Here is a 136637-nt window from a genome sequence, read left to right on the forward strand (position 1 = left end):
ATTGACTGTTTTACAATTTTCATTTATGGTTAGTACTTTTATGTCTTGTTTAAGAAAAACATTTTTACCATGAGTATATGAAGCTATTCTTCTATATTAAATTCTTAAAGCTCTTTGGTTTTGCCTTTCACATTTAGGTTTTGAAACCACCTACAATTATTTTTATTTGTGTTGTGAAGTAGGGATCCAATTTTTTTTTCACTATGGATAACCAAGTATTCCTCTCGTCTCACAATACCTCCTTGGCCACCTAGTCTGTGCCTGCATATAAGTGGGTCTGTTTCTGAGATCACTAGTCTTTCATTGGTCTAATTGGTCTACCCTTGCCCCAATATTACACCATCTTAATTGCTATACTTTTATAATAAGTGTGGGTGTCCTGGCTAGTTGGCACTTCCACATAAATTTAAGAATGAACTTGTTATGATACACACACAAAAAAAATATTTATTAGAATCACGACTGGACTTGCACTGAACCTACAAAACAGTTTAGAGGGAACTGATAGATTAACAACAGTGATTCTTCCATTTGATGAACATGTACATCTACTTATTTAGTCTTTTTAAATGCCTTTCAATAAGATTTTCCTTTTTCCAAAAAGATCTTGCCCTCTTTTGTTAATTTCTAAGTAGTTCGTAAATGGTGTCTTTATTAAAAGTTTCCACCTATTAGCACATAAAAGCAATAGATTTTTAAATATGTATTTTGTATCAGAATTTTTTAAAATTCTTAATAATTCTAATAATTTATCCATGGACTCTTTTGGATTTTCTACATATGCAATGGTATCAGCCATAAATAATCACAATTTTGTTCTTCATTTCCAATCTTTATTTCTTCTCCTGGCTTCATTGTGCTTGCTAGGACCTCTAGTACAGTGCTGAGTAGAAATGGTGACAGCAGGCATGCTTGCCATAATCCACGTCAAAGCTCTTTAACATTTCACTTCTAAATATGTAGTTTACCAGATAGGTAGATACTCTTTATGTTAAGAAAGTTTATTCAACTAACCTGCAAAAAATTTTTAAATCATGAATAGACGTCAAACTTTATCTAATTCTTTCTCTACATCTATGGAGATAATTGTGGTTTTTCTCCTTTAATTTGCCAATGGAGCAAATTATGCTGATCGAATTCAAATGTTAATTTGAGTGCAGTTTGGGAATAAATGCAACTTGGTCATATTATACTTTTTTAATATAAAGACGGTTCCCTACTTACAATGGTTTGACTTACAATTTTTTGATGTAAGTATTGATGATGATGGGGAAAAAAGTATTGATGATGATGGGAAAGCGATACAGATTCAGTAGAAACTGTATTTCCAATTCTGAATTTTGATCTTTTCCCAGGCTAGAGATGCTGGTCAGTGGCAGTGAGCCGAAGCTACCAGTCAGCCACGCAATCACAAGAATAAATAACTGATACTCTACAGTGTTGTGTTGCCAGCGTTCTTTTGTGGGTTTTTTTGTTGTTTGTTTTTTTGATGTTTGGTTTTTGGTGTTTTCTTTTTTTTTGGATATTGTGTTTTGTGTTTTCACATCTACAAAACACCCATCTGTGTCTCCTGTTACTGGTGATAAAAAGAGGAAGGCAACCACTCTTTAGGCAAAACTCAAGATAATTGCCCAACTGTAGGCTAATGTAAGTGTTCTGAGCACATTTAAGTAGGGTAGGCTAAGCTATGATGTTTAGTAGGTTAGGTGTATTAAATGCATTTGACTTAATATTTCCACCTTACAATGGGTTTATTGGGGAGTAACTCCATTACAAGGCAAAGAGCATTTGTATTGGACTTAGGCAGCACTATAGATTGAATGTTTGTGTCCCTTCAAAATTCATATATTGAAACCTAATACCCAGTATTATGATTATTAGCAGGTGAGGCCTTTTGAGATGATTAGGTCATTAGCGTGGAGCCCTCATGAATGGGATTAGTGTCTTTATAAGAGACCCCAGAGATCAACCTTGTCCCTTCACTCTGTGAGGACACAGTGAGAAGTCAGCGGTCTATGTACCACTAAATCGGCCCTCACAATACACCAAACCTGCTGGCACCTTGATCGTGACTTCCCAGCCTTCACACCTGTGAGAAATGTTTGTTGTTTATTCCTTGCCACCTAGTCTGTGCTATTTTGTTATAACACCTTGCACAGACTTAGATGGGCAGTTATCAGTTGGTTTAAAATATTTGCATCTATTTTCTTGAGATTGTTCTGTAATATTCTTTTTTCACTCATCAGGTTTGAGTATTAAGGTTGTATCAGCCCCATAGAATGAATTAGGAATGTTCTTTCTTTTTATATACTCTAAAATTGCTTTTGTAAAATTGGAATTACGTGTTCCTTGAGTGTTTCACCAGCAAACCCATATGGGCCCAGAGTTTCTGTGTGTAGAGACTTTTGGCTACGGGTTCTGTTATTTAATAGGAACTACTCAAGTTTTCCCTTTTTGTTGAGACAAGTTTGAGCAAGATATATGTCTGTAGTAATTTGTCCATTTTAGGTAATTTTTCAACCCAACTGCCATAAAGCTGTCTTTTTTAACATTGATCAAATTATCACATCAATGGAAGAACACCAACACATGTCTGGACTTTAATATTTGACAAAGTCAGAATATTCTCATTGAAAGATAGGTGAAACATGAGTGCGCTGATTTATTTTCACTGGCTCTTTTCCACTTCCAGACCTCTGCAATTCCTTCTGACTGGGCTGCCCTCTCTTCACCTTTATTTCCTCATAGATTCTTTCTCGTTTTTTAAAACTCAGCTCAGGCACCATTTCCTCCAAGGCTTCCAGAGTTCCTACACTGGGCTGAGTATTTGTCCTAGGGCCCCTACAAGCCCACTGTACGCATCACTGTTAATGGACTAACCACACCGCACTGAACTTATTTCTCTGTGTCTCTCTCCCCCATAGACTGTGAGCTCCCTCCTGTGTCCCCGGGGCAGAGCAGATATGACCAGCCAACACTTGTAGAACTGAACGGAGCTTATAACCACTGATGGCAAGTTCTCTAGCCATCTCTCTATATCTCCCCACATGCATTTGCTTGTTCCTTCATTTATTTCATTCAATGGGTATTTGCTGAGCACCTACTATGTGCCAGGAACTGTTCTAGAAGAGGGGCCCGTGAGGAAAGAGGAAAACTAGGAGAGTGTGGTGTCCTGGAAACCAAGTGAAGAAAGTATTTCAAGGTCAAGGACATGATCAACTGTGTCAAACGCTGCCAATAAGTCAAGTAAGATGAGGTCCGAGACGGGACCCTGGTGTAACTACGTGAACATCATCAGTGACTTCAGCACTTTTGCTGACGTGGTTAGGCAAAAAATCTGATGGGGGCTGTTTCAGAAAAGCATTGGAGCCCTAGAGAAGAAGAACTGAAGAAAGGTGGTACAAAGTTTTACTGTGACGGGAAGTAAACAGAGGGTGCCAAAGCAATGTATACACATTTAAGAAAGGAAAAAACTATTAAAATTGTAATACTCGATATATACCGATAGCAAAAGATGAATACAAGTCACGTCTGACTTCTGCAGTTACAAGAGGTGCTCAGAGTGGTTACCATCAGCGTCCGGACACTTCTGATGACGGTGAACTACTGCTCGAGCAACAATGACCAAAATGTCCACTTGTATACATTTTTTGGCAACCCCGGGATATGGTGTTTTATTTTGCTATGCAGAGTTTTTAATTTGCATGCAGTAAATATATCTACCCTTTCGAAGCTTCTGGGTTTCCTGTTTTGAGTTAAAAATGCAATGTCTGTGGACAGCAACTCTGGCATGAATTTTTTGCAGCATATTAACTCCTCTGTGCTTTCTGAGGCCTTCCCAATCTTGGAGACAGAAGAGTCTCCCTGCTGATGTCAAAGGCTGTTGTTGTTTTTTCCAGGGACTTCAAAACCTTGTGGCTGATTCACAAGCTATTCCCACATCCACAGCTGACCACATCCACCACCGCAACCAAGTGTGTGACACCAAACCCTCACGTGGCCACCACTCTTCCTCGCTCCCTGGCAGAACGTGGCTATTACCAAAGGACCTGCCCCTCAAAGACCACCAGCCCACAAGGTGAGGTGACACAGATCCTCAAGGACATATTGAAGTAGCAGCAGCAGGCGTGACCATGTCCCACCCTTCATTCCCCATGGTGGCCCTCCCATAGAGCATGACCACCCAGCACACTCACGCCTAAACAGGAAAACACTGCACAGCAAGACACATCATTTCTCATAGAGCTCTATTGTGGCATATAATAATAGTTACTCTATATAAATTAAATTAAAAATAAAGCTCCAGCAGGTTGCACAGGTTGGCTGTTAATAAATATATCTCTGGGTAATTGTGCCCCAAGACCAGCTCACGACGACTCTCCCTCATCCAGAGAATTATATAAAAATAAATACAGGCTCGGGGGATGGGTATGGGGGAAGGTAGAACATGCCCAGTTCCATTCTGAAAGTTCTCATTCCCACCATCCACCCGTCCCCTGTTCATCTCCACTGGTCTCACCACAGGAGCCCTGTGAGGACTGGAGAGCTCAGGGTGGGGAGGTCTCTCTCCAGTCAAGCATTTTCCAAAGTAAAGGACCCCTCACTATACAGGCCCCTCATCCAATCTGAATCCTCTCCTCTGGGGATGGTGCTGCCCCTCCCCAGACCCCAGAGAGGGAGACGCCTGTTACTGCTGGTCCCACAAGTAGCTCCTACGATAACCAAGCCAGAGAGAGGCACAGTACAAGTACCAGGAGGGACATACCACTGTTCAGAGCCACAGGGACCACCACCAGGCCAGCCAAGACTCCCAGAGTCTGGGTCAAGGGCCCCCAGAGCTGGGGAGGCAAAACACACATACATTCTGCAGGGGCTGCTAGGGTGGGAGACCTCTTTGGGGACTCGAGGCTTAGGCCTGGACCGTCTTCATCCTGGGAGCTCACATGGGACCTGGCCAGGCTGGAAGAGCAGACTTCAGCCCCGAAAGTACCCAGGAGGGTGAGATTTTGCCCCTGCAGGACTGGAGCAGCTGGTTCTTTGCCAGATATAGGAACCCAGCTGTCTGCCCACTCAGTGGTAAACTCCATCTGGGCTTCTGTACCTCCCAGGGACCCAGTCACCCCAGGTATCACCCTATTCACAGGCAAAGAGTCAGTGTCCTTGCCCATCCCCTTCTCTGGAGCCCCAGTGAACTGACCCTCTGTACCCAGAACCACAGGGCTGTCACATCCCGAGCCCTCTGCCCACGGGAGCCATACATCTCCCATAGTAGCTACCACAGAATGGGCCCCGGAGAGGATTTCTGGAGGCGATTCCTTGGGGGTGCCCCCTTCTGGACTGGAGGGTATCATAGAGAGTCCCTCTTCACCCTCCCCCTCCTCATCAGGGTCCTCCGTATCCTTGATGAGCTCCACACCTCGCCCCAGCCGGGCATAGTGCAGCGTGATCTCCTCAGCCAGGGCACTGTTCAGGGCCCGCTCAGGGCCAGGCCACTTCAAGATCAGGTCGCGGTCCGTAAGTATGCCCAGAGGATGGCTGGGGGACACCCCTCCGTCTGTGGAGCCCTCCCCACCACTTCCTACCCCACCTGCGGCCACAGCAGCCCGCAGGCGACTCAGGTGGGACAGGTAGAGCTGCTCCAGCTCCTGGTCAATGGTGTCCTCGCCGAGCAGCTCCTCCAACCCACTCACAACCTCCAGACCCCCGGGGGGCTCATCCATAATAGCCCCCACCATGGAGTCCTTTCGGCCCCCTCCATTTTCACTTGATACTTCCCACGTGGCCTCCACCCGTTGCTGGCTAGGTTCCAGGAGAGGCCCAGCTGCCCCCTCACTTGCATCAGGCCCTGAGGCCTGGTCCCTGGGGGAGCCACCCAGGCCATAGAGAGAGGAGGACGGGGGAATCCTGATGGCCGGTGCCTGGTGGACCTCTGTGAAAGCCACAGGCAGCCTGCTTCTGGGGATGTCACCTTCCTCTGGGGGGTTGCCAGTCACTGTAACTTCAGACACCTGGAGCCATTGGGGGGGGGGTGGGAGAGGAAAAAAGGGGAAGGAAATGAAGTAGAGGAGGGGATAGGACAAGCAGAGACAGTGAGAACTGATAACAGCCCACACCCAGCCCCACAGGTGTTTCCAGATAAAAACTCCTTAAAGAACCCTCTATAATTCTCTAAATTCCAAAGGTTATGTAATCAAGATTAAAATAACAAAATTAGATGAAGTCAAAAGGGGCTTCCCGCAAATCACAAAGCTGAGGAATTCAGCGGGCACCAATATTCAGTGAATGACTGTCAATAAATACTGTTGGTTGACCTCTAAAACAGATCTAGAATATCTTCATGAATTTATGTATTTTCTCTTTTTAAAAAATGTGTTTCCTAGCTCTGTCTTTTGACGAGGCCTAGAAACAATGACCGATCTCATAGCAACAAGCACACCTAACACCCAGATCTAAATACCATTCTCCACTAAAAGGAACCAGCGCTCCTTAAATAAATGGCTGTTTCTAGGTTGGGGGCAGGTAGAATACCAGATGAGTCTGGGACACACTGCCACACCAGCATGTGAGAAAGCGCTCAAAGAATGATGGGTATCTGTCAAAAGGATTCTGAAGCCAATCTAAATAAGCTTCCACTGGCCAGAGACAGTTCAATTTAAGTGTCAGAATAAATAAGGGCTATGGGTTGAAATTTATCAAATATGTTTAAAATTCATGAGTTAATAATGATATACCAAAAACAAAAATCCTTTGTTTGGTCACCTATGGAGAAGTTCATTTCTTCTAAAGACTGGAAAATCAAAGGGGGAAAATTAAGTATTTATACAGCTTTTCTTATACAAACTATATACCTTCAAGGTATATACTGTCAAGGTAGCCAGACAGCTGATGTGAGTAAGTTTTTCTTTAGAGAAAAATTCTAGCTAATAAATGAAGTGGGAATAAGAGAATTAAACAGAATCAATTCTATTTTAATTAATAATAGATTATATCTAATAAATTATTATCACTAAATTAATAGTTTACTAAATTAATTAGATTTAATAATGGATCGACTTAATAGAATAAATTAATTAAAATAGAGTAAGAAATATGTTTCCACATGGATGCGATCAGCCAAATCCAGACTGTGGGAAACTCTATAAGACAAACAAGTTTCCTTGAACAAATTGCAAGAAAAGTGGGGGAGATTTAAAACTCCCAAAAGACCCATCAACCAAATGCAATGTCTTGACCTTGTTTGGATACTAAAACACTTATGAGGTAAGAAAATTAAAACACTGACCAAATATTTAATGATACTAAGGAATTATTGTTAAGTATCTGAAGTGTGATGATGGCAGGTTGTTGTTTTTTTAATAGTTCTTAATTTTCTGATACAAACAGAAGTATTTATGGATGGAATAATGTTTGGGTTTTTTCCAAAATAATGCCATAGGGAATGGGAGGAAATGGATGGAGTATAAAAACGTAAGAATGGACATATGTTGAAATTTGTTGAAGCTGGGTGATGAATATATATGAGTTTATTACATTAGTCTCTATCTATACTTGAAAATCTTTGTAATAAAAGTCACACACACACACACTACACATTAACAACATCTCCAGAATCTCTCCACCTCCCTGCCAGCACTTGCATCACTTGCCTGGCCCGCTGCAGTGGCCTCCTCTTCACTGTCCCCCTGCTTCTGCCCTCACCCCTGCAGCCTATTTCCCTCACAGCAGCCAGAGGGAGCCTGTGAAATCCTAAGTCAGATCGTAGCCCTTCTCTGTTCATGACACTCCCGTGGCTCCCTTGTCACTCAGAGTAAAAGCCAGAGTCCTCTCCATGGCCCCCGAGGCCCTACACAATTTGTCCCCACCAGCTCGCCAACCTCACCTCCTCCTGCTCCCCCTCACTCACTGCTCCTCGCTATTCATTACACACATTAGTCATGGCCTCACCTCTGGGACTTTGCACTTACCTGGGATGTTCTTCCCCTAGTTATCCACGAGACTCACTTTCGCACCTTCCTCAGGTCTTTGTTCAAATCTCGCTTACCACTAAGGCCTTCCCTGGCAGCTCTAAAATCTAAAGTTGCAAACGTGTCTCCCCCCCCCCCGTTCTTTCCTTCTCTCTCTCTCTCTCTCTCTCTCTCTCTCTCTCTCTCTCTCTCTCTCTCTCTCTCCCCCCCCCCATCCCTTTATTTTTTCCTTAGCATTCATCATCATCTAAAATACCATATATTTGAACTATTATTTTGTTTTGTTATGTCTCACTCCACTGAAATGTCAATAAGCCCCATAAAGACAGCATTTTTTGGCCACTACCATATTCCCAGCATCCATAACAGTGCTTGGCACAGAGCAAGCATTCAATAAATATTTGCTAAGTTAACAAATGGCATTTCAATAAACCCAGGTGAATAACTGCATTCTACACCATCGAGTTCTGATTTAGGGGATCTTCTTGAAACCTAGGGTGGACCTAGGGCAAGTCAGCCCCCACCATCCAGCCTCCTATCGGGCTGTCCATCCAAAGGCTGCCAGGGCCTGCTTACCTGAAGTGTCATCTGTGGCCATGGGCGGAGAGGGGTGGGGGCCACCAAGGGACCCACTGACTCCTGGATATCAGGGAGCTCTGCTGGAGAGAAGAGAAGGGCAGTGCTGGGGCAAGGCAGGCGGACAAGCAAGCCTGATTTGGTTAAGAAAATCTATTCTAGCCAATTGGCAGTTATGCTTCTGAAGCTTTCAGTGACAGTCTAAGGCAGAGGGTGCTTCTTAATTTATAAAGAAAGGAAAAGGAGAGGAAGAAAGAAATGGTAAATAAAAGCGAAAACTCCCACCGCCTGCCAATTGCTTACCCACAGCAGGTGTATTATCATCCATGCTCTTCATCCTCTGCTTTTCCTCGTTAGGCCTGTGGGGCACAGAAGAGAATGCATGGATCTAACACCCTGAGAGGCCAGTTCTGCCACCCACCAGCAACTTCTGAGCCTCTGTGATGGCTCAGCCTCACCTGACAGCTGTTCTCTCTTCTGCTGCCTCCTTCTACCCCACTTATAAAAGTCCTACACACTAATTGTAGAAAATTTACAAAATACAGGAAAGCATAAAGCGGTAAAAAAGTCACACATCAGCCAGATGCAACCACCGTTACCATTTTGGAAAACTTCATTGCAGACATTCTATGAAATCATTTGGATTCTGCAGCTATAATTTCACAGCTGACTTTGTCCATTTAACAGTAAGAAGCATCATGATGTACTTTTGTAAACATTTTAAATGGCTGCTTACTATTTCTATCCTATGGGCTCACCATAAGGTATGTAGCCATTCCCTTCCTACTGAGCAGCTAGGTTATTTCCTCCATTTTATTCTCACAAAGCAGGCTTCAGCAGACATCATTGGGTATAGCTTTATGAACAATTTGGATCACTTCTTTAGGGTATCTTCCTGCCTGTGGAGGAACCCATCTTTTCCCCAAAAGGGCAGGCAAGGACTGGGGGGAAACGGGAAGCAGCAAAGGGAGGAAGTGACTGGAGAATGGGAAGGAGGTCAGCAGAAAAGGAAGTAACTTGGGGTCACAGAGGCATGGTTCCCTCCGCCAACCCTCCAGCCTGGCAGGGCACATAATTTCCCTGAGCCTCACCCTCCTCACCTTAAAACGGAGCACAGGGGATCCAGGATGTGTACACCAAGCACAGGGCAGTCAAGAGAAATGAGGACATCAATCCAGACACCAGGGCCTGGCCCAGAGCAGGGGCTGAATCAACCGTAGATATTCGTTGGTCTTGGTCCTCCTTCACCAGGCAAGTCGGACCCCAAGGTCTAAGTGGCACAAGCTAAGTGTATTTAAGCCAGTCCCTGGCATGGGTGGGGTCACGGGGATCATGGAGAAAGCACTGTTCTCATTCTCACAAATGAGTATCAAATGTTTACAGATTAAGGCAGCGAGGAAAGCATTAACTAAAACATGTTCTGAGACCTCACAGGAGGCAATTGCTCAAACCTGTTTCTTCCTACAGGTAACTTGATGATGTTGACATTTCTGAAAATGGTTACAATATTTTGAAAACATGTAATCAATTACCTTCACTGACACAGAATATCACTAGCTGACCCAAATAGTTACTATGGCATTAGGCACTGTTTTAAGTGTTCCACATATACTATTAATTAAATCCTCACAGCAACCCTGAGATAGGTACTTTTAATCATCTGAAGTAGTCAGTATTATTATCCTCATCTTACAGATGATGAAACTGAAGCTGAGCAAATGGCTCAAGGTCATGCAGCAAGGGTCAAAACCTAGGCTTTCCAGCTCCTAAGTCTTCTCAAACAACAAACTGCTGCTTCTTGGGTGAGGGAGACTGGGGTCTTACCTCAACCTGATCTCCAGTCCTTTCCAGGAGATCAAGGTAGGCAGCAATAGTAGACAAGATCCCTCCCTCCACCTTCCTTGAGGCTTTTCTTTGGACCTGCCTTTGGCCCACATAATTCATGCCGTTTCCCTGCCTTCGTGGGACATGTGGCTAGGAAACCACCAGACACAGAAGTGGCTGCAAGAACTGCTTTTTATTAGCACCCTTGGGCAGGAAACTTGAACCATGTACATGGATTCAGAGCCTGGAAGCTCCAGAAGGAACCATCCATCTTTTTCCATGGACTAGGGCTCACGCATCCCACCAGAGGTCTTTGAATGAGAATACTACAGGGCCTGGAGTGGGCGGCTCCAGGAGCCCAGCCATCAACAACTATACACGACAGATAAGAAAGGGGGATGTGGGCAAACCGGCTTGGTCCTGCACCAGTCCCCTCAGTGGCTCTAAAATCCAGGTTTTTGGATTTATGGCCTGACAAGACTTCTTTTGCTGGTATATTCCTTCATTAAAGAAAATGTCATCTTCCTAGGATCTTCTAAAGCAAGACTCTTCGAGAAGACCCACAAACAGACAGAAAGGCAGCCTTTTCTCCCAGAGGCAGGACTAGGCAAGCTGTCCCCTGCCATCTGTCCCAGGGCTGACATGCACAACAACCAGGCTTCTGAAAGCCACTCCAGAGTCCTAGGTGTATGTAAGAGAGCGGGGTGGGGGGATCTCAGGATGCAGTCAACCAGAAGGAAAAGAACTCCACAGGTCATTTGAAGAAAGAGAAACAAATAAAAATCAAGTCCTCCAGCCCCCAGAGCGTCTCTTCTACAGCAAGGAGGGTGAGAAGAGGGGCAACATGCAAAAATCAGGTCAAGCGATTTAGCCAATGGAAAGATCCACGAAGTGAGAAGTACACGGGTAACTCACAGGTACCTCCCTACCTCGTCAGCAATGAAGGCAGGAGGCACCAGCGTCTAGTGTCTGCGCCTGCACCGTGGGCCCTTTTCATTGATATACCAAGTCATTCGAAAAACTTTCGCATCTGTCCTTCAAAGCAACACCCTTCCCTTTTTACAAATGCAGAAACTGAGGCTCAAAGAACCATGTCTCTACACCCACTAACGATACACCACACAGATAATACCCAAAGAGGACTCCATTTTGAAGACAGTGTTTGAAACTGTGGGCTTAAAAACAAAGGAAAACCTAAATATCCTTGAAAGGTCTTTCACAGTAAACATTCGAGGGCAGCTATGACTTGAATCAAAAGGAGCATAGTGAGAGAAATGGATTACCAACGTATACTGACTCACGGATCAGTAACAGAGAAGAAGGGTTCTTAGAAAAATGGGGAGGGAGGACATTAAGAACAAAACTGTACCTCCAGTGTGCTTGCTCATTTTTGAGAAGCCTGCTTCGGGCACCAGCCCCACAAATGCCACGTGGTATCTCCTCACGAGCAATGGGCAGCAGTGGGCTGGCACACACAAGCCCGGGGACATCTTGAGCTCAGGTCCTTCGGTTGCTTCTGAGAACCAGTCAAAATGGTATAACCTAGAAGGGGCCTGTACGCCAGCCTCCTGGGTGTGAAAATTCTTCCTGCCATCGGGAACCTCAATGGCCACTGACCTCAGAAGGCACCCAGAGACCAGGGGGTGAGATTTCAGAAAGAGGTGCCATGGGCCCCGGCCTAGGTCAGCCGAGACAGAATAAAACAGTGAATCTCCACAGAGTGAGCGAACAAACGAGGCCTGACAACCCCCATGGGAAAGAGCAGAGCAGACTTTCAGAGTAGTCACATCACGGACCGCCCCACCACCGGAGTTCTCCGTGAGCACCCCCGACGCTCATGTTTTCAAAGAACTTGGCCAGCCAAAAGTGGGTCACACACTGAAACCCAAAGGCAAACTCAGCAGACCCCAGCAATGTGCAGTCAACCTGAAGATAAGGTTGACTCTCAGGGAAGGGAGGGGGGCAGGTGGCTTCAGAAACCTGCCCTGTGATACTTGGAATCCTGGTTACCCTGAGCTATCTGCTTTCTGGAAAGAACAGGGTTTGCAGGCACCTGTGAAAGCCACCAAGCTGTGTGGGGCGTTGCTCAGACTTCTCCAACTATAGTCTGTGTCAGTGTCAACTCTGGAACTTAGGGACAATCCAGGAGGGTGGAAGGAGGAGTTTATTGTGCTAGGGGCTTCACAGCAGTGACTCCATTTGGCTATGACCCACAGTAAGAAACACATTGTACATGATAACCCAGCACATCCATGCATATGTAAATATATATACATATATGTAAGAAACAGCTGTTCGTTGCATGAAACAACACTTACCTTTACTACATGTTGTGATGCACTGAGTATTTCCTATGCCGTTTCTTTTTAATGCTTGTTGGAATCCAGTACATTGATTTCACATCTCAATAATTCAGGGTCATGACACGTAACTTTGAATAAACCCAGCTCTGCCACCTACCAGCTATGTAACCTGGAGCAAGTTACTGCACCTCTCTATGCCTCGGTTTCCTTATCTGTGAGGAGGAAATAATAGTAATACCTACCTCAGAGAGCTGTTGGATGGATTGAGGAAATGGAGGGAAATCGCCTGTGAAGGGCTTAACAACCAGTAATCCCCTCCACATTCCCACTAAGGGAAACGGAGGCTCTGAAGAAACAACTTGCCCAGCATTGCCCAGCAGGTCAGATGTGTCACGCAGCCTGGTAGAGCAGTTAAGAACTGGGCCACTAGAGCAGGACCCCAACTCTGCCCCTTTCATAGTATGTGTCCTCAGGCCCACGTCCTTAACGATCCGGCTCTACCCGTTTTCTGTGGCATAAGAGTATCACTCACGTTAAGTCCTCACTCTCCAGACAACTAAGATCACCCCTGGCCCATCCTATTTCAACTTTGATTGTTCTGGTTTCCTGACGCTGCCAACTCAGAAAGCCAGTTGGGTTCCCACCCATTCAGCCACAGGTGCGCCTAAAACTCAAGGCCTTACTGTGTATCGGCCCATGGCAGACCGTGGACACACAATGGTGAGCAAGCCCAACTAGGAAGCTTACAATTTAGTGTGAAGGAAAACATTAAAAAAATACTCACACTCAATCTTTCAACAAACATTTATTGAGCACCTGTTAAGTGTGAGGCACCGAGGCAGACCCTGTGGGAATACAGAGGTGAACACAAGCAGACCATGTCCCTACCCCTCGCGGAGCTTACAGTCTAGCAGGGCAGAGAGTCATCCAAAAATCCCTTAATGAAGTCTAACTACAAACTGAGGTCAATGCCTTCAGAAAAGGAAAGAATGTCCCAGAACAAGGGGCCCTGGCCCAGACTATAGGTCAGGGAGAGTTTAGGATGCTTAGAAGGAAAACGGGCAAGGGAGGAGTAGGGGAGTGAGAGGCTGTGTGGGAGGTGATGGATTCAATCTGGAACAAGGGGGAGTTTGAGGCATCTCTGGGACTTCAGCTAAGTGGAGACAAAAGTTTGGATACATGAGGCTGAAAGGAAGGGCAGGAGAAAGAGAAGGGCCAGGGAATTAAGAGGAAAAGCAGCAGAGTGTGGTCCCAGGGCAAAGGAAGAAAGTGTTTTAAGTGGGAGTGCTCAGCCACTTCAAGAAGAAAACCAAAATCCTAGCTGTGGAATCTGATAGATGCAGGGGGCCAAAACAAGTGTAGAAACAAGTGCAGGCAACTCTTTAGAGGGGATTCAGCAACGAAGGGGAGGAGGGTGATTAGGTGCTGGCCAGAAGCAGCAGGGACAGAGGTGGGGTCAAAGGACAGATTTTTAAGGCAGTAGAGATGCTGGCATGTATAAAGGCCGATAGAGGATCAGGAGAGGAGGGCAGTGAAAAGCTGCCAGGAGAGAAAAGGAAACTGATTATGTCAGGTTTTGGAGCAAATGGCAGAAAATGGAACCCAGAGCACGAGTTGGGGGCCTGGCCTGAGGGAAGAAAAGGACCCCCTCCTCCCCTGTAACACAAGGGAGGGAAATCAGTTTGCAGGTTTGGGAACTGCAAGTTGTGGGGAGTCCCATTCTTACGGCTTCTATTTTGGTTTTTTGAAGCAGGAAGTAAAATCTGAAAGTAAAGAACATTTAAAAGAGTCACATCAGGGAAGAGACAAGAGTGGATCCACTGGCAGGCAGAGTGGAAAATGATCCTGAATTTCTGGCAATGCTCATCTGCTCTACTCCAAGACACTCTCTAACAGGGCTTGCATGGTTGGCTCTATAAGAAAACCAGGACCTGAGGAAGTTGGGATGGACAGGCTTCCTGGAAGAAGCCCTCTTAGAACTGAAGGATCAAAATGAGGAGCCTGCAAGGGGCACAGGACCAACATTCCTGGTGACAGAAACAGCATGGGCAAAGGCCCTGAGGCAGGAAGGGGCAAGGCACCTTGCAAAGACCATGGTGATAGGAGCTCAGAAGGCAGACGACGGCCTGAGGTGTGACTAGTAGCCATGGAAGCCAGGTTGGGGGAGAAGGCAGGGAATGCCTGCAGGCCACGCTGAGGCTTTCTTGGTCTTTGTTTTTAAGGGGACGAGGACACCTACTAAGGCTGTTAAGCCAAGGCAGACCAGGAAGACTCCTCCCCACATCAGCCCTGGGACTGTGGACTCGGAGCCTCAGTTTGCTCATCCAGGAAAGAGGGATAAAACAGTCTATGTCACCAGGAACACTTGAAGGATTAGGTGACACGTCGCATGCTATTACTCAGCCAAGTGCCTAGCAGAGAGCAGGCTCTCTTCCAGGTCTCACACAAGCCCTCTGCGCCTGGCCCTTTCCACCCAATTGTACCACAAGCCCCCTGACATCTCAGCATCTTTTTCCCTGTTTGAACCTAGCACTGCGCCCAGCACATAGTAGGCCCTCAATAAACGCTTGCTGATAGATCATCTCTAAGCTTAAGGGTTATCAAAAGACTGGTCCAGCAACCCAGGGAATGCAGCCATTTCGGTTTCTGAGCTGTCTCCCGATGGCTTCTCCCATGTCCTGACCTGATGTGGCTGCACACAGTGGGCCTGCAGCCCAGACTTCCCGAATGGGAAGCCCTCCACAGCAGGGCTCCCGCAGGTTAAGGCTATCTCCTGAGATCCTCCATTTCCCAAGAGGGCTGGGTCACAGGGGGCAGCTGTTCTTCAACAGCGCTCCAAGTCACCAGCAACATAAAGGTTTTAAAACAATAATAAGTTGAAATGTACTCGCCAAGAAAGCCACCAACCTACAAAGAAAATCTTATCGCTGATCTTGCAATGAGCACCAACCTCCCCTTTGCAAGAGCTGAGATCAAAAGATTAAGAAGCTATCAAAAAGCCATCTGCCCACTTAAAATAATATCACAAGTCATGTTAGGAACCACAGACCTGGGGCCAGATACCAAAACAATTGTCTGAACGGGCTGCTTCAATTTCTCCTTAAAACCACCCATGTATTTTAAAAGAAAAACACCCTCTCCACCCACCTTGGCCCTGCAAGCTTCTGATTTCTCTGTTCCCTTCCTTTCACACTCTAAAATTACCAAACTCTATTACCCAAACTGTCGCATCTTACAGACAGGGCTCCCACGACAACCGGCTGGGATGACGACTTGGGAAAAGTGACATAAACAAAGGTGATTCTGGGGCACTGGAACAGCTGAATATCTTGATCTGGGTGATGGTTACACAAGGGCATAGATATGTAAAAATCCACTGAGCTCAACACTTAAGTTCAGTACACTTCATGTAGCTGTACCTCTCAGTAAAGCAAAAAAAGAAAAAAGAAAAAAGGAAAAGATAACAAGCTGGGAACACCAGAAGCAAAGTGCAGAATCTGCCCCGAATCCCATCAGACCTTCAAGAGGACCAGATTTTTTTTCAAAAATGCCCCTAGCATCTCCTCCCTGGTCTTGTCACTCACTGAGTGAACTTAAACGAGCCGGTTCACCTCTCTGAGCTACCTCAGTTTCCCCCTCTATTAAATGGGCATAATCATGGCACCCAGAGCACAGCAGGACTCAGAATGGACTCGAAGCTTTTAGCACAGACATCAGTAAGTACAAGCCCGCCACTATTGTTTTTCGCAGCTACTGCCACGCTTCAGTTACCTTGCCCATGTTTGCTGTATCCAAGCCAACCACACCAAGCGACTGTCATTCCCCTTTAGCAGATGATGAAACTGAAGCAACGCCATACAGCTGGTGGCAGGCAGAGCAGAGTTTGGAACAGGAACCCAAGGAACCGTATGTGTGACCTACTAAGTGCTAATACTAGCCAACACCTATATGGCACGACAATGAGCAAGGCTCGGTTCTGAGTGCCCTTACTTGTTGCCTGTGAAGTAGGTGCTATAATTATCTGTTTTACAAATGAGGGTACTGAGGCACAGTGCAGTTAAATGAGTTGACCAGGTTACAAGGTTACAAGGATACAAGGCCAGTAGATGGCAATCTGGGGGAGAAGGCAGGGAATGCCAGCAGACCACGCTGAAGCTTTTTTGATCTTTGTTTTTAAGGGGACGAGGACACCTACTAAGGCTGTTAAGCCAAGGCAGACCAGGAAGACTCCTCCCCACATCAGCCCTGGGACTGTGGACTCGGAGCCTCAGTTTGCTCATCCAGGAAAGAGGGATAAAACAGTCTATGTCACCAGGAACACTTGAAGGATTAGGTGACATGTCACATGCTAATACTCAGCCAAGTGCCTAGCAGAGAGCAGGCTCTCTGCCAGGTCTCACACAACAAATCCCAGATGCCAGAATCCACTCTTAACACTGTAAGGAAAGAGCCATGCTGCCTGCCCCCCTTAGACTAAGTCTCAGGTTACTATGGAGCTCACAGGTCATTAAGCGGGTGCTTGCCTGCTTGCTCAAGTACCCAGGCACATCTGCCCACTGCCTGAGCTAAACCATTCTGAACCACCCACAGCCTAAGGCCTTGCCAGGACCACAAAACATCGAGCTGCAACCAGAGGCTTCTGATCCAGCACACACAAGGTCCAGAAAAGCATTTTTCCATTCCCATTTCCAGTCCTCTCAGGACCAGGGAAATGTATGCATTTCCCATGCATGCAAGGAGAATATACGTATCCCAGACTAGACTTTGGTGACCCCCAAAAGAATCAGGCCTAGCTGCTATCCTTGAAGAACATATAGCTTGATAGAGAAAACCTAGGAGAATCTTGTCTCAGGGCCTCTTGTGTTAACTGGTTCTCCTAGGCCTTGAACAGTCACAGGTGGTATGGCAAACACAAAGGAAATGAGCTTCAAAGTCCAGGCCCATCTGGTTCTGCCTCTGCCAGAGCCAATGCTTCCCTGTGAGAGGGATCAGCTCACCTCCCCAGACCTCAGACTAGAGCATAACAGTAAAGAGTGCACAGGTTTCAAGGTGAGACATGGCAGAATTGGAAAAGCCAGGTGCCATCACTTCCTTAACCAGTTTCTCCCTGGTTTCCTGCTGTCAAATGGATCAGACTCCCTGCCCCCCACTAGCAAGGCTCCTGGTCCACACTACCATGTCACTGCAGTTCTCTCTACTCCAGCACACAGCCCATTCACACCCAGCTCATTCCCATCTCAGGACCTTTGCACTTGCTCTTCTCTCTGCCTAGAACACTCTTGCTCTCATGTGTGCGTAACTGCTCCTCTTTATCATTCAACGCTCAGTTTCAATGACACCTCCTCGGAAAAGTCCCGTTTCCTTCTCTACAAACTTTCTCCCTCCATATCTGTGCATAACTCTTCTTATCATCATCCAGGACTCACCTCTTCAAAGGCTGAACACCCTGTCTAAAGCAGCTATTCCCTCCCAAACTCTCCCCTTATTTTACTTTCCTCTCAGCAGCTAACTTTATCCCTATGTTTCTTATCTGCTTGCTTGTTGTTTTTTCCAACTGTCTCCCATAGGAGCCTGTATGATCCTTGAGGACAGGAAAGATGTCTGTCTTGTTCAGGGCTTTACAGTGGAATTCAATAAATGAATGAATGAAACCCCAGTAATTAAAAGAGCTTAGCACATGTTTGGCCTCCATTACTCTGACTAACTGACTGAATGTGCCCTCCTCCCTGTCCTGGAGAGCAGGCCTGAGGGGTTCCTGGGTCAGGATGCTTGTCCTCCATCCTAGACACAGCCCTGCCTTGGCGGAGGTGGCGCTGGCAGACATTACCTGCGCCTCACCGGCTTCATGCAGCTCTTCAGCTGCCTGGCCTCAGCCTCCACGGGACCCTGGCACTCGGGCTGTGGCTCCAGCTGCTGCTGCTGGAGCAGCCCTTCAGCATCAGTGGGTGTGGGAGCGGGTGCGATCCGGAGCAGGACTGTGTAGTTGCGGCCGTGGTTGTTGGCCCAGAAAGTGCCCTCGGGGGTCTCATAGCGCACCACGAAGTCCAGGCGCGCCCCATCGCCCGCGCCCTCAGCAAAGGGCAGCTGGAAGGCAAAGCGGTCTGTGCGGCCGCAGTCGTCGGGTGAGGAGGCAGACGCCTGGCCAGGGCCCAGGCCAAGGCCCAGATCCAGGATGGGATCGCCTGCTCCTGGTCCTCCCGCTCCTGCCCCCGGCGGGCTGCGCGGGACGTAGCGGGCTGGGTGGTCGAAGAAGGAAGCCCAGCCGTCGTGTGAAGCCCGCACGTGCACCGCCTTCTCGAAGGAGCGGTTCAGCACGCGCACCAACCCGCGCAGCACCGGCGGGCGTCCCCCAGGCACCCACACCCCGGCACCCCCGGGGACCGCTCCGGGAGGCGGCAGCAGTGCCTCCAGCTCCACCATGACGCGCCCCAAGCGCTCCAGACGACCCGGCGCGGGCGGCAGCGAAAATGTGGGCACCAAATAAAACCCCCCGCCGGCGGGGACAGGGCACAGCGACGAGGGCTCAGGGCAAGCCTCCTCTTCCTCCTCCCCTTCATCCCCATCCTCGCCATCGTCGTCCTCATCAGCCCCGCCACCTTCGCCATCTTGCCCGGCCGCCTCCGCCATCTTGCCCGCCCCAGGCCCGCCCCACGGCCGGTAGCGGCGCAGCTGCGCCAGAGGCAGCCCCAGGGCCTCGTCGGCGAAGAGCACCCTCCGCGGGGCCACCGCTGCCTCGACAGAGGTGCGGGGCTCGCCCACGGCTGGCGAGGGGGGCGCGGGAGGCCGCAGCGGGGGCTCCACTGGGGCCGTGCGCGCCATATCGGCGGCAGCCGCGGCACCGACGGCACCGGCGGCGGGACCGGCGGGGGCAGGGCCTGAAGGGGCGGGCAGCCAATGGGAAGGTCCGCGCGGGGGGTATGGCTCAAGGGGGGCGTAGGCGGCGGGATGGAGACAGGTGTAGCAGACAGCCAATGGGGAGCCGCACGCAGGTGACGTAGTGGTGAATCGAGTGCCGGAGAAGCACGCCACCAATAGGGATGCCTGAGAGTGGGCAGTGTAGGAGGCGGGATGATCGGTGAATCAATAGGGAGGCCTGAATGGGGGTGGTGTCGGTTCTGGGATGCAGAGCGTCAGTAGGACTGCTAAGGGATGTGTGAGCAAGACTGGCATCTGGGCGGCGGGGGAAATGGAATGGCTACAGACGATGGGGGCAGCAGGCAGCGAACGGAGAGGCCCGGAAAGTAGGAGATCCCTGGGTTGCGAAGATAAGTAGTGGGATGGAAGCTACTGACAGCGAACAGCCAATGGGGAGCCGCACGCTGGTGGTGTAGAAGAGGGGTGACGATAATGGCTGCAAGGAGTCAATGGGGAGTGTTGTGTGCGTGCATGACACCTTCAAGGGGCGGTGCCAGGGCAGAATTAGCCAATACAGAGGCTAGAATGAGCACAAGAGATGGTTTGTGAGTCCTCGGAGGCGGAACTAGAAGGGCAGACCCAATGGGCGTGGGCGGTGAAGGCGAGAGCAAGGAAGAGAGATGGCGGATAGCCAATGGGGGAGCCAGAGTGAAGTTGTACCTCCCAAGGGCAGTGCGGAGGGACATGAAGGCGGGACGTGAAACAGCAGAGCCAACCGCAGCGTTATAGGTAGCGAGGGATGAAGAGCCAATAAGGAAGCCAGAGAAGACGGTACGTACGGTAGGCGGTCTGGGCTGTAACGTGTTCTAGCAGCAGAACCGTAGAATGCCTCTGGTGAATGGATGTAACTTCTCCCTAACCTTCCGTGACTCCCTATTGCCCCCACCAGCTGTGAATCCCCAAAGGCCCTGAAAGAACTAGACTGCACCCAAGCATGAGATCTAAGAAAGCAAAACTGACTCTCCAATCGCAGTTACTGGGTCTCCTCTGCCCACTCCAAGCTTTTGCTTGAGTAGTGGCACTAGCCAAGAATGCCCCTGATTGTCATCCTCAGCATTCTCCAGGACTTGGCACCATCGTTGAATGAATGGCCAAAAGAGAAACTGAGCTTTTTAGGAAGATTAGCTTTTTCTAACCAGCTCAGCAAAACACTGGGCCTGACAATGCCGCCAAGAGTTGACTGACATAATCACAAATCCAAGCCCTGTCATTCTTGCACAACTTGGCCCTCCACACCCCACAGTGGCTTCATTTTCTTTCTGTCTGTCCCCATCTCGGCTTCTGTTCCCTCTCCCAAGAGCACTGCCCCTTCTGCTTCCTCCATCTAGTCAACTTTGACTCTCCCTTTGAGGTCTCACCACCTGTGGGAACTGAATTATAGCTTTTGTCCACTGATCATGTCCCCTCCTACACTTACTCCTCCATCCCATATGCAAGGTTTTGACTCAGCATCCCTAGGAGGGAAGCAGCCCTCTCACCAGCTCCCCCCACCTCGTGTCCCAGTGTCCAGGCGTCATAGGTGAGGTAGGAATATGTTCCGCTGAAAGTAACAGAAAAATCATGAAATAATGGGAGTTTGGCAAGGTAGAACTTTATTTTTTTTAATCACCTAAAAGTTCAAGCTTGTAAGTAGCACAGAGACTCCTTCCTGCCCACCCAGTTAGGGCATTGTCTGTGTCCTAGTCTGGCCCCAAGACTCATCTTTCAACAGGTCCTGTCAGCCCTCCATTCAAAATATTTCCCAAATCCATTTTCTCCTCACCCACTCCGCTGCCAGCACTGTCATTAGTCATCTGGACTATATTGCAGTAGCCTGCCCTTTACTGGTCCCCCTGCTTCTACCTTCACTCCTACAGTCAGTTCTACACTCAGTAATCAGACTGATCCTCTTAAATCCTAAGATAATTCACGTCTCTCTGCTGCTCACAATTGTCCTGTGGCCTCCTCCTCACTCACAGTAAAAGCCGAAGTGCTCACCATGGTTTACGAGGTCCTGCATCTTCCAACCCTCCTGGTCCCCTCTCTGACCTCATCTCCTACCCCTCTTTCTCTGCTCATGCCACTGTAACCACACCGACCTTCTTAGTAGATTTGGAGCAAATCAGGCACACTCCCACCTCAGGACCTTTGCACTGGCTATTTCCTCTAGAATTACTCAGATATTGGCATAGCTGCCTCCCTCACTTCCTTCAAGTCCTTGTCAAAGGCCCCTTTCTCTGGGGACTTTCACCCACTTCTCTGTTTAATACTGCCCAGTCTCCCCAGAAGCTTTCCATGCAAGAGGATATAGTCCAGTGCAGAGAGGAGGTGGTGACCTCTGCCCCTGTCTGCCTACCTGACCCCCAGTTGTCCCTCTGCAAGGGTCCTGGCTGTCAGCAGCAGCAGCAGTGTCACCTCTACCGCACTCCAGGCTCCACTCAAGTAGCCTCCTGGGACTCTGGGCCACCACACTCACTCAGTTTTCCTTTTATTTCTCTGGCCACTCCTCTCATGGAACAAATGACAATAAGGGAGAGATGATCTAGAAGGGTGTAAGGGAGGGGTGCAGCCCACACCTCTAACACTGAGAGAGAAAACCAGCCCCCTCTCTCAGGAGGGGCAGGTACTGGAGCAGGGAACGAGACCTCGGCTTCTAGAACTGGCCTGGTTATTAATTACACAGGAGGCGTAGAGAATGTTCAGGCCAAAGTCCACAGGAAGCAAGGGGTCGTTAACCTTGTGGACGTCCCTAAAATCGACTCCCGAGGACTCCCTCTTGACAAGCACACTCCTCACCCCTTCTCTTTTCCCAACCACATGCCACATCTGTTAAGCCCCTGCTGTACATGGTCCCTGCAGGCCTTCACCTGAGGAACTCATCCCACCTTGGTGCGTCCCCTGAATGCCTGGCACACAGGCCATCTTTGGGTTTCACACATGTCCCACCAACTCAGAAGCCTCGACCAGTGAAAGTTTGTTTTGAACTAATGGTAGGGAGGGTTGGGGTTTTTTTTTTAATTGTTGTTGGCTGATTTTTTTTTTTTTCAGGTCTTCTTTTTTTTTTCTGTTCACTTTTATTTTTTTCCCTTATCTGCACAAAGCCAGGCCATCAGGCCCCTCTGGGCTTTTCCAGAAAGGTGAGTCTGAGCTGAGGAAAGAGGCTCTCCTTTTGAGGGTTTGGGAGGTTGAGTAGGAAAAGAGACAAAGGGGTGAAGGGGTGGGTCTTGGCCACTAGGTTTGTACCATATGAATAAAAAGCTGTTTCCAATTTCTCTTTCCCAGGCCTGAAGCTAGTCTTGCAGAGGGTTTGGAGTGGACGATGGATGACAAAACCCTAAGCCATGCAAGGCGCTGGGGAGCCACAGACCGGGAGTCTCAGCCATGTGCTGTCAGGAGAAGCCCCTGGGGGCTGATCTCCCCTGTAGAACATTGGTTGGAAGGGGTGTTTGCTAAGGTAAGAAAATGCCGCCGCCAATTCTTGGACAACCTTAAAATCTCACAAGCTTCAAGAATCTGCAAATCTCAGAACCTCCTTGTCATTGCATCCTAGAATTTAAAATCTCAGACCATTGGTCTCAAGAAAACCTGGGAGTTTCAAAGCCTGCCACCAAGGAAGGCAGAGCCCCCACTCATCAGCTCTGTGATCTGGGGCAAGTTGCTTGACTACTTCGCACCTCCGTTTTCCCCTCCTGTATAACGTCCATGATGACAAGATGGACCTCAACGGGTTGTGGTGAGGATTGAATGTGACCGTTTGTGATAAGTGTTCAGCATTGTGGCACATGGGCAATTTGAGATAAGTGTCAGGTACGGGGATAATGGAAGATATTTGAAATCCTAAAACCTTGGAAACTTGGATTTTTCGAAGTAGAAAATTGCAAAGCCTGAGGGCCTCAGAAGCATCAGGTCAAGGTGTCCCTAACTACAAGAGGGTCGGAGACCCAAGGGTCTCTGGGCTTTGTGAGGATGGATGCATTAATACGGGTGTCCTGGTCAGTACCTTCCCTGTAGGGTGACCCCCGGGTCAGAGCTCTCAGGCACCAAGACATAAGACGAGACTTTTCTCCCTTTCTTCACTCAGTGATGCTCAGTGGATTCTGGGAGCCAGTGATTCTGAGACTCTTTGATTCTGTGAATTGTGGAGGGTGGGGAGGACTCCCTGCTTTTTACTCTGTGAAGTAACTTCCATGCCCCTCACGCTCTGTGGGAAGATGGATTGCAAGAGTGTCCAGAGCTCCCTGTCCCTGAGCAGTGAGAGTGGTGATGACCATATCAATCCCACCTAAGGGAAAACTGAGGGCTGGAAACCCAGCCCTATTCTGTCTCTTTCCCTGGTGTTTCCCATCCACACATCGGGCCTCAGCACCTCTTTTTCTTTCCCCAGAAACACTCAAATATCTACTCACTCACAGAGTGGCATCTCTGCTTGCCTGGGATGCCCCTGTGATTTAATTGAGTTCTTTTCCTTTGTTTTGGTTTGTTTTTTTTTTGTTGTTTTTTTTTTCCCTGACTCTACACACTTTTGTTTAAAAAACTGTGGTTTCTCATGAGCCGTGTTATCTCATTGATACCTCTCACTTCTGTGGTGAGGAGAAGAAATATTTTAAGATGACTCGTAAAGGGCAAAGAAAAAAACCCAAAATTTCAAAATTTCCGTTAAAGTCTCATAATCAAGAAGAGGAGAAACAGAGAGAGAGAGAGCGAGAGAGAGAGAGAGAGAGAGAGAGAGAGAGAGAGAGCGAGAGAGAGAGAGAGAGAGAGAGAGAACTATGAGAACCCCCCCACCCCGTGATTATCAGCGCACACAGTCATCAAAAAATTTTGGATTATTAGAAGAGAGAGGTCTGTGGCTTCCACACCGTGGTTTTTCTTCTCGGTATAAAAGCAAAGTTGTTTTTGATATGTGACAGTTTCCCACAAGCCAGGCTGATCCTTTTCTGTTGGTCCACTTCACCAAGGTGAGTGTCCCCACTCTCCCCCACCAGAGGCGGGTCCTATGGCAGAGATGGCTGTGAGGTAGGCACTGGACGGTCAGACATCCTCCAGTCCAGTCCAAACGCATGCAGCTACCGTGCTCCTGGGCAGGTAAGGTATTTTTTACAATAATAATAGAAATAATCAATGCCAGAAGACTGATAGGTAAAGTACTTCACCAATGCTTGGCCAGAGGCAAAGATAAACACATTGATTGATATGTAGATTGGTACGATTTTTTTGGATATGTCAACTGCCAGTCTTTATGAATTTTAGAGCTTTAAACAACTTGAAACACTGTGTATGTGTAACTAGAAATTTCAACTACATCTCTCAACTCTCCGTCTCTTCTTTCTCGATATCTCCCATCCCTTTGTCTCTATTCACCCTGTCTCGCTGTTTGTGTGTTCCTTTGCCCCTGTTTTTCTCTGTCTGTTTCCCTGACACTCAGAGCCTCCATCCCTCTGTCTCTGTCTACTCTGACCATCTTCCCTGTCTTTGTCTCCTCCATCTTAACCACACTTTGTCTATCTCCTTTCCTCGGGCTTTCTCCCACTGTCTCTGCTGCTCTCTTGTCTCACCTTCCCCACCTGCCTTCCCACCCAGCATCCAGCCCAGAGTTTTACACAGTTGGCGCTTAATAATAGCGTGTTGAGCAATGTCAGTGAGGACATTTGCATTTTATGAGAACGAGCATCAATTCTGTTTGCTCCGATCAAAGAAGGATCGCGAACTGCTGGGTCAGGCTAAGCACTTCACTGAACTTGTGCTGGCCCTGTGTGAGAGGAGACCCTCCTAGGGAGCCACTTCATGCCATTGTCAACCGTGGCTTCGCTGTGTGATCCTACGCCCAGGACCTCCTGTGTGTGTATGTGTGTGGCCAGAGTCCATGTCCAGAAACAGAGCAGGCTGTTCAAGTCTGGGGTGAGTTCTTCTCTGCAGGCTTAGCAAGTGCTCACGTTTAGTTGCTAGTATTTTTTTGACCAAATTAAAATCACTCTATCTATTGGCTTTGTTCCTGCTTTATTCAATTAATAGGTACATTTTTGTCGACCACTAAAACTTGTTTCAACATATGATCTTTCATGGCTGTCAAGACTGACCTCACATTGGTGTGAACCATGATTGATTTGACCAAGTGCCGATTATTGGACATTCGAATTGTGTCTCGTTTTTCCCTATAAATCATCCCTGATTAGTTCTTTGGGTTCCTGAAAATGGAGTTGTGCGAGCAAAGGATATGTGCATTTTTAAGGTTTCTGACCCTCTCTGCAAATTGTTCTTTCAAAAGGTTGTTCTGTTTTATGCTCCCTCTACTCAAGTTAATCCTGGGTGGGTATTATCATTTTTTAATCCTTTCTCAACATAACAGGTAAGAAAAAATACTACCACATTATTGAAATTTGCATTCTTTGATTCTTATACTGTTTATTGACCATTTGTGCTTCTGTTTTAGTTATCTGGTCATATACTTAGCCCTAATAGGGTGTTCATCTTTTTTTCCTTATTTATTTGTCACAGCTCTTTATTTAGAAAGGATATTAACCTTCCATCAGCCATACATATATAGCAAATATTTTCTCCTATGCTTCATTTGCCTTTTCTATTAGTTTATGTTATTTTGTGATGCTTGTGATGTTTTTATATGCTAGTCAATTAGGTTAGTCTTTTCTTGTGTGGTTACTACCTCTGGTTTTGTGCTTAGAAAGTCCTTTCCCACTTGAAAATGAGATAAATGTTCACATGTGTTGGCTTCTAGTCTCTTTTATGGCTTCATTTTTTCCATTTACTGTAGAGGTTAAGAGTGTGGGTACTGGAGCCAGACTGTCTGGGACAAACCCAGACTCACCCCAAGCCATTTGTGTGATTTTTAGCCAGGTATTTAAACTCTCTATACTTCCATTTCCTCATATGTACTATGATGGTTATAATCGTACCCACCTCAAAGATGGCTGTGAGGATTAAATCTATTAACCATGTTAAGTGCTTAGCATAGGGCCTGGCAAACAATAAACCCAAGATCAATCTTAGATATTATTACTTATCTGTTTAATGGATCTGGAATTTATTTTAGGGTATATGATGATGGTGACATTTCAAACTGGGCAGGGAGGGTTAGTGGGAAAATAGACTGTTCATTCAATAACTTGATTTTTCCCTTAATTACCCCAGAAACATTTGTTAAACAATGTATTTGTTAAACAATCTATATCCTCCACCGTCCCCCAGTTTGAAATGCGACAGTCATCACAAACTTGATCCCCTCTAGCCATAGGTGTGTGTTTGAGCTTTCTATTCTGTTCTTTTCCTCAGTATCTGCTCTTGTAGCAGGTCCACATTGCTTTGCTAATTGTTGCTTTGCAATACAATACAATACCTACCCCATCTTGCCCTTGGTTATTCCTCACTATTTCAGGCAGAGGCCAGCAACTGTTCTTATTTGAGGCGTCTCTCTCTCTCTCTCTCTCTCTCTCTCTCTCTATATATATATATATATATATATATGTGTGTGTGTGTGTGTGTGTGTGTGTGTGTGTGTGTGTGTGTGTATGTATGTATGTATGTATGTATGTATAGTATCCTTTGGATCCCACACGCACCCACTCTCTCCTTCTCTCAGTGTCTCTCACTGTCTCTCTTGTTCTTTTTGTCTCTCACTCTGTCTGTTCCCTATCCCACCTCTTGTCTCTCCCATCTCTCTCTGTATCTCTTGTTCTCTGTGTGTCTCTCTTCCCCTATGTCTCTCTCCTTGTTTCCGTCTCTCTTTGTCTCTATGTATCCTTGTATCTCAGTCGCCTGGATAGAAGGGCAGTTGTCAATCTGAAGCCCTGCAGACACGTAACAACAACTCACCCCAACAGAGAACAGAAGGGCTCTGGCCCTCATCTAGTTCACACCTTCCCCCTTCCCAGTGTACAAGAGAAGCAAACTGAGCCCCAGTGGGGGGGCGAGCAGGCCTCTCCCAAGGCCTCACAGAGATGTAGTAACAGAGTTGAGATCCAAACTCAGATCTCAGGACTCTTGGTGGGTCCCTGACTTTGTCCCTCTTCCGTACTGTGGACCTCAATTTACCTCTCAGCACCCATGGTGGGGCAAGGGGACCTGGGCTGCCCCCCAGCTGCTGCCATTACTCCTTCTGCCTTCTCACAGGTGGGACCCTGCCTAAGGCAGGAGGATCCACGGTCACAGTGTGGGAGTCAGCCTCCCAAGAGCTAGGCTGGGTGGGGTCCTGGAGCCCCATAGGTCAGGAGGCCTCATGGCCAGAGAGTGGTGATACTGGAGGGACACCAGTCAGTCTCTCTGTGGGTCTGGCTGTGAACTAAACTCAGCCATGTCCCCAGAGTTGTCACTGGTGCCTGGGAACGTCCATCTCAGGGCCTTTCCAGGGAGCCTGGTGGTGGGATCTCTGCTGGCAAAGGCCACAGCTTTTCCTGCTCCCTGCCATGAGGCCCTCCCCTTTCTTCCCTCCCCATCTCTGGCAGAGTGGCTGTGAGTCTGGGAACATTGTCCCAGAATGGACAGGGAGACCGAGGCCCTGCAGGTGTCCGTTCACCGATCACTGACATTTTGCTAAGCACTTCATGTACATTAACTTTGGAAGATGGGTACTGTTATTGTCCCAATTTACCTGTGAGCCTGGGGAGAGTTGCAGCTACTTAGCAGCAGAGCCTGGCTCCAGGCTGGGAAAACTGGACAGGGGTAATTCTGACCTTCCCGCCTTCACAGAACTTAGGAGAGAGGCTGAGGGGAAGCTTGCTGCAATTCCAGGCCTGGTAGGCGGGTGGCCTGATGCAGTAGTGAGCTTTCTGTCCTTCGGGGAGTTCCAGTAAGTTTGGACCCCAGGAATATTGGCCTTGATGTACTGAGAAGTTAGTCCCCCCATAGCCCCCACAGAATGTATAGGTTTGAGATTCTGAGATTCTTTGAATCTAAGAAATGATGTTCTGTGATTCTGAGCTTCTGGTGTAGTAACATTTGAAGATCCTGAGGGTCCCAGTATTTGTGGGGTCTGCATGGCAGTCCCCAAGCGTCAAACCTTGGGCCTCTCCATGGCCCAAGAAGGGCCAGGTCTACAGGGCCCAGGACTTGTCATGGTGGCCAGATGGATGGACGTCACTCACCACATCCGCCAACACCCACATCGCCCCACCTGGGCCAAGCGGGCTACAGGATGGGCCAGCCAATTCTCGGAACGAAACCCGTGGGGTGGGGTGTCTGCCCCCTTCTCTTCCTCCTTGGTGCCGATGAAGCCCAGCGCATCCGGCCGCCATGACGTCAATGGCGGAAAAATGTGGGGAAGTCAGCGGCTGTGACAACAGGGCCCAGATGCAGACCCCGATATGAAAACATAATCTGTGTCCCAGAAACATCCTCCATGCATCTTCTGAGAAATAGTCAGAAAGGGACGCCCCAACAGACAGTGCAGGAAGCTGGCTGCCCAGCCCGGCCCTCCAGTACCCCACCGCCAGACAGACCATATCCATGTCCCCTTTCTGAGACTGTATCTATGCTTCCCTGAGTCAGGCCATTCCGGGTGTTTGGGGAGGAGATTTCTTATCAACTCTGGCCAAGTATCCCAGCAGCTTCAGAAGTGACCACAGGCCAGCTGTGTGGGCCAAGCCAGAGTAGTGGAAAACAACCAAACATCCACTCACTTACTAAAATCCGTGTTAGTTTGCTCAGGCTTCTGTAACAAGTATCACAAACTGGGGGGCTTAAACAACAGAAATGTATTGTCTCAGTTCTAGAGACCAGAAGTCCTAGATCAACGTGACCACAGGGTTGGCTCCTTCCAGGGCTGTGAGGGAGAATCTGTTCGTGCCTTTCTCCTAGTTTCTCATGGTTTGCTGGCAGTGTCTGGCGTTCCTCGGCTTGTAGAAGCATCATCGTGATCTCCACCTTCATTTATTCACTCACCTCATGGTCACCAGCGTTCTCTCAGGCCTTTGTTCTGAGTCTCCATACACCCAGGCTCCTGATTCTCACAGAGGAATGTTCTAACCTCCAGGGAGTCCAAGGGTTGAATACCTGGATTCTCACCCCCACCCAGCACCACAGCTCTGACAACCCCCATGGGCTGACAGCAAAGAAAGGAAGGAGCAACTGCTCCCCCAGAACCCTATGTGTACTCCCCGAGGCGCTCTCGGCAGCTATGTGCCAAACCTGGTGCTGCAGAGTGGGGGGGAAACACACACACACACACACACACACACACACACACACAGCCCCACAGAAGGGGGCTTATGACATGTGCACACATGCATGCTTTCTGGAGAAAGAAGTAGAGCTCTCAAGTTGTGCTGGGCTTGTGGAGCACTGCACTTGGGTATCCCCTTCCGTAAAATGGAGGTTGGACTAGTCAGGTCCTTCCAGCTCGAGCTTCCTCTCAGACTGGCATTACAGGATTCTAAGAAACCAAGGCTTCGGCCATTGGGGAGCGTAGGATTCTGGAGCCATTATGGAGGGCTTTCTGGATTGGCCTTAGATAGGGGAAGAGGAAGAAAAGCAGGAATTCCAGAGGGGCTAAACCGCATGAGCAAAGGCTTGGCGGTAGGCTGAGGGTAAACTCCGGTGCGGGCTGAGTTGAGGAGCTCCCATAGGCTCAAGAGAACCCTCTCTCCTCCTTTCTGGCACCTGCCATGCCAGCTCTGTGAAGGGCAGATCCCCGAGATGACTAGAACCTACCCTGCCTGAGCTCCAGACTCCTGTACTCAGCTGCGCACTCAGCATTTCCATTCATACGTCTATTGCCAGGCTCTTCATATCCATCCACACCCTCCACTCAGCTCCCCCCATCTCCCCCATCTCAGGTCACGTCAACTGTATCCTTCCAACTGCTCAGGCTAATACCCAGAAGTCCCTCCCTCTCTCACCACCACATCCAAGCTGCCAGAAAATTCTCCTGACTCCACCTTCCAAATATTCTCAAAATCCACCCACTTCTCACAGTCTCCACTGCCACCACCCTGGTCTGTGCCACCTGGACTTTGACCAGTAGCCTCTTCACTTTTTAAAAGTCGTCGTTCACCTGGACTTTTACCAGTAGCCTCTTCACCAGCTTCCGCCCTCACCTTCCTAGAGTCTGCCCCTTTCACAGCAGCCATAGGGATCTTTTGACTCCATGCCCCCCGCCACTTCCAGCTATGCGCAAGTCACTGGGGTAAAATAATGCTCCCAGGAGAAAATCCGAGACCAGCCCCCGCAGGCAGGATCAGCAGAGGTGGGGGGACCTGTGCCTGGTACAGGGAGGATGGGAGCACTGAGGCCAGAAGACAAGCCTCAAGCAGTAAGGGAAAGAGCTGACTTACCCTGGCTGAAGCCCCACAAGCCCCCCTGAACCTCCTGCCCCCCTCTGGAGGATACATCCCCACCAGGGCTGTGCCAGCATGCACAGGCAAGACGCGCTGGACCTGTGCGAGTCTGCACATGGGGTGTGCATGAAGACACAACACACACCTGTGTTCCTGAAACCTGGGTGTGTGTGTGTGTGTGTGTGTGTTTGTGTGTGCACACACACACATATGACCAGAGCTGGGACCCAGCTGTGTGTGGGGCCCTTTGGGACATGCCCCAGCCAACACTGCTCCGACCAGAGGGAATGCCCACGTGGTTCAGGTGGTTGAGTATTTTGCACACCCTTCGGCACATGTGTAATTCCTTCCCCCTGTGTATCTACAGCCTGCCCTCGGACAAGGACCCAATGCCCAATCCCAGGCCAGCCAAGCCCTCGGCCCCTTCCTTGGTGCTCAGCCCATCCCCAGGAGCGTCTCCCAACTGGAGGGCTGCACCCAAGGCCTCAGACCTGCTGGGGACCAAGGGCCTAGGAGCAACCTTCCAGGGCCGAGACCTCCGAGGCGGGGCCCATGCCTCCTCCTCCTCCTTGAACCCCATGCCACCATCACAGCTGCAGGTGAGGCCCGGGGCCCAGGATGGGGCAAGCAGGGTGGGGTACCTGGGCCTACAGGTGCCGACCTTTACTGTGGCACTGGGCGGGGGGCCCAGCTGGGGCACAGGAAGTGGTTTTCTGGGTCCCAGGCAAGTCTGTGACTTATGCAGATATCACAGGGCCAAGAAAGTCCCCACTTAGCAGGTCTCAGAGATTCAAGGCTCTCCCCGACCTCCCAATCCATCTCAGGAGAGGAGACCCTGTCATAGTGCCACCGGCACATCCGTGGCCTGGCCGAGGAGAGGCCTGGGTCCCAAGGAGGTGCGGTGACAGGGTTGAGGCCACTCCGGCACTTACTAGCTGTTTTATCTTACGCCACTCCGTCTCCCTGAGTCTCAGTTTCTACATATGTATAAAGGGGATGGTCATAGTTGCTACCATGTGAGGTTGTGGTGAGGAGTACATAAATTAGACATGTGGAATAGTGAGGGTGAAGATGGCCTCTCACCTGCCCGCCTTTGTCCCCCAGCTGCCCACAGTGCCCCTCGTCATGGTGGCACCCTCTGCAGCGCGGCTGGGTCCCTCGCCCCACTTGCAGGCACTCCTCCAGGACAGGCCACACTTCATGCACCAGGTACCAACCCTGACCAGGCAAGGAGGAGGGAGCAGGTGAGGAAACTGAGGAGGGGGCCCAGCTGAACCATGGCCCGTATGTGCCCCCAGCTCTCCACAGTGGATGCCCATTCGAGGACCCCCGTGCTACAGGTGCGCCCACTGGACAGCCCAGCTATGATCAGCCTCCCGCCACCCACCGCTGCCACCGGGGTCTTCTCCCTCAAGGCCCGGCCCGGCATGCCACCTGGTAACACCACACCCCAAAGCTCCACAGAACCCCAGAGCCCCCAAGTCCTTGAACGTGAGCAGTGTAGGCTGCTGAATCGTGGCCCTGAGGTCAGAGGTGTCAGGTTTCATCATCTTGGAAACTCCAACCTCCCAAAAATGTCAGGCTCAGAACCTGAAAGATGCAGAATGTCAAAATCACAGAACCACAGATCTTTGCAAAGTTAGTTAAAATGTCAGCACTTGCAAATGGCAGTCTTTGAGCTGCTCTACCAGAAGCCTTGGACGTTAGGGACACGAGAGCTCCCTGGGAGTCAGGGCCCGCGAGGCTCAGGAGAGTGGGCAACTCAAAAAGAGAGGCCTTGCGGGCCAAGCTCCAGAGCCCAGCTTGCAGTCCCCAGAGGTGCCCTGTCTTCACTCGCAGGGATCAACGTGGCCAGCCTGGAGTGGGTGTCTAGGGAACCAACACTGCTCTGCACCTTCCCAAACCCCAGTGCACCCAGGAAAGACAGGTCAGTGGGCAGGGCTGGGAAGGACTCTCGTCCTGCCATTCCCTCCCCTGACACCCTCTGTCCTTCCAGCACCCTTTTGACCGTGCCCCAGGGCTCCTACTCACTGTTAGCAAATGGCATCTGCAAGTGGCCCGGATGTGAAAAGGTCTTCGAGGAGCCGGAGGACTTTCTCAAGTGAGTAGCCCAGGCCCATTCCAGTCCACGGGGTTCCCCAGTTTGTGGAAGGAGGTCTGGGATGCAGGTGTCAGCTCAGGCCTCATCCTGATATGTAGTAAGATGAATGAGGCAAACGCTGAGACTGGGGGTTCAAATCCAGACTCTGTCACTCACTGGCTGTATAACCTTGGGCAAGTTACTTAGCTTCTCTGGGCCTCGGTTTTCTCATCTGTATATGGGGCATAATAGTGTGTACTATTATTACCTCCATTTTACAGACAAAGAAACTGAGGCCAAAGAGGTTAAGTGTCTTGATCAGATCACCCATTTCCTAAGTGACAGAGCTGCGATTTGAACCCAGGCTCCAGAATCCACACTTTTAACTGCTTTGCCCTGCTACTCCTCATGCCAACACAGCAGCCTGATTTTATTGATCCCCAAAGTCCCTGCACCTCACAATAGCTGTTGCTACCTCACCTAGACCCCCATATCTCTCTCTCTCTCTCTCTCTCTCTCTCTCTCTCTCTCTCTCTCTCTCTCTCTCTCTCTCTCTCTCTTTCACACACACACACACACACACACACACACATTCTCCAACCCTACCCTACTATCAGCAGCAATTCAATGCATCCTGTCCTCTTCACTACCGAGCCTTCCCTCCATGTGGAGTGTGTTTCCTGCTCTCACCTACCTGGCTGCTCCCAGCTCACCACTCTTCCACAATCAATCACTTCCAACACCCTGGCTCAAGTGGCGAGCTCAGGCCTGGCACACAGTAGATGCCAAGTAGCATGTGTTGAAAGAAAAATGGGTGTGAAAGGGAGACGGGGTGGGGGGGTCGGCGCTGAGGCTCTGAGAAGAGACCTCCCAGAGGGTCTAAGCGCTCCCCACTCAGAACATGGATCCAGAAAGCCAGGCCTGCCGTGCTCACCTACATAGCATCTCCCACCACCCCAGGCACTGCCAGGCGGACCATCTCCTGGATGAGAAGGGCAGAGCGCAGTGTCTCCTCCAGAGGGAGGTGGTGCAGTCTCTGGAGCAGCAGGTGATGTGGGGCAGGGGGCAGGGTGGGGAGGATGATGGGCAGAACTTATGTCCTCCTGATGCCAGGAGCCAGGCTCACCCAGGATGGAGGCTGGCATAAAGGAGGGAAGGGGGAAGGGTACTCCCAGGGAAGACCACAGTCTGGGCGAAGACATGGTGGGGAGACCTGGTTGAGGCCTTACTTTGTGCCTGTCCTCACAGCTGGTGCTGGAGAAGGAGAAGCTGGGTGCTATGCAGGCCCACCTGGCCGGGAAGATGGCCCTGACCAAGGCTCCATCTGCGGTGAGCCACTCCAGGCCTGACAGCAGCACAGACTGCTGAGGCATCAGGGGAAGGGCCCTGTAGGGTACAGGGTACCTATCCTCACACCCAGGCCCTGGGACCTGTGGGCCCTGTCACATGCCCAGACCTGAGAATCTGTCCCCCTCCACATACAAACCCTCTGACCCTAAGCTCTTGAAACATTTTGTAAAGCAACAGCAAATAGCTAGACATTTACTGATCTCAGACCACGTGTGGCTGGCAGGACTGGCCATATAACTCACCAGGCCCATGGCAAAATGCAAATGCAGGGCTCACATTTCAAGATGACCACCACGGAGCATTCAACAAAGTGCAGGGGCTTGTGCAGCTGTACAGGTCACACACCCAAGAGGTGGGCACTGCTCCTGAGCACTTTGCTGGTGTGAACTTCCTCAACTCTCATGATGGCATCCCTAATTCACAGATGAGGAAAACTGAGGCCCAGGAGGCCGACGGGACTTTCCCAAGTCACGCTTGGGGACTACAGGAGCCTGATTCAAGCCCAGCTCGCAGCCCCAGCATTGGTGCCCTACATACACTAGTGTTCACCCCGCACTCTGATCATTATGGCTCGTGCTATTTGTGGGAGTCCACATCGGACTGGAGTTGAGAAGAGGCTGCCCTTGCTTTTAAAAACACTTATTTAAAATTAAAGTGGAAAGTTTCAGCCTCTGTGTCACTAGCCTCTCCCTCCTCCCCCAGGTGTCATCCGACAAGGGCTCCTGCTGCATTGTAGCCTCTGGCACCCCAGGCACCACTGTCCCAGCCTGGTCTGGCCCCCAGGAGGGCCCCGAAGGCCTGTTTGCTGTGCGAAGGCACCTCTGGGGCAGCCATGGACACAGCACGTTCCCAGGTAAGGATGGTCTGTGCCCTACATGGTGCTCCCCCAGCCCCTAAACCCCAGACTAGCATGGAATGTCAGGGTGGGAAGGAGCTCCACGCTGCTCTTCCCCCCACCGCCACCGCCACCAGCCTTTGGGAAAACACATGTGCATGCAAAAGCTTCCTCTCAGGGTTTCAATGGCCTGCAACACCTCATTGTGGTCTCAGATGTGTGGTGCTGTCTTCTCTGCGGGTTGGGGCTCACTCACTGTGCTGGGGATTAGAGTTTCGGCTATTCTATTTGGTTATCAGAAGGGATGGAACTAGCTATGTGACTCCCAGAGACTATCCCCAAGGAAAAGTGGGGTGATTAGCCCAAGCTCATCAATCCCCTACTACCTGAAAGGCCTGGGCTGTGGGTGGAACAAGGATCAGGGCTCTTGAGTGTCATCCTGGTTCTGCCACTTAACCAGTTACCTCCCTTTAGTGTACAAGTTATTTCCCTTCTTTTAAACCTCAGGGGAAAAATAAGCCCTATTTTGGTGGGAGTGGTGCAAAGAGTAACTGATGCTGGTTATACCAAGTGCTCAGCAAATAGTAATTGTTTCCATGGAGCGTGGAGGGTGAGAGAGGGAGTGAGGAGTTACAGATGGGGCCTGACTCTTCACCCCTCCTCGGACAGAGTTCTTCCACAACATGGACTACTTCAAGTTCCACAACATGCGACCCCCTTTCACCTATGCCACCCTCATCCGCTGGGTAAGCTGGGCAGCTCAGGCCAAGGAGAAGGAAGAGAAAGAGGGGGTGGGGACCTGCCTCCCAAACGCCTGACTGCCCTCTGAGCACCCGCAGGGCAGGCTCCTACATGAAGAAACCCATGCCTCAGATGGGGTCCCCCACGTTGGCTTCACCCCAGATCTGCCCCCAAACCCAAACCTAAACCACCATCCAGGCCAGGGCAAGCCAATTCGGGCCCTAAACCCACCCCTTTCCTCATGTCCACCTCAACCCCATACCTAATCCCCTTATGGACCTATAAAATCACCCAAAAACTAACCTGATGTCTGCCCCTTCCTTGCCCTACACCCTCCCCAGGTATTACCCTCCTTCCCCAGCACCAATGTACCCCAGTATGTAAACACTTCCTGTCTGGACCCCATCCCTAACCCCTTCCTTGTAACACCTATCTGACCCTTAACCTCAACCCATCCCAACCCCTTCATCAGAATCTCCCTACTGCCTTCCCAGAACCTTCACAAGAGCCCACCCGGACCCTCATCCTAGACCCACACCTCACGCCGAACCTGAACCTGAACCTAACCCCCTACGCAATAGCACAAAGTCGCCTCCCTGGCCCCATCCTGACCCAGAACCTCACCGCCGCTGTAGTCACGGCCCCTTGACTGCATCCCATTCCTAAATCCAAACAGATCGAGTTCCCTGACCTTCCGCTCCCTGCACAGCTCACCCCAGCCCTGCCCCTTAATGGCAATACACAACTCACCTTCACAACTAATGTCATTCTTGACTCTGAACCTAACCACATTCCTGACCCATGAAATAACTAGATAACTAGGCCCACCTCTGACTCCTGACCTAATGCCACATGTCATCCTGTCCCACGCCCCTTGAATCTTCCCAATCCATCCCCAGCCTGAGCCTTGACCCACCCCTTCCCTGACCTTTACCTCTAGCTGGCCCTTTACCCCTTCCAAATCCTTAACTGGACCCCACTCCTGGCCTTTAACCTTCCAAACTTTGACACCTCACCCCTACAGAGAACCCCTACCTTTAACGTAACTCCAGCCCTAACCCTGAACTAGACCCCACTCCCACCTCAGCCCTGATCCTTTACCTAACCCCATCCCGCTCACCCTCACCCCAATTCTAACCCTGTCTGATCTGTCACTTCACACATCTCCCTCCCTCCCTTCCCTTACCCCCACAATTCTACCCCATGTCAGATGACCCATGGCCACTACCCCTCTCAGCCCAACTTTGGGGGAGCGGCTCCCCTTATCCCCACACCCCCTAACTTCCAGGCCATCCTGGAGGCTCCAGAGAAGCAGCGGACACTTAATGAGATCTATCACTGGTTCACACGCATGTTTGCCTTCTTTAGAAACCATCCTGCCACCTGGAAGGTGAGTGCCTCTGGAGGTGGCAGTGGCTGGGGTGGCCTCAAATGCTACTGGGCGGGCCTGGGGCTGGGCTTGCAAACATGATGGGAAAGCGCAGGGCACTGGTTTTTGGTGGGGATGGCTGACCTCAGAGGATGACCACTGCCCCCTCCTCTCACCCCGGCCTGGCTGGCTGGCCCTCCTTCCACAGAATGCCATCCGCCACAACCTCAGCCTGCACAAGTGCTTCGTGCGGGTGGAGAGCGAGAAGGGAGCTGTGTGGACCGTGGATGAGTTTGAGTTCCGCAAGAAGAGGAGCCAGAGGCCCAGCAGGTGTTCCAATCCTATAGCTGGCCCCTGACCTCAAAGCCAAGGAAAGGAGGGAGGACAGGGGCCAAAATGTGAGGCAGAAATGGCCGGGGGCAGGGGTCACAAGCCCTGGACATTCCCGCAGGGACCGAGAAGTGAGGTGTGCACTGTCTTGCCTGCCAGGGACACTGCCCCCCCCGGATCATTCCCCTTGATCGTGTGCTCTCTACCAAGGCTGCTCAGAGGGGCCCCAGCCCTGTGCCCCCACCCCAGCCCCTGTGATGGGCTCTCCAGGCAAACTGAGCCTTCACAATCAACCACACACACAGCCTACATCAGTCATTCACAGACAACCTCGGGCTGGAAAAGACACGCAGATGGTCATGATCCTGTCCCTTGGACTCTAAACAAACCCCCAAATACAAAGAGCCAATCTCAGTACACTCAGACCACCTCAAATCTTCACAGTCACCCAGACAATCACACCTGAGTGGTCGTGTCAACCACATACCCCGAAGCACACCCACAGCCAGCCTCCGGGCCCCAGGTCAGTGTCACATGGGGTATGCCCAGGCATTTACACAGAAGCAGCCTTAATGCCTTCAGGGTCTCAAGTCCCAGAGAGCCACAGAGATACATACTGGTCACGCATGGTCTCATACAGGTCCTGTCACGTATACTTGGTCACACAGTCCATTAGAACTCAACCTGCTTACCACGTGCACACACACACACACACATACAGCACCCCAGCGTGTATCCTGAGTCCCACGCAGACATGCACGGCCACACATACTGACTCACAAAACTTACCCTGTGTCTCACCTGCCATCCACCCCGTGCCCCACCCTGAACCCTGCGCCCCCATCCATGCCTCCATGCCTCAGCTTAAATGAGAGCCAGAGCTCCTCATTTATTTGGGATCCAAGGCCCAACCCCCAGTGCCCTCTCCAATAAACCGCAGCCATGTTTCCACACTCTGGACGTTCACCCAGAAGAGGGTTGGGGTCAGGTGGGCAGGGGTCACCACAGCAGGAGGGACTGGACGGCAAACACAGGGAATGGCTAGGTCCAGCACTTGGCCATTGCCTCCAACACCCCAAATCCCTGCTGAAGGCCAGGGTCGGGGAGACCTCTGCTGGGGCCCCCCTCAGGCCTCACGGACCCGCCCCAGGAGGCCAGCGTTCTCCTGGCGAAGGGCCCGGTAATCCTCGCGGATCTTCTCCAGGTTGCTGAGGGTCTTCTTTCCCATCTCCGTCTCGATCTAGGGAACGTGGGTCGCATCCCTTCAGCACACAGGACCCCTTTCCCAGCTCCTGCTTGCCACCACTCTGTTACAGCCACTCACGGCCCTTCCCAGGCTCCTCCCACCCCCCCACAACAATAGCCTGCTCTGTCCCACTGCCAGACTTTTGCTCGAGTCGTCGGTGCACCTAAAGCGTCATTTGCTATGTTGGCAGGATTACCCGCCACATACTCAAGCAGAAGCTTATGCCAACAGAAGCAGGCGTGTGGACCCTCAGGGCAGAAGGTGGAGCTCAAAGCAGACCCCTGGCCTGGCCCAGGTCATGTGCATGGATAAGGGGCAGAGCAGAGACATAAGTTGTGCCTGGTTCCATAGCCTGTCTTGGCACAGACTGAGGGGCTGTCCCTTGGCCTGCCTTGGTCTCCTCTGCCACCCGCCGGCCTCACCTGTTCCTCAAGGTCTCGAACCTCCCGCATGATAGTGCCTGTGTCCTCAATGGTCTGGATAAGTTGACTGCAGTTCTGGGGACAAGAACAGAAGGCTTGCAAGCCAATCCAGCCGCTCCCCAGCCAGCCCCCTAAGGCGTGCTTCTCCCCTCACCTCGTGCAAGGCAGCTAGATATTTGTAGGCCTTCCGAACAGCATCGTCCTTCTTGGCATCCTGACAAGACAGGAAGGACCTCCAAGCTTTCAGCGGGCTGCCCCCACCCTACCCCCTACACCCCACCCCACAAGGCCACCCTCTCCCACCCCCAGGATGTCATCCTGCACAGAGCAAAGCCAGGCCTGAGCGTCAGTGTAAGTACGAGATGCACAAAGGGCCCGGCTCTAAGCCAGCCGGTGAGCAGAGGGCCCGGCAGCAGCCCAGCCCCACACCAGCCCTCCATCTGGCTCAGCCTGCCCCATACCTTGAACACAAGCTCATCAGTCACCGCAAACGTCCGGTCCAGCTTCCCAGACAGGGAGTTGATTTCCTTCTGAAGTTCCTTTGTGTCCGACAAGATCTGGCAAAGAACAGGGTAGCCATGAGCCCATGTCCCGGGTCGGGCAGCCAGCCAGCTGAGGGCATTCACGTGCCTGCATTCACATCCAAACAGGGCCTGTGTCACTGTGTCGGGTGGGCGGAGTAGACTGTGGGGGACTGTTCTAGGTCGGGGTGTGGCTCTGCCTCTCAGGGTGGAAGGTCCCTATATGGCCACGCTGCACACATCTGCCCTTTGGGCATGTCTGCCTCCTGGCCATGGTGGCGTACCTTAGTGATCTCTTCCTTCTGCTTCCGAATGTTGCCCACAATCTCCAGGATGCGCTGGGTATAGGCCAGCCGGGATACGTCTCTGGGCAGGGTCTCCAGCTCGGACACCTAGGCAGGGACACAGCAGACACTCCCCCAGGACCCACACCCCACCCACTCTGAGCCACCCGGTGCCCTGGCATGGGCCTTACCAGCTGCTTATAGATCTCCTCCTTCCTGCGGGCCTCCTCAGCAGCTGCCCGAACACTTTGGTGCAGCTCCTGGATCTCTGCCAGCCTTCGAGAAGATTCCAGCTGCCAGGACCCCATGGGGAGAGGGCAGTGAGCAGAGCACGAGGACGGCCCCAAGGGAGGGACCCAACCTGCCCCACCCAGGGCCCAGGACCCTACCACCTACCTCTCTGCAATCCTGGAGCTTTCGGAGGTGGCGGTATTCAGCAAGGAGCGGGACCCGGTGCTTTTCCCACTGGCCCGCCAAATGGATAACCCGCTGGGCACTACTCTCTACTACGAGCTGGGAGTGGTGATAGAAGGGGACACGTCACACAGGCTGGGCCCTTCCACCTCCAACCCTCCCCGCCAAGTCCCACACCAGCCCCACCTGCAGCCTGGCGAGGTTGGCAGGCCCATCCGGCAACAGCTCCACCGCCCGGCTCTTCAGGCGCAGGGCCTGCTCCCGCTCTGCCGTGCTGAGTTCACTCTGCCGACACTCGGTCTCCGCCTGGCACCCCAGGACCCCCACTCCCAGTCAGCGGGGGAGCTCAGCCACACACCACATCCCCCCAGCCCCACTGAGCCTGAAAAGCCCTGGCCTAACCCAAGCCCCCACAGATGGTGACATACCTCTGTAGCCCCTATCTGCTTCTTGACCCCCTTCTCATCATGACAGAGACCCATAAGCAGCGACGGGCACCCACAGGCCCCTCTGACCCCTCTACCTCCACACTGACCCTCAGGATCCGTAACGAGCCCCACGAGCTCCTGTCTGTGCAGACCCATCATGGCCCACAGGTGCCCAGAGACCCCCACGAGGCCAGACTGATGCCCACAGGCACCTCTCACCCCTACAGGTCCACCAAGCCCCCCAACCTACATCCCCCTTTCACCCCCACTGATTCTCCTGAACCCACACATCCACCCAAAGGGCCCCGTGGACCCTTCTGACATCTGCAGACCTCTATGGAGTACATCTTGGCCCCCTCAAGTCCCCCAAAGCCTTCTAGGCTCGCCTTGTGATGTGACCCCGGGCCGTAGCCCCTCCCCCACCCCTACCTGTACGAGGCCGATTCCCAGTGTCTTCATGTTGGCTTCAACCTCTTCAATGTTGCGGTTCATTCCCTCCAGCTGTTCCTGAAGGGCCTCCAGCTCCTGCTCTTGAGCTGCTCGTGTGTCCTGGGAGGAACACGCCAGTCAGGGTGGGGGAGTCAGGCCCACTAGACAGGCAAGGGCCCAAGACACCCCCACTCACCTGTTCAGGCCGACCGGAGGTGGCCAGCGCATCTGACACCTGGGCTGCCGGGGCCTCAGGCTCCTAGGGAGTGAGAAGGGAGCATCCTGGCTTTGGGGGAATGCCTTGTCCCTCACAGCCGAGCCTCAACACCCCCCACAAGCACCCTCCCAGCACCATACCCGTGCCCACTCAACTGCTGACAGCTGTCAGACAGTGATTGTATGAGGATCAAGGCATTCTCTGCGACCTCAGACTAGAGTGTTTGCTCATAAAGAAATCTCCCTGACCCTGACACAGCTCCTGCTCACCTGCCCCATCTCGGACACCCCAACTTCCCATGACAAATATGAGGGCGCCTCTGGGTGACCATCCAAGGAGAGAAGAGATGCCCAGAGGAAACTTCCTGGGGAAGGCTGGCGTTTGCACAAAGAGCGCCCCTTCACCTTTACATGGTTCCCACCCCTCCATCCTTTCTCCACTGAAGTCCCCGAGAAGCCAGCGGACCCCCTCTGTGTACCTGCCCCAAGTGGGGAGAGGATGTGCCTGGTGGGAACACAGGCACCTGTGTGGATAAAGTGTGGTGTTTTTATACAAAGCAACCCTCCGGGCCAGCATGCCCCATGTCCGCTCAGGCCCACCCACCAGATGGAAGGTGAACTTTTCTGAGTGCGTGAAGCGGGAGCCCTTGGGAGCAGCAGTCCTGGCCCCAGCACCCCAGGCCTGAAGCAGCTCTCCCAGGTCTCGGGCTTGTGGGGGTGGCCCCAGCCGGCCCCAGGTCTGGTGCAGATGCTCAGCCAGGTGCTTTTGCAGCCGCTGCCGCTGAGTCCGGGTATCCTCCTGGAAACAGGGTGGGACAAAGGGAAGAGTGTAGAGGCCTACCGGGCACCCAACGCCTTGCCTCCTCCAGGGAGCCACCTGGCAAGGCGCTACCGACAAGTCACACCCACCCTGCAGCCTCTTCTACCGAGGGGTCCCCAGACCCGCTCTCCTGTCCAACAGGTCTGGGAGCTTCCCAAGGATAGGGTCTCCTCTTCCTCACAGACACACTTCTCCCCACCTACTCACTCCTCACACTGGAAGAGAATGCGGGAAGGTGGAGAAGCAGGCCTGCAACCCCCAAATCAGAGAATGACATGGAAAGGCTATGTGGGGACGGAGCAGAGACAGTCAGAGGTGCTGGGCGAAGAAGAGGGTGGAGGCAGGGAGTGGAAGAGAGAGAGAGAGAGAGAGAGAGAGAGAGAGAGAGAGAGAGAGAGAGAGGAAGAGGAAGAGGGAGAGGAAGAGGGAGAGAGGAAGGGGGAGGGAGAGGGGGGAGGGGAAGAGAGGGAGGGGGAAGGAGAGGGGGAAGGGAAGGAGAGAGGGAGGAGGAGGGAGAGGGGGAGGAGGAGGAGGAGGGAGGGGAAAGGAGGGAGAGGGGTAAGAGAAGAACAACAACAACAACAGAGGCAGTTTTGAGACAAACGAGATCTGATTATGAACAGTATTAAGAAATCATTCTTAATTTTGTTAGGTGTGAAAACGACCCAGGGCTACATTAACAAAAGAATGCCCTTATGAGTTAAGAGACATATGCTTAAGTATTTAGCGTTGAAATGACATGATGTCTGGGCTTTGCTTTAAAATAATACAGAAAAAAAAGCTGAGGGAGAACAGATGAAGAAAAATTGGCAAAATGCTTCTAGTTCAAAGTGGGTGACAGAGACAGGTCCATAGGATTCATTAGAATATTCTCTCTGCTCCTGAGTTTGAAAATTTCTGTAAGTTTCAAGAAGAAACAAAGATAAAGACGGAACACACGGCAGTGGGGGAGGCGCGGTGGGGGGGAGACAGAAAGCGACAGTCGCAGAGGTGGACAGAGTGAGAGAGACAAAACACAGCAATGAGGAGACAGAGGGGCGAGAAAGAGGGGCAGCAAAACCACAGAATGAGAAAGTGACCAGCAGAGAGAGTGCAGAGATCTTGAAACAGAAGAAATGAGCATGGCTGACAATGGCAGAGACAGAAGAAGTGTGAGAGCTGCAGGGGTGGGATGAAGGTAGTAGAAACAGGGAGTATAGAAGCACATCCGGACTGCTCTGATTGCTTGGAATCTCACGCACATTTTTCAGTCAAATGCAAAGCACTATCACCCTCCATGTGTTAGAACAGGAAACTGAGACTCTGTGTGAGGACATTGACTGGTCCAAGGTCCACAGCCTTCCTGACTCCAACGTTCTCGCAGGTGGGGAGCCGAGTAGGTGCACACAGAGGGGAGATGATGGAAGAAAGGGACAAAGTGGGGAAAAGAGAGGGGCAGAGGACCAACGGGAAACACAAATGGGAGCAGCAGGGAACAGCATCCTTGACAGCAGAAAGCCAAGCATTGTGGGGTACCTGGGTGGGGAGGCGGGACGCCCTGTGGGCCCAGTCCTTGTCCCTGGGGTGGTCCCGACCCATGTGCTGGCAGAGCTGGAGAGCATGGCATTCGAGGAGCGACGCCACCCTCCCAGCAGGCTGGCACACCTGGGTGGGAGCTGGTAGTAACAAAGGACTCGCCTGGAACTCTCGGGGCTCTGGAAGCAGGAACAGAGTCAGCCAGCCCTCCCGCCTTGCCCCACAGTCAGGCCCACCTCTCCCCTTCTCTCCAGCACCTCCCCACAGGCCCACACTCACCTCCCCTGGAACTCAATTCAGGCATGACCAGCCTGCTGGCATGGAAAGGCTTCTGGGGCGCTGTGCCCTGGTAGGAGAACAGAATCAGAGCCTCTGGGAGGAACTGGAATGGGGGACACTGGTGGAAGGGAGACAAAACCCTGAGCACCCAGATGGGGAAAAGGAAGGCAGGATCAACATGAGTTGGGAGGACCCACCTGGAGGTGCTGCAGCTTGGGAGTTCGAAGGAGGGGTGGAACCCAGGGAAGGGTCAGCTGGTCCCGGATTTGGCTCCCGATGGCCCGGAGAAGGATAGCGGAGTCACCTATGGGGAGTGGGGAGGGAGTGTCAATCAAGTGACAATACCACATCTCAAAAAATACATACCATGGGAAAACAGCCATCGTTCCCTGACCTCCCTCCCCAAGATACATATCTATCTAGCTATCAAACTCACACTTAGTCATTCAACAAACACTGAGCACTTACTATGTACCAGTCATCACTCTAGACTCTCAGGATATCTCAGTGAACAAACTGATAAAGATCCTGCTCTCCTGGGGTGCAGGCCCGTAGAGGAGATAATGGCTAAGGTCGTAAGGACCATACAAAACACTGTCAGATGGTGATCAGGAAAGGACGGTAAGGACTGTGGAGAGGAGGATGTCACTTTAAATGAGGCAGTTGGAAGAAGGGCTCCCTGAGGTGACCCGTGACCAGAAATCAAGAGGCTATCTGAGGGAAGAATAATCCAGCAAATATAAAGGCCCTGAGACTACAGCACACCTGGTGTGTGTGAGGGGCATCAAGTAGGCCAGTGGGGTTAGAGGGGAGTGGAGGAAGGGGAACAGCGCAGGAGTTGAGGGGCGTTGAGGCAGAGAGGCCCCTCCTAGCACCAGCTCACCAGCCCCTTGCCCCTGCCCTGCACCCCCTCTCCCAGCCCCAGTCTTCCTACCTAGTTCCCGAGAAGACATATACCCCCCACGCCCGTCTGTCAACCTTTTTGCCACCCCCACCTCTCTCAGCTCCTGTAACACCCAGGAACGCCACCCTCTTCCCTGACTCTTACCAGCCCCCAGGCGCCCTGCAGCATACCTGCGGGCTGGTCTGCACCGTCAGAGGCACCGCTGGGCAGACGCTCAGCCAAGAAGAGAAGCAGGTCCCGGAGGTCAGGCTCACTGGGGTAGAGGAAGTTCTGATAACCAAGCTCCAAAGGATAGCCCAGGTCCTGGGAGTCGGGGAGGGGGCCCCTATCAGCCAGCCAGGCAGGCTCCTCCTGCCCTGGGAGCCATGAGTCTAGACCCCAGATGCTCCCACTCTCTCACCAACCACTACCCTCCACACCTCCCCTTGGCTCCCCAAGGCCTCGAGGCCTCTCTGGGAGCCACAGCGTGTTTCCGGTCAGTGTTACAGAAAGCACGAACGATTAAAGCTCTGGCCTTTCTAACTGTGGCTCAAAATCCAGAGACCATAAAATAGAAGATGAGTATTTCTGAATACATGAAAAGAAATAAAAATGTTAAAGGAAAAATATAACACGCCAAGTCAAAATGTGGAACTCCTATTATAGACAAAGAGTAAATCTACCCAGTATATAAACAGTGCCTAAAACTAAACAAGCAAAAAAGACTAGCAATACAACAGAAACATAGGCAAAAGATAGGTATAGACAGTTTACCAACGAAAGAATGAAAACAGCCCTTAAACATATAGGAATACGTCCAACCTGGCTTATACAAGAGATGTGAATTGAAGGCACACTGAAACACTTCACGCAAGCATCAGGGACAACCTGAGGCTACCATCTCCTGGGGTGCACACTGGGAGGGAGATATTATCTCAAGGGCAGTGTTCCCTGAATCTACTCATGAGAAAACACTCAGAGCAATCCAGGCTGTGGGCCATTCCTCCAAACAACCAGCCTGCACGCTTCAAAAACATCTGTCATCACAAAAGAAACAAAAGCAAAGTAGGACTCTCCAATATTTAAGATTAGAAATGTAACAATGAAATGTAACAATGAATCCTTGAATAGACTCTGGAGTTAAAAAAAAGAAAAAAACAACTAGAAAGGATACTTTTGTAACAACTGGGGAAATCTGACCACTACTAGACCTTAGATACTATTAAATGTCCTGGGTGTGCTCATGGTATTGTGGTTACACTGAAGAACGTGTTTTTGCTTAGGAAAGGGACTCTTCGGAGTTTCAGGTATGAAATGTCATGAGGTCTGCCATTCCAAATGGTTCGGCACAAAAAGTGTGTATATGTAGGTGTGTGTATATAAGTGTATCTATAGAAAGAAAAAAATGGAGCAAAATGTTACAATGTAGGAAGCTAGGAGAAGGGTATACAGATGTTCACTGTTCTATTTTCATTTTTCTTTAAATTTGAAAATTCTTTCAAGGTACAAAGCTGGGGGGAATTATACTGAGATACCATTTCTCACCTATTGAATGGGAAAAAAATCCAAAAATCTGACAATAAACTTCAGTGGGCGAAACTGTGGGCAAACAGGCAAACAGGCAAACATGCACTGCTGGTGGGAAAGCAAAATTAAACAGTGCCAGTAAGGGCAATCTGGCAAAATCTAACCAAACCACACCTGCATTTACCCTTCCACCTAGCAATACTACTTCTATGGGTTCATCATGAGGATATGCCTCCAACAATTCAAAAATATATATGTACAAGATTATTCATTATAGCATTCTTTGCAAAATATTGGAAACTCTGTAAATGTGCAATCACAGAAGAGAGTTTGAATAAACTATGCTACGTACACCCGACGAACTACGATGCCACTGTAAAAAGGAAAAAAATGATTAAGATCTCTATTGTTTGATATGATATGTTTCCAGGATATACTGTTAGGTAAAAAAAAAAAAATCTAAGAAACTAAGTATATACTTTCTTTTGTGTAAGAAATATATTGTTATTAAAATATATATTCAGGGCCGGCCGGGTGGCGCAGGCGGTTGGAGCTCCATGCTCCTAACTCGGAAAGCTGCCGGTTCGATTCCCACATGGGCCAGTGGGCTCTCAACAACCAAAAAAAAAAAATGGTTGGGCATGTGAGTGAGATGTCTCAAAGTACTATGCTACTTCTGTCACCCCTGGTGATCTCTTCTACCCTTTCAGTAGTTAACCATCTTTTACCTAGTTCACAATTCTTTATAATAAGATATCCCTGTTCAAACTATAGCTGGGGTTTCTGCCTCTGGATTGGACCCTGGCTGATAAAATAACCTAGTCAAAGCAATAAACAATTTTTTAAAAAAGACACTACAGGCTTTGAAGCAAAAAAAAAAAGATTGGGGTTCAAATCCAGCCTGTGCTACTTACTGGCTAAAAGACCTTGGACTGGTTATTTAAACCCAGAAGCTCAGTTTCCTAGCTGTAAAATAGGGCTGACAGTTCTTTCCCTATGTGGCTGCCTTAAGGGATAAAAGGGCCCTTTAGGGTTCTGGGTGAGAACTGAGAAATGGGCCCAGAAAAAAAGCCTTTTTCTGCCAGAGTTGCTGTTGGTCTGGAGCTACAGGGACTCTGAAATCAGACTTTCCTAGATTCATATCTAAATTTTGCCTCTTACCAACTGTGTGACCTCAGGCAAATCACTTCACCTCTCTGGGCTTCACTTTCCTCATGTGAAAAAAGGGATACCAACAGTACCTACCTCAGAAAGTTGTCATGAGAATTAAATAAGTTAACACCATGTTACCACAGTGCCTGGCCCAGAGTACACATTCAGAAAACTTTTTCTTTTTTTTTTTTTTTAAGGAGGGCGCAGCTCAGTGGCCCGTGCAGGGATTGAACCAGCAACCTTGGTGCTACCAGCACCACACTCTAACCCACTGAGCTAACTGGCCACCCAGAAACCTTTATTATATGCATATGTGTGCACTGGGTCATGACATAAGATATGTTTATTTCAGAGGGTCACGGTCAAAAAAGTGTGAAAACCACTAGCTTTTAAGCTACTTTACTTTGGGGTTTTTTTCCGACACCTGCAAAGAGTTGTGACTGATACAGAAACTCATTCCAGGATTGGGGTGTGTGAAGTGACAGACACCAAAATATGGAGGTGGCTGAGTAGCAGAAAGTGGTGGCAGAAATAGTGGTGGCACATGAAGAGACAGACAGCAGAAGGCAGCAATGCTGAATGGAAGTGGGCTCCAGGGGTGGCACACAGCTGAGTGAAGAGACACCCTTTCTGCTGGCTGCGGATAAAGAGAGGTTCTGGGGCCAATCACACGAACCTCTAGATCACTAAAAAAGCCATACTCTCGGCCGCACCCTAAATTCAGTGTGAGCAAAAGTAGGTCACCACGAAATCCAGGGGAACACAGCAGTGAGAGAATTGAGGAACAAAGCACTGGGGAAGCCTGACACCCACCCCTCCACATCTCCCACTATGCACTGTCCCTTGCCAAACAGACGACCTATCTTCCCCTTTATCAAGTGCCATCCTCGAGAATACATACCGGGGCCAGGGGACAGACTGCTTGCCTCTTAAGGCCACCACAAGCCCCAGCCAGAAGGACCTGAGAACTCCTGAGAACTAGGCGAACCTGAGAGGGGAGGGACAGGCAGAACACTGAGGCCTATGGCTGAGAGACAGACACTGCACAAGCAAGGTCCAAATTCAAGTAATCTGACCACCCCGTTCCCTGGGTCGAAGTGGAAGTGTTCACTATAGTTACTCTATTGTCCCTCTGCCACAACATACTGGGTATGTTGGACGTATTTACATTCATTATGTTGCTGGAAAGCAAGCAGCCAGGTCAGGTCTACCCAATAATAGTAATACCACTTACACAAAGCTAATTATATCCAGCTTTTCATATATTCACTCACTTTTAATCCTCATGGCAACACTATGTGGTAGGTACAATTCTTACACCCACTTTCCACAGAAAGAATAGCCCCAAAGAGATGAACTCTTTTGCTGCAACACTTGGATATGTTTTCCTATGGCTAGCACTATCAACAATAAAGATGTTTTGTATGCCCTATCGTGTAACATTTTGTAATGAATTGTTTATGTCATCAATGCTATTAGGTTCTAATTTATCTATACTTAAATCTAATTGATGCCACTTAGTATGTGTTGAGTATTTTTTGCTAAAATTCAATATAATGGTAAACTTATTACCATATAACAAAGGTTTAAAATAGAAATAGTGTCATTTATGTGCAACACAGCTCAAAATGTTACGAAACGCATGAAATAGTCAAAACATCAACTGTTTTGGTGCGGATTTTTGACACATTTTGGAAAAAAAACCTTGAAATCAATTAACGCAGTGAAAGAGTTAAGAGACTGACCCAAAGTCACAGAGTTAGTGAGCCAGGAGAAATAGCATTACTGGGAATACTTGGATTAGCAACTGGACACAGGTCTGTACTGGGGAGGCATGAGTGCTTCATCAAAAGGCACATTATCTCTGCAGAGCCAGTTTGGGGATTATTCTCACGAGAAGCAGGATGCCTGTGGCTGTCATAGGACAGAGCGCAGTGTCAGTGCAGAAGCACAGAGACACTGTTTTAGTTAACCAGCATATCTTCCTTTGGGTAACCATCCCTACCCCAAGTCCATGGGATCCTAAAGGAGCAGCCTATCACAGTACACCGTGGTTAATTCAGGAGTGAACATGTGAACCAAGCAGGGCCTTTTCTGAAACTGGTAAATAGATACTATCGGGGGAAAATTCTTGGTGCTAAGCTTAAAATGTGGCAGTCAGGGGCAGCTCAGGCATAAACTGGATCAATTCATTTGATGTTCGTAACAAACCTAATTTTATCATCTCGATTTCACAGATAAGAAAGGACCCTGAGGCCCAGAAGGGTTAGCGTCACACAGTTAGCAAATGGTGCAGTGAGGGTCTGAACTATTCAGACAGTTTGACCATAGAGCCAGCGGCCTTAACACTAAGCCACAAGGGGAGGTGACAGAGAGGAAAGGCAAAAGTTTCAAAAGAGCTTGGTGAACTGGTGAAGGAGGAAGGAAGAGGCTGTGTGTGTTAGAAGGAGGGCACTCACCATGCAGGCCTGAGCCAGACTCATGGCCAGGCGGAAACGGGCGGACATGGCGAGAGGCAGCAGGGGGCTGAGGCCAGAGCCTACCGCCGGGTTGATCACGCGAAGGCAGCGGACAACAGCTTCTACAACCAGCTCAGTGGTGAAGGCTCGCAGGGTCTGTACTTCGGGAGGAACTGCCCTGAAGAAGGGGTGCAGGCTTGACGTGGGGAGCACTCAGGAAACAGGGATCAGGCTGGACTGTGCTGCCTTCTGGAAACTCTAGTACTGGGGTGGGGGTGAGGACGATGGCCACAGTTCAGACAGGTCCTGTGTGTTGATGAATATGATTTCCATTTGGAAAACTAAGAACTAAGGAAGTCCTCAGATCCTAAGAACTTGGTGTAGGAGAATGTTCTACAGAAGGGATATGAGCTGAGAAAAATCTCAGATTTCCGTATGCTTAAAAGCACCACATTTCTGGGGTCTGGCAGAGGCAAGGGGCCCATGTAACATGATCTCGTTTTCTGGGTCCCCGGATATAGCATTCCCTGCTTGTCAGGGGCCCCTAGATACTGAGCTGCTTTGGTTTTGAGACTAGATGTTGGGAGGTTTTCAGAAGTCCCAAATGTCAGGGTCCCTGAATTCAAGATCCTTGGATATTAAGACCACCTAGTTTCAAGCAATTCAGAAATTAGGCTCTCTAGATGTTGGCATCCTGGGTTTTTAGGACCCTCGAATGCAAGGACCCTGTGTGTCAGAGTTACCAAGTATCAAGGCCTCCAGATTTTAGGGTCTGGGTTTTCACAATCCCCAGGTGTTGGGAAACCAGGTTTGAAGATTCCCAAGTATCCAGTCCCAGGATTTTGGAGTCCCTGAGTGCCAGGGTCCTGGGGTTTAAGTTCCCTGGTTCTCAGGATACAGGTGTCTAAGAATCTCCAGATATCAGGGTCCCAGGGTATTGCTGTAAAGATCCACAGATTTCAGGGTCCCAGGTCTTGAGTTTCCAATGTTCTAAGGTCTCAAGGTGTCTAGGTCCTTGAGTTTGGGGTTTACCAAGTGTCGGGTTTGGGGGGCCCCTGATGTCAGAGTGTGTGTGTGTGTGTGTGTGTGTGTGTGTCTATATAAGGGGAGGAGGTCTTAGGGTCCTGGAAGTTGGAGCCCTGGGTGTCAAGGTCCATTGTTTTAAGGTTCTCAGGTGACTGAGTCCAGAGTTTTGGAGTCTCAGATATGGGCATCCCGGGGTGCGTGGGGGCTGTGTCCTTACGTGCCGGCCTGGCGCAGGGAATGGATGAGTATTCGGTCCGCCTCCTCCATGTTGGAGCTGTGTTCGACTTTGAGGCCGGGTCCAGGGCCGGGTCCGAGCAAGAGAGAAAAACCCCGATCTGCGCTGGCGGTCCAAGGAGTGTCACGGGCTGCCGCTGGAGAGCCGGGAAGTGTAGTTCCGACAGTGAATACAGCGCAAGGCATCCGTCCTGATGCGAATGTGCGCGCGCAGCGTTGAATGCGCAATGGCTGCTAGGAGTTGTAGTTCTTCCGCCTACAGTCCGGTGAGCTCTTCCAAGTGGGCAAAGGAGTGTATCGTGTGTGTGTGTGTGTGTGTGTGTGTGTGTGTGTGTGTGTGTGTGTGTGTGTGTCCGCGCGGGCGCGCGCCCGCGTCTGTGTTGGGAGGGCGGGATGGAGGAGAGTGGCTTCCTGACTCACTGATTTAAGGCGGCATTTATCTTCTAGATTGTAAAACTGTGCAAGTTAAGGGCAGGGGCTTTAACACAAAGGGACTGGGGTTCAGTCTCAGCCCTTTACCTCAAATCTTTAGCTCAAGTTGCTAAATGTGCAAGTGTGGACAGGTTACATAACTTCCCTGTGTCTTAGTTTCCTCATCTGTAAAATGAGACTACAGCAGTCTCCTCCCCATCTATGGTTTCGCTTTCTGCTGTTTCAGTTACCCGAGATCAGCCGCCATCTAAAAATATTAAGTGGAAAATTACAGAAATAAATAATTCATAAGTTTTAAATTGCACGCCATTCTGAGTACTGTGATAAAATCTCCCTCCACCCCTCTCTTCCCCCCACCCTCACATACGTGAATCATCCCTTTGTCCAGCGTCTCCCCAATGTATACCCTGCCTGCCCATTAGTAGCCTTCTCCATCATCAGATCCACTGGCGCAGTATCACAGTGCTTATGTTCAAATAACCCTTATTTAACTTAACAATGGCCCCTACGTGCAAGAGTAGTGATGCTGACAATTCGCATATGCCAAAAGGAAGCCAAAAAGTACTTCCTGTAAGTGAAAAGGTATGTATGCATAGGGAAAAAAAAAAACATAATATACCTAGCGTTCCGTACTATTGCTGTTTCAGGCATCCACTGGGGGTCTTGGAATGTACCCCCATGGATAAGGGGGGACTACTGTACCTGCTTCCTAGGATTAAAACAGAATTAACTCGGGGTGGCTCAGGCGGTTGGAGCTCCATGCTCCTGACGCCGGAAGGCTGCCGGGTTGATTCCCACATGGACCAGTGGGCTCTCAACCACAAGGTTGCCAATTCGGTTCCTCCACTCCCGCAACGGATGGTGGGCTGCGCCCCCTGCAACTAGCAACGGCAACTTGACCCGGAGCTGAGCTGTGCCCTCCACAACTAAGATTGAAAGGACAAAAACTTGACTTGGAAAAAGTCCTGGAAGTACACACTGTTCCCTAATAAAGTCCTGTTCCCCTTCCCCAATAAAATCTATAAAAAAACACACACAATTAATTCATGCAAAGCACATTGTACTGTGTGTCTGACCCAGAAAACAGTGTGTAAGTTTTATTTACTAAGTATTCATGCGTTCAATATATGCTTTAATGTTATACATACAAGTATATATACACTCCAAAGAATAATTAAACAGTAAACATTCATGTAACCAACATTCATTTAAAAAACCACCCTGTTCCCACTGCTCAGTAGTGGGACATTTGTCATAAATCATGGGTACATATATGTGGGGCTCAGGTTTGGAACTGTTTTGTTCTTTTTTTTTCTTTCTTTTTTTATTAGTTTCAGGTGCACAAGACAAAGTAATACTTAAACGTTTATCATTTATATCCCTCACACTGTGTGGACCCCCCTCCCCCATCCACTATCCGTCTGACATCGCACCGAGTTTTGTTCTTAATTACTGTAATTTTATAACAAGCCTTGATATCTGATATGGCAAGTCCTCCCATAATTTTTTTTTCAATGGATTTTGGCTTTTCTAGGTCCTTTGTATATCCATATATATTTCAAAATCACTTTGTCTAACTCCACGGAAAAGTCTTCTGAGATTTTGTTTGGGATTGTATTAAATCTCTAGATCTCGATGTAATACAGAATTGTACACCTGAAATCTATGTAAATTTACTAACAATTGTCACCCCAATAAATTTAATTTTAAAAAAATCTCTAGATCACTTTGGGAAGAATTGACATCTTCACAGTTTTGACTATTTCAATTAGTTAATTTAACATACCTACCCATTTATTTAGGTCTTCTTTAATCACTTGATTATAGTTGACAACTTTTTTCATGGAGATCTTGCACATATACCAGGGGTGCCAAAGAATGTGTACACATGACTTATATTCATCTTTTCTTATTGGTATGTAATGAGTATTACAATTTTAATACAGTTTTTTTCTTTCTTAAAATGTGTATACCTTTTTTGGTACCCTCTGTATTATGTTAGGTTTATTCCTATATACTTAAAATTTCAGATGCTTTTCGGAAAATGATGTCATTGTTCTTTTTTTAGTTTCTGGCTGTTTGGTGCTGGTATATATTTTGTAAAAATACTTTTTAAAAAATCAGTGCCTTTTCTGTTGCAAGGCTCTGCCCCACAAAAGTCCCATCTTCGACCCTACTCACCCTCCCATCCGACCCTGTGATGGCCCCGCCCTGTGACCTTAATCCTTCCAAAGCTGGGGGAAGAGAGGGGGACTGTTTGCAGATGGCTCTTCAACCTGGAAAGGAGGATGTCGGCATCTGAAGGCGGGAAAGGTGAGAGCAGCCTTCCACCCCTGCAGACCCTTTGAGCAAGCCTGGGCTCTGCTCCACCCTTGGCCCCTCTGACCCACCCGGGACCCTACCGCTGGAGAGTCACCAGGGGACCAGAACCACATTACCTTGTTCCCATCCCAGCCAGGCCCTTACACAGCCTCACTGCCAACTGAGCCCTGACACTCAGCCTGACCCAGACTCTGTCCCCTATTGCCTCCTAGTCCTATCCACAGCCATAGTCCCTAGTTGAAACCCAACCCTAACCCTGGCCCTGACCCTATCCTAGCTCCCACCCCAACTGCAAGTCCAAAGCCAGCCCCAAGCTTAATCCTGACACAAACCTTACCGACCAGAAGGCAAACCCCTGTTAGAGTCCAAACACCAACACGAATACAGACCTTACCACGAACTCTAAAGTCACCTAACCTCAACCCCAGCCCCTGGAGGTCAATAATGTTAGTGAATGGGTCTCTGACTTTCCAGAAAGAATGCAGACTCATTTTTAAGGACAAAGAAAATTAGGAGGAGAGAAGAACACACCCTTAATGGTGGTAGTAAGTCATGAGGTGTTGGAGTCAGAGACTGCCTGGGTTTGACCCCCAATTCAGTGACTTCATCAAATCACCACTGCCTCTTTTTGCATCAATTTCCTTACCTGCAAAATGGGAATGATACTATGTGCCAGGCAGTCTTCTGAATGCTGAACTCATTGAATCCTCACAACAACCCTATAACGCAGGTTCTCTTATTACAATCCCATTATACAGATAAGGAAACTGAGGCTCAGAGTGGTTATGTAACTTGCTCAAGGCCACACACAGCTACCAAGTGGTAGAGTCAGGATTTAAACTCTGACAGCTTCTTTTCTCCGAAGGTGGGGATCTTAACCAGGCCAATCTACTGAACCTCAGAAGCTGGAACAAGGCCATGGGAATTAGGAATGGCCTTAGCTGAAAATCCCAATGCAAAACTCAGATCCCATCCAAACTCAACGTCAACCCTAACCTTGATCCTAATTCTAACCTCAGCTCATTCAAACACTCAGTCCTAACCCTAAATCATAACCTATGCACACTCCATTCCCACCTTTATTTAAACCCAACCCAAAAATCCACCAGGTGAATTTAACCCTAAATTTGCCTCCAGCGATACACTTCATCGTACCCCATGTCAACTTAAACTCTACCTCCAATCCTAAAACCAAACCCTACTTCACTTGGAAACATAATCTCACCCTCACTCCCCTATAAACTCTCACTCTACCCCCCAGTCAATTCCAACACCAACTCTTACCTCCCCATCCTTAACTCAGGTACCCCCAACTCTTTCTAGTTTTACATGCTCTTTTCTCCTTCCCTCAGACAGAGAGATGGGATCAGGTAGGAGGCAGCGATGATTGCCCCAATAACCTGTCCCTCCTAACTCGGTTTCTCCACACAGACATCACCCCAGAGCCCAGTCCAACCAATGGATCAGGCCCTGGTCCCGAATGGGGGCTGTGCCCTGGGCCCCCAGAAGCAGGAGGTGAAACCAGCAGGGCATTGGGCGTAGGGACCCCTAAGCGAAGGACTCAGCACAGTAAGCACAAGACGGTGGCAGTGGCCAGTGCCCAGCGGTCACCCCGTGCACTCTTCTGCCTCACCCTGGCCAACCCTCTGCGGCGGTCCTGCATCAGCATCGTGGAGTGGAAGCATCCTGGAATTCCAGGGGCAGGCATTGGGGCTGAGGGTCATCAGGGTACCAAGAGTCAAGGATTGGGTCAGGGCTAGAATGAAGAAGGGCTAAGATTACTAGGGTCCAAGGATCAAGAACTGGCTTAAAGGGGGAGTTGAGAAAAGTGAAAGTCACCAGGGGAATTAACCGTCAAGGAGTAAGTTACAGCAAGAGTTGAGGATGACTAAGCTTTCTGGGGTGGGGGGTCAGAGTCAAGGCCTTGGACAGGGCAGAGGCTAGGAATGTGAGGGCTGGTCACCCTGGGGTCAACAGTGAGCATTGGGTGGAGAGGTCCCCAAAGGAAGGCGAAGGTTCTGAGGCTGCTCTGCCTGGGTCCTTGACTATGTCCACCTGAGGCCCTTCGACATCCTCATCCTGCTGACCATCTTTGCCAACTGCGTGGCCCTGGGGGTCTACATCCCCTTCCCAGAGGACGACTCCAACTCTGCCAACCACAACCTGGTGAGGCTCACCCCGCCATGCCCTGCTTTTCCAGTCAGATCCAGCCTTAGTCAAACTGCCTCAAGCCTTCCAGCCAGGCCCCTCCCCGCACTGATCCAAATGACCCTCCCCTGCCTACCCACACTCGGTCCCAGCTATTCCCTCCTCCCTGCCTCCCCTCAATCCCCAACCCAAATGCCTCCCCGATCTCCGGCTCTTCCCCCAGGAGCAGGTGGAATACGTATTCCTGGTGATTTTTACTGTGGAGACAGTGCTTAAGATCGTGGCGTACGGGCTGGTGCTCCATCCCAGCGCCTACATCCGCAATGGCTGGAACCTTCTCGACTTCATCATTGTCGTGGTTGGGTGCGCATCTGCGGGGGACACCCCCACCCTAGTTCAACTTCCCACCCCAGACCCGCTGAATTCGGGGCTCAGGGAAGCGACTACTTCAGACTGTCCCCATTTGGCAGCCAGAATCAGAAAGATTAACATATTTCAAGCCTATTTGCTTTTCCGGTTACAGGGACTTGTTCTTTCCCGAGCAGAGAGGAGGCGTGGGAGAGGGTGCCAAGGCCTGACCCCCACCTCGTCCCTGGCTCTCCCATCAGGTTGTTCAGCGTGCTGCTGGAGCAGGGCCCTGGACGGCCCGGGGACGCTCCGCATACTGGGGGAAAGCCGGGGGGCTTCGATGTGAAGGCGTTGCGGGCATTTCGGGTGCTGCGGCCACTGAGGCTGGTATCTGGGGTCCCGAGTGAGTGGAACGCCCCCGGGGTTGGAGGTGAGGGACGGGAGCAGGAGAGGGGCTGAGCGGACCCTGCCCCTACTTCGCCCACTTCTCGCTCCCCACAGGCCTGCACATAGTGCTCAATTCCATCATGAAGGCGCTGGTGCCGCTGCTGCACATCGCACTGTTAGTGCTCTTCGTCATCATCATTTATGCCATCATCGGACTCGAGCTGTTCCTCGGACGCATGCACAAGACGTGCTACTTCCTGGGATCTGGTTAGCCAGCCCGCCCTTCTCAGGATAGGAGATGCCCTCTCCACTGGTTCCTAGGGCCCACAGTGTTCTCAAGGCAACCCAAATTCACGAGACTCCACCCACAGGTTCAGGCTCCACCTCAAGCTCCGCCCTCAATCCCAGACTAAAACCGCCCCCCTCACTAATACCTCGGTCTTATCACAAGACTCCACCCTTCAGCCAAGGCCCTGCTCAGCACTTAAGATTCTAGGCTTCCCTACTGGGCCCCACGTATTCAGGCCTTTCTTTCAGACACCAGCCCAAGCTGACCCCACCCTCTTTTTTTTTTTCAATTTTTATTGGGGAACATTGGGGAAGAGTGTGCTTTCCCAGGACCCATCAGCTCCAAGTCAAGTCGTTGTTTTCATTCTAGTTGTGGAGGGCGCAGCTCACTGGTCCCTGTGGGAATCGGACCGGCCACGTTGATGTTATCAGCACTGCGCTCTCACCAGCTGAGCCAACCGGCTGTCCCACCCCACCCTCTTTTAAAGATCCGCTCCCAAATCCACAAGACTCCATTGCCCCCAGTCTCATGCCTCACTCTTATTTACAAGATTCTGCCCCAAGATTTACAGTCGCACTCCCTAGATCCCTGTGGTTGGGGTTCAGCTTCCCAGTGATTCAGAATCCTGACCTGGCAAGTCAGGGGCTAAGGGTTACCCTTGATTTAGAAAAGTCTAGGACGCTGAGTTGCACTTCCCAGGTGGGCGGGGCTGCAATGTGGCAGCGACTGTGGGTGGGTGTGCTTCGGAGCTCAGAGCTCCAGTCGTCCCGCAGACACGGAAGCTGAGGAGGACCCGTCGCCCTGTGCATCTTCGGGCTCAGGGCGTGTGTGCACCCTGAACCAGACCGAGTGCCGCGGGCGCTGGGCAGGGCCCAATGGAGGCATCACCAATTTCGACAACTTCTTCTTCGCGATGCTGACGGTCTTCCAGTGCGTCACCATGGAAGGCTGGACCGACGTGCTCTACTGGGTGAGGTGGACCACAGGCACACAGTGTGAAGGCTGCACTTGCCTTTCCTCCCTGAGCTCAGGCGGGAGTGTCTGCGTAACCTGAGGGATGCATGCTCGCTCTCTCCCCAGATGCAGGATGCCATGGGATATGAGCTGCCCTGGGTGTATTTTGTGAGTCTCGTAATCTTTGGGTCCTTCTTCGTTCTCAACCTTGTACTTGGCGTCCTGAGTGGGTGAGGAGCCTAGACACTCCCTTCATCTTGCCCTTCATTCTCCCATTATCCTGCCCCTCAGCCCTGTCCTTTATTTTGTTCCTGGCAAACTCCTATGCAACCTTCAAAACCCATCCAAAATATCCCTCCATTCAATCAACATTGAGCATCTACTGTATCCAAAGCACCGTTTTAGGAATGGAACAAGAGACAAAAATCCCTGCCTTCCTGGGTATTACATTCTGGAGGGGAGAGACAGATAACAGCAACACACACAATAAACAATATATATGTAGTGTTTTACATGGAATATGAGCTATGGAAAGAAAGGAAGGATAAAAATAAGAAGGGGAAGATCTTGCAATTATAAACAGGAACAGTCACGACAGGCCTCCTTGAGAAGATATTATCTGATTAAAAATGTGAAAGAGATGACGGAATGAGCCATGTAGATATCTGAGGAAACAGTGTCCCAAGGAAAGGGAACAGCTAACGTGAAGGCTCCAAAGCAAGCATGTGCTTGGCATAGTCAGTGAACTGCCGGTGTGGCTGCAATGGGGAAGGAGAGGGGGCAGGGTGGTTCTCCCACCTAGCCCCCTACCCTTCTCCCTCAGGGAGTTCTCCAAGGAGAGGGAAAAGGCTAAAGCACGAGGGGATTTCCAGAAGCTTCGGGAGAAGCAGCAGTTGGAGGAGGATCTGCGGGGCTACCTGGACTGGATCACACAAGCGGAGGAGCTGGACACCGAAGACCTCCCAGCGGATGGAAACTTTGCTTCTGTGGCTGAAGAGGGCCGAGCTGGCCACCGTAGGCAACCCCAATCTGGCCCCTGCCCTGCTTCACGCAGGCGTCAGATGTGGGCTGCCCTCCTGAGACCCAGCCCCCAGTTGGACACAAAACCCAGACCTAGACCCAGATCCCCTTCCCAACTGTACCCAGAACAAAGATTCCAAGTAACACCTCCCCTGCCACACCCACAAACACACAGCCACGCACACATACGGCTGTAACTTCTCTCCAGGCTGTGCTCCCTCACTGTCCTCTCTATACCCTCAGGGCCACAACTGGCAGAGCTGACCAATAGGAGACGTGGACGTCTGCGTTGGTTCAGTCACTCCACCCGCTCCACACACTCCACCAGCAGCCATGGTGGGGCTCCATCCAGGATGGGGAGAGGGGTGGGATGGGTAGACAGAGGAGAAAACCCAGGATGGAACCCTCAGTTCTTCTTGTGCTGACCTCTCTTCCCACCCTATCCACAGCCAGCCTCCCAGCCAGTGACTCTGGTTCGATGACAGAGACTCCAGGCGATGAGGAAGAGGAAGAGGGGGCCCTGGCCAGTTGTACACGCTGCCTGTGAGAGTCCCCAACCCTTGACCTCTAACCCAACCCGGAACCCAGTCTAAATCCGGCCCCTTGTAGTTACTTTGGACCCCAACCTTGACCTCAGCCCCTGACCTCCAACCCTAGCCACTGTCTGCCCCCTCAGCCCCTTATGACACCTATCTCTCATCCCCCTCTTTTCCAGAAACAAGATCATGAAAACCAGGGGCTGGTGAGTTGGGGAAGTTATGTGACTTCTGGACCCCGTGACTTTGTGAGCCGCACCTGAGCACCCCAGGGCAGGGCAGGCTGAGGTGAGTGATCTCAGCCAGTGAGCTCCCCTTTCCTCCCAGCCGCCGCCTTCGTCGAGCCAACCGGGGCCTTCGGGCATGCTGCCGTCGGGCTGTGAAGTCCAATGCCTGTTACTGGGCCGTGCTACTGCTTGTCTTTCTCAACACGCTGACCATCGCCTCAGAGCACCACGGGCAGCCTGTATGGCTCACTCAGACCCAGGGTGCGCCCGCCAGCCTACTAGCTGTCTCCCCCAGCCCCCAATTCCCTCCACCCCAGAAACGCCAATCCAGGATCCCTCAGGTGCCTCAGACCCCCAACACTGCCTCACTGCGCAAGTACATGCAGAAACCTTACCCTGTCCCATCGCACCTCGTAGCTTACATTTACGTAGTGCTTGCTGTGTGTCAAGCTCTATTCTCAGGGCTTTACATGTACTAACTCAATTTCTTTTCACCACAACCTTATGGGAATTAAGTACTAAGGCACAGAGTACTGAGCACCAAGATACTGAAGAGTTAAGTAACCAATCCCGGGATTCAGCTAGTGAGTGGCAAACCCAGGCAGCCTGACTTCAGAGTCCAGGCTCTTAACACCGCACTGTCTGGACAAGTCAACCCCTCTGTTCTTCAATTTCCTCATCTACAAAATGGGGCTAGTAATAGTATTCATTTCATGGTGTGGTTAGGAGGGTTAAATGAGTTAAAGTGAAAAGTGCTTAGAACATTGCATGGCCCACGTAAAGCTAACACTTTGTAAGTGGTAGGTGCTACCCCAATATTAATATCGAGCACACTTCTAACCCCAATCCTCAAACCAGCCCAGTCCTAACTAAACCTCAGCCTCTAACTCTACCCTTAAAATGTAGCTTTTCTGGGCTCTCAGAAGTTGACTGAGGCCCCACCCCAACTCTGTCCCTTGCCCCAGCTTCAAGCCCCTCAAAACCTCACCCACTCTGACCTACAAACTCATCTTAATCCCTAACCCTAACCCCACCCCCAGCCTGTGCCTGACCTGCAATACCAGCTACCCCAGATCACCCCATGACCACTACCTCCCCACATGTCACCATGCAAACTGGCTAGCCTGGTTGCCCCACCCCGTCTCCCCACAGAGTATGCCAACAAAGTGTTGCTCTGTCTGTTCACGGTGGAGATGCTTCTCAAGTTGTATGGTCTGGGCCCCTCCGCCTACGTTTCCTCCTTCTTCAACCGCTTTGACTGCTTTGTGGTCTGTGGGGGCATCCTGGAGACCACCCTGGTGGAGGTGGGCGCCATGCAGCCCCTGGGCATCTCGGTGCTCCGATGTGTGCGCCTCCTCAGGATCTTTAAGGTCACCAGGTGTGTATAGGTGGGAGGGTGGGTAGGACTGGAGCCCCAAACAAAGCCCAAACAGTCCCCACCCCAGCTCCAATGATAACTTTATCCATATCACCATTCATTTTGCAAATATCCACTGAGTGCCTACTGTATGCCAGGCACTCTTCCAGGCCCTAGGGAAACACCAAAAATCAAAGCAGACACAAGTTCCTGCCTTCATGGAGATTCAAGTCTGGTGGGGAGGGGGTCTACTCCATTTCTTTCCCTTTCCTTAAACTCCAGCCTGTCTCTGAACTCAATTCCATACTCATGTCCAACCCAAACCCCATCCCCAACCCCCAACCATAGCATCAGCTCTAACCCAAGCCCAACCACTCATCATCCACAAACCCATTTACAACCCCAACATGCAATCCCAAGCCCATCTTCAACCTCATCCCTAACTCACAGCCTCATCCCCATCAATAACCACAACCCCCACATCCATAACTTCTCACCATCAGCTCATCTCCAACCACAACCCCACTCTCAGCCCCAGCCCCAATCTTATCCCCATCCTCTCCTGTCTCAACACTCAACTCAAACTTGGTCATCTGCAAATACTCCCTACCCCCGAACCCCCATCCCATCCCCATCTCCAATTCCTAACCCCATCCCCAGTCCTGGTCCCAACCTGAAACCCAATTCTAGCTCCATCAACTTCCATTTACCCTCCATCCTAACCTCATTTCCCATTGCACCCCTAATGCCAACCCTAACCCCAAACTCAGCCTTTCCCTCACTTCTTATTCTCAACTCACCCCAACTCCAAAATTACTACCAACCCTGACACCAAAAGTCGTTTTAACCTAGCCTGCCCCAATGCATCCCAAGCTGGAGCCCTACCCTGGTTCCTGACTCACCACTCGGCGTATCAACCCTGCCCCCTCCATTTCTGCTGCAGGCACTGGGCATCTCTGAGCAATTTGGTGGCGTCCCTGCTCAATTCAATGAAATCCATCGCATCCTTGCTGCTTCTCCTCTTCCTCTTTATCATCATCTTCTCCCTGCTTGGCATGCAGCTGTTTGGGGGCAAGTTCAACTTTGACCAGACCCACACTAAGCGAAGCACCTTTGACACCTTCCCCCAGGCCCTCCTCACTGTCTTTCAGGTGGGGCCTGGAGACCATGGGATGGGCAGGTCATGAGCATCCTAGAGTCGGGGGAGGGTACCAAGAGCTTCATGGTGACCTCCCACCCCCAGATCCTGACGGGCGAGGACTGGAATGTGGTCATGTATGATGGTATCATGGCCTACGGCGGCCCCTTTTTCCCAGGGATGCTAGTGTGTGTCTATTTCATCATTCTCTTCATCTGTGGCAACTGTATCCTCAGAGCCTTGGGTGGCTGGATAGTGGCAGGGTGGGGGTGGACAGAGGGACTTGGGTGATCCAGAGGCAGGCTGCTTCTCCATCCTTTGCAGCCTGAGCTCACTTCAGACATCCTGTTGAACGTGTTTCTTGCCATTGCTGTGGACAACCTGGCCAGCAGCGATGCAGGCACTGCCAAGAACAAGGGCAGGTGATGTCTGGCTCTGCCTCCAAGACAATCTCTCCCTGGGTCCCTGCCTAGGAACCCCCCCACACACACACATCCCATACCACCAGAGATGGCTCGGTCATCCTGGCAACCCCCACCCGCAGATCCAACCTGCAGTCCTCATTCATTCCACATGCACTTATTGAGCACCTACTTTGTGCCAGGCTCTGTTCCAGATACCGAGACAGCAAGGGTCAAGGTAGACAGAGTCCTCTCCTTCATGGAGCTGACATTTGAGTTGGGGAAGGCAAGCAAAACACAAACAACTGAATATATAATATACTTTAATTAAATGTATGTTAACAATATAATGAAGAAAATGAAAGCTAAAGAAAAGAATAGAGAGAAACGAAGATTGCTATTTTGGTTAGGGTAGTCATGGAAGCTCTCTATGCAGAGGGGACAGTTGAACCAAGACCTAAATAAAGTGAGGGAGTAAGCAATGAAAATATTTGGGGGAAGAATGTTCAAGGCAAGAGGACAGCATGTGCAAGGGTCCTGAGGTGACGACACTCTCAGCGCTTTCAAAAAACACCAAGGAGACCAGTAAGTCTGCAGTGAAATAAGCAAGGAGGACAGTGGTAGGAGATGAGCTCAGCTGAGGGGATAGGAGGCCGGATTGACGGCATTCTGAGCCACAGTGAGGACTTCGTTTTCTGCTCTGAGTGAGTGGGAGCCATGGGAGGAGTATGAGCAGAGAAGGGATGTGCCAGACTTAGGATTTAACAGGATCCTTCTGGCTGTTGTAAGAAGAACAGACTGTGGGGATGAGGGCAGAAGCAGGGAGGGTCTATGAGGTCTAAGAAAGGTCTGTTCTGAGTGCAACACCCACCCCCCGCCCCAGCCTCACCCATCTGTTGTAATCCTAAGCAATCACCACCACCCCCATTTTCTCACACAGGGAGAAGAGCACGGAGGGAAAATCACCACAGGAGAATGGAGCTTTGGTGAGTTAGGAGCCTGGGTACCATCTACACATCATACTACCACCAATACCTGTCTATGTGTTTGTGTCTAGCCCTCAACTTCTGCCTATGTATTCCTTCATTATTCCATCCCTTCCATGCCTCCCCTGTGTCCATCTCCTGGTGTCTCCTCCACCTTTGGTGACCCCCCACCTTCCTGTCCCCAGGTGCCTGATGGGGAGAATGAGGAAGAGAAGGGCGCAAAGAATGAAGGAGCAGGCAAGTGGCCAGGGCCAGGTGGAGGAGGTGTGGGACCTTAGGGACATCACCCAGACAGAGCTCTTGACCCTTGAGATCCTCTTCTCTGGAGAGCAGCCTTTTCTGAAATCATCTTGAAAATAATGGGCTTGGCATGTGGCCAGCAATGTTTAGAATGTTCAGATTAAAAAAGATAAACAGACGTTTTGTTTTACTGCAGAATTTCTCAGAGCCTTTATGTTATAAAAGTGCGCATATGACAGTAAGCATGGCCATGTTCATTCAACACACATTTACTGAGCCCTTACTGTATCTTAGGCACTGTTCCAAGTGCCGGGAACACAAAACAAATTCAAATCCCTTCTCTGAGGAGCTGACATTCTAGCAGGGAGATGGGAAGAGTGTACCGTGTGACAAATACTGTTCTACGTATTTTACATACATTTTCTCAATCAATTCTCTCTCTTTAGAGCTTCTGGTGCCAGGCATGGAGGAAGAGGAGGAGGAGAAGGATGAGGAGGAGGAGGACGAGGAGGAGGAGGAGGAGGAAGGGGGTGCAGGGCGTGTGGAACTCCTGCAGGAAGTTGTACCCAAGGAGAAGGTAGTGCCCATCCCTGAGGGCAGTGCCTTCTTCTGCCTCAGCCAAACCAACCCGTGAGTACTGGGAATAGATGAGGGGCTGGGGCAGGTGGAGGGCCAGGGAGCAGCCAAGGCTGGAGGAGGGGTGCACAGCCTGATGCAATAGGGCCTGAGCTGCATCCCTCAGACTCCCCCAGTCAACTCTGTGGTCCTGGATTCTGACCATGGCCCATTCCCTATCCGCAGACTGAGGAAGGCCTGCCACAGCCTCATACACCATCACGTCTTCACCAATCTTATCCTGGTGTTCATCATCCTCAGCAGTGTGTCCCTGGCCGCTGAGGACCCCATCCGAGCCCACTCCTTCCGCAACCATGTGAGCTTTTGGCTGGGGGCTGGGGAGCACTCCCAGGGGTGGCCTACTGGGCGCAAGCTGGGGTAAAGATGGAGACAGAGAGAAGACCCCTATCTAGGTAGAGAGAGAGGGGCAATAATGGCAGCTGCTGTGGTGCCAGCCTTTACTGTGTGTGCAACAGACTTGAGGAAGTGCCAGGGAGAAAAGAGATCAGTATTCAGCTGAGAAGGAAGCTGTACTTAGAGAGATTGAGTGGGCCAAGGGCACCCATTTGGCTGGGTAGAGGCAGAGGAGCCCAAGTTTTAACTCTGGTCTTTCTGATGGCCAAGCCTTTTGCCTTGTAGAGAAGTTCTTGATGATCATGAGAGAGAGAGGGAAGGACGGAAGGAAGGATGGATGGAGGAAGGGCAATGCTTGCGTAGAGAGGTACAAACACACAGACACACACACACACATACACACACATGCCTAGGATCCCCCTCAGCCATGACTCAGTGACTCCCCCTCTTTTTCATCCCCCAGATTCTGGGGTACTTTGATTATGCCTTCACCTCCATTTTCACTGTGGAGATTCTACTAAAGGTAACTAATGGGTCCCCAATCATACCCCAAGTTGCCTCAACCCACTCCCCACCTACCACCACAGCCCACCTTTCCTACTTCTGTTTCCTCCTCCCCCTTCTATATCCAAATCTGGGGTCTAGCCTTATGACCTCTTACTTCCCAGATGATGGTGTTTGGGGCTTTCCTGCATCAAGGCTCCTTCTGCCGTAGCTGGTTCAATCTATTGGATCTGCTGGTGGTCAGCGTGTCTCTCATCTCCTTTGGCATCCAGTGAGCGACCCCTTACCCACCCATTACTCCCAGAGCCCAGACCAGGCCCCAGCCAGGGCCTGAGGACCACCCTTTCCCCAGCTCCAGCGCCATCTCCGTGGTGAAGATTCTACGAGTACTCCGAGTACTTCGGCCCCTTCGAGCCATCAACCGGGCCAAAGGACTTAAGGTAACCCCACCACACCCAAGTCCACCAGTACCAGGCCCTGCCCCACCTGTGGGGCCAGGATTACTGATCAGACTGACCATTTGCATTGATGCATGACCACACAGCCTGGACCTGACATGTAACCACATGTGCCGGGCCACTGACCATGTGGCCTGACCCATGTTTCTTACCAATGGCCACATTTCTCTGATCCGAGTTTCCAACATGTGGCCACTCACCCCTGCCTGGCAAACACTTATTGCCGGTTGGTTTCCTCATATCCCTGGGCCACATCACTGCCCTTTGACCATGTGTTCCTGACCACGTATCCCTGACCTGAGACCACATGTCCCTGACCCAAGTCCCTGAGCCCCATCCATGCCCAGAGCCCCGGCACCATGGCCATTGTGACCTGCAATGTCCATTACCCATATTTGTGGGTGCCTGCAGCACGTGGTGCAGTGTGTGTTCGTGGCCATCCGGACCATTGGGAATATCATGATTGTAACCACACTCCTGCAATTCATGTTTGCCTGCATTGGCGTGCAGCTCTTCAAGGTGAGAAGAAACGCTGGAGTGAGGCCGAGGCCCAGGTTAAGGTGGGGGTGAAGGGTGAACCTGCTTGACAAATATCTTCCCTGCAGGGGAAATTCTACAGTTGCACTGATGAGGCCAAACACACACCCCAAGAATGCAAGTGAGTGGCTGAGACCCTGCCCTCCGTGGGGCACAGGATACCTCCCAAAGGCTGCAGAAGACCCTAGAGCTCACCAGGGCCCCTGAAACCCCTAGAGTTTCCGCCCAAGAACTGCAGAGACCTCCCAGATTTTATCAAGGCCCCCAAGATTCCCAGAACTCCCCAAACCCCAAGATACACCATCAGAACTCGCCCAAGAACTACAAAGGCCCTCAGATCTCATCAAAGACTATGAGTCCCCCCAATACCTCCCCCAAACCCTTCTCCACATTCCCCAAAGTTACCTACAGTCCACTCCAGACCTCCTAGAACTCCCCAAACACACCCCACTCCACCCCCGCCGAACCCCCGTTTTGATCTTTAGACTCCTGTAGAGGGTAGTGGTTAAAAACATGGACTTTGAAGTCAAACATTCCTGGTTCAAATCCATCCCATGAGACTTTTCTTAACCTTGTAATTTCTTACATTTCTTAACCTTGCTGAGTCCCATTTTTCTTAACTGAAGAATGGGATAAAAAGAGTATGGATCTCACACGTTTCTTGTGAGGAGTAAATGAGTTACTCCACAGAGAGTGTACTACAGTGTACAGTTACTGCATGTGAAGCCTACCACCATGCCTTGCATAGACTTAGTGCTCGTCGATGCTGGTTATTATTAGTATTATTTTTTTCTGGGTGGTAATGATGATGATGATAATGGTGATGAGAGTTAACATACGTGGTGCCAACTATGTGCCACACATTATTCTCCTTGATTGACATTATTCATCCTTGTAACAAGCCAGGAAATATGTTCTGTTATTATCCTTATTTCGTAGATGGGGAAAACGGAAGCACAGAGAGGTTAAATGCCCAAGGTCACCCACCCAGTAAATGGAGGGGCAGGATTTGAATCCAGGCTATTCAGCTATACCACTATGTCCTGCTGCCTCCATGCTGGAGACCCCAGTCCCCTTTCCACAGCTCCCCACCCCTCCTCACCCACCCAGCCTGTCTGCAACATCCACAGGGGCTCCTTCCTGGTCTATCCCGATGGAGATGTGTCACGGCCCCTGGTCCGGGAGCGGCTCTGGGTCAACAGCGATTTCAACTTTGACAATGTCCTTTCAGCCATGATGGCTCTGTTCACTGTCTCCACCTTTGAAGGCTGGCCTGCGTGAGGGGCAGGGTCCCAGGGATGGGCAGGGGACTGGGAAAGAGTCTCTAAGGGACTGGCTTAGAATCTGACGGGGGTAGGTGGGAGAGTATCTTGGGATGTGATAAAATTCTCTTGAGACTGAATAGGGTTTTCTCGGGGCTAGTGGGCATATCAGAGGACTGGGTGAGGGTCTCCCAGTAGCTGGCTGGGGTGCTTTGGGAACCTGGGTGGGTGGGGTCACCAGGAGTTGGGTAGAGGCCTATAAGGAACTTGGTAGAAGTCTAGAGAGGACTGGGTAGGATTTAGGGAGGACGGGGTAGGTGTCTGGGGGGACAGGGGGAGGTCTCAGAGGAGATAGATTGGGAGACCCAAGGATTTCCAGGATGCTGCACAAGTCTTTGCGGTACTAGTTGGAGATCTCTGGGATGATGGGACAGGGAATTTACAGATCTTTGGGGGCTGGTGGGGGAGTTCTGAGGAAATGCGTGGGGATCTCCAGGTGGCTGGAGAAGGGGATTTGGGGGTCTGTGGGAACTCAAGGGATTTAGGGGTCTTGGAGAGCCTGGTGGAGGTCTCTTGGGGTATGTATGGAGGTCCTAGGTGGTTAGATTAGGGGGATGAGGGGTCTTTGGGGTGCCAAGAAGGAGATTCTGGGGTGTGTATGATAAATGGTCTGGGGGAGGACTGAGGGGGCTGGGCTGTCCCCTCACCTGCCCCCCCCGGCTCCCTAGGCTGCTATACAAGGCCATCGATGCACACGCAGAGAACGAGGGCCCCATCTATAATTACCACGTGGAGACGTCAGTGTTCTTCATTGTCTACATCATCATCATCGCGTTCTTCATGATGAACATCTTTGTGGGTTTTGTCATCATCACCTTCCGTGCCCAGGGCGAGCAGGAGTACCAAAACTGTGAACTGGATAAAAACCAGGTGACCTCTGAGCCCTCATCCATGACCCCAACACCATGCACACCTCCTTGCCTCTGGATCCCACTGCTCATTCATGTCCTGACCCCATATGCAGCGCCAGTGTGTGGAATACGCCCTCAAGGCCCAGCCACTGCGCCGATATATCCCCAAGAACCCACATCAGTATCGCGTGTGGGCCACTGTGAACTCTGCTGCCTTTGAGTACCTCATGTTCCTGCTTATCCTGCTCAACACGGTTGCTCTAGCCATGCAGGTCTGATATCCTCCCCTGCCAGACACCCTAATCTGACCACACAATCACTTGGGAACCATTAGGAGCACTTTAGGCTGCCAGTAGCAAAATTCCCAACTGACAGAGACTTAAACTATAAAGATATTTGCCACATTTCTTCAAATCTAAGGGCAATAATTGTAAGTTGCATACGGATTTCAGAGATCTAAGAATGTGAAAAAGAAGTAGCAGGTGGCAATTGTAAGTTGCCATTGATTGTGAGGTGCATCCCAATGTCAGATATTCTAAAATGTGAAAATATGTGTATCCTAGAGTCAACGAAGTGTGGAAGCTACCTCACACAACAAGAAGTGTGGAGGTAGGCTGTATGCTCATGCTCATCAGAGACTCAGGCTCTATCTTTCTGCTCCAGCTTTCATTCTCATGCTTGTTGCTTTATGGTCACAAGATGGCTGCCGCTGTTCCAGGCGTCAACACTACATTCAGGGCAGGAAAAAGGAGGGGAGGTTGTACCAGAGGACTGTCCCCTTTTGAGCCTTTTATTGGAAAACAAAAATATTTTTCACAGAAGCTGCCCAACCAGCAGCAGGCTTGTTTCTGTCAGAACTAGCTGCAAAGGAAGCTGGGAAATCAAGAGCTGGGCTTTCTACTATCCACAATGGAAAGCAGACAATGTGAGGGATTTGGCCAATGCATAGTACTACCACACCCCCAGACTCACCTCAGTCCAAGCCAGAGAACATTTGGTTGGGGATGGGGAGCATCTCTGCTTCAGGATCTGTCCTCACACCTAATTTTCTTCCCCAGCACTATGAGCAGACTGCTCCCTTCAATTATGCCATGGATATCCTCAACATGGTCTTCACTGGCCTCTTCACTGTTGAGATGGTGCTCAAAATCATCGCCTTCAAACCCAAGGTGCTCCCCAGCCCTAGACCCACCTGCTGCGTGGGAATTCCTTGGGGTGGAACTCATTGCAGAGCTCTCAGGGGGGCAGCAACCAGGGAGTCGTGAGACTAGGGAGTGAGAGGGATCCAGAGGTAGGCGTATCGTGTGATCCAAGCTCGGCCCTGCCTCCTCAGTGCCCCCACCACTACTGGCCCCCTACCCTAGCTTGCTGGCTCTGAGAAGACGGGGCTCTGCTTTCCTCCTGCCTACAGCATTACTTTGCCGATGCCTGGAACACATTTGATGCTCTGATTGTGGTGGGCAGCGTAGTGGACATTGCCGTCACTGAAGTCAATGTGAGGACTGGCCTCTCCACTAACCCACACTCCCCCTACTAACCTTTCCTCATCTCAAACGCAGGGCTTTCTTTCAAATGTGTATGTGGCTCCCACTCCCATCAAACCCACTCATGGAGACTCAGTGATCCTCATTCTAGCTCTATCCCTTCTGAGTTCCTATTGGGTTCAACCAAAGTCCCCCTCCACCAGCTCCCTCATTCCATTTGCAACCTATCCTCTGGTTCCACCATGACCTAAAATGACTCTGTTATTTCTATTATTTCCTTCATTGCCTCTACATCCCCCTCCATTGGCTCCATCATCTCTTCTGACTCCTTCATCGGCTCCATTTCCTCCACTGACTCCATCATCTCCGACACTGGGTCTTTCATGACTGTCATTACCACTGACTGCACTGTTGGCTCCATAATCTCCTCCACGGGGTACTACATGGTTCTATAACCTCGATTGACAACACTGCTGCCTCCATATCTCCATCACTGGCTTCTTCATTGGGTCCCCCTTTGGTTCTCTCATCTCCGTAAAATAAATGGCTCCATCATTTCCTCCACTGGCTCCAATATGTCTCCTCCATCATCTCCTGTACCCTCTCCTCTCCTTCCACCCTCATTGCCAACTTTTCCTACAACCATCTCGATCCACTACCACATAACCTTCCCCACCATCCCTTGCATAATGACTCTGCCATCCATCATCCCCTATAACTGTTCATTCATGTCTCTCCTTGTTCATTTGGGGCTGTGATCTCATTATCTCCTCTGTCACCTCTGTCTTGGCCGTATCTCCCTCCAGAATGGTGGCCACCTTGGCGAGGTAACCCCCCCACCTCACACCAGGGACGCTCTGCTTCTTTTCTCTCTCACTCTCCCTTCCTTTTTTCCCAATGAGTCCTTAGATATGCTCCCTGACCACCCTGGGGCCTGATTTCTGAGGGATTTAAGGGCTGGGAGGGCCAAAGCACGAGACAGGGAAGTTTCTGGGGCAAATGTGGGCTGAGCATACCCACCACACCCCCAACCCCAGAGCTCTGAGGACAGTTCCCGCATTTCCATCACCTTCTTTCGCCTCTTCCGAGTCATGCGGCTGGTCAAGCTTCTCAGTAAGGGTGAAGGGATCCGCACATTGCTCTGGACATTCATCAAGTCCTTCCAGGTAACACCCCCATCCTTTGACCAACCCCTTGCCCCCACCTCACATCTCTCAGCCTGCCTTTTTACCACCCTCAGAACTATATCTCCCATGCCATACCCACCTGCAACTTATCATCTCCAGTTTTCCCTCTTTTCTAGGCTCTCAATCCCCAACATGCCTTGGCCCCTCACTGTGCTCACATTTGGGAGACACTGGTAGTCATAACATGGGCACTTGGTGGATGGACCACATCTCTCAGCAGGCCCACGCTTAAGGGAGCAGTGCATTCTGGGGATTATGGTTCTTTGCCTGGACCTGAGCATCTATCTTCCTCTCCACCCCCATAGGCTTTGCCCTATGTTGCTCTTCTCATCGCAATGATATTCTTCATTTACGCAGTCATTGGGATGCAGGCAAGTGGGGACCCCAGGGAATATCTCTCAGACACTCCTCTGCTGAGGGGAGTTGAGTATGAATAACCCAAAAGTGGGGTTAGTGGGTGGAAAGACAGACAGACACGCTGGATGACCCTGAGTCAGTCCACATGTCTGTAAAATGGGATCATCAGTGCCTACTTGTCAGGGTTGTGAGGATCCTTTGGGTATTAGGAGTTGTAAAATGGGTGGGAACCTGTGGAGGCATTGGGTCACCCCTCTGTCACAGCCCCTGTGTGCCCACAGATGTTCGGCAAGGTGGCTCTTCAGGATGGCACACAGATCAATCGAAACAACAACTTCCAGACTTTTCCACAGGCTGTGTTACTTCTGTTCCGGTAACATCTACAGCCTTCCCTGCCATCTCGGTCCCCAGCATGCCCTTGCGTGCGCACACACCCTGTCTGGGCCCCAGATTGCCTGAGCTATAAAACTAACAGGGCAGCGTGGAGTTCCATGTTGCCCGAGATTTTTCTTCCCCGTGATCTGAATCTTTTAGAATATTCTAGCCTGAGCCATCCTTTTTCTGGCTGTAAGATGTATCCCCTTCTTAGGCTTCAGTGTCCCATCTATAAAATGCTAACATGGCTGTCATCAACATGGCATGCCAGCTTTTTAAATGTCAAAATGTTACCTGTGCCAGATGTAGCCCCTGACAGGAAGTGGGTCATCTAAGCCCTCCAGCCCCCACAATGCCACTTGCCATGACTTCATAGCTTCCTCTCCAAGATGGCACCCCCATGTGATCCCCAGGTGTGCCACGGGTGAGGCATGGCAGGAGATAATGCTTGCCACCCTTCCTGGTAATCGGTGTGACCCTGAATCTGACTTCGGTCCTGGAGAGGAGTTTACTTGTGGCAGCAATTTCGCCATCGCCTATTTTATCAGCTTCTTCATGCTCTGTGCCTTCTTGGTGAGGACCATTTTTCCACAACCACCACCACAGCCATAGGGGCTTGTCCTGAAAGGTCTGGGGATGTCAAATGAAGTGGGGAGCCCAGATCTTCAGAGTGGATGAAAGGGTTGACCTGGTGACAAGATCAACCCAGGGTCTCATGACCTAGTGACCATATGACCTTACGTCAGCCTCTCACCACCCCCCATACCCTGTTCTGCCCTTCACCTAACCCTCCTGCTCACTGTCCCGCAGATCATAAATCTCTTTGTGGCCGTGATCATGGACAACTTTGATTATCTAACCAGAGATTGGTCAATCCTGGGCCCCCATCACCTGGATGAATTCAAGAGGATCTGGTCTGAATATGACCCTGGAGCCAAGTATGCCCTCTACCCCCATACCTGGTATCCCATGGGACAGTGCACTGTCCCACACAGTACCCCAGCCCCACAACCTCTGGCCTACTCCTCCCCTTACCCGGTCAGTAGATGCCCCAAGCTTGCCACTGCCCCTGTCCTCTGCCCCCGCCACACTGCTCTCCAATTCTTCCCTGGCAGGCTCTGGGGTTTTGGTGGGGAGAGGTAGTGATGAGCTGGTGGGGCCCTGAAAAAGGGATCGAGTGGGTATCTCCAACCCAGTAGTGCCTCCCGCCCACCCCCACCTGCCCAAGGGGCCGCATCAAGCACCTGGATGTGGTTGCCCTGCTAAGACGCATCCAGCCCCCGCTGGGATTTGGGAAGCTGTGTCCACACCGAGTGGCCTGCAAGGTCTGTGTAACTGCCCACCCCCCACCTTGCCTCTTAGAGGGCTGTCCACCATCTGGCAGGGGTGGGCAGAGACTTTACCTTGGATAAGGAAGGGGTGTTTGGTTGCATCATTAAAGGTTTCTGGCCTCTGGGCATTCGTCCCTGCATTCCTGGCACTTGCCCAAAGTGAGTTTCATGTCCCTGGTGTGCACAGAGACTTGTGGCAATGAACATGCCCCTCAACTCAGATGGGATGGTGACATTCAACGCCACACTCTTTGCCCTGGTTCGGACATCCTTGAAGATCAAAACAGAAGGTGTGCGGGGAGGGGACGACCAGGAGTTGGAAGGTTCCCTGGGGAGGTTACAGGAAGCAAACTGGAGTGACGGCCCCCACTCCTAGCTCTGAACCTCAACATGGGTGACTTCAGCTTTTCTAGGCCTGTTTCCCCACCTGTCCAATGGGGGCGGTGCATGACTGTGGTAGAAGCTTGTGAAGCCCCTCCAACAGTGAGGGAGTGACTGTGAAGGCCTTTTCCTATTGGTTCATGCCCCACATCCTCTCCTGATGCAGGGAACCTGGAGCAAGCCAATCAGGAGCTGCGGATTGTCATCAAAAAGATCTGGAAGAGGATGAAACAGAAGCTGCTGGATGAGGTCATCCCTCTTGCTGCCGGTGAGCAGGCCCCACCCCAATTCCTTGAGCCAACCTCTGAATGGCAGATGATTGATTGCTCACCACCACAAAACCAGCACTGGCTGGAGGAGTGGGGACAAAAAGGGGATTCCATGCTGTGGATAGGGTGGGGGGAACAGAGAACCCCGATGTGACCCTGCTTCCTCTCCCTTTCCCCCAGAGGAAGAGGTCACTGTGGGCAAATTCTACGCCACATTTCTGATCCAGGACTATTTCCGCAAATTCCGACGGAGGAAAGAAAAGGGGCTACTAGGGACCGAGGCCCCCCCGAGCACCTCCTCTGCCCTTCAGGTCTTCAGGGCGGGGCCTGGGTGGGTGGGGGTAGGTGGGAGCAGGGTGGCGGAAGCTGACTGCCCTCTTGATCTCATGGAACCCATGTCACAGATGAGGAAACTGAGGCCCCACGATCCACAGAGGATCAGGGGTTGATGAGGGGCTCCTTCCCAGACCCCACACTCCTGCATGGGAAGGAGGCTCAATGACAGGGGAGTTTAGACCTTGAGCTGTCCTGCTTCCCTATTTTTCCACCCTCACAGGCTGGTCTGAGGAGCCTACAGGATTTGGGTTCTGAGATCCGGCAAGCCCTCACCTGTGACACGGAGGAGGAAGAGGGGAAAAGGGGAGAGGAGGAAGATGAGAAGGACCCAGAAACATACAAAGTGAGGACAAATTTCCACTCCCCCAGGATTGTAAAATACTCCCTCAATCCCCGGACTTCCACACTGCCTCTGGGAAGAAGCCCCCCAGAGAAGCAGTCCCTGCAATAGACAAATGTTTGTTTGGCACCTATCATCCACTGTTAGGGGGCACGACCCAGATTCAGCCTGGCCCCTGGGGAACTTATCAGAGACAAACTATATGACCAAGTGACTTCCATACAACATGGATGCAATACTCAGTCCTGTGGCTCCCACAGGCCCCGATGGGCTCCCAGCCCCCACCCCACCAGAGCTCCGTGATTTCTGTGTCTCTGCCTGCCGGGAAGAAATTCCGAGATTCCCTCTCCCTTGGGCCCAGTGATGATGAAGAGGGAGCTCCCAACTCCAGACAGTCCAATGTGTCCCAGACTGGACCCCACGTCCACAGGTACAGTCAAGAGTCTGCAGGAAGATTGTGAGGAAAGGAAGGGACTAGCCACTCTGTGGGGAGAATTCAGCGGCATTGGAGGAGGGCCTAAGAGGGCCTTCTAATGGAAGTTTGGTAAAGATGGAAGAGATTCAAGGGCTCAAGTGGGAACAAAGGGTAATAAGAGATTCATGTGAGAAAGGCAATGCAAAGACAAAAACTGTATAATGTGGAACTAAATGGGTTTAAGTTCAAAGCCTGAATTAGCCATTTGCTAAGTGACCTTGGGCCAGTCCCTTAGTTTTCATGGTCCTCAATTTCCTCACCTGTGAAGGGGGATAATAATAGTACCTCACCTCATGGAGATAATGGACTGATGAAATGAGGTCACAACTAACTTTTACAGCTTTCTCTTCACCTCCCTCAACACACCGCCAATTCTTGTGCTAAAGCTGTCTCTTTAACAAACCAACTTTGGTTTCTTTTCAAATGTTGGGTACCTCCAACGAGACAAACATCTATGAAAAGAAAGCCCATGTCTACTTTAAAATGATGACAGGTTAATTTTATGTTATGTGAATTTCCCCCTACTTAAAAAAAAAAATCAGAAGCCCAGCATTTCTGTAAGGGAGGGGCATGGAGTGAGAGAGAACCAGGGTCCCAGAATCACATATTGGGGGAATCTGATCTGCCTAACTTGCCTCACTTTCGCCAGGAGAAGCTGCGGGGCTCTCATTTTCACAATTCCAGAAGAAGGAAGTTCTCAGCCCAAGGGAATTGAAGGGCAGCAGAAACAGGATGAGGAAGAGGAAGTCCCTGGCCGGTTCTCTGACCATGACCAGTAGGATGAGCTCATGAGCCACGGGTGGGAGGGCAGCTCTGATAGCACCCCATCACCCATGCCCAGGCCTGAGCTCACCTTCTGCCCTCCGTCCCTCCCACACAGGCTCTCCTACTTAGATGAGCAGGCAGGGACTCCCCTGCACCCCATCTTTTTGCCACTTCACAGACCCCAGAAATATGGAGATGAGCGCCATGCCACACGCCGCCGTCTGCTGCCCCCGACGCCTGCAGGTGAGAGTGGGAGTGGGTCCTGGGGGCCGCCAAGGGCCAGCAGGGCAAAGGGCTGGGGAGGCACTGACATTCCTCTTTGCCCTGAGCACCCCCTTCCTCCCACCCCCAGATCAGAAGCCCTCCTTCACAATTCAGTGTCTGCGGCACCAGGGCAGTTGTGATGATTTGCCCATCCCAGGCACCTATCATCGTGGGCGCAACTCAGGGCCCAGCAGGGCACAGGTGAGGCAGGGGACAGGGTGGGGGCAACCTAGGCTGAGTTTGTCAGGCACACTACGCTTCAGGTCCTTCTGAAGAATGGAGCACATATGGATTCACACACTCTTCCCTGTAACTGTGAGGTGGGTACTATTATTAGCCCCAGTTTACAGATGAGGAAACTGAAGCCCAGAGAGGCTCACTCAAGCTAGTATGTGGCAGAGCTGAGATTTCACCCCAGGTGTTCTATGCTTTTAAATAAATTCAAGTCTGATTTACACACATTCTGTTTGACTCCAGTTGTGTTTGCGGGTAAGAGGTAGGCGCAGGAGTCCTGTAGCCTCACACCCCACCCATCAATCACTGTCCCTCCGATGTTTATTCTGATCCAGGGTTCCTGGGCAACCCCTCAACGGGGTCGGCTACTGTATGCCCCACTCTTATTGGTGGAAGAGGGTACAGCAAGGGAGGTGTACCTCGGCAAATCCAGCGGTCCACTGCGCACCTTTACCTGTCTGCACGTGCCTGGAACCCACTCAGACCCCAGCCATGCCAAGAGGGGCAGTGCTGACAGCCTGGTGGAGGCTGTGAGTCCAGAAGGGGCATGGGCAAGAGGAATGGGGAGGAAGGAGAGAAAGAGGGAGCTTGGGAAAAGGGAAAAGGGGTCCCCATTCCCTGTGCTGTGCCTGTAGCACTCCCCTTGCTCGGTGACTCCTGCTTAGCATGCTGTGTGCACCACTGCCCCCCACTGACTTCCCTGCATGCCCTCACGGCTACATCATTTATCCACAGTGCCCCCTCTGTGAATGCTGCTTCGACTTTATGCTGGGCCCTCTGTCAATTCTGATCCCATCTGTGCCCCCAGGTGCTCATCTCCGAGGGCCTGGGCTTCTTTGCCCGAGACCCACGCTTCGTGGCCCTGGCCAAGCAGGAGATTGCGGCTGCATGTCACCTGACACTGGACGAGATGGACAGTGCTGCCAGTGACCTGCTGGCACAGGGGACCAGCTCATTTTGTAGTGACGAGGAGTCCATCCTCTCCCGCTTTGATGAGGAAGACCTGGGAGATGAGATGGCCTGTGTTCATGCCCTCTGAATTTCCATCCTCCCCACTGCTCAATAAACCTCCTGCCCTCCCTTCCCCAGAGGGAGACAGGCAAGGACCACACCCTTGGATTTTGGTGTCTTTGCACTGGGAACTTACAGCGGCCCAGCAGCCCCCATCCATCCAGCCTTCTGTTTCAGGGCTGAGCCACTGCCCACACACGGGTATTTGCAGAAACCAGGACAGCCAGGTCTGATTCTTCAGCGTCAGTGAAGGAGGGAGGAGGAGGAGGAAGAGACAGCAGCCAAAAAAAGCTGGAGACAGATTGGAGCTGGTGGGGGAAGGGGACGGTACTGGACAGACATGGAGGAAAGAGGAGAGAGGGCACTTGGATGAGGAGTAAAGTCAGAGATTCCACAAGGGGTCAGTCAGGTCAGACTGAGGAAGGGCAGGCAGATGGGAAGGAATGAATAAGGAAATCCAGAGGAGAGTACTGCCATTAGAAAGGCCTAGAGGTTGGAATTAGCCTAGTATGTGACGTGTCAGGCCGAGGGGTCCTCTGATGGCAGTGGTAATTTCAGGGAGGCTAAACTGGGATCACCCTGTCTCCCACCTCCCACCTTCTCCCTGAGAAAATGAAAATCTAAATCCATTGGCAGAAGACATGGGTGGCAGCAGAGGGTGGGTCTCCCAGCCTGGGGGAACACACTCAGGGTCACCTAGCTTTCCTGAGACCAGCTAAGAGTAACCCACTCTCCTTCTACACAGATCCCAGACAGATCCCAGAGCTTCTCTTTCTGCTTCTTGCCTTACCTTTAGTCATTGCCCAACCTTTGGGGTCTCATTCACTCAGCAAATGTTTATCAGGCATTTACTTTGTGCCAGGCACTGTTCTGGGCTTCCCTTAGAGAAAACTGAGCTGTCTTAGTCGTGTGACAGGACTTGCTCAAAGTGGTAGTCAGTCCCACTCCAAAGGAATTGCAAGCAATGCTGGGAGTGACATGGGATGGGGCCACCACTTGGGAGGGTATGACCTAGGGTCTCCTCCCAGCTCTCAGAGCAGGGGTTTCTCACTTGCATAATTGGCGGCGATCAAGCCACTGAAATTTGAGGAAAGCCAGAATTGGAGACTGGGACTTAGAATATAGAGTTGCACTAGGCCTTGAAACAAAGATGTGGAGTGGATGGGCTGCTGTATTGTGGGGACAACAAGTCATGGGCAGGATGTAGACAGGGAAAGGAGACTTGAGGGATGAGGTGGGAGAGGCCACCTGAGGCCAGATGATGCTGAGACTATCAATGCCAGGTCCCCAAATCTGGGACTTTTCTTAAAATCAGTGGGAAGCCATGGGAGGAATTTCAGTAGGGTAGTGACATAGTTAACTTTGCATTTTAAATAGATGCTCTCATGGCTGTGCTGAAAACAGAAGAGAGGGGGAAGGGACTGGAGATGCTAAAATTGGCAGGAACAATGGTCGCCTTCGCCAGGGGAGGTGGCAGCAGAGATGATGAGAAGTGAGTGGATTCCAGAGATGTATAGGAGGTAAAATGAACCATTTATTTGGCCCTGTGCTAAATACATTGCAGTGATTATCTTGGTTAACTTGTGCAACAACCCTATAGGTACCCTTTTAAACCGTTTTACATGTCCAAAGTCATACAGGAATAAATATTAGAGGTGGGATTTAAATTCGAGCAATTGAATGTCAAGACCCATGCTTTTCCCCCAGTAAGGCAATACCTGGGAAATATCCATTACATGTTCATGTGAATTTGAGTGTGTGTGTTTTTAAATATAGGTATACATTCAGATAATTAAGAATTCAAAATGTACAGGGGTATACAATGAAAAATCTCCCTTCCCCCAGTGTTATCAGATGTGTTTTATACATATATAGGATGCTATATACTGATAAGTTAGCACAGTGGCTAACAGTCTTTCCTGGAGAAAGACTTCCTGGGTTCAAATCTTAGTTCCAGTATTTAGCAGCTGTGAGACCTTAGGAAAATTCTTTTGCCTCTCTGCACCTTAGTTTATTCACCTGTAAAATGGGGATAGTAATAGTACCTGCCTCATAGGGTTGCTGTGAGGATTTAAATGTGAATAATGTGAATAATAAGGATTTAAATGTGATAAATGTGAAGCTCTCAAAACAGTGCTTGACACAGAACAGCCACAATTTAAAATGTTAGCTCTTCTCTCTATAATTTATAACATAATCTTTCCCTTCTCTTTGTACACAATTCCTACACAATTTGGCATCTTGCATGTCTTAACTAAACATCTTGGCGATTATTTCATGTCTCCATATTATTATTATTGATGACAGTTGCATAGTACTCCATTTTGTAGCTGTATCAGACTTTATTTGAAGAGGCCGCCAGTAATGAGCACCTAGGGAGTATCTGCTCTTTCTTACTATAAACAAAGCTGCAGTGTATCGTCTTATACATCTTTCAGCACATGTATGAATCTATCTGTAAGATAAATCCCTAGAAGTGTAAATGCTGAGCCAAACATTATATGGGTTTGTTGTTTGCTAGATTTTGCTAAATTACCCTTTACAGAAGTTATACCAATTTTACTTCCACTAGCAACTTATAACAATGTTTCTGGCCAACCTGCCAATATTGAGCATTATCACATTTTTTTTTTATATTCAGCACCCTCAAAGATGAAAACCAGTATCTTAGTAGTTTTTAGAGGCATTTCTTTTAATATGAGTGAGGTTGAGCATCTTAAATTCCAATTGTGTTTATTCATTGGATTTTACAACATGGCAATCACTGTTGATCTTGCTGGGTCGTTTTAGTAGCATGAAGAAGGGGTAATTCAATTAAGAGAGGGCTAAAGAATAAACAAGATGTAAAGTGCAGAGTTGGGATAGGCAAGGATTTGACTAAGAGGAAGAGAGAAATAAGGGAGATGATTGGAAGGGGAAGGGAAGGGTTCTAAGATGTGCTTAAATGCAGATGAAAAGAAACCCTCAAGACCTTTAACTATGTTTAAATTACAGGGACTTTGGGCACTGCCAGTTACTAGCTGGAAGACTTTGTGCAAATCACTTAACCTCTCTGGGGACTCAATTTTTTCTCATCCATAAAAATGAAGCTAATTAATAGTCCTACTACATAGGGCTGTTGTAAGGATTAAATGAGTGAACACATTCTACAAACTCAGTAAAGGGCCTGGCAAAATGTCATACTGTAGGGCTGAACGATCCTCCTCTCCTCAGACCTCTAGCTGTGTTTTCAGAGAGGACTACCTTCCTACAGGATTCTCATGCCTCCAGCCTCGGGGCTGGAATGGCCGCCAGCGACTTAGAAAGTGCGGCTGTGCGCAGGCGTGCGCGGCCAGAGAGGCGGGGGGCGCGAGGGGCGGAGCTGAGGCCGTCTGGGCTGTTCTGAGGATCGCGCGCTCCCCCCCCGCCGCGCCCGCCCTCGCTAGCAGGCTCCTCCCGCCCCCCGCATTGCTGATGCTGCTGCTGGCCGACATGGACGTGGTGAATCAGGTACGCGTTCCAGCACCGCGGACAGAGCCCGCCGCTGCCCAGCCTCCCCGCCCTGGTCGCAGCGGATCCGCCGACTCTGAGAGGTGGTGGTCGGGGTCCTGGCAGCGGACCCCGGGTCCCCGGCGCTGGGGCTGGGGTCTGCGGCAGAGAGGGAAGGGGGAAGTGGAGAAAAGAAGGAGTGCACCCTTTGCCGCAGCGAGGGCCGTCCTCACTGCCGCAGCGGGGGCTGCCACAAGCCCGGTTCCTTACGGGCAACGAAGGGAGGAAGATGGGGGTCTTGGGACTAGGGACTGGGCAAAGGGGGAGGAGGGCAGAGTGGAAGGAAGAAGGAGAGTGCTGAGGATGAGCTAGGAAACAGAGCGACAGAAGGCATGAGGGCGGGGGTGGGGGGAGGGCTGACACCCGCTCCTCCCAAACACAGACGGTACCCCAGTGGACGACCACCCCTTCCCCCAAGGCAGACCAAGAGGGTCGATCTGGTTTTGTATCTCCAAACCCCCAAGTCTTTCCTCCCCCAGCACATATCCAGTGAAGCCTGTCCCAGCCCTCCCCCACCTTCATCAGCCCAGACCCTCTCTGCCATCTCACTCTTCACCACCTCAGAACCTCACCCCCTCTCTAATCAATACCAACCCCTCCCCATCCTCATCACCTCAGACCCCCCCATCACCATCATCTGACTCACGTTTACCGCTGCAGACCCCTCCCCCACCCTAGCCAATCTGACTCTCTCCCTGTTATGACTCACCTTCACCACTGAAGACCCCTTCCCCCACCCCAATGAACCCCGACTCATTTCTCACTCTCTGCACCTGATCCCCGTCACCATCTGACTCACCTTTACCATTTCAGATCTCACCTTCCCTAACTCATCCTGACTCCACCCCCATCTTCCTCACCCCGACTCCCTCTGCCGTCTATCGCACCATCTCCCCCCCCGACCTCTCCACCAGTTCTGAACTCCAGGGGTCTTCTATCAGAGACCCTGTGCCCACACCTTGCCCGAAGTGTCACTTTCTCTTTCTCATCCCCTTTCCAAACAAACGTCGTCACTCCCTCCCGGAGATCACATGCCCTATCCCCGGGGAGGGGAGCAGCGCCTGGTGGCCTTACCCCTCACCTCCCTCTCCATCCCCAACAACCCCACCCCTTCCCCACCGATTTTCTCTTCAGCTGGTGGCCGGGGGTCAGTTCCGGGTGGTCAAGGAGCCCCTTGGCTTCGTGAAGGTGCTGCAATGGGTGAGTGTGGTCTGGGCCATGGGGACAGAGGAGGGAGGTAGTGGGGTCCGGAAGAGCAGGCGTGGAATAGGGGTGGGGAGCAAAGAATGAATGGGTGGGTTGGGGTGGAAGGGGACTGTAGGGTGAAGTCCCAGGGGTTTGAGGCCAGAGAATGGATGGGCCGTGAAGTGACAGTCACATAAGGCCAAGGGTACCCCCGTTGTGAAGTGGAAGATTATGACGTCCTACCTCTTCTCCTGAGGTGAGAGAGGCAGGGAAGGTGGAGCCTGAAGCTGGTTGCTGCGGGAGAAACGCAAAGCCAAGAGAAAACCAGAGACAGTGAAAAAGACAGAATGAGAGCCAGGGAACGATGGGGACAGAGATGGAAATACCAAGAAAAAAGAGATACAGAGATAGGAGAGAGAGCGAAGACAAATAGGAAGAGACAAAGAAAAGGGAGACAGAGAGAGATGCACAGAGAAAGAGATGCAAAGGGAAATAGACACAGGACGAGAGGCAGAAAAATGGGGTTGGGGAGAGAAAGAGACAGAGAGAAAAAGAGACACTCAGAGAAAAGAGAAAAAGAGAGACTGATAGACAGAGAAAGGCACGAGGGAGACAGAGCACCATACAGAGACCAAGTGAGAGACAGAGCAGGGAGATAGAGACAGACAGACTGAAAAACAGAAAGACATAGAGAGAGACATACATTCACACAGAAAGAGATAGAGAAAAAAGAGACAGAAAGAGACACTAGAGATACTAGAGACGCAGAGAGACAGAGAGACAGCTGAGAAAGAGACATAAAGACACAAAGACAGAGATGCCGAGAGAAATAGAGACAATAGAGAACAACAGAGACAGACAAAAATGCAGAGAGACATAGAAATAGAGAGACTGAGACAGAAGAGAGAAAAGGAGGGGGCCAGAGCACTGAGAGGTAGAGACAGAGAGAGACAGTAGGAGAAAGACAGGAAGAGACAGCCACACCCCTGTAATCAGCTTGTCCTTGGGCCCGATGAGCCCTGATTAGGGGGTGGGGGTGGGGATCGGTCCATCTGCTCCTGCCTGTGCTGGGCCCTGATCTGTCCAGAGGAGGGCACCCCCATCCCACATGCACACAGGCTCACCATGGCCATTTCCATCCCTGCTGCCCAAGGTCTTCGCCATCTTCGCCTTTGCCACATGCGGCAGTTACAGTGGGGAGCTCCAGCTGAGTGTGCTTTGTGCCAACAAGACCCACAGCAACCTCAGCATCAAGGTCGAATTCGAGTACCCCTTCAGGTGTGCCCCCACCCTACCCCACCTCTGGGATCCTGACAGAGCTGGGAGAGGGCGGCGTGGGGTGGGACGTGCCAACAGTTCTTCCTCGGTGGCTCCTGCCTATCCCCCACCTCAGGGGACCACACCTCTTCAGGCCACTGTGCACGCACTGAGCACCTACCTTGCACCTGACACTGCCCTGGACGTCTAGGACGTGTGATAAGCAAGACAGGCATAGGCTGTTGCCCTCTGGCTATTGTCTAGTGAAGGGAGGGGCAGGAGATGGGCAATAAACAAGGTTCAAAAGTAAAAGGATAAGTAGATACAGCCTTAATGCAGAAGGTACTCAACTCATGTTAGCCAATGTTATTATTTAATTCCCATTCATTCATTCATTCATTCATTCCATACACATTTTTTTTGAGAATCTGTTGTATGCCAGGTACTACTCAAAGTGCTGGGGCCATAACAGTGAACAAAATAGACCAAGCTCCCTACCCTCGTGGAGACAACATTATAAAAAAATTACTTAATAAAGAGGATAATTACAAATGGGGAGAAATTCATGGAGAGGATCCTCACACAGGGTTTTATGACAGAGAATAATGAGAGAGTGCTATTTAGCTAGAGGGAATGATTAAAACCAATTACGCAATTGTGACATGTATTGCACTCATGCTCTGTGCTGGGTGTCAGGTACATGAGAGTGAGCAGAAGCAGGCAAGGTCACGGCCCTCAAGGAGATGCTTACCTCCTGGAGACGGGGGAGACAGAGACCCACAGACACAATTTCAATAGAGGCTTCTGGGGCTCCTCCACTACTTGTACAAATCACATAACTGCTCCAGATCTCAATTTCCTCACCTGTAAAATTGGATAATAATACTCACCTTGCAGGGTTATGATGAATATGAAATGAATTAATACTTGGAAAGTGTTTAGCACAGTGCTGGGCACACAATAAGTACTCCATAAGTGTTTGTTAACATAAAGAAAATAAATAAGTTTAAGGGACTCAGGAAAGAGGTCACTAATTGAGTTGGAAATTGGGGGATTTTGAGCACTAAGAGTACATGGAGGCTTAGGAGAGCACCCAGGGTGAGAGGGCAGAGTGAAGAGAAGAAAGCCCAGCACAGGCCATGAGCAATCGTTGAAAGAAAAGGAGGTGCCAGGAGGCCTAAGAAGCAGGGGAGCAGCCAAGGAGCCATAGGCTCACAGAAGCCGGGGAACCGACTTTGAGGGAGTTGGCAGCATGGGGTGCTTCTGAGAGCAGGCCCTTTGGGAATCCAGAAGACCACAGAAATCTGTGGATCCCCCTCCAACACCTCCAATGCCTAAGACCTTGGGTCCTGAGGATCTGACTTGACCCACAAGTCTCCCAGGAAAAGTCTGTGCTCTGGGTCCCCCTAACCAACACACCCACGCCCCAATACCCTCCAAGGGACTTTCATTACCCCCTCGGATACCCCCTCTCCTAACCCAGCACACTAGAAACTCAAACCCAGATTTAACTCTTAGCTCCAACATTTAGCAGCTACACAACCTTAAGCAAATAAGCTTGCTGAGCCTCTGTTCGTCTATAACATGGGTATAATAATACTTGCTTTAGAGAATTGTGGGTGAGAGGCTCATTAAATGAGGAAATTGTGTAAAGTGGTTAGTAGGGGATCAATACGCATAAGCCTTAGGACCTTTGCTGTACAAGGGCACTGGCACCATTTGCTCGGTCTCAGGATCCTGCCCCCCAATGTGAGGTGAGAGCTCAGGGACCCCACCCCAGTCCTCCACACACATATTTTCTCCTTATGACACCTCCTCCATCACACCACAGGAAAGGCCTTAGCCCCATGCCTTCCCAATGTGCCCCTCCTGCCCATATATACACATCCTGTTCCAGGATGCCTTCTATCCTACAGTCTGCCCGTCTCTTCCTATTTTGTAGTCTCTGGGCTCTCCTCTGCTACGCATACATTTCCTCCTCTTGGGGACCTGAAGTAGGATGAGTAGAAGCGTCAATATGTAGGGGGAAAACATAGGGTTCAGATCCCAACTCTGCCATTCCTTTGCCAGCTGAGTAACTTGAAACAGGGTAATGTACTTCACTGAGCCTACATTTCCCTTAATAAACATTTATTGAGCATCTACAATGCAGCAACACTGTTTCAGGCCCTAGAAACACCACAGTGAACAAAACAAAGGGAAAAGCCCTGCCTTCTCCCTGTGGTGTCACAGTGGTTACGGATGCTATCGAAAAAATCTAGAAAAATCAGCAAAAATCAAGAAAAAAATGGTATGTCAAATGGGGTATCACTGCTATAGTGAAAAATGGAGCAAGGAAGGGGACTAAGGAGTGCTGGAAGGGAATGGTTGAACTTAATTTTAAATAGTAAGAGCAGGGAAGGCCTCACTGAGAAGGGGATAGTTGAACAAAGCTTGGAGGAGATGAAGAGAGTAAGACATAAAGATACCTAAAAGGACATTCTAGTGCAAAGGCCCTGGGGTGGAAGAGTGCTTAGTATGTTCCATGAATAACCAAGAGGCCCAAGGTGACTGGGTTGGAGTGAGGGATGAATAGGACTTATTTCCTGGGGGTGCTATGAGCAATCAATGAAATGTGACTGGTACACAGTAGGTGCTCTGTGGATGGTTATTTCCTCCCCTTCCTGGGACCTTGTCAATTTGGGGGACTCATGGCTGGGCAGGGGGGAGGGGGTTCTTAGGGTCTGGGCCACACCTGCCCACCTCTCTCTGCAGGCTGCACCAAGTGTACTTTGATGCACCCGACTGCAGAGGGGGCACTTCCAAAGTCTTCCTACTGGGGGACTACTCCTCATCGGCGGAATTCTTTGTCACCGTGGCTGTGTTTGCCTTCCTCTACTCCATGGGGGCTCTGGCCACCTACACCTTTCTGCAGAACAAGTACCGAGAGAACAACAAAGGGCCCATGCTGGTGAGCCCCCACAGCCACTTGCATGCAGGGGCCAGGGAACACGGAGCCTTGGGGAAACAGCCATGTTCATGGGCCACACCAAATCCCAGATCGGCCCGCCACCATAATAGCCACACATGTTACTGCTGCTGCTGCTGCCGTTGCTGTGAGCATTACCGTGTTTCCCCGAAAATAAGACCAGGTCTTACATTCATTTTTGCTCCAAAAGACGCATTAGGGCTTATGTTCAGGGGATGTCATCCTGAAAAATCATGCTAGGGCTTATTTTCCGGTTAGGTCTTGTTTTCGGGGAAACACAGTAATTACCGTGTTTCCCCGAAAATAAGACCAGGTCTTACATTCATTTTTGCTCCAAAAGACGCATTAGGGCTTATGTTCAGGGGATGTCATCCTGAAAAATCATGCTAGGGCTTATTTTCCGGTTAGGTCTTGTTTTCGGGGAAACACAGTAGGAACACCAAATCACAGAGTGACAGGGACACACTTTTAGCCCACACAGAATCCCAGACAGGCCTACGCCTGGAAACCTGCCACCTCTCACACAAGCACACAGTATAGATCAAAGGAAGGAGCACACAGAGGTTCACTGTGACAGTCATGCTGGTCATGCCACACAGACACACTGATTCCTACACCGCTGTACTCATACACTTTCCCAGACACGAGATGACACATATTCCCACGTTCAGATCTAAGTGGAAAAACACATTACTTTCCACAGATTTGGCAGCCGTCCCACAGAATCCTCCCACCCTCACACCCACATATCACTATTATACTCCCACATCTTCTGTGTCACGTACACACACACAAGCCCCAGCTAGGAGGGCCACCTTCAAGTGAATGTTGGGAAAAACGCAGGAGGCAGAGTCCTCTTCTAGGGGAACCGCCCCCTACCAAGAAAGCTTGTGACCTGAGAAGGTCCCACAGCCCAGCATGAAGGAGCCCACTCACAGTGCCATCTTCCTCTCCCCTGTCCATCCTAGGACTTCCTGGCCACAGCAGTGTTTGCCTTCATGTGGCTGGTTAGCTCGTCGGCATGGGCCAAGGGGCTGACAGATGTGAAGATGGCCACAGACCCAGAGACCATTATCAAGGGGATACCTAGCTGCCACACGAAGGAGAATACATGCAAGGAGATAAGAGACCCTGTGACCTCTGGCCTCAATACCTCAGTGGTAAGCCCTGGGAAGTTGGCTGGGCTGGCTGGGGAGGGGAGCTGGGTCACTTGCAGTCCGACATGAGGAATGGTGGAGGGAGAATGAGAGGAGAACTCAGAGGAAATCCAAGAGGGCTTCCCGGAGAAGGCATGACAACAACAGAGCCTTGAAGGATTAGATAACAACTGTAACCATCTTGACACCACAGACTGTCCCCAAGAGGAGAACATAAGATCTTCTGTCCAATTAAGTTTGGGAGACCTGCATCCCACGCCCAGCCTGGTCATGTAAAATCTCTGGCAACTCAGTACCCTCTCCGGACTTCAGTTTCCTTATATGCAAAATGACTAACTTGAAATATTTCCCACCTGGACTCCCCCTACTGGCTGGAGTCTCTCTGAGCTCAAATCCCAGCTCTGCCACTTGGAAGCTCTATGACTTGAAACTAGTTCTTCAGCCTCTCAAGCCTCAGTTTCAGCATGTAAATTGAAAACTTAGAATAGGTCCTGTTCCAAAGTTGAGTATTTAGTGAGCTAATAACATACAAAGTGCTTAGAAAAGGGATTGGCATATGATAAGTCATATACAAATGTTACAGATGTCAAGAGTCCAACTCTCTTTCTGACTGAGTCACTTGCTGGCTGAGACCTTAGGCAACTTAGCCTCTCTGGGCCTCAGTTTCCTCAACTGTGGATATTAGTTCCTGTCCCAAAATTGAATTATATTGTATATATTTATTATAGATCATATAAAACATATTTTGTGTTTATAAAACATGAATGTTTTAATATAAAAGTATATATTTATATACTTCATACATGTGTAGTTACACAAATTTGAGTATACATATATGTATATTTATGCATCTATTAGTGGCACATTTACATATTTAATCAGTTATGCTTAACATTTCATATTAAAATTTTAACTTGTTTACTATATTTTATACATGTATAAACGTGTGTATGTAACATGTAGATGAGCAAATATATAAACACACATATGTAATATTACTAGATCTCAACATCCCTGGGAATCTGAATTCTAACGCTCCCTGCCCCTCCCCACCCAAGGTGATTTTTCTGCACTTTGATGTTCATGCGCCGGGACTCGGAAGGTCCGGGTTTCAGAAACCACCACCCTTCCGGAGCCCGCAGATCCATTCCCGACGCGCGCGGCCTCAACGTTCCCCGGGGTCGCCAAGGTAATGGGCGTGGGACGACAGCCGGGCTTTTTCTCCCCGCAGGTGTTTGGCTTCCTGAACCTGGTGCTCTGGGTCGGCAACCTGTGGTTCGTGTTCAAGGAGACAGGCTGGGCCGCGCCATTCATGCGCGCGCCTCCCGGAGCCCCCGAGAAACAACCGGCGCCCGGGGACGCCTACGGCGAGGCAGGCTACGGGCAGGGCCCCGGCGGGTACGGGCCCCAGGACTCCTACGGGCCCCAAGGCGGCTACCAGCCCGACTACGGGCAGCCCGCCGGCGGCGGTGGCACTGGCTACGGCCCTCAGGGCGACTACGGGCAGCAAGGCTATGGCCCTCAGGGTGCGCCCACCTCCTTCTCCAATCAGATGTAGTCTGGTGAGTGACGGACGGGCGGTGTGGCCAAGGAGGGTACCAGAAAGGAGATGGGCGGGTCAGTGAACCAATAAGAATCCGGAGTAAATGGTACGTGAGATGCTGGAGTTTGCAGGAACCAACAGAGAGGCAGAGCTACAATGCTAAGAGCGAAAACCTATCCAATGAATGGAGAGCAGGAGTAGTGATGCTTGAAGATGGGCAGAATGAAGAGCCAATGGGAGAGGTAGAAGTGCAGCTCTGCGGGAAGGGATGGAAGAGAGAAACGAACAGAGCAACCAATGAAAGGAGGGAACAAAGAGGGGGACTTGGCATAGTGGAGAATCAGCGGAGCGGTAGAGGGAAGAGGAGTGATTAATAAGCTAGCATGTTATAAGGCCAATAGATGGTGAGGGTAAACAGGTTTGGGTCATGAAGGTCAAACAAGCTCACAAATCTGGGAAGAGGTGATAGACCTGCCACCTCTCTCCAACTCTCAAGGTGAGAGGGAGGTGGTGTGGAATTTCAAAGAAGGAAAGGGGGCGGGGCGGGGGCATCGGAAAGACTTGCTGGCCTTCTTTCTGGACCTGAAAAGAGAAGTGAGATTTCTCTCACATATGATGGGGGAAGTTGGGGAGAAGAAGCAGGGGGATTGCGTGAGAGGGGAAAGACAAGGAGGTGGCAACACGTGGGTGGAGGTAGCTTCTGGCACTTGGAAAGGATGGAAAGGGCAGGGAGGAATTTATTACCCATCCCACATCTAATTCATCAAAAAATCCTGTTGGCTCTACCTTCAAAATATATCCATAATCTTCCCACTTCTTACTGTCATCTCCCCTGGAGATTTCCATCCCCATTCCTGTTCTGTTCTATTCACAGCATTAGGAGGGATACCATTAAATCCTAAGTCAGACCACCGTCCTCCTGTGCTCAGAGCTCTGCCCGGACTCCCACCTCACTCAGATTAACAGCCAAAGCCTTCACAGGGCCCTACACAATCTAGCTCCTTTCCTCACATCTCTGACCTCTCACCTTCCACCACTCCTTCCCCCACCCCCCACACACACACACTCTGTTCCAGTCACACTGGCCACCTCCATGTGCCAGGCACAATCCAACTTCAGGGCCTTCATACTTGTTTTCCCTGGAGTTTCACAGCCTCACACACTTGGCCAACTCCTCACAAGTCCCCTTTTGTTACCTCTCTCATAGTACCCTGTGCTTTTCTTTACCACAGCCTGTAATTATTAGTTTATATATTTATTGACTGTCTGTCCCAGTAGACTAGAGGATGTGACCATGCCTTATTCATGCTGTACACACATCACTTAGAGCACTGCTAAGAAACACCTATTGAGGAAATAATAGAAACAACATAGCATGAGACTTTTTACTCTCATTTTACTCTTCTCTGCTCAGAATGTTCCCATGACTTATACCTCATCTAGAGTCAAAGCTGAAGTCCTCACAACCTAGTCCACAATGCCCTATGTGACCCCATTACCTGCCTCCCTGACATTACCTCCCACCACTCTCCCTTGCTCATTCCATTCGAGCCCCACTGACCTCCTTGCTATTCCTCAAACACACTGAACATTGTCCCACCCCAGAGCCATTTCATTGGCTGTACCCCCTTCCTGGAATGCTCTTTCCCTCAGTTACCTGCATGCTTCATTCCCTCACCTCCTTAACTCTTTATTCCAGTGTCACTTCTTTAATGAGGTCTTCTCTGACTACCTTACTTACTACCTTACTTACTACAGCAAACTTCCTTCCCCTACTGGCACTCCTAATCTCCTCCTCATCCTGTTCTACTTTTTGTTTTTCCATTTCACTTATTATCACCTTATGTTATGTTAGATCACTTTATATATTATGGTCATTGTTTGAAATCTGCCTCCCCTGCTACAATGTAAGCTGCACAATGATGAGAATCTTTGTTTGGTTCCATATAGTTAATAACCAATGACTAGAACAGTTCCTGTTAATGGATCTCTTTGGGTTGGGGGAGTGGGGACCATAATTTCTTTGGTACCTAATCTAGTGGGGCGAGGTATATCAATCCCAGTAGGGGCAGCTGGAATGAAACTGACTCCAGGACTCTGAGTGAAAGAAAAGGCATGCCAGGCAGAGGGTAAAGCCAGGGCAAATACATAGCATCCCAGCCCCTCCCTAAGGGGTCCACCTGTGTCTGGACCCCCTCTCCTTTCTGTGTCTTTTGTCTCCACAGGTCAGTGCAGCCCGGGAGGACCCCATGGGTGGGCAAGAGCTCAGGAGAAGGCCTGCCCCCTTCCCAACCCTACACCCCAGGTCTCCATCCCTCAAGCTAGGAGACCCTTAACTGTCTTTGAGATATATATATATATATATATATATATATATATATATATATATACACATATATATCTCACATATATATAAATATATATAGATATCTATTTGTCTGTCTGAGCCCTGCCCTCACTCTACTCCCCTAATGCATTAAGACCCCAATCTTAAGGGGGCTCCTCTCTTACCCCTAGTCCTTCCCCTGCATCCCTTGGCCCCTCTCTTTTCCTTGGCCCTGTGCCCTGAGGTTGGGGAGGACTCTGAAAGGGGGACAGGGAGGAGACACACCTAGGCTGTGTGGGGTGGGTGGGCGTGACTTCAGACTCTGACTTCTCTTCTTCCCCTTCTCCCAACATTGACCTTGATTCCTCCAGCAATGCTTGAACAGGGTCTATTACGGAAAATTCAACCCTGAGAAAGGCAGAGACTGGGGGCTTGGGACCCAAGGTGGTCTTGGAGAGGAACTCTGGGGTGAAGGGGACTAGTAAGCAGGTAGGTTGGGTTCCAGACATACTGGCAATGAAGGAGAGGAGTGCCCTAGAGCATTCTGGAGTGGAGCTTGGAAGGAGGCCGAGGGCGTGGTTCTAGAAAGGGCAGAGCTTTGAGTGAGGCAGTGGGTGGGCAGCAGAGTGGCAAGGCTTGGAGTAGGACTTGGTTCTATGGAAGGGGTATGACTTGGGGGCTTGGGGGCTTGGGGGACAGGGTTTGGGAGAACGCTGAGAGTTCTAGAAGGGGTGAGGCTTGAACTAGGCAGTGGGTGAGTCTCCAGAGTGGGTGGGTCTTAGACTGGGAACTGAGCCCAGGAAGGGATGCCGCTTGGAACCTTCGACGACTGAGTTGGATTCTAAGGGGGCTGGAAAGAAGGGGGATTCAGGAATGGGCCGAGCATGGGTGAGGGCGTGGTCAGGGTTCTAGATAGAGTGGGGCTGGGAGTGCTTGAGAGTTTCAGAAGGGACAGTGAAATGGGGCAGTGAAGAAAATAAGTTTTAAAGTGGGAAGGTTTAGCAGCGGCGAGGTCCTGTGGGATGGGTCTTGTTAGGGGCGGGGAACATCCCTGGCCAACGCTGGGGACTGAGGGATCCTGGGGAGAGTGGACAGGTATGGCTTGGAGGGCGAGGGGTGGGATACAGAGAGAAGTACCCTTGCCCACCCCCGCTATGTGACAGCTAGGTAATCAGAGGACAGAGCCAATGGGTCTGTGGGGCCAGCCCACTCCTCTCCCCCTTTTCTCGTGACTGCTCCCTCCCTCTCTCTACACCCCCACCCGTCCCCGGGGTGGTTGGAGGCTTGATCTGGACCCCCTATTCTACACCTTCTGCTGTGTCTGTGATGTCAGTAGTGCCTGTGACCGTGTGTTGCCATTTTGTCTGGCTGTGGCCCCTCCCCCTTCCCTCCAGACCCTTACTCTTCCCCCTACTCTTCCTGTGCCCTTCGGTATTGTTTAAAGACTCCCTCCCCGAGGAAGAACAAATATTAAATCTCCTCCCTTAAATAAACTCCTCAACCACCTAATCCATCCGGCTCTGACTTGTCAGTGTATCCTTTTGGGGGGACACAAAGCGAGGATGGGGGAGAGGAGGCGAGAGGAAGCTCTGCCCCCGACCTGCTGGGCGCCGCCGTTCAAGTCACCCCATTTTAGGCTCCTCCAACAGTGTTTGGCCGAGCAGCGTCCTCGGTGAAGCCTCGCCTGCCGTTCTAAGTCACCCTCTGAGTAGCCTTGCCCAATGCCCCACTACAAGCCACAGAAAGCCCTGTCTTTCTAGGGTTCATTTCTTTTTTTTTTCCTTTTTTTAAAATAAATTTTATTGGGGAATATTGGGGAACAGTGTGTTTCTCCAGGGCCCATCTGCTCCAAGTTGCTGTCCTTCGATCTAGTTGTGGGGGGCGGAGCTCAGCTCTAAGGCCAGTCGCAGTTTTCAATCTCTGTTTTCAATCTTTAGTTGCAGGGGGGCAGCCCACCATCCCATGCAGGAATCTAACCGGCAACTTTGTTGTTAAGAGCTCCCGCTCTCACCAACTGAGCCATGGGGGCGGGGGGGCTAGGGTTCATTGCTAATTCTGGTCCCTAAGCCCTGTCCTCTCATCCCCCAGGGGGTTCGAATAGGACCCCATACTTCACAGGAAGATTTCCCTCTACCCACCCGCCTCGTATACTTCAGACCAGGCTGTTTCCCCATTTCCTAGTCTCCGCCCCAGCTGGAAAGCCAGGAGACCCGCTAGGCCGCACCGCCAATAGGCGGGGCGCCGGGTTGACTCCTTAGTTCACACATTCCCTTTAACCCCTCCCCGACTCCTCCCTGGGGCCAGGAGAGGCGGGAAGTGATAGGGACGTGCGTAATGGGGCGGGAAATCCCCAGCTCCCATGATGAAAGTCCCGGCTGATCGCCACCTCCGCGGAGCCTAATTAGAGACCCCCGCCCCTCGTCGGAGTTCTGACTGCGGGCGGGGAACCCTCTCCTCCCAGCTCTGAGATAGAGCAAAACTTGAGAATACCAAGGAGAGGCTCCCAGCTCTGGGACTGAGCTCAGAGAAAGGGATATCTAACTGGAGAGAGAAAAATGGGAGCAAAGGAGGGGAGGCTTTAAGATCTATTTCTCAGGATTTAGTGGGGATGACATCTGGGCCTATAAGGATGGGGAGGGAGATGGAAAGACGGCATGGGACCTGGCCAGTGATTTTAACCTCCTCCCCACAAATCTCAAAATGATCCTTGCTTTGAAGCGATGGGAGCAGGGATTGTGTGGGGGTGTATAAAATCTAGCTCTCTGATGGGGGCGAAGGAGTACCAACTGGGGCTGCAGTGGAGTTGGGGACCATTCTTGCAGCATTCATCCCGGGGAAAGAGTCCCTCAGAACGTCACCAGTGGGGAGGGGGCCAAGAGGTAGCTTTAACGCTCCCCCAAATAAACATCCAAGATAAATCAACACGAAACGCCAATACAATTACCCTAGCGCACCACCCCTCGCAGTCAGGTCGCCACTTCGATCCCCCCTCACCCACTACAGAGCCTTCAAGCCCTAGAATGTCCCGCGAGAGGCCACGTGGCACCTTGGGGTTCTGGAGCCTTTGGCAGTAGGGCAGGGGAGCTCTCCTGCACGGAGCTCCTGGGCTGCGTGCCCTTCACCTCTAGGCAGGGGGCGCCTTGGCCCTAGAGACACAACTTGCCCAGAGGCCGGCGCTGCGAGGCGTGCTCCTCCCCCGCCGGTTTCAGATTTACAGAACAGAGCTTCCAGGCAGGACGCGCGGTAGCCTGACGGCCGCGAGGATTCCATTCCCCTGACCCGGCCCGGCTTGACCCTGCCCGGGAGCGCCATGTTCGTGCGTGGGTCCCGAAGGCGCCGCTCGGCGCGCACGGTGAGTGAGACTCAGGGCAGCGGCGGGCGTCAGGGGTAAACTTAAGCCCAGGAGAGGGGGCTGGGGATAGGGATAGCGAGGAGGTGCTCGGAATCCACAGAGGGTCTGGGGATCCACATCCCCAGAATTCCCAGAGGGGTTGGGGTAGCTGGAAGCGTGTGGATGAAGGAACGTGGAGATTTGGGGGCCCATGCTCCCTAATCACCTCTCCGCACACTTTTTATCAGCACCCCAAGGACTTAGTGTGCTCCCTTCTTGTGTGAATTATGGGAGGGGATTCTGAGGGCCAAAAGATTGGGTCTCCTGGTCCTGGATTAAACAGTGGCCTTTTGAGCTTCTGAGGGAAGGGGCCACCCTCTGTACCTTGGCGGAGGTGAACTAAAGAGTGAGGTGGTGCCAGCATAATGAGGGTGGAGGGATTGGGATTTGGGGAAGGAGAGCTTCCAGGCTTTCACTTGAGCGAGGGAGTCTTTGAGTTCCTAGACAGGAGGGTCTCTCGGTCTCGCTCTTCCTTTGGAGGGGGTCTCTAGGTGGGGTCTGTGTTTGGTGGTGCAGAGGAGTGAATAGCCCTAGGATATGAGGGGTAAGGGCCAAGGCTTCTTGGGGCGTGGGGTTTCTGAATAGATTAGGGGCCTCCTGAGGTCCTGGTGGAAAGTGTCCAGTTCCTTGGATATGAAAGGGTGAAGCCAGCATTTGGGGGAGGGGTTCATGCGTGGATTCCATGTAAGGAAGGGGTCTCAAACTCCTACCCCGTGGAACTGGAGTTCTGCTGGCCTCGTGGTGGAGAAGGGGCCCGAGATGAAGCCTGGCGGAGACACCCAGATTAGGGACTCTGTGCTCTGGGCAGGCAAAGTACTGAGTTCTGGGGGAGGTGTTTGAGGCCTGGAGGAGTCAGAAACTGGGGGGAGGTTGGGTGGGGGGAGTCCGAGGCTGGCCTGGGGAAGAGACTTCCTTGACAAGGGGGCATATAGAGAGGTGGCCTCAGCTCTCCCGCCTCTACCACTGTTGTGTCCTCCTCCCCCGCGCTCCGGGGCGTTGTCCCAGCCTGCCCAGCGCTGCCCTGGTGGGACAGGCCCCAGCGTGCGGTCGTGGGCCTTGGAGTGGAGAGGCAGGCGTTGACTTCTCCTTCCCCACCTCTGCGACTCGCCTGGTCCCGCGTCTGCCCCCGCCCACTACAGCCTCCAGAGGCAGAGGACCCAGACCGAGGCCAGCCCTGCAATTCCTGCAGGGAGCAGTGCCCTGGCTTCCTGCTGCATGGCTGGAGGTAGGTGACCATCCCAGGGCTTCGCCTTCGTCAGGGCCCGGCCCTCAGGGGAACCCCCCAGAGATTCAGGCCAGGCCCCTAGGCTTGATCCAGGGGTAAGGGTCTGGGGAAGGGGGGGTTCACAGAGGAAGCTCAGTTGGGGAAAGAGCCTGTATCTCTGATTCAGAGCCCTGCCCCCTGACTCATTCCCTATTATCCCTTTCCCAGGAGAGCTCCACCCACGACACTTCCCTAGACTTGTCCTACCCAAGCCTGAGTCCCATCCCTAGGGAGATCCTCGGTCCTGGGCTCTGAGCACGGCCCACTGACCTCCAGCCACCTTCTTGGACTAGGAACTCCTCTCCCTGACTTAGTGCCCTCTCCTCCTGCTGTAGTCCTGTACCCAAAACGTCCCATAAAAATACCACAGACAGAGCCGTATCCACAAGTTCAGAGCCTCAGCACAGGTTAGAACCAGTCTCCAGGGAGAGTTCCCCCACAATGTCCAGAGTCAGTCCTGAGGGGAAGCCCCTAGCTGTATAACTCCAGTCTCAAGCTCAGAGTTTCACCCCTACACAGGCCTAAGTCCCAGAGTTGAAAGTTATCGGACTGCCTTAAAACCCCACAGCGCCACCCTTCCACCTCCTGTGCCCAGGCTCACAGCCCCATCTCCTCTCAGCCCTGTCCCCGGGCCCAGAGTCCTTTGGTGGTGATAATATGCGTGCCCTTGCCTCTAAGTTGAACTTACTTGGGCTGCCAAGGGATCCGAGTGGGCTGACTGACCCTTAGTAACTGACCCCCATCCCGGCCCCCTCAGAAAGATCTGCCAGCACTGCAAATGCCCACGGGAGGAGCATGCCGTGCACGCGGTGCCTGTGGACCTGGAACGCATCATGTGTCGGCTAATCTCAGACTTCCAGCGCCACTCCATCTCCGATGATGACTCGGGCTGTGCCTCAGAGGAGTATGCCTGGGTGCCCCCTGGTCTCAAGCCAGAGCAGGTGACCAGAAGGCACCACCCATTCTTGCTCTCCAATAGGCGCACACATAAGCAGAAACACACACACTCAGGTGGAAACCTATTTCTGAGGCAACCCTGGGATGTGTGGTCAGACCGCACCTGTCTTTCTCACCCCTCTGTGACCTAGAGGTGGTCAGCCCCCCCAAATTCACAGGGAATCCTCAGTGATCACTGGGCCATTTTCCCAGAACCTGTTTCATCCCACTCCTATTCTATCCCTTACCTCGAGGCTTATCCCAGCACTTCATTCACCACATCGCCATTGATTAATTCATTCAATAGTTATTGAGTGCCTGCTGCATGGCAGACACTGTTCTAGGCACTGAGGAACAGCAGTGAACAAAACAAATTATATATATATATATATATATATATATATATATATGCCCACGTGGAGATCAGATTCCCGGGGGGGAGCAACAATGAATACGCAAACCTGTAAAAATATGTCAGATGGTGTAAGGTCTGTTAAAAATGTCTTTAAAGGCAGGGGAGATGCAGAGAGACTTTATAATGGTAAATAGGGTGCCCAAGTAATCCTCTGTGAGAATACGATGTTTGAACTTCCTGAAGGAGGTAAAGAGTGAACCACATAGAAATCTGAAGTTAGAGAGATCCAGGCAAAGGGAATAACTAATGCAAAGGCCCTGAGACAGGAATGTGCGTGTGTGAGGAGACCAGTGCGACTGGAGCAGAGTAAGTAGAGAAGAGTGGAGGGGAGGTCAGAGAGGTGGCGGGGAGAGGACTTGGACTTGGAATGAGGGAGAAACCACAAGAGAGTTGTGAGCAGAGACGGGATGTGCTTTGTCTTAGGATTTATCGGGATCCCTCTGGCTGCTGAGTGTAGAACAGACTGCATGAGTGCAGGTGGAAGCAGGGGACCAGTGAAGGGGAGGCTACTGCAATAGTTTAGGTGGCTGATGACAGTGCTGGCAGTGGAAGGAGTAAGTGATGGTCAGATTCTGGTTACGGTTTGAACGTGGAGCTGCTGAGAGGATTTGTTTGTGGGTGTATAAGAGAGAGGAGTCAAAGATGACCCTAAAGATGGTGGACTAACTGCTATGGGTCAGGCCAAGGTGGGGGCATGTTGGAGGTCTAAGAGCGTAAGTTTGGTGTTGACATCTGGAGGTAGAAATGACCATCAGACATCTGAGTGGTTGTCTCAACTGAGTGGTCATAGGGCTGAAGGCATGCGTTTGTGAGGTATTAGCTGCAAGATGATATTTATAGTCATAAGGTTGGGTGTGATTCCCATGCGAGTGAATGGAAACAGAGGCAAGAGGACCAAGGACTGAGCCTAAGGACCCTCCCACATGTAGGGGTCTGCTGGTTGAGGAGAAAACAAAAGGACACAGGAATTGGCCAATGTTTCCTTTCGGTAGGAGGAAACCCAGGATGGTGTGGTGTCCTGGAAGCCAAGGAACAAAGTGTTTCCAGGAAGAGGAAGTCATCAGCTGTGTCCAGTGCTACTGATGGGTTAAGTTGGATGAGGACTGAGACCTGAACAATGACTTTTAACAATGTGGATGTCATTGAAGTCTGTGACAGGAAGAGCTTTAGAGGAAGGGCAGGGACTGAAGGGACAGGGAAGGCTGACTGGAGTGGGGTCTGGAGAGATTGCAAGGAGAGAAAATGGAGACAGTGAGTGCGTATAACTCTTTTTAGGAATTGTGCTCTAAAGGGAAAGAGAAAAGTAAAGCAACAGCTATAGGGAAAAGTGGAGTCAAGACACGAGGGAATGCTCGGCCTGTTTGGGAGGTGATGAAATTGATCTGGCTTGTAGGAAGGAGAGATGGAAGTAGTCAGTAGAAGTTCCCTTCTGATGATTTTAATTTTCTCAGAGAAGTAGGGACCCACCATCACACTGCATTCCAGCTCACTCCTAGTCTCAATTGTTTTCTCTCATCCTCCATTTCCTCCCAGGTATACCAATTTTTCAGCTGCCTCCCGGAGGACAAGGTCCCCTATGTCAACAGTCCCGGGGAAAAATACAGGATCAAGCAGCTGCTTCATCAGCTGCCCCCACACGACAGTGAGGTGAGGAGGGAGGAGACAGGAAGGGCGTGACAGATAGGGGGCACAGCCTGGGCACATGCTGGGCAGTTGGACAGAAATGGGCAGGATCAGAGGGGGAAAGGTGATCTGAGGTGAAAGGTGTGGACAGTCAGGGGCAATCAGGACATTCCTTAGCAAAACCACAGCTGGGCCTTGGGAGAGGTCAGAGGTGGGTATTTCAGGCAGGAAGCACCATCTATACAATGGCCTAGAAGTAAAATTTCTGAGTGTGGATGACATTTGGAAGAGGGTTGGGACGCAGACATCAGAGAAGGAGCCTGGATGACCCCCGCTACCTTAGGCACAGTACTGTACAGCACTGGAAGAGGAGGAGAAGAAAGAGCTCAGAGCCTTCAGCCAGCAGCGGAAACGGGAAAATCTGGGACGTGGCACTGTGCGAATCTTCCCAGTGACCATCACTGGGGCCATCTGTGAGGAGGTGAGTCATGGAGGGCCTCGGGGAGTGAGTGGGTCTTTTGCTCCAAGCCCTGGGGGTACAGGGCCCATCTCTCAGACCCTGGAAAGATTAAGCCTGTCACTGAAGCCCTAGTGGTCTGTCTCTAGTTTCCCCTCTGATGGATGATGGGCTCTTTTCCTCACTTCTCACTGTTAGGCGAAGATGGTTTCTAAGGCCTCCCTGGTCAGCGTTGTGGGTGTGGAGGGCCCCCTGGTGGATGGGGCCTGTCTCTCAGATCCCACTGTTAGGTGCCATTTGTCTCTAAGGAGGCCCTAGCCGGCCTTCTTTATTAGTTTCCTGCCCTCCACACAGTGGACGTGGGGCATGGCTGTCTCTCTGGTCCTCTTGTGATTAAGACTTGTCCTTAAGAACCCACCCACAGTGGCAGGGCCTGTCTCTAGAGCCTGGCAGTGGGTGGAATTTGTCTCCAAGCCCCTCCCCCGGCCCCGGTAGGTGGAGCCTAACTTGAGATCCTACTGTTTGGTGAGGTCTGCAACTAAGGTCCCCTCACTGGGCCTTGCCTGTCTCTATGATTTCTCCAACCTCCCGAGGGCAAGACTTGCCTGTAAGGCCCCCCATGTAGGCAGGGCCTGTCTCAAATTTACCCAGTGGGTGAGGCCGGTCACAAAGGTCTGCCATGGGGAAGGCCCAAGTATGACGCACGCCTTGGCTGATCCCCATCCATCTAACCATCTTGGTAAGTATGATGGTGTCTGTTTGTCATCTGGTAGTGTGGGAAGCAGATTGGAGGCGGGGACATTGCAGTGTTTGCCAGCCGCGCAGGCCTGGGTGCCTGCTGGCACCCCCAGTGCTTTGTGTGTTCCACGTGCCGGGAGCTGCTGGTGGACCTCATCTACTTCTACCATGCTGGCAAGGTCTACTGTGGTCGCCACCATGCTGAACGCCTGCGCCCGCGCTGCCAAGCCTGTGATGAGGTTTGTGTCTCTCTGCCCAGGGGTAGGAGTGAAGGGTGGGAAGGGCCAGGGGCAAGCCTCGCTGACAGCCACAGATGGCCTGCGCCACAGATCATCTTCTCTCCTGAGTGCACGGAGGCTGAGGGCCGGCACTGGCACATGGGTCACTTCTGCTGCTTTGAGTGTGAAACATCGCTAGGAGGGCAGCGCTATGTCATGCGTCAGAGCCGCCCCCACTGCTGCACCTGCTATGAGGCTCGTCATGCGGAGTACTGTGATGGCTGCGGGGAACACATTGGTAGGTGAACGTGGCACTGGACAGAGGATGGATGGACAGTTGGGCCACAGCCCATCCCTAGATTCCTCCTGTCCTCCAGGCCCCATCCATGGTTGTCCCCCATACTTTCGGTCTAGCCCCAGCATCATAGACCTATACCCTTCACTGCAAGTCCCATCACCAGTATCCCTCATTCTGCCATACTTTCTAAACCCCACCTACACAGCACTAGGCACTAGGCACCACTACACATTGAGGCCCACCTCCAGAGTGCCCTCTAATTCCCAGATCCCCTCAGAGCTACTCTCTCAGTCAAGCCCCTATACCCCAAGCCAAACCCTATCCATCAGCCTAGGTACAGCACACTTGCTAAGCCACACCCTACCCTCTAAGCTCTACTCCTTTCCCACCAAGGCCCCGCCCTACTTTCTAAGCACTGTCCCCACCACCCAGGCCTCTTCTTCAGGTCTATCTTTCACTCTCCTACCTGAAGCCACCTCTTAATGTCTAAACCTGACCCACATCTTAGTGTCCAATTGCCCAACCCCCACTCTGGGAGGGAGCACCCTGGGAAAGAAAGGAAGGGGGAGGAGGAGACATTTATCAGCCAGTTCCTAGGAGAGCATGAGGAACCCTGAGATGAGGCTCAAACCTCGGGTTTCCTGCTTCCTCCAGAGAAGGGCCCCATTTTGGAGAGGTGGCAGGGGAGGGTGTCTCCGGGTACCCTGCCTTAGATTCTTTGCTTCTTCCTGAGAAGGGTGGGGACATGCCTGGGGGCTCTGCCTTAGTTTTCCCCCTCACGTCGTCCCCGCAGGCCTGGATCAGGGCCAAATGGCTTATGAGGGCCAACATTGGCATGCCTCAGACCGCTGCTTCTGCTGTAGTGGCTGCGGGCGAGCCCTGCTGGGCCGCCCCTTCCTGCCACGCCGTGGCCTAATCTTCTGCTCGCGAGCCTGCAGCCTGGGGTCCGAGCCCACAGCTCCGGGGCCTGGCCGTCGCAGCTGGAGCGCGGGCACAGTCCCCCCACCGCTCACGGCCTCCACAGCCTCTTTCTCTGCTGTGGTGGGGGTGTCCGAGACCTCCACCAAAGGCGCCAGCACCGAGCCAGCGCCTGGTGAGTTAACCTTCAAGTCACGCCCAGCCACTCAGCGTCCATCCCCAATCCTGGCCCCTCTCAGTGACTCCACCCAGACTATACCCCCTCGTAAACCCTGGTTCTGTCCCCTTCTGTACAAGGCCCTCCCCTATCTCAGCTTGTACCTGCTTGAGCCCAAGTTCCTCCTTTCCTCCAAACCCTTGACCCTCCACCCTTTCACAAACCTAATCTGCTCCAGCCTATGCCACGCCCCCATGCACCAATCCAGTCCTGCTCCTACTGCGTTCCAACCTCCCTCTCCCCACCTCCACTCAGAGCCTGTCCTAGGCCTCATATTTCCCGGACTCCCCACTTCACTGCCCGTCTCCGACCTCTGCCCCACTTTCCCAGCCCTGATGGGGGAAAGGAGGCCCTTACACAGGCCTCCCCTTGGGGCAGAGGCAGATACAGGGACTCCTTCCATCTCTCCAGCTGCAGGTGAGGAGCCCACCCGCTTTCTGAGAGGGGCCCCTCACCGCCACTCCATGCCTGAGCTGGGGCTCCGCAGCGTCCCGGAGCCACCCCCAGGGACCTCGGGCCAACCAGACCCGGAAGATGGTGCCTTTGGTCGTCAGAGTGCCCCGCGTGTCAGTTTCCGGGACCCTCTGGTGTCTGAGGGAGGCCCGCGGCGGACCCTGAGTGCACCCCCAGCCCAGCGCCGCAGGCCTCGTAGTCCCCCTCCCAGGGCCCCCACATGTCACCGCCACCACCATCAGCACCACCACCACCATCGCCGCCGCCGCCACAGCCGCCGAGGTCACCACCATCAGTGTGACTTGGCATCAGGGTCGGACTCAGAATCTTGCTCCAGCTCACCCTCCAGCTCTAGTTCGGAGTCCTCAGAGGACGATGGCTTCTTCCTGGGGGAACGCATCCCACTGCCCCCGCACCTGTGCAGGCCAGTGCCGGCTCAGGACACTGTAACAGAGAATCTCAACTCCCCATCTCCACCGCCCCGGGGGAACTCATGTCCAGGGATGACTCGCCAGTCCAGAGACAAGAACTGCATCGTGGCCTGAAGGTGAAGCAGTCCTGGGGGGCTCCAGTCTCAAGTCAGTGTAGCTGGTGACCTATCCCCCAACCTAAGTCATAAATCCCCTTCCTTCCTCCCTCCTTTGTCTGTTTGTACTATTGAAGTAATTTAACATGGTGTAAAACAGGCCTGGTGGCCTTTCTCCAGCTGTCCCCACTTCCCAATTTTCCCCATTCTGATGCTTGAGATTTGTTCACATTTGACCAAAGGATTAATTTATTCATTATCATATATTCCAACAATCTGTTTATTATTTTTTATATTTGTCCCTCCATATAACTGCCCCCCACAGTGAGGTTATTTGGAGTGGGTCACAACCTAGGGCCTGGAAATCTGAAATCTGAGGCATTCTTCTCCCTCATTTTGTGGCTTAGGTGGGGCATAGTCCATGCAGAATTGGTGTCTCCTTTCGCATACTGCAGAAGGGGGCCCTAGGTACACCCATGAAGGTGGCCACACCCAGGAGGGTTGATTGGCAGGCTGGAAGACAAATTCTCCCAATAAAGGCACTTGTACCTCAATAGGGGGCTGGGTGTTGGCTGGGAGTGTTGTAGGGGCCGGGAGGAGTCATTTCAATGGAGGTGTTATTTGCAGGTTGCAGAAAGAAACGAAGAGAGTTCACCTACACCTTATACCGGGCCATCTGCAGGGTCTGCAAGTGAGGAAAAGAAAGAAAGCATTGGTTGGGTCCATGTGCCCATTTTATAGCCAAGAACACTGAAGCTTATAGTACTTATTGGCACTAAAGCCATAAGTACCAACAAGGGACAGAGCTTGCATTCATGCCCTTGGGAGATTCCTTTCCTTCTCTCCTCAGGCCCCTCAGCAACAACCCCCTACACACACACACACACACACACTTACCAGTAGGGGCTGCTGTATGTCTTTGCTGCCTCAAGGGGAAGGTGACATAGGCATCAAAGCCAAAAAGGCACGTAGCGATTAGGCCCAGTACCTGGAGGTGGGGGTGGGGGTGGGAGTGGGGGTGGATTAGGCTGGTCAGCCTCATACCTCCTTGTATCCACCACCTCCAATGACTGTCCCATGCAAGGAAGGTGACCAAAACCCCAGGTAGGGAAGCCAGAGAGCCCCAGGGAAAGGCCAGGAAATTGGACACTACCCCCACCTTCACTCCTCCTGGTACCGCTCAACACAGGATGGCCACACGGTGGCCCCACACATAGGTGTCACCGTTCACAGTATACATTTGAGACAAAGTTCTAGCAGATGCCAGTCTAGTGTGTTGACAAAGGTCCTGTGTCAGACAAGGGATGGCCTTTTACAACAAATGATGGTCTTAGAAGGAAAACCAGGACCAGGGCCAGACTTTCCTACAGTCCCTGGGGACAAGTGTGGCCTACTGTGGGTCCCATACTTTCTGCCAAACCCCCTGTCTGCGCTTAGGAGGCGCCTCCATGACCTTTACCCCTGCGATGATTTTGGAGTGATTTCCTCTCTCAACGAGAACAACAATGGAGGTGATCAGGTAGAGGATGGCGGCTATGAGGGTTCGGAAGAAATCCTGTAAGGGGTAGGGAGAAGAGGGAAGTCAATGAGTGTCCAGAGTTCCTGGACAATCCCAAGTACCTGGGCCCTTCCCTCGCATTGCCATTTCTGGCCCCTGTCTCACACTCCAAGGCCAGTTGATGATCTGTATCTTGGTGTGCAGGTCACACATGTAGATGACAAAGAAGACAGCAGCAAGGATCATCTCAACCACCGACAGAGAGGAGTATGCTGATGTGGAGGTGCTGAAGCAAATCAGAATCACCAGGCACAATATCTGGAAGGATGACATGAGGAAGGGGTCCTCCATCAACTCCTGGGACTGAGGGGACGGGTTGTAATCAGGGGTCTCAAAGTCAGATGCCTACCAGGATGGGGAACATGACAATCATAACTGAACACTTCTTGTGTGCTCACTGGGTTCCAAATATTGTTCTAAGAGCTGGACAAGTATTAATTCACTTAATCATCCCAACAACCTAATAAGTTGGGCACTGTTATTAGTATCTTTATTTCTATAGATGAGAAAAGTGAGACAGAGACATTAAGTGACTTGCCCAGGGTCACCCAGCTAGTAAGGGATAGAGTTGGGCGTCTCCGGTTCCCCCTTTTTTCCTTCTAAGATAGGGGTGGACTGCGGGGAGTGGCCCAGCCAGGTGTTTTATGAGCACTGCTGGAGCCAGCTTGGGGCCTTGACGGGGCAGGACGTGCGGTTCCCCCGGCAACCCCTTTGGGAAGCGGTGAGAGCAACACCCGAGGGGCAGGACTCCAGTTAAAGGAGCCTCACCCCTTTTACAAGTGACTCAAAGGCAGCGCCCACTTTGAGGGGGGTGGGAAACCGAGGCTTCGCAGCAGCTGAATAGCTAAGGACCTCCCACTCCACCGCAGCAGGGCAAGGATGAACTGGAGAACAGCGGAGCGCCCTACCCTGCGGGACCAGCGCGCGGGGCTCCGCCCCAACAGGCCCCGCCCCTGGGCGAGCCGCCAGCCCGCCCGACAGTACCCAGGCGGTGCCACGCCCTGCCACAGGAAGCCCCCCAACTCCCAGGCCCCTGGGACCCCTTCAGTGAGTCCACCAATGAGTTCAAGCGGTCTCCCCCCACCATATGCGCCATGGACCCCTGACCTCACCCCGTGGCCCAGCAGCTCGCGACCACCTTCTTCAAACCCCATTGACTCGGCCTGCACCCCTTGTTTCGGCCCTCGGACACTAACCCACACACCCCGACCCCATGGCCCAGAGCGCCCCGCCACGCGCCTGCTTCACCGGGGGCTTTCTGGCTCTGAGTGATCCAGCCACCCCACCCGCCTGTCCCAGGACGCTCACAATCTCAGCAAACAGAAGAATTCCCTTGGGGGTGCGCCAGAAGTTGGTGCAGGCAGCCCAGCAGCCAGGGGCCGAAAGGCGCTCGGAATCCGCCATGGCGTGGGCTGGAGTCCCTAGGGGCACGGAGGATCTGCTCGCTTGTTCGCAGGTTCGAGGACACTGCACACCCAGCCGTCTTGCCCGCCGTCTGGCCGGGAAGGGGGCCCCGGGGCGACGGAGGCAGTGAATCACCGCGCGGCGCAGAAGCGGGCGGGGCCGGAGGGGGGGGGCGGGCCAGGTGGCAGCCGCCCCGGAAGCCCCCTCGCCCCGCCCACCCTGGCTACTTCCCACCGGGGCGCTACATCTCCAGGGACGCCAGCCTCTGAGGCTTGGCAGTTCGGGGTACCTTGAGCGGTAATGGCGAGATACTTTGCCCTTTTCGGAAACAAATGCTCCTGGGGCTGCCGCATCTCAACCGGGAGGAGCTGCCTTTGGGAGGGAGTGACTCAGTTTCCTTAGCTGTAAAAATGATCGAGGCCCTGGTGAAACTCAGGTATTTTTCCAGAATTAGGAATATTTCAAATTTTAGAAAGTTTTCCTGGTGCATATATGGTATATTACTTAACGCTCTCAGTGGGGTCTGAGGCTGCCCTGTTTAAAAACAAAAACAACAACAGCAACAACCAAAAAAAGTTAATATTTCCTCAAGCAAAGGTGTGGATATTGACAATAAGGTGGGATAAGCCCATACTGAAAATTGTGCTTCTTTAAGTCAGGTCAGGTTTCGTAGCCAAATGGTGCCAAATTGTGGGGAAACTGTTGGTTTCCGGAGCTTCCAGAACTTTGGAATTGTGGATAAAGGATTGTGGACCATAGAATAAACTTCTTAGCAGCGATGGGAATGAGACCATGGCAGTGCACACCCAAGCTGAGAGAGAACAGGGCCTAGTGAGCATCAAACTGCTCAGTAAATGGGGGCTGACATTATGAATAGTGTCAGAACCCAGGTTCTGTCTGATTCTTTGTTCTGCAGTCCGAGGGAAGTCGCGGCCCTAAGTGCTGGGCCTCCATTTTCTAGTTCTAAGAAGGGGCTGTTAGCCCATCCCTAGATGAAGAATGAAGGAACACGGGTTTTATTGCTGGGAGCTTCTTGGCAAGATGAAAGGGTCAGGCTCCTTGGGTGCCAGGCTGGGCAACGAAGCTGACAACATTTGGAGAGTGTGTTATCCTGAGCAAGTAATTTCTGACTTAGCCTGGATTTCTGCATGTGAGACAGGCACCTGCTCACTGGAATCTGGCTCTCCCCGGAGGTGTGTTGTGGGGCACGCTCTCTAAACTGGACATTGGTTTTATTCTCATCTCATTTGAGGAGGTGAGAGTCGTGGCTGGAAGGCTAGGATGGTTCAACCCAAGGGCCTGCCTGCTCTCCACCTCCTAGCTTGGGGCCCCTCAAAACCAAGGAAAGGACTCCCCTCTTTCAGCCCAGTGAAAGAGTGGTTGGATAATGGAAGGGGTGAAACATACTTTGACCCATTGCTAAGTGTGTGCTTTCCAAGTCTGTGAGGACATGCCTGAATTTCTAGAACACAACAAATTGCTCTGCCTCAGAGCCTCTTTGCACTTGCTGTTCCCACTGCTGTCAGTGCTGTTCCCCCAGCTCTTTATACATCTGGCTTCTGGTCAGTCAGGTCCATGCTCAAATGTTGTCTTCAAGGAGGCCAGCAGCCCACCATCATTACTTCCCCCAACACAACCTCCTTTTGCTATCTTTATAACTCTCACTTCTCTCTGAAATTATTCATTTTCGATATGTCAGTACATCAGCTACACAAGGATAGAAATTTTTGTTTTGTTCCTCCAAGCATCTCCCCAGTGCCTATCACAGTGCAAGGTAAACACTAGGGCTGCAGTTCAGTTAATACTTGTCAAATGCAGGTGAGATTAAGGTTTAGGAATGAGATCTTGATTAAATCTTGCTTCAACCCCCCACCCACCCACCCCAGCTAATATATACTCTTTGGGCATCAGTTCCCTCCTTTGTGAAATGGACATATCAGGATTATTGAGTAGATGTGTAAACAGATGAAAATAGACAGTGCAAGTGAAGCCAGTAGCAGGGATGAGGCTAAGTAAATGGTGGCTTGGGTTACTATTCTTAGTCTCCTGGGTGTGACTGTTTTATAGGACTGGGGCTCTGGAGCCCTTTCCTGACTGCCACAGAGCCACACCTCCACCAGCCTGAGTCAGGGGCAGCACACTCCCCCACAATGTCTACAGCGCTAACCATTCAAGGGTTCACCTCTTTATACCCCAACTCCAGCCTGGCTTTTTCAGTCCTCCTCTTTTTCCCAGTGCCACCTTGGACACTCACACTCCGGTCTTTTAATTTCTCTCCCCACTCTTGGCCTCTCCCCATAGGGGTGAGAATTGCCCACTCCCGACTGACCACAGCTTCCGTCGTTGGAGAGGATGGGGCATGCGTTCAGGATGTGGTGAAAGCGGAGGTGACTGGACATTTCTGGCTTGGGCCAGCACTGGCTTTGGGGATACCCTGCTTGGAGTGCCGCTGGCTATATAAGCCCCCGGCTTTAGGGCTCTGTTCCCAGGATGGAGGAAACTCTGGCCTCTCTCAGGACCGGGAACGCCCAGTGTGTAGCGTGTGCACACAAGCTGGCAGCAGTTTGTCACCATCTATGGAAGGGGGTGGGGGATGCCGCCCAAATGTTCTAAGAGCCTTTTTCGCTGGGACCGCTGACTCACACCTTCCCAGCTCCGCCCCAAAAGGGGCTCCAGGGCCCCAGCCCATGCCCTTAGGGCGTCAGTCTACAGGGCAGCGAAAGCTAACCAACCAGGCCGGAAGCGAGAGACCGCAGGCTCCCTACAAAGGAAGCCGCAGGGCTTCTAGCCTTGCTGTCCGGCGGGCCGCTGAGGGTCCGGATGATTCCTGGCCAGGGCTGTGGGTATACTGGTGCACTCTCGCCAAAACAGGCCCACTTCTGCATTCCCCACGCCACGCGGAATAATTATCTGTTAGCCCTGCACACCTCCATAAAAGTGAAATGAATGAATGGGTTGAGAAGCAGGAATTGGCGAAGAGAAACGGAGTGGGGAGAAAGCACAGCAGGCTGAGGACCAGCAAAAGCAGACCCCTCTAGAGGCATGAAAGAAACAGTACTTGACAGTGTGGTTGCCAGAAGAGGCCCTCCACCAAACCGGATCAATCCACCCCCTCCTTTACTGGGTGGACTTGGGAGCCCCACCCGGACTAGAGCACCTGGCAAGTCAAGACAGGATCTGACCATTTTTATTGCCTCCCCCGCCCGAAACAAGAAGTGCAGGCTGGCGAGTCAGGGAGGGCTGTACCACTGACGCAGCGAGGGGAGCACGGGCTAGTCGACTGCGCAGTAGGAGTGGGGACAAGGCCAAGTGGTAGTTCCGCCTGCGATACTAGTTCGCGGTTAGCAGAACACAACAGATAAATCCAAGTGGGACACTACCAAGTAAGCACCCAGCTATCAGACTGTGCTCAGTGCCTCCTCCTTCCAGCTGCCGTCTCCAGGCCGAGCTGCGCGGCCCCGGGGACCCCTAGAGCCCGTGAAAGCCGTTCCTCACTCGGCACCAGCCAGGGTCCCGGGGAACCCAGGGTTCGGTGGTCCGGGTCCTCGGTGCGGCGCTCAAGACGAGGAACCGTGGGGCCGTCCGCTGACCCCTCTGGGCTAGGTGCTGGGCTGCCCCCGGTTTTGGGCCTCGTAGATTGAGGGTGCTGAAGTGGGGAAACGCTGGCACTACAAGACCTCATCACCTCTGGTCCCCCAGAATCTGGGCTGCGACCTGGGGATGGTAGGAATGAAAGTTAGATGGGGCTAGGGTGGGGAACGGAGAGCTAGGCCCCTTGGCCAAACGTGGCCAGGAGACTCCAAGGGTTGAGGCAGACAGAGAAACCAACCCTTAGAGAAACTTTCCATCAAGGCCTGGACTCACTCTTCGGGAACCGACACCACCCCCTCACGACCTCCCCACACACCTCCTTTTCCAAGGCCCCGCCCCTTCTAGATCCAGAACACGCCCCTAAAAATCATTTCCCACAATCCCTAAAGGAAGCAAACCCTGACCTTCTAGATGCCAAACCCCTCCCATCTAGATCCTAAACTCTCCCCTTGCTCAACCCACCTCCCTCTGCTCCGAACCCTTTCCCTTATAGACCCCTTGTCTTTAGAAACTAGACCCCTTACCCTCTGCATCCCAGCCCCATCCCCTCCCTGCTGAGACCCACTGCGTCTTCCCCTCTGAGGGGCATGACTCTTCCTTATGAATACCTGCTTTTACACCAGACCCCTTCCTTCCTCTCCCCTCCTAGTACTTTGAAAGCCTCCTCTTTGAAATCCACCTTTATATCCGTCCTGGAAGCCTGCCCTCCCCGCTCCCAGTTTTGAGAATGCCATGAAGCCCTCACAGACACTGAACCCCCAACCCTCCCCACTGAGACCACCCAATCTCTCCAGTCTGGGACTCTCTCCTTCCCCTCACAGAACTCAGGCCCCTCTCTTATGGAAAACCCATCATGTCCTTACTGGGCCCTCCCGCCCTCTCAGACTTGCCTGGGTGTGTTTCAAGAGGCCTGCTTAGCACCAGGCGGAGCCGGGGGCCACCTGTGCGAATCCGCTCCACGACCTGGTCATGGGTGAGGCCCTGAGTCGACTCTCCATTGATGTGGAGCACGAGGTCGCCGGCCTGCAACAGGGCAAGATGAGCTGTATTATAGGAAGGGCAAATGGAGAGCACCAGACAAAGGATGAGAAGGCTATAACGCCATGGAATGGAGAATGCCTTGTGGCTCACCTGCAAGCGACCACAGCGTTCTGCGGGCCCGTCTTTCAGCAGTCGGCGTACTGCCAGTGGAGCATTGCCGACTGCATCGCGGCCTCCACTTAATGTGAGGCCAAAGCCTGCAGAACCACGAACCAGCTCCACACAGAACCGACCAGAGGCCTGGGGCAGCTTCGAACCACACCGTGCCTTAACCTGAGTCACTTGTGGTGGCCTGGTACACGTACCCAAGGTCTCTGACCGATGATGCTGGAGTAAGGACATGAGTGTACATACATTGCCAGTCGCGAGGCACCTGGCCTCGATTAGGAGGGCGAGGTGGTACCTGGGGGCGGTGTTCCAATAAAGCGGGATTAGGCAGGCGACTGTCTGTGACCTCTATGTCTGCAGAATCCAGCTCGCTACTGGCTGTGGGATGTAAGAGGGAGTCAGGGTCGAATTCCATGTAAACTACCTATGTCCTGTCCCTTGAGTTGTCATTCTAGCCTCTTCTCATTGCCTTGCTTCTAGATTCCACAGACAGATTGCCACACATTTCACTAGCCTCCTCAAACTCAAATAACTGTCCTTATTCCGCTTTCTTAAATAATAACCCTGGGACCGGCTACTTGAATCATCCTCCAGACCTTCCTACTTCCCTCTAAACACGCAGACCCTGCCCCTCAAATAACACCCTAGGCCCACCCGGGAGGGTACACTCTCCAGGACTGGACTCCTGAACATTCCAGGCTCCACCCTCTAATTAGCCTACACACCTCAGCCATTCCGGACATTTCGAGTCCCGCCCACAATGCATTTATAGGGCCCACCCTCTAGACAGCATTCCAGTCCCACCCCTTAACTAAGTGCCGGCCACCAACACGCTCCAGGCCCCGCCTTCTCAGAAATGCCATTCTAAGCCTCGCTGACCTCGCTGGGGATAACCATCCATCCTCGCACCCTCATCTAATCTTCCAACACTCACCTACGGTACTGCAATATCCCTCCCAGGGTCACCTCCTAGAGGAATAAGCTAGGATAACCCCAAGGTCCCGCCCCCCGAATCTCCCTCCGAACGCCGTTCCCCTAACTCACACCTGCCACCTCAGAACTCAGCTGTACTCCAACCCCGCCCCCCGGGGAGGCCCCGCCCCCGACACTCACCGTCCTTGGGGAGCAGGCGCAATGTGGCGCCCGCCTTGCGTACCAGTACCGCCACGTCCGCCGCAGCTCTGGCCGCCAGGGGTCGCGCATCCAGCCGCGCCAGGAGCCGCCAGGCTCTGGGGCTCGCCCGCTGGGGAGGGCGGCGGCCTGGGAGGGGGGAAAAGAACCCGTCAACACCCACCCCGAGCCTCGGCGAACCCCCACACTCCCCGACGTCCGAAGACTAGAATGCCCCTAGGATCCCCAGAGCCCCGACCACTCCCTCCATAGTTCCAGAGGTCGCCGCCTGTCCCTGTCATCTCCCGCGACCCCCAACCATCGCGGGTACGCGCGTGGATCCCCGCCGGCCCGCACGATATCCCTAGAGACAGCTATTTGACCGCAGTATTCCTGGACACTCCGAACACTCTGTGACTATCTCTGGACGTCTCCGACTGCCCCCTCATAACCTCCTATTCCAAACTCTTAACCCAGCAATATCGAGAGGGACCCCGATTCCCCCAGATGTCCCTAGAGAACACGGTCTGACCCCCTGTGGCCCTGAGACCCTCGACTCCCCCTCCAGATACCCTAGGCAATCTTGGTGGCCCACGTAGCCCCAACTGCCCCTCCACTTATCCCCAGAAGCCCCCGCCTAAGTCCCCGCAATTCACCAGAGACCGTGAGTGCCCAGGTGTCCCCAGTGACCCCGGGCAGACCTCTCCGGCACATCTCCGGAGACCCCTGAGAGCCCCCGAAGCCGGTGCGCGGCCCTGCGGCGCGGGTGTGGGTGCGGGTAGCGGGCCACGAGCCCAGCCGGGGTCGCTGGGTCCATACCCGCCGCCGCCGCCGCCGCCGCCGCCGCCGCCGCCGCCGCTCGGGCACCAGGCCTGCCTTGTTTACCACCTGTCGGAAGGGAACTGGAAGGAGCAGACAGGCGGGGCGAGGTGTGGCGGGAAAGCGCCTACCCCATCCCCACCCCCGTACCTCCTCTGCTCCCCCTAGGGTCCGTGGCGACCCCCGCGCGTGGCTCCATGACTTGGAGTCGCTCGGGTGGACGCACGGCCGCCAGCGACGCGTTTTGAGCTCCCGCGCGCGCTCACCTGGCTGGACGCCCGGGTCTAGACGCGGTGAGGCCGACCTGTCCCGTGCTCGGCGCCACAGCCCGCACGGTGACCTACCTGGCGGCAGGCAAGGAGGCCTGGCTGTGGGCGCCAGCGCTTGGCCTCGCTCAGCCTCGGGGCGTGCCTCTGTTATCCCAGGGCCCTGGGCTGGATTCCACCTTCCACCCAGGGGATGTTGTTATTCCACGTGTGAGAAGGGGAAGTCGAGGCCCAGAAAAGTTAAAGGCCCCGCCGGAGCCCTGACACCTAAAAACCCGGATGCAGAACTGGACCCTAAGTTACCTGGGAATTCTGCAGCCTCCAGCAGAGCTTTGCACATAGTAGGCACTCAGTAAATTTACAGTGAGTGTCTGCCTAAGCCAGATCCCTACTGGAGAACTGGAAGAGTACGGTGGGCTGGGGAGGGGGCGCCCTTGGAGCCTTTCTGGCCATGGGAGGGCTTGGGGCCCTGAGTCTAATAGGGTTGGGGGTGCTCAAACCCCGGGAAGGGCAGGTCTCCCGGAGACTGGACGGGTGGTAGGGCCTGCACTTGAGGAGGCTTTGAAGGCACCTGGGTGGGAGAGGATGCCAGCCAATGAGAGGAGAGAAATGGGGCGTCTTCTAGGTTTGAAAGGGGGGTTCTGGGGACACAGGCCCAAGGGGGGAGCGCTGGGGCACAGTCTACTGTAGTGGAGAAGGAATGGGGAACTGTGAGAGATGGCCTGTGGCCACTGCTTTGTGGAAGAAGAAACTGAGGCCTGGAGGGCCTCAGGCACCCACCCATGGCCCAGCAGCTAGTCAACAACAGCTCACATCTCAGGCCGCTCACCCCCAACATTCACCTGGTGCATGACTGTTTCACTTGGGGCTGCAGATGCACTGTGTCCTGAGGTGCATTCTGGATGGCTGGACAACCTCTCTCACCCACTTTAGGGTGCCAGTGTTGTCTGATCTGACCTTGTCTGAGGGGGATACACCGGACCTCCTTCACTGCTTTGTCCCTTTTCTGGCAAATACATCGGTTTGTCACACTCCACATATATGCCCACTGTTTTTCCTACCGTCCTGCCTTTGCCCATGCTATGCCCTCTGTCTGGGAGACCCTTCCCAGTCTTTTATCCACCCTAGGCTACCACGTCCTCTCCTTCACTGGGAAGTCTTCCCACTTTCTTCCAAGGCCCAGTCCCCGCTGCTCTCCTGGGGAGTACCCCAAATCTGCAAGGCATTGCTATTCACCAGGGGCACTGACCTCTCTGAGCCTCCATCTGCCTGAACTGGGATCCTCCCTGTCACTCCTCCTTATCTTCAGGAGTCAGAGTGGGCGGGTGCCTGAGGCCCTCCAGGCCTCAGTTTCTTCTTCCACAAAGCAGTGGCCACAGGCCATCTCTCACAGTTCCCCATTCCTTCTCCACTACAGTAGACTGTGCCCCAGCGCTCCCCCCTTGGGCCTGTGTCCCCAGAACCCCCCTTTCAAACCTAGAAGACGCCCCATTTCTCTCCTCTCATTGGCTGGCATCCTCTCCCACCCAGGTGCCTTCAAAGCCTCCTCAAGTGCAGGCCCTACCACCCGTCCAGTCTCCGGGAGACCTGCCCTTCCCGGGGTTTGAGCACCCCCAACCCTATTAGACTCAGGGCCCCAAGCCCTCCCATGGCCAGAAAGGCTCCAAGGGCGCCCCCTCCCCAGCCCACCGTACTCTTCCAGTTCTCCAGTAGGGATCTGGCTTAGGCAGACACTCACTGTAAATTTACTGAGTGCCTACTATGTGCAAAGCTCTGCTGGAGGCTGCAGAATTCCCAGGTAACTTAGGGTCCAGTTCTGCATCCGGGTTTTTAGGTGTCAGGGCTCCGGCGGGGCCTTTAACTTTTCTGGGCCTCGACTTCCCCTTCTCACACGTGGAATAACAACATCCCCTGGGTGGAAGGTGGAATCCAGCCCAGGGCCCTGGGATAACAGAGGCACGCCCCGAGGCTGAGCGAGGCCAAGCGCTGGCGCCCACAGCCAGGCCTCCTTGCCTGCCGCCAGGTAGGTCACCGTGCGGGCTGTGGCGCCGAGCACGGGACAGGTCGGCCTCACCGCGTCTAGACCCGGGCGTCCAGCCAGGTGAGCGCGCGCGGGAGCTCAAAACGCGTCGCTGGCGGCCGTGCGTCCACCCGAGCGACTCCAAGTCATGGAGCCACGCGCGGGGGTCGCCACGGACCCTAGGGGGAGCAGAGGAGGTACGGGGGTGGGGATGGGGTAGGCGCTTTCCCGCCACACCTCGCCCCGCCTGTCTGCTCCTTCCAGTTCCCTTCCGACAGGTGGTAAACAAGGCAGGCCTGGTGCCCGAGCGGCGGCGGCGGCGGCGGCGGCGGCGGCGGCGGCGGCGGGTATGGACCCAGCGACCCCGGCTGGGCTCGTGGCCCGCTACCCGCACCCACACCCGCGCCGCAGGGCCGCGCACCGGCTTCGGGGGCTCTCAGGGGTCTCCGGAGATGTGCCGGAGAGGTCTGCCCGGGGTCACTGGGGACACCTGGGCACTCACGGTCTCTGGTGAATTGCGGGGACTTAGGCGGGGGCTTCTGGGGATAAGTGGAGGGGCAGTTGGGGCTACGTGGGCCACCAAGATTGCCTAGGGTATCTGGAGGGGGAGTCGAGGGTCTCAGGGCCACAGGGGGTCAGACCGTGTTCTCTAGGGACATCTGGGGGAATCGGGGTCCCTCTCGATATTGCTGGGTTAAGAGTTTGGAATAGGAGGTTATGAGGGGGCAGTCGGAGACGTCCAGAGATAGTCACAGAGTGTTCGGAGTGTCCAGGAATACTGCGGTCAAATAGCTGTCTCTAGGGATATCGTGCGGGCCGGCGGGGATCCACGCGCGTACCCGCGATGGTTGGGGGTCGCGGGAGATGACAGGGACAGGCGGCGACCTCTGGAACTATGGAGGGAGTGGTCGGGGCTCTGGGGATCCTAGGGGCATTCTAGTCTTCGGACGTCGGGGAGTGTGGGGGTTCGCCGAGGCTCGGGGTGGGTGTTGACGGGTTCTTTTCCCCCCTCCCAGGCCGCCGCCCTCCCCAGCGGGCGAGCCCCAGAGCCTGGCGGCTCCTGGCGCGGCTGGATGCGCGACCCCTGGCGGCCAGAGCTGCGGCGGACGTGGCGGTACTGGTACGCAAGGCGGGCGCCACATTGCGCCTGCTCCCCAAGGACGGTGAGTGTCGGGGGCGGGGCCTCCCCGGGGGGCGGGGTTGGAGTACAGCTGAGTTCTGAGGTGGCAGGTGTGAGTTAGGGGAACGGCGTTCGGAGGGAGATTCGGGGGGCGGGACCTTGGGGTTATCCTAGCTTATTCCTCTAGGAGGTGACCCTGGGAGGGATATTGCAGTACCGTAGGTGAGTGTTGGAAGATTAGATGAGGGTGCGAGGATGGATGGTTATCCCCAGCGAGGTCAGCGAGGCTTAGAATGGCATTTCTGAGAAGGCGGGGCCTGGAGCGTGTTGGTGGCCGGCACTTAGTTAAGGGGTGGGACTGGAATGCTGTCTAGAGGGTGGGCCCTATAAATGCATTGTGGGCGGGACTCGAAATGTCCGGAATGGCTGAGGTGTGTAGGCTAATTAGAGGGTGGAGCCTGGAATGTTCAGGAGTCCAGTCCTGGAGAGTGTACCCTCCCGGGTGGGCCTAGGGTGTTATTTGAGGGGCAGGGTCTGCGTGTTTAGAGGGAAGTAGGAAGGTCTGGAGGATGATTCAAGTAGCCGGTCCCAGGGTTATTATTTAAGAAGGCGGGATAAGGACAGTTATTTCTGTGGGCAAAGCCTTGAAAGGACACTGCCTAGGTAGTTAAATGGTGGGCAAAGCCCGATGTAAGTTCAAAGAGATGAAAGCTAGATTGTTAAATTAGGGGGCGGGGCCTACGTGGCTTCTATGGAGAGTCACTAACAGCTTTCATAGCTTCTGCCATCCCCAGCAGGTAGCATGTTGGACTGTAAAGACAGTAATGTCACGGAAAATCTCGTGGCATGGAAGGCCGCCTGGCTTCCCACTCAGAGTTCCCAGCATGGCAAATACAGTAAGTTGTGAAATATCTTGGGTTTTTTGAGGAGCTTAAAAACTCCATGAGCTGGAGACTTGCTTAAGGAACCTTGGGGAGGGAGAGGATAGCTTAAGAGGATGGGAGCTGCAGGAGAGCAATGGACAGGGCCAGCCTGAGAATCCAGCACAAGTCAATGTTGGATGTCTCTCCATTTATTTAGGTCTTCTGTAATTTCTTTCATGCATGTTTTGTAGTTTTCACAGTACATTTGTTACACTTCTTTTGTTAAATTTATTTCTAGGTATTTTATTATTTTAAGGCTTTTGTAAATGGAATTATTTTCTTAATTTCGTTTTTATTTTGTTTATAGAAATACAATTGATTTTTGTATATTGATCAATCCTGTAACCTTGCCAAACTTGCTTATTAGTTCTGATAGCTTTTTAGTGGATTCCTAGAATTTTCTATAGAATGTCATCTGCAATAGAGATGGTTTTACTTCTTCCTTTCCTATTTGGATACCTTTAGTTTCTTTTTTCTTGCCTATCTTCCTTAACTAGAACTTCAAGGACAATATTAAATAGAAGGAGCAAGAGCAGCATTGTAGTTTTGTTTCTGATCTTGGATAGAAACTATTCAAACTTTCACATTAAGAATGATTTTAGCTGTCTACTGACCCCATTGCTTCTGATAGTAAATCAGCTTATAATGTTACTGCGGTTACCTTGTATGTAAACAGTGATTTTTCTCATTGGTTACCAGACCGAAATCCGTGTGCCTGATGCTTGGACAAAACTCAAAACATCATAGAGTTTGGAGTAAGGAAAGGTTTATTGATCGAGAAGGCGTCAAACAAGAAGATGGGAAACCTCGTGGTGCTTCAATGCCATCTTGCTTGCTGGACCAGGCCAATGGTTTTTAAGGGGCAAGGGGGAACAGGTACGTGGAAGTTCTGGTGGGGCAAGTTTTAATTGGAGGACCTTGGATCTTGACCATTGATGGTAAAGGGGCATCAACACCGGATCTTCCTGGACAATGGACCCTTGGCTTCTGAAAGAGTTCCGGTGTTCAAGTTCCGGTTATGTCCTGGTTCTTTGATTCAGGTTATATTCCTGGTTCTTTGAGTTGGGGGACAAGACTTTGGTTCCAGGTGCAGCTGGAGGCTAAAGTTCTCTCCTCTGCACATGCCCTGGCTGCATGACTTGCAGTCTTGGTCTGTAGTCTCTGAAAAGCAACTCAGTATCTCCTTGAACAGAGTAGGACCATTTTGAGCTTGTTCTGCAATTACATTTATGCTTGCAATGTTTTCTCCTTGGATTTCGACATTTTGACTATGATATGTCTGGGTATTAATCTCTTTGCATTTATCCTACTTGGAGTTCATTAAGCTTCTTGAACATGTGGATTAAAGTTCATTAACCAAATTTAGAATGTTTTTAGCTATTATTTCTTAGAATAATTTTTCTGCTTCTCTCCCTGTCTCCACTTCTTTTTTTTCCCACTTATTTATTTTTTTAATTGGGGAAAGGGAACAGGACTTTATTGGGGAACAGTGTGTACTTCCAGGACTTTTTTTTTTCTAAGTCAGGTAGTTGTCCTTTCAATCTTAGTTGTGGAGGGTGCCATTCAGCTTCAAGTTGTTGTCCTTTCAGTCTTAGTTGTGGAGGGCGCAGCTCAGCTCCAGGTCCAGTTGCCGTTGCTAGTTACCGTTGCTAGTTGCAGGGGGTGCAGCCCACCATCCCTTGAGGGACTCGAGGGATTGAACTGGCAACCTTGTGGTTGAGAGCCCACTGGCCCATGTGGGAATCGAACCAGCAGCCTTCAGAGTTAGGAGCATGGAGCTCTAACCGCCTGAGCCACCGGGCTGGCCCTGTCTCCCCTTCTTCTGATACTCCCCTTGCACATAGGTCAGTGAACATTATGGTGTCCCATATTTCTCTGATGCTGTGTTCGTTTTTCTTGATTCCTTTTACTGTCTGTTCTTCAGATTGAATAATCTGTATTGATCTCTCTTCTAGTTCACTGATTATTTTTTTCTGCCAGTTCAAATCTACTATTGGCCCTTCTGGTGAATTATTTTCATTTTGGTTATTGTACTTTTCAACTCTGGGATTTCCATTTGGTCAATTTTTTTTGGTAATTTTATTTCTTTATTGACATTTTCTATTTGATGACATTTTCTATTTGTTACATACCATGTTTCCCCGAAAATAAGATCTAGCTGGACAATCAGCTCTCATGTGTCTTTTGGAGCAAGAATTAACATAAGACTGGTCTTATTTTACTATAAGACCCAGTATAATATAATACAATATAATATAATGTAATGTAATATAATATAACATAACATAACATAACACCAGGTCTTATATTAATTTTTGCTCTAAAAGGCTCTTTAGAGCTGATTGTCTGGCTAGCTCTTATTTTAGGGGGAAACACAATATCATACCTTCCTTTAAGTCTTTATACATGATTTCTTTTACTTCTTTGAACAAATTTATAATAACCACTTTGAAATCTTTATCTGCTAGGTCCAACATTTGGGCCCCCTAACAGGCAGTTTCTGTTTCCTTTTCCCCACCTACCCACCACATATGGGTCACATCTTTTTGTTTCTTTGCATGTCGCATAATTTGTTGTTGAAAACTGGACATTTTATATAACATTGTAGTAACTCTAGGTACTGATCGGCACATTTTTGTTATTGTTTGCTTGTTTGTTTAATGACTTGATTACACTAATTTAGTCAAATCTATTTTTGTCTGACAACTCTTCAGAGGGTTCAGCCTTGGGCATGAGCACAGATGCACTGAAATGATCTTACTTTTATCCAGGCTCTCTTTGTTTCTTTCCCTGATCTCCTAGTGTAATTTCTGGCTGGTATGCCTGTATTGATACCATACCCAGCTGTTAATCTAAACTAATTTTTGACAATGTCCTAGGGCATAATTTGTTCCATAGTTTTATCCATTAAAGTCAGGCCTTTTGTATGGGGTAAGTAGGCTTTGAGGGTAGTCTTTGCAGTTTGCTCTGACCTTAGAAGGCCTCTCCTTAGCTGTTTCTTTCCTGTTTTGCTTGTTGCTATCATGGAGATACCTGCCTCCTCTTAATTGCTCACAAAGCCCTTGTGGCCAAAAAACGGAGGGGCACTGTAATAAATCTAATCAAAAGTAACCTCACATGGTGATCGATCATAAATTCCTAATTGGGTAGGTCATGGTGGGTAGTCTCATCCCAGGCATATAACTTCTTTAGTAAAAGGTTTATCTTGGCCTTAAGCAAGCCCCATCCATTGTTTCTGTGCATCTAAGTTAATACATCTTTGAAATGTCTCTTTTTCAGACCGATGAAGTGTAACCACCCTCAAGAGAGAGCATAATCTTGTTAACTATCCTGTAGGTGGATGTGGATGAAGAATATACAGGAACTCTCTTACTATTTTTAATTCTAAAATTATTTCAAAATAAAAATTAAAAGATGTTTGTTGTTGTGTATTTTTAAAACCACAGTGGCTTCTCTCTTGAGATTCCAGGGCCCTTTCCAGGATGCCTAGGGATTCTAAGCCTGGAAACATGGCCACGAGATTGATCAAATAATGGGCTTCCTGTTTTCAAGACAATTCTCTGACCCCACCATACGATTCTACTTTCCAAACATTGTGTCTGTATCCCCATTTCATTTCATTATATTTATAGCTTCACATTTAAAGACTCAAGTATATGATTTCCATCCAAGACATGTACTATAATTCCTTTTGCCTCATCCCCTTCTGTTGTTCATTAAAGAGGTCTTCAAGATCTTGCTACAATAATAGTATGATGAATCTCATATAAAAATCCTTTTGCACATCTTCAATGATATCTTTGGGATGAATTTTTTGTATATTTGTAGTATTCTTTCTTGTGACTATTTGTTTAAGTAACAGTCTTCTACTTTACAAACTCTTAAGGTCATACACAAGGGGAACCTGTCTAATTAATCTTTTGAAGACTTAAGACCTGGGTCTCAACATATTTAATGTTGATAGGAAATATTTTTAAAATATTTGTTTAAATGTCATTGCTCCCCACTGCACTATGAGCCTCTAGAAAGGAGGAAGTGCATTTTTTATTAATAGTTGAATCCAGAGTTTGTCCAGTATTAAATCTGGTATCGGTAGGCACCATTTACGTGGCTCTATTATTATTTTTTATTGTACACGACTGGCATTCACACTTTTTCTTAAATGATTTATCTTACCTACACTTCTCACACCAGTAGGGGACAGTAACGTGCACACAATAGGCGATCAATAAATACTTGTCAAACGCCTCCACGAAGGAAGGAATATCTGCTAAGAATGAATCAGTCTCTTACCACGCCTACCTCCCTGAAGAACTACATTTCCCTATATGCTTAGCGCGACGCGCGCCTATGAAGTAAAAAGAGCGACAATTGCTTCCCACCGCCGGCTTTCACCTGTCGATGCCGCAGTATTTTGTGGGAAGGTAGGTAGTTCTAGCGCTAGTCGTCAGGCCCCGGGCAACCCGAGCCCAAACTAACCTTCCCAGCAAGCAGCTCACCGGCCTGGGAAGAGGGGCAAGATGGCGGATGCGGAAGAAGGTGTTTTGCGGCCGGCGGGAGCCTCCACTGCCCCGATTTCGTTCAGCTTCAGTCGCACGTCCGCCCGGAGACGGCTGGCAGGCCCAGGAGACGGCGCGGCTGCGGCCCCGGAGGAGAAGGATTTCTTGAAGACCGTGGAAGGGAGGGAGTTGCAGAGGTGAAGCGCCGAGTCTTTCATCCCTTGGAAGTGCGGTGGGTGCAAGTGGGAGGGTGCAATCTGAGTTGATTGTCTCGGTGACAGCGACCTGGAAAGCCTGAATACCGCCAGAGGAAATTCGTGGAGGCGAGAAGGCGGGAGTTTGTAGGACAGGTGGAGAAATTGAGCCTGATGGCCGTGGGGATTGACAAGAGAGGATGGATTCATGAGAGGGAGTGTCTTTAGGATTTAGGAACCCTGAGGTGTGTGCGTTCTGAGAGAAGGAAAAGAGGAGAGAATTACAGGATCCCTAATGTCTCAACTGATGCGATGGGGCTTCTCTGATACGGGGAAATGGGATGGAGCGACAGGTTCAGGTTGGAGGATGCCTTTATCAGCTTAATCCGGAAAGGAGAGTCTGAGGGACGGACTTCCAGAAGAGAATCAACCAGCCAAGGAGGCAGGTGTGGAACCTGGAGCTGGGGAGAGAATCCAGGCTGAATATAGTGATTTGTGGGTCATTGTGGAAGCCATCGACTGAGGACTGATTCCCCAAAGGCACAATTAGGAGTTGGGGGTGGAGGAGAGAATCCAAAGAAAGTACCATCAGAGACATAACAGGAGAGCCAGACAGAACCGAGGGCGCTGTCCATGGGACTTGGGGTGAGCTTGGCTCTTGTGTTTTCTCTGAATGAAGGGGTGTGGCTCAACCCACTGACCATACTACTCTCCCAACTTCACCCTTCTGTGTTCACATTAGTGTAAAGCCCTCAGAAGCCCCCAAGGAACTCGTCATCCCCTTGATCCAGTGTGGCCATCGCAGGCAGCCACCAACCCAGGCCCCGGGGCCATCCACAGATATTGAGGCCGTGGGGGATAGGGTGCTGTCCCAGGCCGTGAAGGAGCTCATTGAGGGTGAGTGATCCCCCCTTTGCCTTGCCCCAGTAAAGGAAGAACAGGAGGAAAATGGAAGGGTTAGGGTGGAACCTCATTGCTCCCATTCTTCCTTAGAATCCAAGAAGTCTCTGGAGGAGAGCGAGAATGCAGGTGTTGACCCCACGCTCGCTATCCCCATGATCCAGAAAGGATGCACTCCCAACGGGGAAGGCACAGACAGTGAACCCCAGGCTGAGACAGTGAGCTGGCCCCCGCCCCCCTCCTCTCCCAGCCTCTCTTTTCCCTGTCTGACAGGCTTGCCTCCCTGCACACAGCAGGAGACGTCTGTGTGTGTATGTGATGACGCACACTACGTACCCCTCCTTCCATCCTGTGGAGTGTTTGAGGAGGACCAAGGAGACTGATGTAACCCGAGTGGAGTGAGGGAGAGGGAGGGGTCGTAGATGAGCTCGTCAGTGGGAAAGCTGAGCTAGGCAGGGCCTTGTGGGCCGTGGTGAGGGTTTTACTCTGAATGGGATGAGAGCGATGAGAGGGCTCTGAGCAGAGACAGGACACGACTTAGGTTTTGACAGGATTTCTCTGGCTGCAGTGAACAGAACAGACTTAAGTAAGCAGAGGTGGAAGCAAGGTGACCAGTAGTGATGGAGTCTGAGACCAGCGTGGTAGGAGTGAGGCCTGGAAGGACAGGTAGGGTTTAGTGAGAAAAGGGAGAGCAGGGGGACTACTCCTAATGGCAGCAATGACCCAGACCATGGCATGATGGCAGGAAATCAACGTGGTGTGTGTCCGACAGTGAGGCGATTTGTGGTGTATCTGGAGCGAATATAAAGAACTGAGGGAGTGATGATGGGAGGTAAGGGGTGTATCTACATAAGTAACCAAGTCTGTCTTTCATACCCATGGACCCTCTTTTCACCGCTTCATTCACTGTTTGTTTTTTGCAGTGCTTTGAAGCCTGATTTTCCTACAGCCCCAGACCACCATCTCTTTTGACTGAACTTTCTTATTAGCCTTCAGATGTCCTCTGGTTTCTTTCATCATAAAAAAGTAAAAAAGACTTTCCCTCTCCGTCCTCTTCCAGCTTTGGCCTCATTTCTCTCACTTTTCCGCCTTGCTCAGCTTTCCACATCTCAGTGGATCACATTTACATCCGTCCTTTCTCTTACTCAGCCTAAAAACCTTAGCACCACCTTTGACTCACCTCTTTATATCATACCACAATACAATCTTTCAGCAGAATCCTATCATATTCCTTTTCAAAATACCTCTAAAATCGGAACAATTCTCCCCGTCGCCACTACCACCGTGCTGGTCTGAGCCACTAGCATCAGTCTATTGGCATCTGGACTACTGCAGTTACTGTCTCAATGGTCTCCCTTGTGGCTCCTGCCCAGCTCTCCTAATCAATCTCTTACCACCCCTCTCTGCATCCATATCTCTAGTTCAGTCGGGTGGACTTGCATGATTCCTTTCTGACATACCAGATCTTGTCCTGCTTCAGTACCTTTGCTCTTACTGTTCTCTCTGCTTGGAACACTTTTCCTTCTCATGTCCTCATGGCTTTCTCTGTCATCTCCTCTGGTCTCTGCTCAAATATCAACTCAGTGACACTCCCTTCTCCATCCTTCTGCATCTCCTTAACCTGCTTTATTTTCCTTCAGATCATTTATTACCACCTGACATATCCTGTTTTATGTATTTTATTTATTGTGTGTCCCGCAACTGGAATGTTAAGCTCCACAAGAGCAGGAGTTTGTGTCTGTTTTGTTTACTGCTTTCTCCCCAGCACCAGAACAGTACCTGGCACAGAATAGGTGCTTTGTAAATATCTGTTGAAAGACTAAAGTGGAGGAGTAAAGTGAGGGATGGTGAGGGGAAATCAAAAGTTACCCTTGAGCTGACTGGAAAAGAAGCAGTGAGGATCTCAGTGGGAAGTAGCAAATGCACTTCTGAGTGCCCACCATGCGCAAAGCCTGACCACCCTCCCTCCGCCTGAATGTGTAGGTGCCGGAGGAGGCCAATTACGAGGCAGTCCCTGTGGAGGCCTACGGGCTGGCCATGCTGCGGGGCATGGGCTGGAAACCTGGCCAGGGCATCGGCCGTACCTTCAATCAGTGAGTTCTGGGGTAGGGGCAAGGGGACAGTAGACAAGGCAATGAACAAGACCCCTGCGGTTACTGCCCCCCCAGAACCATCCCGGCATGGGAAGGGCACATTACCATCCTAACCAATTCAGCAGTCTCTTCCACTACTGCTTCAAACTCCTATTTGCCCTTTGAAAATCCATAACGGGATCCGATTTATGGAAAGATTGTTTCTCTGGACATCAGCTTCCTCATCTGAAAAATGTGGATAATAACAGCACTGACTTCCTAGGTCAGTTGAGAATTGAGTGAAATTATACATGTAAAGCACTCATAGTTGGCCCTGGACCCAAATAAACATTGACTGGACATTTGCTATTGTCACGTGGACTTACAGTCCCTTCACAGTTCTGAACTCCAAAGAATTTTGAAAACCAAATATTTTTTTCATAAACCCTTTGGCAGCCAAATGTGATCTGGATTGACACTGAATTTTTTATAGTCTGTTTCTCCTGTTTGGTGTGAATATTTGTATGATTTCCCTTATAAAATAGTGTATTTGGTTACACAGTGGATACTATGTAATGGATGGTATATACAGCATGTTATTAGGTTGAACCAAATGAAATGCCATTTCTATAGGTCAAAAACAGTCCCAACATAGGATGGGGAAATGTATTATTGAACATGTTGGTAGGGTGGGATTTGGCCAGGGCTGCAGGGGAGGAGGGGGGCATTGAAGGCCATTGCATCCCCCAACAAGCCCATATTCTGTGCTCCCTGCAGAGTGGTGAAGCCCCGTGTCAACTCACTGAGGCCCAAAGGGTTAGGGCTGGGCGCCAACCTGACTGAGGTCCAGGCCCTGGCCCCCACGGGCCCCCACCGCCTGCTGAGGCCAGATGAGCAAGAGAAGGATAAGGAAGATCAGCCTCAAGGCCTGGTGCCTGGAGGAGCTGTGATGGTTCTTTCTGGCCCTCACCGAGGCCTCTATGGGAAGGTAAGAAACCAAGGTGTGCTGGAACCCAAGACAGGCAGCAGAGAAGACTGATGTGAGATTCGGAGGGAGGCAGAATTAGGTTTGGGGTAGAAAGGCTGGATGGAAGTCTTTGTCTTTTAGGCCTGCCTGGCTTGTTGCCTCATTCGGTAACTCAGGACCACTTTCAGGGCCTTTCTGAGCCTCGGTTTCCAACTGAAAGGAGAGAAGGTCATACCACAAGTCCCTGAGGATTAAATGCTTAAAATATGTCCAAGTCCCACCATCTGGTAGGGGAGACACGGGGATCTGGCCTCATCCCCGACCTCAGGGGTTACAGTCTGCTTAGGGAGATACAGTGACCAGGCCCAGGTTCAGCCCTCTGGGGTCACAGTTTGCTGGGGGAGGCACAGGGGTCAGGCACATTGGAGGGAAGGGTGAATAGCTTGGTCCTAGGAATGTAGGTCAAATTCACTCAGCTCCTTCCTCCACTGTAGGTGGAAGGCCTCGATCCTGACAATGTTCGGGCCATGGTTCGTCTGGCCGTGGGGGGCCGCATGGTGACTGTTAGTGAGTACTGCCTGCGGCCTGTCTCCCAGAAGGAGTTTGACAGGAACTCCTTGGATCTCAGTGAGTGAGCCTCTTACCTAGCTGGAGGAGTCGGAGAAGCATTCCTGGAGTGGTCAGGCCTGTTTTTTGGGGGAGGGGGTTAGATCTGCAGAGGGTAGGGTAGCGGTCTGCCTCGCAAGTGTGCCTTCTGCTCCGCGGTCAGGACATGAGAATGCTGAGAATGAAGATAGTGGTTTCTTCAGTTTGACTGAAGAAAGTTTGGTCTCATAACCCTGGGTCTTTAGCCTTTTTCTGAGGGAGAAGAAACAGGTGCGGAAACCAATTCCTACCCTCGGGAGGTCTTTGTCTGTTTGGGGTGATGAACCTTTCTTTTGCTAGGGAGTCAGAGCAGCTCCCAGAACAGGTCGTGACCAGAGAGGAAGGTATTCTAGATGTGTCGGTAGGACGGGGCAGTTTGACAGATAGGAGCGCTGTCAGCACTGTCCTGGACTCCTAGCCCACATGGCAGTGACTCTAGTACGCATTGTCAGCGCAGGCTGGGATGATGGAAAAGGGCTTCCCAAAGGAGGCCGAGACTGTTGAAGGAAGGGAAGAGTGTTCCAGTAGACCAGGCAAAGACGTGCTGATGTGCTGATGAGGGGACACTTTGGCAGATGGGAGGTGGCCTGAGGCTGAGACGTGGCCTGGAAGGAAAGAGAGTGAGACACTGAAGTTCTTTCCTGATTCTCCCCACACCCCCTTAAATAGGCCAGGTGAGCAAACCATCCCCAAGGCAAAAGAACGGAACAGCCTCATCAGAGAAGGCCCTCCAGGATCAGGAGCTCCCCACCCGGCAGGAGGATTCAGTGAGGAAACGGAAACACCTTCCAGACCGGTGCGACTTTGGGCATCTGGGATGGTAGAAGAGGGTGGGGGTGGGGGGAGCCTCCAGCAGTCAGAGAAGGCTTCCAGGGCAAGGCAAGTGCATAGAAGGAACTAGGAATGGTACTATGGGTGGGTTTCACAGCATCAGAACGTACGTCTGACTAAGCCTGGTGTCTGTCCGCTCTCCACAGACAGGACGAACCTATAGCCAAGAGTGAGAAAGCAGCCCTCAGGAGTCAGCACTGGTTGCACAGGGACCTGCGTGTGCGGTTTGTGGATAAGCTGCACAAGGGTGGCCATTATTACAATACCAAGGTAGGCACCCCACAGCCTGGGTCCCCTTCCTCCCCCAGGGACTGGGCCCCCTTAGCTCTCTAACATTCTCACACCCCCTGACCCTCTTCCCAGATGACAATTGAAGATGTCCTCAGCCCAGATACCTGTGTATGTCGGACAGATGAAGGCTGGGTCCTGGAAGGTGAGTCTGAGGAATGGCCATTGGGTCATTATCGTCCTTGAGGCTGATCAGCGAGGCTGGCTGAGGGCGAGAGCCTACCCAGGCAGAGGCTGGGAGGTGGGCAGAGTTCAGGTGGTTTTGCAAGGCCCAGCATCCTCTGACAGAATATTAGACTCTTATCTGAGCCCCACTTTTCCCATCTGCAAAATTAGCATGGAAATGACCCGTTTCTCCTTCTGCAGTGTCCTGTAGGGATGTGTATGGAGCTCCCTGTGCAGGGTAGGTAGGGCTTCCAGCACAGCTATGGTAAGCAGCGTCTGCTGGCACCACGACCCATTGTCACCTTATGTAACAGCTCCTCTAGTACAGCTGTTGCTAGGAACTGCTCCTTAGGTTTCCTCATCTGTGGAATGGATATGGTGGGCCTCCCATCTGTCAACAGGGAGCAGACTGGCTCCCGGGAATACAGGAAAGGCCCTTCTGACAGGACCCTGGCGGCCTGGCCCTTGCTGCAGGCCTGACTCCACTCTCCTTGTCTGTAGGAATCAGGGAAGACATGCTGGAGACCCTTGTCCCCAAGGTGGAGGGCAACCGGGTGATGGTGGTGCTGGGGCCACTGGCTGGAAGGGTGAGTCCCAGACCTGGGAATCGGGGGAGGGGAGAGCATGCAGGGGATATCCCGAGGTCTGGGTTGGCCTAGCTGACTCCCCCCGCCCCTACTCTAGCTGGGCCGTCTGCTGGGCTGGGACAGAGAGCGGAGCCAGGCTTTGGTGCAGCTTCGGAGAGAGAATCGGCTGGTGGAACTTCACTATGATGCTGTCTGCGAGTACATGGGCCCCCAGGACTCAGACGAAGACTGACCCGTGGGCCCACCCCGTCCCGCGGGCGGTTACCAGTTCTGTACAGTGTGAAAAGCCCACCTTGCTGAAGGTGGTGGGGTCGTTGTTCCGTCCTGCACTTACAGTGCAGCCCTGGAACAGGGACAGGGCGCGTGATGGGGGACTAGAAGGGAGGCTAGAAAGAAACCTAGTATTTCCCAGCAGTTAGTACATAATAAAAACCATTTTGACTACTTGGTAAACCAGAGCTCTCATAAATGGTGTGTTGAGCTGTGAGTGGAGGTGGGAGCCATTCCATTTTTCAGCCCCACCACTCTGCTAGGGCTGCCAGACAAGTTAAAGGATCCATTCACTCACGAGCTCCCTCTCGGAACACAGAAGCTATGAAATCTGTCCCCTAAGCACATACTGTGCAGTCTAGAATGCCACATCTCAGGACAACTTCCTAAGCAAGCACCCTAGCAGTGGCTCTGCTTCTACTCTTGGTCCAGGGCAGACACCCAGAGGATATCTTGAGCCGATGATGGGAGTCCAGATAAACGGAGGCATCTACCCACTACTTTCCAGAGGAGCCAGTTCGTTTTGGGGCCCCCGTTTTAGTCCCAAGACTTTGGCTTGAAGGTAAAAAAGTTTTGTCTGTCTCAGGTAGAATTTCTCTAGTTGCTCCAGGTAACTGGATTCTCAAAAAGGTTACTATCAAAGAATTGTCAATCTTTTCCCTATGTAACAGTCTGCAGTACAAAATCAATGAGAGAAGTCAGAGCTTTAGGCATAATTGATTCTAAATCATCCCCAGTCACTAAGTCATTGACGTAATAAGTGGTACTTGAATTAAGCCACCAGTATGAAGTCCTGATGGGTCAGAATGTGGCACAGCGCTGGAGAGTTTAAACACCCCTGGAGTAGGGTAGTAAAGGTAAGCTGCTGTCCCTGCCACTGAGCAGAGGCAGGCTGCTGTTTAGAGCTGACGTGAGCTGGCCAGATCAATGACCGTGTGCCCCTAAGGTAGGGGGTGATTAGAAAACCTTCCAATATTTACTAACCCCAACAACAAGTACACTTCCAGACTGATTTACTTTTTTGTTACCCCGAATTAATTCCAGAACTCATCTGTTTTCAAGGTCAGACAAAGAGGGTTGTTACAGCAGACAGCAGGGGACAAACCCCCACCCCCAGTTCCTCCAGTTCTTGAGTCCTCATGATTGCATGCACTGCCCCCGAATTCCAGTCTGGGTTGTTTTTTTAATCTTGGGCGGAAGGGTTGGGGTTCTAGAAGTTCCCAATCTGGTACGTCCAGTAGTGAGCTTCCTACGCCGTACATGTTTCACCCAGTCAAGAAGGCTTCCTCCTTTCTCTAAATCATAAATCTAGCCTAGTAATACCCTTGAGAAGGGTTTAAAGCTCCCCTGGGAGGGTCACTGGACCCCTGTGTCTGCCCTATAATGTGGCATATTCACCTGGCAGTTTTGGACAGTCCTTCCGTCTTTTCCACGCACTACAATACTTAAAATAGATTTTTCATCAGATTCCGATTTCCTGGAGTTCATGTTTCTCCCCAGCCTGCCTTTGAAACAGGGAAGTTCTTGAGTAGGGCCCCATGTCCAGAACGCCTCGCCCTAGGCAGAGCGCTTGGCTCCCCCGATAGGTCACTGGGGCTTTTTGTGCATTCCCTGAGAGGATCCCTCCTGGCCCTCAGTCTGAAGACAGGGCTCCTTATACTTTGAGAAGTGTAGACAATATCAGAAGGATTTCCCAATTTGCCCTTTGTTCACTGTGCACAAAGACATGTTTCTCAGACCCTTTGAGTCTGTGCCGTTTTCTCCCGGCTTGCTGCCTAGCACTCGCCTGCTGCCAAGGTTGCCCCTTGGGTCGTGGTTACTGTAGCAACAGCTTCCATGAGCCCTTGAATTCTCCACTCACAAGCTGGGGCCCGTGACCCATTTAATCTGTCCAGACTGGCTCCTTCCACATCACAGAGATTGAGCAAGGCCTGGGTGAAGAAGCATCTGCCTCTTTTGCCAAATGCCCAGAAGTTTCCCTGGCAGGGTGCTGCTTCTGTTAAAAACTGTCTGGACACTGGGGTGGCCAGATGGCTCAGTTGGTTAGAGTGTGAGCGCTTAACGACAAGGTTGCCAGTTTGATTCCCACATGGGCCAGTGAGCTGCGCCCTCCACAACTAGATTGAAAAACAACAACTTGACATCCTGGAAAACCACACTATTCCCCAATATTCCCCATTTAAAAAAATAACTGTCTAGACACTGACCCAGGTATTTGTGGCTGCAGACTCAATAAGCAGCTTCTTTGCCTTTCAGTGAGAAGTGAATTATTGGGGTGATTGGGACTGCTGCCTCGGCTAAGCTCGGGTGGCGGATATGTACCATTAGACTCTGACACGCCTTCCTCTGCAGACTCACACAGATGGATAAGTACCCAGCACTTTGGCAAACTACATAAGGCGGAGTTGGGTACTCACCACATGTCCCTATTGCCCTCAATTCATTCCACAAGCACCTATTGACCCCCTACTGTACGTCAGGTACTGTTCTGCATACTGGGGATCCAGTAGAGAGTACATCATTTCATCCAACAAATAGCGACTCCCTACTATTTGTATGCCAGGCATGATTCTACATCCTGGGAATATAGCCATGAACAAAACAGATCTTTGCCCTCATGAAGCTGACATTCCAGTGGCGCTGAGAGACGATAAGCAGCAAGCATAAGAGGTCAATTATCTAGAATGTCAGAAGGTGCGGAGAAGCATGGCGGGGAAAGAAAGCACAGCAGGATAAAGGGGACCCAGGGTGGGCAGCTGGCAGTATTCATAGGATGGCCAGGGAAGGCTTTACTTCAAAGGTGACGTTGAGCCAAGGAGAAGGAAGTGAGGGAGGGTCGTGCAGCTATCTGGAGAACGAGTAGTCCAGGCAGGGGAAATGGTGCAAAGGCTGTGTGGTGGCACCATTGCAGGTGTGCTTGGGGAGCAGTGAGGAAGCCAGTGTGGCCACAAGGGAGTAAATGGGGGAGACAGAGGTAGGTGGTTAGGTCAGACAGGTACTGTAGTGCTTCAAGGGCCCCCCCACACACACACATGCTCTCACGGCCACACTAAGTACACCGACCCTCCAAAGCTTTGGCCAGTCTGACTGCTTTCCACTATTTGGAACTGATTCTCCCCTGGCTGCCCAGTGGGGCTGCTGGAACTTCCCAGAAGGCTTACCCCTTCATCAGTGCCAGTTGGGGTATTTGCCCCAAACTTGGGAAGCATCTGCCTTCCCAGGTCTCAGAGGAATCCTAAGCACCTGACTTCGTGCACCCCTGGTCTTTTACCACTTCTCTGGGAAAGTTCTCGTTGCCTGAAGATCACCAGACACCAGCAGCTAAAGGGGAGAAGCACCGAGCGTGTCCTCTGGTTTCCTTACAGCATCTGACGAAAGGACTAAATGCTACAACTTTGCTCACTAATCGTTTGGGAGTTCTGATTTTCCTCAGAACCTCATCCCATCTAGTTACAACTTTTCACATTTGGGGCCCCAAGAGATGACTTTTTATGCCCTCTATCAGAAACATCACAAGTGGCATGCCCACGGAAAGGGACAGTGATGGCCTATGAAGGCAGAAGAGAGGGGTTGTATTATTTCTAAAATGGCATGTATATACCGGTGAAACCACCACCACAATCATGATAGTAAACATATCATGACCCCCAAAAGTTTCCTCTGCCCCTTGTCAATCCCTTCTTCCTGTCCCACCTCCATCCCCAAACAACCATTGATCTGCTTTCTGTCACTATTTAGTTTAATTTGCATTTTCTAGAGTTTTCCACAAATGAATCAAGTATGTACTGGTTTTTATCTGACACACTCTGCAAAATTATTGGAGATTCATCCATATAGTTCCATGTATGTTAACGTACCATAGAATCCACCTCTTTAAAGTATACAATTCAGTGGTTTTAGTACATTCACAAGGTTGTATGACGTCACCACTAATTCCAGAACATTTTATCACCTCTAAAAGAAACCCCATACCAATTAGCACTCACTCTCTATTTGCCCCTTCCCAAGGCCCCCGGCAACTACAAACCTATTTTCTGTCTATGGATTTGCCTATTCTGGATATTTTATATCCATGAACTATACAATACACAGCCTTTTGTGTCTGGCGTCCTTCACTCAGCATAATGTTTTCAAGGTTCATGTTACAGTAGTATACATCTGTATTTCATTCCTTTTTGTGGCTTCATATTCCATTGTATGGATAGACCACCTTTTGTTTATCCACTTATCTGCTGATGGAGATGAGTGTGCAAATCTTTGTATGGATTTGTATTTCTTTTTCTTGTGGGTAAATGCTGAGGAATGGAATACCTAGATCATATAATACGTATGTAAGTATGTTTAATGTTTTAAGAAACTGTCAATATCCTAATTATCCAGCATAATATGTAGTATATAGTAAGCTTTTTATGAGTAATTGTTGTATGAAGAAAAATTGACTTTATGACAAAAAACAAAAACCCTGCCGAACTACCTCCAAAGGTGGCCACGCCATTTTACATTCCTACCTGCATGGTGGATGGTCTAGTTCCTTCACATCTTTGCCAGTTTTTGCTATGGTCAGGATTCTGAGTTTTCCGTTCCAATATATGTTTCCAGTATCTCATTGTGGTTTTAATTTTCATATCTCTAATGACCAGTGATATTGAGCATCTTTTCAGGTGTTTATTTGCCACCTGTTTATCTTTGGGGAAGAGTCTGTTCAAATTCTTTGCCTATTTTCTTTAAATGGGCTATTTTCTCATTGAGTTTTGAGAGTTCTTTATATATTCTGGATACAGATATTATATGAGATAGACACTTTGCAAGTATTTTCTCCCAATCTGTGGCTTGTCTTTTTATTCTCTTAGCAATGTTTTTTGAAAAATAGAAATGTTCAGTTTTGATGAAGTCCAATTTATCAATTTGTTCTTTTTGGATTGTCCTCTTGATGTCATCTCTAAGAAATCTTTGCCTAATCCAAGGTCACAAAGGTTTTGTAGAAGTCTTATAGTTTTAGATTACACATTTAAGTCTTTGATCCATTTTGAATTAATTTTTGTGCATGGTGGGAGGTATGGATCCAGGCTATTGCTTTTGCATATGGATATTCAACTATTCCAGCACCATTTGTGGAAAAGGCTACATCCTTCCTCCACTGCATTGCTTTGTGCCTTTGTCAAAAGCCAGTTATTCACCACAATGAAAATAAAAAAAAATCAGTTGTTCATGTGTGTATGGATTTATTTCTGGACACTATTCTGTTCTAGAGATGTATGTATCGATCTATATGCCAATATCATGCTTTGATCACTGTAGCTTTATAATGATTCTTGAAATCAGGTAGTGTTAGCAAGCCCTGCTACTTTATCAGTCTTTTGCAGAGTTGTTTCGGCTAGTCTATAGGTCTTTTACATTTCTATATGAATTTTAGAATCTGTTTGTCATTTTCTGCAACAAAAGGGCCTATTGGGTTTGATTCAAATGTATAGATCAATTTGAGAAGAATCGACATGTAAATAACATCTAGCCTTCTGACTCATGAACAAGGTACATATATATATATGCTTTCTTTTCAGCAATTTTTGTCATCTTTGGTGTATAGGTCTTGTACATCTTTTGTCAGATTTATCCCTAAGTATTTCATATTTCTTGATATTGTACAAATTATTTTTAAATTTTAATTCCTAATTATTCATTGCTAGTGTATAGAAATACAATTGATTTTTGTACATTGGTCTTGTATCCTGCAACCTTGCTAAATTTATTAATTTTATTAGCTGTTTTACAGATTCCATTGGGTTTTCTACTAGATAACCATGTTGTCTACAAATAAAGACAGTTTTACTTCTTCCTTCCCAATCTGGATGCCTTTTATTTCCTTTTCTTGCTTTGATGCACTGTCTAGAATCTGTCAGTACAATGTAAAATAGCAGTGGTGAGAATAGATATCTATCTTGTTCCAGGTTTTAGGGGGAAAGTAGTCAGTCTTTCGTCATTAAGTATGTTAACTGTAGGTTTTTTTCTCTCCAATGTACCTATCATTTATTAAACATTTGTTACCAAGCAGGCTCAACACATCCTAATCATAAACCTGTTTGTAAACTTTGAAAGTGCCAACTTCCTGTCCTTCTAGGGACTCTCGTCATACCTTGAATCAAGAGTTCCCTTGTGGAGGGTGAGACAATACTCTAGGAGCAGAGCTCTGCTACTTTGTAGTATCAGCCAACTGGTGAAATTCAAAATGTGGACCCTAGACCAGCAGCACAAGCCTCACCTGGAAATGGTAGAAATGCAATTGGCAGGCCCCTCCTGGACCTAATGAATTTGACATTCTGGGGGTGGGGACCAACTCTCCTGGGACTTATGATGTGAGCTCGTTAAGAACTGTTGTTCCAAAAAAAAAAAATGGCAGAGGTAGTTCTGTTTCAGGGTCAAGCCTTGGGCAATGCCTCTAAGGACAAAGGCCACAGTCACAAACTAGACTGTCATGCTTGTTAATGCAAGATGAAGAGGGCTTTGAAATAGTTTAACCAATCCACATATCCTTTTTCTTTCAAGGAGCTTTTATGATTTTTATTTTATTTTATTTTATTTTATTGTGATAAGAACACAACATGAGATCTACCCTCTTAAATTTTAAGTGTGTAAGGCATTATTGACTATAGGTAGAATATACAGCAGATCGCTACAGTTTATTCATTTTTCTTAACTGAAACTTTATGCCTGCTGATTAGTAACTCCCCATTTCCCTGTCCCCCAGCTCCTGGCAACCACCATACTAGCCTTTGGTTCTATGGTTTTGACCACTTTGGATACCTCATATAAGTGGAATCGTGCGTCTTTCTGTGTCTGGCTTATTTCACTTAGTAAAATGTCCTCAAGGTCCGTCCATGTTGTCGCATATTACAGTATTTCCTATTTTTAAGGCTGAGTAGTACTCCATTGTATGTGTATACCACATTTTCTTTATCCGTTCTTCTGTCAATGAACATTTAGGTTGTTTCCACATCTTAGCTATTGTGAATAGTGCTGCATTGGACGTGAGAGCGCTAATATCTCTTTGAGATCCTGGTTTCATTTTCTTTGTGTAAATACCCGGAAGTGGGATTACTGGATCATATGGTTGTTCTATTTTTAATTTTTTGAGGAACCTCTATACTGTTTGCCGCAGTGGCTGCACCATTCTGCATTCCTACCAACAGTGTGCAAGGGTCCCAATTTCTCCACATCCTCACCAGCACTTGTCTTCTGTTTTATTGATAATGGCCATTCTGACAGGGGTGAGGTGATATCTCATTATGGTTTTGATTTGCATTTCTCTGATGAATAGTGATGTTGACCATTTTTCATGTACCTGTTGCATAGATGCTCTTCATCAGGTTGAGGAAGTTATTTTTTGTTTCTACTTTCCTAAGAGTTTTATCAGGAAATCATGTTTCATTTTATCGACTTCTTTTACTGCATCTATTGATATGATCTTTTTTTTTTCTTTTGTTGTTTGTTAGTATGGGAAGTTACATTGATTGATTTTTTTGAATGTTAAAGCAAGTCCACATTCCTGGGATAAACTCTACTTAATCATGCTGTATTATCTTTTAAATATATTTTTGGAATCAATTTGCTAAAATTATGTTTAGAATTTTTGCATCGGTGTTCATAAGGGACGTTGATATTTAGTTTTCTTTTTCTGTAATGTCTTTATCTAGTTTTTAGTATCAGAATAATGCTGGTCCCATCGAATGGCTGGGAAGCATCAAATTTTTGGAAGAGTTTGTGTGGCGTTAATATTATTTCTTCCTTAAATGCTTGATAGAATTCACCAGTCACATCATCTAGGCTGGGAGTTTTTTTCTAGGAAGGTTTTTAACTATAAAGTCAATTTATTTAATAGATATAGGGATATTCAGGTTATCTATTTCTGTTTTTTTAATTGTGGTAAAATACACAACCAAGTTTACCATCTGAACCATTTTTAACTGTACAGCTCAGTTGCATTAAGTGCATTTGCATTGTTGTTCAACCATCATCACCATCCATCTCCAAAACTCTTTTCATCTTGCAAAATTGAAATTCTGTTCCCATTAAAGAATTACTCCCCATTTTTTCCTCTCCCCAGCCCCTGGCAACTATCTATTTCTTCTTGTGTGAGCTTCGGTAATTTGTGTCTTTGGAGGAATTTGTACATTTCAACTAAGTTGTGGAATTTATTAGCATAAAG

The 136637-nt window shown here is 50.9% G+C and overlaps 10 protein-coding genes across 21 annotated transcripts; 6 read left to right on the forward strand and 4 right to left on the reverse strand.

Moving 5' to 3' along the window:
* Positions 1 to 3391: 3391 nt before the first annotated feature.
* PPP1R3F (protein phosphatase 1 regulatory subunit 3F) lies at positions 3392 to 19526 on the reverse strand. 5 transcript variants are annotated; one of them, XM_081044018.1, is made up of 4 exons: positions 18495 to 19526; positions 8844 to 8899; positions 8541 to 8620; positions 3392 to 6008 (listed from the first exon to the last, which is right to left on the reverse strand). In XM_081044018.1, exons 1-4 carry the CDS (start codon positions 19484 to 19486, stop codon positions 4713 to 4715), a joined length of 2424 nt encoding a protein of 807 aa, XP_080900144.1. In that variant the 5' UTR covers positions 19487 to 19526; the 3' UTR covers positions 3392 to 4712. The 5 variants fall into 5 exon arrangements, with proteins under 5 accessions (XP_080900144.1, XP_080900143.1, XP_080900147.1 ...); XM_081044017.1 differs by having other exon boundaries at positions 4231 to 6008; positions 8541 to 8623; XM_081044021.1 differs by lacking the exon at positions 18495 to 19526 and adding an exon at positions 9641 to 9772 and having other exon boundaries at positions 4231 to 6008.
* Positions 19527 to 22843: 3317 nt separating this feature from the next.
* Positions 22844 to 38503, forward strand: FOXP3 (forkhead box P3; the record flags this gene model as incomplete). 2 transcript variants are annotated; one of them, XM_081044024.1, is made up of 13 exons in its annotated part: positions 22844 to 23294; positions 24547 to 24646; positions 31214 to 31445; positions 31951 to 32055; positions 32145 to 32283; positions 32686 to 32773; positions 32843 to 32947; positions 33887 to 33974; positions 34175 to 34255; positions 34979 to 35129; positions 35781 to 35857; positions 37141 to 37242; positions 37430 to 38503. In XM_081044024.1, the coding sequence occupies 11 exons, from the start codon at positions 31236 to 31238 to the stop codon at positions 37577 to 37579; spliced, it is 1296 nt and encodes a 431-aa protein (XP_080900150.1). In that variant the 3' UTR covers positions 37580 to 38503. The 2 variants fall into 2 exon arrangements, with proteins under 2 accessions (XP_080900150.1, XP_080900151.1); XM_081044025.1 differs by lacking the exons at positions 22844 to 23294; positions 24547 to 24646; positions 31951 to 32055 and having other exon boundaries at positions 31236 to 31445; positions 32686 to 32947.
* On the reverse strand, positions 38411 to 51782 carry CCDC22 (CCC complex scaffolding subunit CCDC22). Of its 2 annotated transcripts, none has more exons than XM_081044022.1 (17): positions 51390 to 51782; positions 50147 to 50324; positions 45200 to 45332; positions 44323 to 44429; positions 44126 to 44192; positions 43847 to 44025; positions 42116 to 42310; positions 41492 to 41554; positions 41296 to 41415; positions 40625 to 40744; positions 40421 to 40537; positions 40216 to 40317; positions 40025 to 40132; positions 39681 to 39776; positions 39374 to 39433; positions 39220 to 39294; positions 38411 to 38791 (listed from the first exon to the last, which is right to left on the reverse strand). In XM_081044022.1, exons 1-17 carry the CDS (start codon positions 51590 to 51592, stop codon positions 38678 to 38680), a joined length of 2037 nt encoding a protein of 678 aa, XP_080900148.1. In that variant the 5' UTR covers positions 51593 to 51782; the 3' UTR covers positions 38411 to 38677. The 2 variants fall into 2 exon arrangements, with proteins under 2 accessions (XP_080900148.1, XP_080900149.1); XM_081044023.1 differs by having other exon boundaries at positions 50147 to 50410; positions 51390 to 51534.
* A 2344-nt stretch (positions 51783 to 54126) lies between these two features.
* Positions 54127 to 77669, forward strand: CACNA1F (calcium voltage-gated channel subunit alpha1 F; the record flags this gene model as incomplete). The annotated part of the gene is made up of 48 exons (XM_081042828.1): positions 54127 to 54151; positions 55592 to 55835; positions 56221 to 56326; positions 56532 to 56671; positions 56917 to 57059; positions 57158 to 57310; positions 58106 to 58302; positions 58413 to 58516; positions 59110 to 59300; positions 59550 to 59642; positions 59756 to 59849; positions 60022 to 60048; positions 60170 to 60330; positions 61222 to 61447; positions 62370 to 62577; positions 62670 to 62790; positions 62905 to 62986; positions 63906 to 63951; positions 64137 to 64188; positions 64653 to 64821; positions 64993 to 65122; positions 65624 to 65683; positions 65829 to 65935; positions 66017 to 66104; positions 66534 to 66641; positions 66728 to 66780; positions 67790 to 67936; positions 68650 to 68851; positions 68946 to 69104; positions 69891 to 70001; positions 70244 to 70327; positions 71123 to 71143; positions 71354 to 71482; positions 71809 to 71874; positions 72142 to 72233; positions 72649 to 72808; positions 73046 to 73173; positions 73464 to 73560; positions 73754 to 73856; positions 74114 to 74215; positions 74397 to 74527; positions 74773 to 74895; positions 75153 to 75322; positions 76017 to 76142; positions 76248 to 76375; positions 76485 to 76597; positions 76966 to 77160; positions 77439 to 77669. The coding sequence occupies 48 exons, from the start codon at positions 54127 to 54129 to the stop codon at positions 77667 to 77669; spliced, it is 5946 nt and encodes a 1981-aa protein (XP_080898954.1).
* Positions 77670 to 81043: 3374 nt separating this feature from the next.
* On the forward strand, positions 81044 to 93118 carry SYP (synaptophysin). Its single transcript, XM_081042784.1, has 7 exons — positions 81044 to 81130; positions 82304 to 82369; positions 83508 to 83632; positions 86366 to 86561; positions 87548 to 87739; positions 88968 to 89298; positions 91505 to 93118. Exons 1-6 carry the CDS (start codon positions 81095 to 81097, stop codon positions 89292 to 89294), a joined length of 942 nt encoding a protein of 313 aa, XP_080898910.1. The 5' UTR covers positions 81044 to 81094; the 3' UTR covers positions 89295 to 89298; positions 91505 to 93118.
* A 1694-nt stretch (positions 93119 to 94812) lies between these two features.
* Positions 94813 to 104995, forward strand: PRICKLE3 (prickle planar cell polarity protein 3). 3 transcript variants are annotated; one of them, XM_081043653.1, is made up of 10 exons: positions 94813 to 94957; positions 96136 to 96221; positions 97018 to 97201; positions 99145 to 99258; positions 99578 to 99715; positions 100465 to 100668; positions 100759 to 100945; positions 101739 to 102038; positions 102492 to 103080; positions 104762 to 104995. In XM_081043653.1, exons 1-9 carry the CDS (start codon positions 94916 to 94918, stop codon positions 103076 to 103078), a joined length of 1842 nt encoding a protein of 613 aa, XP_080899779.1. In that variant the 5' UTR covers positions 94813 to 94915; the 3' UTR covers positions 103079 to 103080; positions 104762 to 104995. The 3 variants fall into 3 exon arrangements, with proteins under 3 accessions (XP_080899779.1, XP_080899780.1, XP_080899781.1); XM_081043654.1 differs by lacking the exon at positions 104762 to 104995 and having other exon boundaries at positions 96002 to 96221; positions 102492 to 103611; XM_081043655.1 differs by lacking the exons at positions 94813 to 94957; positions 96136 to 96221; positions 97018 to 97201; positions 104762 to 104995 and adding an exon at positions 98784 to 98862 and having other exon boundaries at positions 102492 to 103611.
* PLP2 (proteolipid protein 2) lies at positions 103287 to 106260 on the reverse strand. The gene is made up of 5 exons (XM_081043656.1): positions 105926 to 106260; positions 104723 to 104875; positions 104519 to 104614; positions 103957 to 104047; positions 103287 to 103744 (listed from the first exon to the last, which is right to left on the reverse strand). The coding sequence occupies exons 1-5, from the start codon at positions 106019 to 106021 to the stop codon at positions 103722 to 103724; spliced, it is 459 nt and encodes a 152-aa protein (XP_080899782.1). The 5' UTR covers positions 106022 to 106260; the 3' UTR covers positions 103287 to 103721.
* Positions 106261 to 109187: 2927 nt separating this feature from the next.
* Positions 109188 to 112970, reverse strand: MAGIX (MAGI family member, X-linked). 3 transcript variants are annotated; one of them, XM_081043659.1, is made up of 6 exons: positions 112573 to 112748; positions 111875 to 112021; positions 111057 to 111139; positions 110744 to 110980; positions 110503 to 110635; positions 109188 to 109735 (listed from the first exon to the last, which is right to left on the reverse strand). In XM_081043659.1, exons 1-6 carry the CDS (start codon positions 112583 to 112585, stop codon positions 109431 to 109433), a joined length of 918 nt encoding a protein of 305 aa, XP_080899785.1. In that variant the 5' UTR covers positions 112586 to 112748; the 3' UTR covers positions 109188 to 109430. The 3 variants fall into 3 exon arrangements, with proteins under 3 accessions (XP_080899785.1, XP_080899784.1, XP_080899783.1); XM_081043658.1 differs by lacking the exon at positions 112573 to 112748 and adding an exon at positions 112841 to 112970 and having other exon boundaries at positions 109193 to 109735; XM_081043657.1 differs by having other exon boundaries at positions 109193 to 109735; positions 112528 to 112730.
* Positions 112971 to 115287: 2317 nt separating this feature from the next.
* LOC308494921 (PDZ domain-containing protein MAGIX-like) lies at positions 115288 to 120416 on the forward strand. Its single transcript, XM_081042892.1, has 5 exons — positions 115288 to 115486; positions 115993 to 116139; positions 116894 to 116992; positions 117719 to 117895; positions 120299 to 120416. The coding sequence occupies exons 1-4, from the start codon at positions 115429 to 115431 to the stop codon at positions 117736 to 117738; spliced, it is 324 nt and encodes a 107-aa protein (XP_080899018.1). The 5' UTR covers positions 115288 to 115428; the 3' UTR covers positions 117739 to 117895; positions 120299 to 120416.
* A 963-nt stretch (positions 120417 to 121379) lies between these two features.
* GPKOW (G-patch domain and KOW motifs) lies at positions 121380 to 128631 on the forward strand. 2 transcript variants are annotated; one of them, XM_081042168.1, is made up of 12 exons: positions 121380 to 121443; positions 121605 to 121715; positions 122455 to 122609; positions 122706 to 122830; positions 124596 to 124705; positions 125462 to 125672; positions 126146 to 126278; positions 126966 to 127092; positions 127274 to 127397; positions 127491 to 127560; positions 128082 to 128167; positions 128265 to 128631. In XM_081042168.1, the coding sequence occupies exons 1-12, from the start codon at positions 121421 to 121423 to the stop codon at positions 128397 to 128399; spliced, it is 1410 nt and encodes a 469-aa protein (XP_080898294.1). In that variant the 5' UTR covers positions 121380 to 121420; the 3' UTR covers positions 128400 to 128631. The 2 variants fall into 2 exon arrangements, with proteins under 2 accessions (XP_080898294.1, XP_080898293.1); XM_081042167.1 differs by having other exon boundaries at positions 121394 to 121715.
* The last annotated feature ends 8006 nt before the right edge of the window (positions 128632 to 136637 follow it).

Source organism: Rhinolophus hipposideros (assembly GCF_964194185.1).
Source record: "Rhinolophus hipposideros genome assembly, chromosome: X".
Taxonomy (NCBI): domain Eukaryota; kingdom Metazoa; phylum Chordata; class Mammalia; order Chiroptera; family Rhinolophidae; genus Rhinolophus; species Rhinolophus hipposideros.

Bases quoted from the DNA above. Each gene is read 5' to 3' on its own strand.
- PPP1R3F (XM_081044017.1), bottom strand. From the start codon at position 19,486: ATGGCGCGCACGGCCCCAGTGGAGCCCCCGCTGCGGCCTCCCGCGCCC. The intron at 8,900-18,494 runs GTAATGTCTGCC...TGTGCCCCACAG, and splicing joins ATGAAGCCGGTGAGGCGCAG to GCCTAACGAGGAAAAGCAGA. The intron at 8,624-8,843 runs GTAAGCAATTGG...TCTTCTCTCCAG, and splicing joins TGATAATACACCTGCTGTGG to CAGAGCTCCCTGATATCCAG.
- CCDC22 (XM_081044022.1), bottom strand. From the start codon at position 51,592: ATGCCTTGCGCTGTATTCACTGTCGGAACTACACTTCCCGGCTCTCCA. The intron at 41,416-41,491 runs GTGAGTGGGGGT...TGTTCCTCCCAG, and splicing joins CCTCCGGTCGGCCTGAACAG to GACACACGAGCAGCTCAAGA. The intron at 40,538-40,624 runs GTGGGGCTGGTG...CACCACTCCCAG, and splicing joins CCAACCTCGCCAGGCTGCAG to CTCGTAGTAGAGAGTAGTGC.
- SYP (XM_081042784.1), top strand. From the start codon at position 81,095: ATGCTGCTGCTGGCCGACATGGACGTGGTGAATCAG. The intron at 82,370-83,507 runs GTGAGTGTGGTC...CTGCTGCCCAAG, and splicing joins TCGTGAAGGTGCTGCAATGG to GTCTTCGCCATCTTCGCCTT. The intron at 83,633-86,365 runs GTGTGCCCCCAC...CTCTCTCTGCAG, and splicing joins GAATTCGAGTACCCCTTCAG to GCTGCACCAAGTGTACTTTG.
- PRICKLE3 (XM_081043653.1), top strand. From the start codon at position 94,916: ATGTTCGTGCGTGGGTCCCGAAGGCGCCGCTCGGCGCGCACG. The intron at 100,946-101,738 runs GTAGGTGAACGT...TCGTCCCCGCAG, and splicing joins TGGCTGCGGGGAACACATTG to GCCTGGATCAGGGCCAAATG. The intron at 102,039-102,491 runs GTGAGTTAACCT...CCATCTCTCCAG, and splicing joins CAGCACCGAGCCAGCGCCTG to CTGCAGGTGAGGAGCCCACC.
- PLP2 (XM_081043656.1), bottom strand. From the start codon at position 106,021: ATGGCGGATTCCGAGCGCCTTTCGGCCCCTGGCTGCTGGGCTGCCTGC. The intron at 104,876-105,925 runs GTGAGCGTCCTG...TCATCCTTCCAG, and splicing joins TTCTTCTGTTTGCTGAGATT to ATATTGTGCCTGGTGATTCT. The intron at 104,048-104,518 runs GTAAAGGTCATG...CCCCACCTCCAG, and splicing joins ACTCCAAAATCATCGCAGGG to GTACTGGGCCTAATCGCTAC.
- MAGIX (XM_081043657.1), bottom strand. From the start codon at position 112,585: ATGTGCCGGAGAGGTCTGCCCGGGGTCACTGGGGACACCTGGGCACTC. The intron at 111,140-111,874 runs GTGAGTGTCGGG...TACATCCCACAG, and splicing joins GCGCCTGCTCCCCAAGGACG to CCAGTAGCGAGCTGGATTCT. The intron at 110,636-110,743 runs GTGAGCCACAAG...GCCCTGTTGCAG, and splicing joins AACGCTGTGGTCGCTTGCAG to GCCGGCGACCTCGTGCTCCA.
- LOC308494921 (XM_081042892.1), top strand. From the start codon at position 115,429: ATGTGCCGGAGAGGTCTGCCCGGGGTCACTGGGGACACCTGGGCACTC. The intron at 116,140-116,893 runs GTGAGTGTCGGG...CATCCCCAGCAG, and splicing joins GCGCCTGCTCCCCAAGGACG to GTAGCATGTTGGACTGTAAA. The intron at 116,993-117,718 runs GTAAGTTGTGAA...ATTGGTTACCAG, and splicing joins TTCCCAGCATGGCAAATACA to ACCGAAATCCGTGTGCCTGA.
- GPKOW (XM_081042167.1), top strand. From the start codon at position 121,540: ATGGCGGATGCGGAAGAAGGTGTTTTGCGGCCGGCGGGAGCCTCCACT. The intron at 122,831-124,595 runs GTGAGCTGGCCC...CTGAATGTGTAG, and splicing joins GTGAACCCCAGGCTGAGACA to GTGCCGGAGGAGGCCAATTA. The intron at 127,398-127,490 runs GTAGGCACCCCA...CCCTCTTCCCAG, and splicing joins GCCATTATTACAATACCAAG to ATGACAATTGAAGATGTCCT.